The 144,179-nt window shown below is 38.8% G+C and overlaps 1 protein-coding gene and 1 non-coding gene across 3 annotated transcripts; one reads left to right on the forward strand and one right to left on the reverse strand.

Annotated features, from left to right (window-relative positions):
• The first annotated feature begins 44,624 nt into the window (after positions 1-44,624).
• On the forward strand, positions 44,625-44,731 carry LOC131238170 (small nucleolar RNA R71). The gene has a single exon (XR_009167580.1). It is a non-coding gene; the product is annotated as a small nucleolar RNA R71 (small nucleolar RNA).
• Positions 44,732-54,227: 9,496 nt separating this feature from the next.
• On the reverse strand, positions 54,228-114,440 carry LOC131237546 (nicotinate phosphoribosyltransferase 2-like). 2 transcript variants are annotated; one of them, XM_058235363.1, is made up of 16 exons: positions 114,295-114,440; positions 108,805-109,036; positions 106,201-106,348; positions 100,319-100,438; positions 99,265-99,399; positions 99,119-99,180; positions 91,632-91,707; positions 89,216-89,317; positions 87,167-87,283; positions 77,156-77,214; positions 72,166-72,340; positions 71,565-71,699; positions 71,391-71,489; positions 57,745-57,853; positions 55,434-55,546; positions 54,228-54,529 (listed from the first exon to the last, which is right to left on the reverse strand). In XM_058235363.1, the coding sequence occupies exons 2-16, from the start codon at positions 108,984-108,986 to the stop codon at positions 54,452-54,454; spliced, it is 1,710 nt and encodes a 569-aa protein (XP_058091346.1). In that variant the 5' UTR covers positions 108,987-109,036; positions 114,295-114,440; the 3' UTR covers positions 54,228-54,451. The 2 variants fall into 2 exon arrangements, with proteins under 2 accessions (XP_058091346.1, XP_058091348.1); XM_058235365.1 differs by lacking the exons at positions 54,228-54,529; positions 57,745-57,853 and having other exon boundaries at positions 55,515-55,546.
• Positions 114,441-144,179: the final 29,739 nt, after the last annotated feature.

A 144,179-nucleotide genomic window follows, 5' to 3' on the forward strand; every position in this document is an offset into this window, starting at 1 on the left:
GAGAGAGAGAGAGAGAGAGGTGTTTCTTTGGAGAGGAGAGGACGAAGAGAGAAAAAGGAGAGAGAGAGAGAGAGAGTGGGGCGAGGCAGGAGAGAGAGAGAAAGAGAGACAGCTATCGCGATGTGACCTGCGGAAGAGGAAGATCCCTCTACAGTCCCACGTCCCACTTAAAGATTTTAATACTCTGGCAGAGTTGTTAGTTCATACTCATTCACTCAGAAATTACATCTGCAGAAAAAGTAACTCAATCTAAACAGTAAAATTTAGTGGGCCTCAACTTACATGGACCACGGACGAAAATATTTAACTGAATTTGAATCTGAAATGCACATTTATTGGACAAGTAATACTCGCTTAGAAAATATTCAATGGCCAAAATTCAACCGAGAATTATCTGCTACTCAGAGACCATATTTTTTTTTAATATCATACTATTTTTAATGTTATAAAATATCTGAAATGTACCCCATTTCTTAGACAGTTTAATTGAGTTACATATCTGTCATGTGTAAAATTTCAGAGTGCATGTGTACAAACCATCATAGTCTGTCAGAGTATCAGCTAAAATTTCCCCTTGTCTACAGTTTAGCAGCAAGATTTATTATAATGGAATTTAATTGGATTTTGAGACTATCAGACAAGTGTGTGATAGTTAGCCACCGTTTAAGTAGTCGGTTCATTAACAATTGTCACGTGGCATATATTCGCTTTAATTAAGACCGTCTAAATTCTTGGTGCATTTTGGATAGAGAATGGAAAGATAAAAATTCACGCTGGTGAAATAATAAATAATAAAATAGGCCATATGAAATGAAAATATATCCGTTGAAATTCATTCGATGTCTGAGATCGTTTCATCAGTATTGGTTTTGAGAATTGTTTCATAAAAAGTTGTCCTAGTTCTTTGACGGTCTGGATTCACTTCAAAACATGGCGCGTGTACAGCGTACAAAATACAACAGCTTTCAAATGGTGGTGAACTACTACTTTAGTCTGATAATTGATTGGATTTTATCTTCTGGTCATAGTTCCACTTTCGGTTTCACACTGAATACGCACACGTGGATTTTTGGTCTAAAACTACTTTGGGCGTTTATCTCCGAAGAGGTTATTTGATACACCTGCAGACCACGAAGATCCATACGCATGTACATAGACATTGTACATGTGGAAAGTATTTGATTCAATCCAAACCGTTAAAACATTTTGAATATTTGTAAATCAATTTTAAAACGAAATTTAGATTACATCCGTACCCAAAAGGTTTGGTGATAGTCGGATGCGATCTTTTAAACTGTTTTTAAGCTGTATCTGGCATATAACACTTTTGTAAGTTGCAAACACCTAAATCGCGGGAAGCGGATTGCCTGTGACCCCGGGCATAGAATGATGCTGTGTGGAACTCAGAGAGATGTCCGTGACAGATCCAATCCGTCCGTCTGTTTGGCATGACCACAATAGGTCAGTAATCTAAAAATCAGGGAGTTCTAAAACTCATCTGGGCCATACGACACGAAACAGTGGGGATTTAACGCGTCGGGTGACAGAAGATTTTTTATGGGGTTGAAATTTGTTCCTACCATTTATCTGAGTGTTAACAACTCTATAAACGGTTTAGATGGCATATAAACATCATGATCAACTCTAAGAAGGTTTCAACGGTGGACATTCCGTTTCCACCGTTTTGTTTTCATGTGGCCCACCTGAGTTTTCGTCTGCCTGGTTGTTGGATTATGATCTCTCTCTTTTTTTCTTTTTTCCTTTTTGATCTTTGGTCTTTCAAAACCTATGGACGGAGTGGATTTGTCACCGAGATATCTGTGGGCCCCACACAGCCCCGGCACAGCCGCACAGGTATAGATCTGTGCCCGGCTTACAGGAAATCACGGGCGCGGTTTCGGTGGATTCCCGGATGCACCGACGTGGGTGGATCTCTCACCGTGGGGCTCACCTTAATATATATATATTTCTTAAATCCAAGACGTTCATCCGTTTTGAAAGACTATTTTAGAGAATTAACACAAAATTGAAGCAGATTCATATCTCAAGTGCACCACATCACGGGAACCGGCAGCGAATGACTAATAAAAACTTCTTGAGGGCCACAAAAGTTTTGGATTAAGCTGAAATTTATGTGGTCTCTTCATCAGGTCCTTTTGGACTTATCAACTGGTTAGATGGAAAATAAGCATTCTGGTGTCCCCGATAAGTTTTTAATGGTGGGTATTCAATTGACACTGTTTCCTGTTGTGTGGTACAATTAAGATTTAGATCTACTAAGTTTTTGGATCATGCTCTAAAATGATCTTTCAAAAAGAATGAACAATATAGATTCAATTCATATACATCACGGCGAGGGATCCAATTAGGGGTCGTATCTACTTTAATTTTTAGATCATGCTTTAAAATAATCTTTCAAAAAGGATGGACAGCCTAGATGTAATTCATATACATCACGGTGGGACCCACAGTGACGGATCCACCCACCTCGGTGGATCCCCGGATCCACCGAAGCCGCCCTAATAAGTCGCAGGATACTATGGACGGAGCTTTCATAATCTATCTTATCATTGGAATTTGGGCCACTCATCATTTTTTGACCGTCCGTTAGTAGCTACCAATCGGACAGGTGTAGTTTGAAGATATGGTCCATCTACTGTCGGGCATATCATTTGGACGGTCTGGATTGTCGTGCATGCATGCCACGTACACAGAGAAACTATAACTAAAAATAGATGTGGGAAGCTACGAAGCTACAACCCTATTTTTGTTATGTTATGCTCTCGTGACTTTTGCTTGTGAAAGTGGGCCCAACTTTCATTTGTCCAAGCCGTAGATATGGTGGGCCACACAACGGATGGCTGTCGACAAAAGATTCCCAAGGAAATAATATAATAATGTAAATTCAGGCACCTTTTCAGTTTGACTGTGATAATGGTCGGTATTTTATGATGATTTTCCAAACAAACGAAGGGTATGAGTAATCATACGCATGCACGCAGCCTCCACGCACGTGTCATCATTACATCAATCCAGACCATTCAAGTCATGTGACCCACTGTAGATGGACGAATGCCAAGTGTCAGATTGATTGGAAAATCCTTCGCTCGGCTAGCAAGTTTGTTGAAACTGAATCGTTGATTTTAGCTGTCCGTAAACTCGAATTGTACGGTTACGATCGTCCGTTGCTTTAGGGTTATGATCAATCTGAAATGGGCTTTAAGGTTTGTACATGTTGGATTGAAGTACATATATGACACGTGTGCGGTAGAATGTATATAAAATCACTCGCTCTTTTTTCTATTGGGATTGGCTAGATGAATTAAAATACTCCAGTTTACACACGATCTGTACATGCAGCTTACACATAGCTCAATCCAAACCGTCCAAATGATGTGATTTAGAAAATATCATAATCTACTAAAAGGATCATCCTATATTTAAAATTAATAGCCGTCAGTAAAAATAAAAATTCAAGATCCAAATTCAACAGATGTGTGCATTAATCAACGGTTGAAAATCTCCAGTCAATATAAATTGTAATTTTGTATCTCATAAAAGTATATATATTGATCTGGACGGTCTGAATTAGGTAAATATACATCATTTGTACCACAGATATCCATGCCTACACACGGATCATCATTCGGTGCCAGTGCATCAAATAACTCCTCTAGCGGGGTGACAATATATCCGAGATTTTTAAACTATCGTGATAATATCGTCAAATTCTTTCACAAATTATTGCGATATTTTCAAAATCTCTGTCGACTATAAATATCGCGTTTTTATTGCGATATCATGGTGATATTATAGCGAAAAATAATGAGATCCAATCAGAAATTTCTTATATAAATATATAAATAAATGTAAACTCATTTATTAATTGAAAATAATATTTTTAATATTTTATTTTCTGCGAGATTTTACTGATAATATATCGAGAAAAACCTTGGAATTTAAAAAAATGAAGTTTACTAGAGAGACTCGCCACTTGGAGACTCGCCTTTTCTACTCTACCACAAGGCGATCCAAACCGTTCATGCAATTGGTCCCATCATGATTGATCAAAGGAAAGATCCAGAAAATTAGAACATCATGAGACGTTGATGTGTTAAAATCCTGGCTGTTGTTTCTAACACCGCAAGGACAGCTGCAATGGGTCAAGGTATGTTAGTGGTTGCATGGATTGTCGGCGCGTCCGAGTCGGATGCGATTCGTCCTAGTCAACTCGGACTCAGTCTAGTCTGATCAGTTTCGCACCACAAGTAGTGAAATAGGCTTGGCTCGGTTGAGTCTAGATCTGATTCATGACTGAATGAGTTGGCTCAAGCCGCTCGAATCTTAAAACCATGAATGGTGGAGATGCATTTTCAAAATGTATTGAGGTGGCCCAGATTAGTTGCGACTCTGGATCTAGCCAAGTGGGTGCGACCCTAACCGTGGGGGCCACCTCAATGTATGCATTGTATATCTTTTCCGTCCATCTGTTTTTAAAGCTTATTTCAGTCTATGTTTCCAAAAATGAGATGGATATAAATCTCAGATGGACCACACAGTAAGATTGAATCCCCACCATCACAAGTTTCTTGGAGGCCACAGAAGTTTTGGATCAATCTGATATTTGTGTTTTCCCTTCATCCATATACATCTGACTTTATCAACAGGTTAGATGGAAAATAAACATTACAGTGGACCCTGGGAAGTTTTAAATGCGGGTGTTCAATGACCACTCTTTTCTGTGGTGTAGTCCAACCCGAGATCTTTATGTGCTTCAATTTTCGGACATTACACTAACAGAATCATATCTGGGCTCATGGTCCCCGGAAAATGGCCATTTTACTAAATGGGCCAGCTTGGATCTAACTGTTAATTTCTGAAAACTAAAATGTCAACAGCTATAGATTTATTTGTCGAAGAAAAGTATATTACTTTATAATGAATTAATTAGTCAATCGAAGATTCATGGATCAAAAACGCGTTAGATCTTGTGTTCTGATTAGCAACTTGATTGGATTCGACCGACCTAGCCTACCAAGATGTGGACCATTGGATCCGGTTAAATGGTCCAATTGGATCTAGGCTAACCCTAATATGATCCATTTACAACTCTACTGCAATCACATCTAATCACACATGCCAATATGGCAAACGAGTGTTAGTTTCAGGCCTTCCAGCAAGTGGGACACACTGTTTTAGATCTTCTATTTTAAGAATGAGATCATTTCATTCATTAAGTGGGCTGTAGTACGCAAAACAAATAGACGGCTAAAACACATGGATTGTCCTGCTTTTAGGTGTCCACATAGAAGGTGGGGTCCACCTTTTGAACCACTCGGATGGTGCACAAAACTTTCTGCATCGACACATGTTGAACAATTGTCGTTTGCATGGTGTACTACAGCATTCATGATGTCTGTTATTCAAGTGCGGACGTTGCAATGTATTTTCTTTATTTTTTATTTTTTTATTTTTTTCCAATAAAGGTAAATTTCAGCCTTTTTGGTAATAATCTAGATTTGCTAGCTGACAAGCCCAATCTTTAATGTTATTAGATGGTGAACAACATGAACGTTGAAATTAGAACAATTGAGTTTTTTTTTTTCTTTTTTTCTAGCCATCCATTTCTCTCATGCATGCATGGCCCACCTATTGGGTGGTCCTGTCTTAATAATAGTACCATCCAATGATTATACTCACATGATAGACATAGAATCTACAAAGAGGAGATCACTTGACAAGCTGGAGTGGAGGGATGACGTGTTGAGGTTGAGCACCGTCTGTCTTTCTTAGGGGGATAACTATTCTGAAACTATTGTAACTTCTCTGAAATACTCATAGAGTTCATACCTCGAATCCACTAGAAAAATAAGAAAATAAAAATAATTTTAAAAATTTGTAATAAATTGATTAATGATCAAAATAAGCTTAAAATCTTCTTAAATAATGACATGAAACCTAAGCAGAAGTTTTGGAATTAAACTACAACTAAAACTCTTGGAAATCATGACTTACTATAAATAATAAACTTACTATTTATGGACAGTCATGATTCTTATTAGACATCACGGTTTGTGGTAAAAAAATAATAAGTGTTCTATTTGGCTGAACCATGCTATTCGCCTAATTATTTTAAATAATTTTCATGTTAGATGCAACTCCTAAAGCCCAACAGATGAAAAGTTATCGCACTAAAACTTACTATAAATAGTAAAAACGAAAATAAAAAGAAAATTCGTCCGTCGATCTGATGGAATCTTGCAAAATCTACATGTGCAACCCGACATAGCAGGGTTGGGTGGCTAAAGTAGCTCATCCTACCCCAAAATCATATATGGCATGTCGGTTAATTCATTCCGATTTGCAAGATACACCTATTTTAAGGTTCTGATGGTTCGGATCACTTCCGCATCCAATCAGGCCTTTTCTATTTCATCTTGGCCATAAAACTGTATGCTACCCGCTCTACATCAAGTTCACCTTAGGGTTTGATGATTTCTCTGTACCTGTTATTACATCATTAGGAATGTCATTTTGGCATATCTTATAACATTATTATTACATAATTAGCAGTCTCATTTTGGCATTTCACATAGAGATTATTGAGGAGGTCTCAAGTCAAATAGGTTGGATTATAAGTTACAGTTCAACTCAGATAACTTCAAACCTATCATTTTCTTGCACATCCAACCCTTCAATGGGTTGGCCTCACATTGAGGATCGCCTAGTGTAAAAATCAGCCATGTCTGCTCATTAATGTGTGACTGATCTTGCACTAGGTGATCCTTGTGATGGGGCTAGGTGATTGGACGAAGTTATTTGCTCGGTGGATTGTAAGTTATGGGGCAACTAATTGGACTGAGACCTTAATTAAGTGACTACTTTATAACATTAAACTAGTTATTTTAATAACTGTCAAAAATAGAGTATTTGCAGATAATGCAACTTTAATAATGTTTTTTTTTTCTAGGTCATTTTGACATCCTTTATTAATTTCTCATCATTAATTTTTTTTTTCTCGAGGAATTTAAGTTGGTCAAAAGACACTGGTCTATTTTGTTTCTTGCATATTATTGTCTTCTTGGGTTGGTTATTAGATGCTGCATGATTTCAATTTCATTAGCAAATTCTGCAACGAGCCATGTATGAGGGCCGGGTGCTCTCTCTCTAACACGAACTCTATAGAAAATTAGTGCTAGGATGCTCCTTACACATAAAAATAGGTTGTGCATAACCTGAGTGGGAGTTAATTCTCCTCCACCAAATGATGCATGCAACCAATAATGGAAAGTTGCACGCTATATAAATTTATTCTTATAAAAGCATTAAACTCATCTTAAATAGAGAACTTGATTAATTTAGATCACCCATTCGGGTATGTGGACTTTTATATCTAGTTAAAATGTATTGACTACTTTTATACTTTGAAAATTTGAATAACACGTAAAAATGCTGATGATAAAAATCAATACCTTAGATCATAACTAAGTAATGATACTTATGCAATGTAGAGGTGGCCGCCAAAGCGTTAATTGCTAAACAACTGAAAGGACAACATTTCGACGGTAACAACTACGAAGATTGGTATCAATGAGATCCTTTCCATTGATACTATATCTAATGAGTGGATTTTGGATACAAGCGCAACAAAGCACGTGACACGGAGTTGTTGAGGACTTGAGGAATTCTGACCTGTAGCCAAGGGAAGTTACAAGCTGTACATGGGCAATAACGTTGTTGAAGACGTACTAGGGATTGACGTTTACCACCTTTATAAGCGCATAGGGAATCTAGGAAGCACACAAATGTCTATGCATGAAGTCAGATGCGAGAGTTCGGGCAATAAAATTAGAATTCCAGGAGTATAGGATGTCAGTCGGCTACCCCATCAAAGATCATATCGTAAGATGGACCAGATGATAGGTGCCCTTAGGAACGTTGGGTGTAAATTGACCGAAAATCAAAAATAATAGCAATGCACCGTTCTTTGCCGAATCTTGGGCCCCAATCAAAAGAATTATGAACCATACTGATTCTATCACTACGTTCAGAGACTTTTGTGGCCACTTAGTACATGAGGTTGAAATGAATGCAATTCCGCCAGGTTCGGCCTTTGTAGCAGAGACCCATAAACGGAAAGCTAATAAGAAACGGTTTAAAGCTCGCAAGAAGGTGAAAAATAATAACCAAGAACAGAAGATCACAGCACCTCCTCCAAATCTTAAGAAGGGGAATAGAAAGAAGAAGTAAAAAAAGATAAATATAGTTTGCTTTGTCTGTGAAAATTTCGACTATTATGCTCGGCAGTGTGCCCATAAAAAGATGGTAATTCCTAAGTCACTAGATACTTTGTATGTAGGCGTTTGTTCTGAAATCCTTTCTGTTGATATTATATCTAACAAGTGGATTTTAGATTCAGGCGCAACAAAGCATGTGACACAAAGTCGTCGAGGACTCGAGGAATTCCGACCTATAGCCATGGGAAGTTACAAAGTGTATATGGGAAATAATATTGTTGAAGACGTACTAGGGATTGGTGTTTACCACCTCCGTACGCGCATAAGGCGAACAATAATCCTCCGTGATACTCTTTATGCATCAGGCATGCGTCGAAATTTAATTTCTGTTTATAGGTTATTAATTGATGGTTTTGATATTCGTTTTTCCGGGATACGAGTTTCTTTAAGACTAAATAACTTCATCTTTGCATAGGAAAATTTAATTTCATATTTATTTATTCTTGACATAGATAGTGATAATGCACATCTTGCTTTATCTACTATGTCGAATGAAACCGTGGTATCTGAATATCTAAAATGGCACGCGAGGTTTGGTCACATCAAAAAAGATCGTATGATAAGACTAGCACGTTCTAGTCTTTTGGATTCATTATCTAAAGTTAATTTGCCATTTTATGAACATTATGTGTTCGGGAAGACTTCGATGAAACCATTTCCTAAAGCGGCTAGGTCTAAGGGCACATTAGAGATAATTCATTCAGATATCTGTGAACCCTTCAATGTACATGCCAGAAATAGATGTCAATACTTTGTCACTTTCATTGACGATTACTCGCGCTATGGATATGTATTTCTCATCTCACACAAATCTGAAGCTTATATGGTAACACCCAAGTACTGGAAAGTACGGGGTGTTACAGAAAAAGATTAAAATCATTTGATCTGATAGAGGGGGCGAGTATGCATCTGAAACATTTAAATCATATTGTGAAAACGCTCGCATTATTCGGCAGTACATAATGGCTTACACTCCACAACAAAATGGTGTTGTAGAGAGAAAGAATAGGATACTATTGGACATGGTTAGATCGATGATGGCACAAGCCAATCTCTACCACATTCTGAGGAGCACTGTTAACAGCCATTCTATGTCCTTAATAGAGTCCCATCTAAATCCATTCGTAAGACCCCATATGAGATGTGATCGAGAGGATTCCTTCTCTAGCCAACCTACGCCCTTGGGGATCTTTGGGATATGTTTTGCTATCTACTCAGTATAGAGGTAAACTTGATAGTAAAACCAATTGAATGCGTGTTCATAAGGTACCCTATGCATTCAAAAGGGATACGTTCTAGTTTATGAGGACCATGGATGATGGATTGAAATAGAATCTCGAGACGTGACATTCGTTGAAGATAGATTGAATGTAGCAAAAGGTTCCAATAGAACTTTTTAAAATACCCGATGTATCTCGGGAGAGTGGGAGTTATGCTTCTCAAGATGATGATGCTCCTATAGTTCATCGGGACGGTGGGAGGACATCTCGGGACTCTGAGTTACGTCAAGTATTTCAATATTGAGGGGCAAACATTCACTTGCGTTGCAGTTGATGATAATGAACCTGATTCGTATCAGGATGCATTATTATTTTTTAACTCGGCCGATTAGGTGAATGCAATGGATGAAGAGATCGCTTTCATGAAAAAGAATAAAGTCTGGGAACTTGTTGATCTGTCTTCCAATCGCAAAGCGATAGGTAACAAATGGTACTAAAGATCAAAAGAAAGACAGATGGTACAATGGACAAGTATAAAGCACGATTAGTTGTTAAAGGTTTTACATAAAAAGAAGGCATCGATTACGAGGAGACCTTTTCACCTGTTGTAAAGTTTTCCTCAATCCGCATGATCTTGTCCATTGTCACAAGTTTAAACTTAGAGTTATATCAGATAGATGTAAAGACTACATTCTTAAATGGTGACTTAGATGAAAAGATATACATGCAATAACACATGGGTTATGTGAACAAAAGGCATCCAAAGAAAGTCTGCAAGTTATTGAAATTTATCTATGGGTTGAAGCAATCTTTAAGACAGTGGTATATGAGGTTCCACTTGGCCATCACTACTTTTGGATTCACGATGAGTGAAGAAGATCATTATGTATACATTAAATAGTCTGGAAGATCATTTCTGATACTATCTCTATATGTAGACGATATCCTGCTAGCTGGTAATAACATGTAATTGTTGAGATTGACTAAAGATTGGTTATTCTTGAACTTTGAGATGAAAGACCTCGGTGAAGCCAACTTTATTCTTAGGGTAAAAATCATCAGGGATCACAATAAGAAATTTTTAGGCTTGTCTCAAGCCACCTATATACTAAAGATCTTAGAGCGGTTCAAGATAAAAAATTCAAAAGTTGTTGAAACCCCTATGGATAAAGCTACCAAGCTAGATAGAAAATCGTGTCCCCAGACTGAAGTCGAGAAATTGGCTATGTCCTCAGTACCTTATGCAAGCACAGTAGAGAGCTTAATGCATGTTATGCTTTGCACCAGACCGGATATTAACTATGCAGTTGGCATAGTCAGCCGTTATCAGAGTAACCCAAAACAGTCTCATTGGTAAGCCGTTAAACGTATATTCCGCTATCTTAGAGGAACAAAAGACCTAATGTTGTATTATGAAGGCACAAGCCTCGAGCTCAAAGGATATTCTGATGCTGCTTGGGGTAATGACGTCGACAATAGAAAGTCTACTTTAGGATATGTATTCTTACTTGGAGGAGGAGCTATCTTATGGTCAAGTAAGAAATAGTTATCCACAATTCTTTCATCTATGGAGGCCGAGTACATTGCATGTTGTGCTGCAGTTCATGAGTATGTATAGGTTGCAAATTTCTATTGGATCTGGGTGTTGTACTGAGTGTTCGTCAGCTTATATCGCTGAAGATAGATAATACTTCTGCCATAGACTTGACAAAGGATCCTAAACATCACCAGAAGTCTAAGCACATTGAGATCAAGTATCATTACATCCATGATCAAGTGAGAGATAAGAAGGTCGCCCTCAACTACATTCCTACTAAGGAGATGATGACTGATCTCATGACGAAACTTATAGTTAGAGATCTATTTCAGGTTCACGTCAGGCAGATGGGATTGAGAAAAACTTGAGTGATATACTTGTTTTATAGTACCTTTGATCTTTCATTAATGAAGAACACATTCCATTTATTCATTGTTAAACACTTATATAAACTAGGTAAGCAGATCATCAACATTTACCTCGAGATCATGTAGGATTTCTATTTTTGTAAGTAGACCGGTCACCCACTTGCGCGGGTTGACCAACCTTGAATGTACAAGTGAGGTACATTTGGGGCCATGTTTATACATTGAGGTATGAACTTCTCTTTATTTTAAATAATAAAGGATGATGATATAAGTAAGTCGTATCCGCCTACAATCTTATAAAGATTAAAGATGAGACTGATAAAGTCGAATAACATAATCGCATCATTCATTCACATGCAATCAATGTTATGGCCCGAATTTATAGCCAGGTTATGAGGTTATAAGATGATTCGTACCTCATGTAGAATACCTGCGTATTGTAGACCCGACATACACCTAGTATTGTCTAGTTTACGACGTGGATTGTAACCACGTGCTGAGACCTTTTACCTACAGATTGCTTTGATTCGATTTAATCATTGCAACGTGCGAATAACCAATCCCATAGGTGTGACTCTTTGTGTCCTTAGCTACCCTCATCTTGTGTATATGAGGATGAGATTGAGTGTTGCCCTTTAGTATACTATGACGAAAGGTCCTTGATTGGTTAAACTCATTTACGCTTGGAAAGCGGCTTGATTGATTCCAAATTACACATCTGCATGGGGAAGATCTCGTGACAGCTATACCAAGTTTTTAGAACTATAAATATGCACTTGAAGACTTATCCACCGACTGTATCGAGTTGTTTTTATTAGACTTTTGCAAACAATATTTTTCTTAAAAAGTATACATATAGTATTGCTTTAAATTGGTTTTAGTCGAAGTTTGTGAAAAATTCAGTTTTCAGAATAACTTGATAACTTGGATAAGTACGTATATTGGCCGAATACTCCAAATCGGGAGTTAACTCCATCCGGTGTGGTCATGCAGATTAGGACAGATATTGTAAAGCTTGGGTTATTGAGTACTAGTTAGGTGGTCGCTTAGTACTTAAGCACTTGTGAGAAGATTACTGTGATCAGCTGGTCCTACGCCTCTGATTCTTTTGATAGCGATGTTTGGTTTTTGATTGTTATTAGGTGAGTTAGATGGACAAATTTTTTTTGTGCCTATCTCACAATGTGATTGAGTGAGAGATGTTGGACGTAGGCAAGTGGGGCCCACTGATGAGCAATCATTAGTGGGTGGGTCTCATATGTTTAGGCTTCTTCCGGCCTTTTCCTTTCTGTTATATTTCAAATTCAACTTTGAATCTGACTTTAGATGGGAGATAGGGATATGACCGAATTATCTGGTCTTATCCAATCTCTCATTCTTTCCTATAAAAAGGAAGAGACTCTTTCGTGAAACATCATCATAAGAAATATTGTGGGTATACGGAGATATATAGTGTGTACTAAAACTTGTCCATTTTGCTTGTCCTTAGGACGATCTAATTTATAGATCGTGATCCGGGGTCACCTATACCGTAGGATCAGAGGTGTGAATAGATCCATTTGCTCCAGTAGTATATAGGCGAGCCATTAGAGTATTAATTTTCTGCTTTGTAAGGGTTGCAAAACTCGTGTAGACCGTCAAATCTTGAAGGCTCACCTTCCAAGCTTCCCAACAAACTCTACAACAACATGATCAACAATTCTAGTGTTGTTGATCCGGTTTCAGTCCTAATTTGATGTAACAATTCTAATACCAATGGGTGTAGTAGATCTAATACTATTTGGCATAGCAGATGTGATGGTGAAAAGTGAGAAAATTAGATTACTGACTTCCTCTATTGTAACCTCGAGTTTACAAGGAATTTTGAATCCATGAGGTAAAAGACTCTAAAAGAGAATATTTTTAATAACAATGAATTAAAGTCTCTTTTACATAGCAGTTGATACGATGGTCATAAATTTTTTAAAATAGTAAAATTTCTACAAATAATACATTTAGAAAAAATAATAAATGACTTTTAAATTGACTCAACTCTTTATCATGACTTAAATAAGGACTTTAAGCTATTTTAGGATTCTCCAAACTTTAAAAATACTCTAATACCTCGTTTGACAACTTGGATTTAATGGTAAATGGGTGTATTTCAAATACAAATACTGTTTGTTTGTTTGATTTATTTTATTTTATTTTTTTATTTTTGGAGCGTTTGATAACCTTGAATTTAAAGGTAAATAGAATTAGAAATATCTCAAATCTACCTTTTTAGTATTTTGAAATCTCAACAATATAATCCACATAAAATACTTTTTTCCCTCCTTTTGAAGGGCAGAAGAGTCACATACGAGACAAAGTTGTCTCTAGGCTACTAATTCACTTGACACATGGCACATTGATCATTCCCCAATCATAATTCAATTATTGGCTATAACAGTAAAATCATATTAATAGAATGATATAAGACATACAAACAATATTGGACATTTAAATGGATAGTTAGAAAACATCGGCAAGTTACTTATTTCTGATCCTTGCATTTGTAGCCTACCTAAGGTTCATAATTTGCTCTTTTTTGGCCAAAGTATATATTTTAATAGGCTTATTACAATCATTCCATCACACACACACACACACACACACAAATTTGAGATATGAAACCTGATTTAGTTAATCAAATTTAAATCCCGTGAATATACTAAAGAATTCTAATGCCCTCCAAATACAAGCTTCCAAACAGAAGATTTAGATTCTAGTGTAATTGCGATTTGGATTCTAATGAATTCCAAATCCAAGCTCCCAAATGGGCCCTAAGGAACAACAAAACATATAACTTACTAAAAATAATATTTTTTAATTAAAAATTCAAAATTAACCCTCCAAAACAACCTATTTTTGAATAACACTATATGTGAAATGGATAACTAAACTAGTCATCGAATGTTGTAATGCAAGTTAGACCATTGGATTGAACTTTTTTGCTCGATTTCTTTCAATCCTAATCATGTATAAAGTTAACTTTGATTTTGTCCTACATCACAACTTTAATTAGTTCACCAAGAGACAAGATATGGCTAAGATTCTTATAAAGCTCTTGTTAATAATTAGTTCCTCAATAGCCTTAGTATTATGGACTTCAAAATTGTTCATTCATATTACTGATGTGTTCACAAAACTCAAAAGTAGAAAGGAGTAGCATACTTGGCTGTTTAGATTTGAAGCCATGTGAATGTTTCACCTAAACGAGGTCTTGTCCATCCATTAGAACTAGGGGTGGCAATGGGCTAGGGCTTAATTAGGCCACTAAACTTAGCCCGAGAGCTGGATTAGGTCTTGAAATCTAGGCCCTATGTTCAGGCTAAGTTGGGCTAGGGCCACTTATTAATAGCCTAGCCTTCAAGTTGGGCCCATTTCTTGCGGCTTACTATATAGTATATAAGTATTAGTAATGTAGACTATATAATTTATGTGCTAGTGTACATAGTAATGTGAAAAATTATGATACTCTAGTAGTATGATGGATGTTACACCGGCATTTATAAATTATCCAATTGGTAGATCCTACAGTAGTGTGATGGATGATATTTAGGCATTTATAAATTATTCAAATTGTGGACCTCATTTTAGATTGTGAATGGTATATTGAAGCACTTATTTAAATTCATGCATATGGTGGATAATTGGATGAGACATAAACTTGCTTGATGAATAATATTATTTGATAGAGGTGTGCTATAGAAAACTTTTGGCTCCATAAAAGAGCATGATAGCTTATAAACATCCACTCATCAATTGCACACTTAGTATATAATCAATATATCTTTAATTTATAGGGCTTGCCTTTGCCATGGCTCAGCCCTAGCCTGATCCGGCCCTCCAGGGCAAGGGCTAGCTACAGCCTCTTTAGCCTATTAGGGCTTAGGGCTCTAGGGCTAGGCCAACCTGGTCTGGTCCGACCCCAACCCATTGCCACCCCTAATTGGAATTCTAATGAAGAAAATTGGGTGGAGAACCTTGGGAACTTGAGTGTTCTTTTGAATAATTGGAGATGGGAGATATTTAGTAACAGTTGTTATACAATCAACATTGTTTAGAATTTAATTGAGATAATTCAATATTCATTTGAAATTAACTTTAGTTATTTTATAGAAATGGGTTTTTCTTTCTTTCTATTTTTAGGTATTTTTGTTAATATTATTAGGTATTTAACTTATTTTAATTATTTTATTATATCATTTGACATCTTTGTTAACCGACTATCTTGACTTAGATCCAAAACTTCTATGGATAGTATTAATGCTCAGCTTATATTTAACTTCTTTAGATAATATATGAATCAGTATGTTTAACTTATATCCAATTTCTTTAGACAATATCATATCTGCATCTTCTGTCCAAGTTATACATCAAATATAGATATTGCAGTATCCACTCGTATCCTACCTGTTCATAGCTTTACTCATCCAAGACTTTCACCATTATTATTTTAGGACTTTTGGGTTTAATGACAAGTGTGATAACTTAGTTATGGAATGTGTTTGTGCATGCACTTAATTTAGGGTGCGCTTGCTAACACCATCAAAAGCTACTTTTGGTAAAGGGTTTCTTTTGTGGCGTTTGAATCGTTAGTTACTTAAGATAAAGTTACTCATGCCTTAAGTAACTTATCTTGATTTCTACTTATTAAAAAGTAACTTTAAATTAAAATATTGCTTATTTGGTGGTATCCAAAGGGGCCCTTATAAAGTTACTTATTAAACCAAACTTATCTCATATAAGTTATTTGATCCAGTGTTGTAAGTAGAAAAAGTAAATTATTTGGTGGTATCCAAACGGGCCCTTATAAAGTATAAGTTATTTTAAATTATCAAATGACTTTATTCTGAAAGAGAACTAGCTACCAAATACACCCTGTTTAGGAGCGTAGATTTGGAATGCCTGGATTTGGACCCCCCCCCCCCCCCCCCCTGGGATTGAAAACCCCCTGGATTGGCAATCCTCCCAGTGTGTTTGGCACCCTGGAGTGTGAATCAACTTTAATTCAAAAATACCCATGCATGATATATTTATAGGTGTTTGAATTTAATTACTAAATCAACTTTAATATCTCTAATTAGTGAGATATATAAATTTTGACACTATGGTTGTGATAAGCCCACTGATATATATGCTTTGCCTGAAAATGATGAAATTCCAAGTCTCGGATCGACTGTAAGCACAAGATCATGTCTAAGTGACTAACCAACGATTTTTTTTTATTGTTGATTAATATGGACAACGTTTGGACGGTGCTGATCATCATTAGTGGGCCATGTACCCAATAGAATGATAGTGTATAGTGACACACATGTTACACTGCAACTATTGAAATGATTTTAGGTGTAATCCAAGCCCTCACCATTGATTGCAAACTCCCTCAAAGAGGGGATTAGAAACCCCCGGATTTAAAACCCCCGGTTACTTTATGCTGCCAAACAACTAAGGGGATTTGAAACCCCTTCCAATCCACAGTCCCAAACGGCTCCTAAAAGTCTAGTGATCGAGGGCATGTTTGGTACACACAAATACACCCTAAAACTATTTTTGGCAGCTTCTCTTGTGAAATACAAGCTATTCTAAAAGTATAGAATGGCTTCGATTTTAAAAGAGAACCTACTTCCAAACGCACCTTATTTAATATCTTATAGGGAAAATGGTACAATGAGGTCCACCTCATGGGAACTTCCCATGAGGTCGAGCTTTGTGGGCCTATTGTGATGTTTTTCAAACATCTACCCCATCAATCAGATGCATCATTCCATGGTGGGCCATGGGCTTAAAAATCAAGTCAATCCATGACTTTGGTGAGCCACACCACATACAACAGTTGAGAGGGGTTACCCTCCTATTAAAACATTCATAATCATTTATTGGGCCCACCTAGATGTTGTTCACAAATCCAGCCCATCCATTGTGTGTGTCCCACTTGGATGAGGGGTCAGACCAATTTTTAGCCCCATCCAAAACTCATGTGGGTCTCACAAAGTGCTTTTATATGTTTTAGGGATGTCTTCACATGATTTTAGATGGTATGGCCCAACTGAATTTCATATACTGATGATTTTTGGGATATCCCATAAACTAAAGGGGACCCATCAAATGCACACTATTGATTTTCTACACACATCACGGTGGGGTCCACACAGCTAGTCATCTAATAACTACAATTTTTGGGCCACAGGTCATTGGATCAATATAAAAAATAAATAAATAAATGCTATTTCTACCTAAAAAAGGCATAATATGGACCTTGATTACATTAGGTTGGTTATGGCCAATTGGGTCAATGTTTTAACCCAGATTGTCCATTCAGACCCATTTGGACCATTAACGGTCGCCTTTCCACCACCCAAGACAACACATGTTTCCAGTCCTACCAGCGAGCCGTTCAATCTGGACCGTTTGATTGTCCTTTTATTTTCTGTTTTTCTCAATATTTCTGATTAATTTAATTTTGATGCCATCTTGGCTGACATGTTTGGACCGGATCTCTCACAAAAATGGGTCCACGTCCGGTCTGGATTTCAAAACATTGAATTGGATGATAAACATGTGTTATACACCACATTTTGGTGTATAGCTTATGGCCGCCTTGATCATTTCTCTTGAGTGGGCTATTCTAAAGCCGACTAAGTGTGTATACACGACATTTAAACTACTCTGGATTCCCCAATGATCAGGCCTACCCAGTTACCAGGTGGGCCACACCATTAAAAAGAAAAACTGCCAAAAAACCTCCAAATTCCAGTGGTGGACCCCACACGATCGATTATTAGATTGATCCACTTTTGGAGCGTGTGGAGGCACACCTGTTGGAAGGACCGGATGCCACGTACTGATACACATTCCATGTGGGCCCCACATTTTGAATATGGAGGTTTTTGGGTGGTTGTACGTTGTTTTCTATGGCGTGGCTCACCTGATGATTGGATTGGACTGATTTTTACATGGGTTCACATCATGGTGGGGCTAAGCCGTTGGATTGGGTGGATATCATACACACACCAAGTGGGCCCCACAAAGCCCTGGACCACCTCGTCATTCTCCTCCTACAAAAAGATCACATCCATTGCCAGCTTAGCTGACTCGGACCGGAGAGCATGATAGCATGAAATAGCAAAAGCAGTTCAAGGAAAAGCACAAAAGGTGATGGAGATGTCTCAGTAGCAATGCATCTATTCTCTTCCGTCACATCCGAATTTTCTGGTCCAGTCACTTGCACCGAAGTTTGGGTGTATGCACCGTTCCATCTGCCACGTGCCACACAGGTAATGCATCTTTTTCTCTCACGTGAACAATCTGATCCGATCCGTTACACTTTATTTTGGAGTAGGCAATTGAAGATAGCTGGGCAACTACATATGGGATAATCCTCTGATCAACGATTCAACGGTTGGTAGTTTTTCATTGCACCAAAAATTCAACGCAGACGGATATGGATCCTTCCAGTAGAATTTCTCAAACACACTGGAGATCCGTAAGCATCCTGACCCAAGAACATGAGTTAGAGGGAAAAAAAAAAAACAAAAATAGTCTACTGTCCGTTTTCCACCCTCTTGAATAACAATGTCTCATCCACCGCGCACATATTATAGAGTTGGGTCGATCCGGACCGTCAAAATCATAGAATCCATTGTAGACGTAATATATCTGAAAAATCTGTTTGATTAGATGATTCTCGATATCAAACTAGTGGCCATTGAATGGATGATTAGTCTAATTTCATGGTTGATATCATATATTGATCCACTTCAACAGACAGAATCAGAGGGCTAAGATCGTTAGATCAGTGTTTTTTCTAGGCTAGAAAATGAAGCGAAACAACTTGTTGTGTCCCAACGACATAAATGTACTCCACAGTAGTCACCACCATTTAAGAAATGGTGAAAGACGCACTTCTTTTATATAGTTTCTTTTGTTTTACGTCATGTTTCATCTTCCCTACGTATATAAAACGAGTAGTTTTACTGTGACTACTCGCGTGTATACGATAGATATGTACACACGAATGTATGTGACACCATGGTATATATCTACGAGATCCATTCCATCCATCAAGGAGTGTCACTGCCTCTGCCCTCCTTGCCCACTCCACTAATCTGGTGGGCCACATTTGATGGAACAAATGTATGGCTCCGATACAACTATTTCTAAGATCGTGGCCTACCTGATGAGTAGACCAGCATGACTTCTAAGAGAGCATCTTCAATGTGGGACCCACCTGATGGCTTCCAAGTTGGATATTACATCCATCTGCCATGCCATCTTAGAAATGGTAGCACGTGTACTCACACATGGGCTTATCAAACCTCAAATGCCATTATAATATAATAATATGTTAATGATAGATAGCACTATGCATTAGTGACTGCCATTGAAAGTGGATGTCGCACTTCCAAGATACGTGTGGAGGGTAAAAAATTGCACTAATCCTGTGATGGTTTACCACTATTTTAAAAAGGGATGGATTCGGTTCTCTCAGGCCCTGTAGGGCCTGTGGTGATGTTTGGGTTTTATACACGTCGTTCATCCATTTTCTAGATCATTTTAGGGGACCAGGCAAAACACAATGAGATAGATCAAAGGCTAAAGTGGACCACACAATGGGAATTGAACATCCACCATTAAAAACTTTTTAAGGGCCACAAAAGTTTTTGCTCAAGTTAAAATTTGTATCCAAGTTTGTGTGACCTCGTAAATAGGTTGGATGGTGAATAAACACCACACGGTCTTTACTCATACACCCCTGGCAGAATCACAAGAGTTTCACCAAGCGATCATGGTAGAGTATCCCTTGCATGTGGTGAAATCCAACTGTAGTGTGAGTGCTAGATGTATGGGGGTCTGAGTGCATGTAAGAAAAAAAAAAATCCTTATAAGCCCTAAAAAGATTTCAATTATGGGTGTTATTAGCACTACTTCATGTGGTGTGGCTCACTTGAGCCTTGAATCTGTCTCAATTTTTTGCTCATAGTGTAAAATGATCTAAAAAGGTAAAATGATCTAAAAAGATTAAATCGAAGGCATGACTAAAACCCATAAATCATGGTGGACCCACATAGCCCAGCTTGAATTAAATCCGTCTACGCAGGATGTAATCCGCTTCCTTTAAAATGGTGGTGATTCATTATCCTCACACTCGACATTGGTGTACGTTTATTTCAACCATCCAAACTGTAACATCTCTAAAGTCTCTTTGATAACAAAATCTCAACCGTCCAATCAACCACTTTGAAGGTTAAAAGTAAAACAGTAAGATCAGGGCAAAACTGAGGGTTACTGTCAGTCTTGGTTACCTTGATATCATGTCATGTGGGACATTGAACTTTGAATGGTGACTAAAGTTTTAAAAGTGATGGAAAACCATCATACTTCTGTTAAAGGTCTATTTTGATAGGGATCCGTGTGATCGGAGTTAAGTCTAATTCTGATTTTTGCAGTCCCATTCCTTTATTGTAGGATTCGCGACACTAAAGTGATGCTTTTCTTTGCTTAAATGCAGTTAAGTTTTAGAAAAAATAAATGCCACTAATTATATTTATGCAGGAAAAAAAAAAAAAAAACATTGATTTCATGCACCGAATCCTAAGTAAAGAGCATGGGTCCTACTAAAATCGGGATTAAACTTAATTCCAGTTGTGTGGGTCCCTTAGTCATGCAGAACCTAAGTATCCTTTATTTTGGTTTACAGGCATAGGATCCTCTGCCTTTCTACGGCTCTATTTGTGAGGCCCATAGTACCTTGTGTAAGGAATCCAACTATCTAGCCCAATCCAATCATCACATGGGCCAATTTTGGAGTGAATGTTTATTATTTAGATCAAGCTGCTGATATTTGTGTTTTCCCTTCATCTAGGGTTACGTGACTTCATGAATAGGTTGAATGGTAAATAAACAATGTACCGAGTCTTTAGAAAGTTTTCAATATAAACATTCAATCGTTTACTTGAACTTTGGATCTGCATGATTTTTTGGCTCATGCTCTGGTAAAATGAATGGATGGTGTGGATAAAACATATACATTATAGTGGGCCTAAGGAGCTTTTCTACCAACTAACCAGCTACCATCATGTCACCTGCCAAACCGCATTGTCGGCCTCACCTAATCGACTCTCCTTCTCTTTTTCTTTTTTTTTTAGTGGAATGTTTGGAAAAAGATGCATTGGCATCTTATCTTGCAAGCGCATCTCTTTTATAACATGAGATAATTGTAAACACACCCCTCCTTCCTAAGTAGCTATGGATGTCTTTACGGGCTAAAATAGTTTCCTCCTTTTAGAGTCCATATAAAGACTTCCTCCTTTCAGTTTACATTTACATATATACACAATGAAAATTCTTTTATTCTCTTTAAAAACTCTCTCTATTGGTGTTGTATTTAAGAAAGTTTTGGTGACATAATTTATCACAGGATCAACTCAACACTTTCGAGTTAAACTATAAGTAGTCTAAGCCCACATACAATGAGTGCACCGTTGGAACCGGGTGTAACATACCAGATTTTTGCTATTTTGAATTTTCAAAAACCCTTGAAAAATTTTACTATAATTAGCTTATGTTATCACTTACTGACCCTTTACGCTCGATGTGAGCCTATATGCTGGTAGTATCGGTAAAGAACTACACAAATCCGATTAATCAACTGTAGGAAGCAAATGAATCTACCCAATCACATAAACCTCGAGTCTAACCATATGATTTGTTTATCTATGGTCCAAATCTAGCTGACCTATCACTGACTAATAAAGAGAAATACAACTAAATAAAGACATACTAAAAGTCGAGACAACTAAGGATTGCATCTTAATTAACAAACCAAATTAACCCAGTTACTCATTTAGCCTCAGAACCAATAATTTAGGATGATGACGATCGAATCATCATTTCTACTAGTTACGAATATGCCACACTATGAACATAGTTAATCCAAACCCTAATCATCACACATAAGAAATATCGCTACCCAAGTCATTTCAGAAATGCCCTGATTATCTAAACATATAAGCTTTATACCACTCATTAGTTGGCCACTAAATTTGAGACTATAGAAAGACATCATCTTAGTGGGCTTGATGTTCATCGTGGATATTGAGTCGAGATAGTGTCTAGGATCGCTCAACTTAAGCCTGCAAGCTAAGTGTATGGGATGTGCGAATGCCTTAGGTGAAAACCCTGAAATTTAAGTGAAAATAGTCCATTTGCTCTTTTACAAAGTTGTAATTTTCGGATTGTCGATTCACGGCTAAAGTCGGGGTACCAACTAAAGACATATTCCTACACATATCCGTATAGCCACGACCTTGATTGATCATCAGTGACTGTTGATGTAAGTTAGGGCCTTCTTGGTTGATCGGCACACCCGATCATCATACGTTTGTGTCCAAACATATATCGTCTGCTAATCGGCACACCCGATCATCGTACATTTGTGTCCAAACATAGATCGTCTTATAGGACACCTATCCCATGGCTTAGATTGACCAATATGCCTTCCGTTAGGTCCCATTAGTGGGAAACAATCTCCTTTAGGGTTAGAATAATGAATAAAGGGCCATTGGGGCCATTTATACACTTTCTGGTACTATAAATACTCATTCATTTCACACCCCCTTTCCTCATACAAATTTTGAGACCTAACTTTGAAGAGAGAAGAGAAAGAGGAGAAAGGGGAGAGAGAGAGAGAAAGAGAGAGAGAGAGAGATTGGAATTGTGAGGATTTGTACACCTTCACCTTCCCATCCCCACTATAGCAACCTTGCCCTTCATCAGTATTGATTCGGCAACGATTGTAGGTAAGTTTTGAGTCATGTTTGTAAGTTTAGGTCTTGTAGTTAATTCCTTCCAAATCTTATAAGCTTGCATGTTTGCTTAGGTTCTCAACGATCTTTTCCTAACACCCTAACCCTACGAGCGTCGTGAGTCGGGCGAATCATCACAAGGTGTGGACCATTATCCATATGTTACTTTTTATCGACCCTTTGAGGGTCCAGTTAATGATCTCTTATAGTGAATATTTTATCGGTTGCTAGCATATCCATATTTCGAGTTTGAATATTGCAACATATGTCATTAGTTATTTATAGAGGCTCGCATGTTTGATAAAATGCCTAAGTGATTAAATGTATTGTTCTATCGATGCTCATATGCTTAATGAAATGCTTAGGTAGATGTGTGATTCTATTGATGCTCACATGTTTGATAAAATGCCTAAGTAGATGTGTGGTTCTATTGATGCTCATATGTTTGATTTAATGCTTTAGTGAATGTATTTTTTATGAATGCTTACATGTTTGATTTAATGCTTCAGTGAATGTATTTCTCTATGAATGCTCACATGGTTGATGAAATGACTAAGTGGTTGTGTAGTGGAACCCATGTTACGATTGCATAATGTATTATTTAGTCCGTGGTGATACTTAGGATTACTACGATATTGGGTTAGTTGGCTAATCGCCAGAATCATGGGGGTGGCCCGAGTTAGGCCGTCCACCCTATACTTGTTCAGTCGACTTGGGTCGAACACGGACAAACAACAGTAACTGAAATACACAGGATGCTTGCACCAAATACCGGTCGAGCTAGATTGCCCCAAATTGATTCAATCAACTTAAAAGTCGACTGACCGCTTATGTTTGCGATTTATGACAACACCAAATAAAATTTAGGATACCACGTTCTCATTGAATAAGTCCACTTTTAACCGTTAGTTGTATGATCCACAAGACTCATGGGCTAGGTATAGTGGTATGGGACACCGCGTCCTAGCTATTGGCCTACACTGGGGTGAGAAGCCTTCCCATAGTGACCAATGAGCAATCAAGAAGGCTATGAGCCTGGTAGATCAAACTATAATGATACCGTGACCACTCTACAATTGCATTTGGGTGACGGCTCTTACCTCAATTGTGAGTGCCCTCTACTCGTTGATGGGCTACCTAACCTTGTGCATCTGGGCTGTGTCATCCGGGTTCTTAGTGATTGGTCAGGCCAGTGTTAGTCCCACATTGATTGAGGAGTTGTTGTCTAAGTGATAAACCTGAATACGGATCAATAGACACAGGTAAGGAGCCACTTCGACCACTCCGAGCCTTGTGATCTGGTTAAGATCATGATAAAATGAAGGTACCATAGCTTTCTCAATATGCTGAATGAATGAAACTTAACAACTATTCGACTAACATACGCATTCACCGCATTGCATTGGATAGGACTTGCGATTTGACGTTGGGCCGCTTGTGAAAAAGTGTTGGCATATGTGAAATAGGCATCAGAGTCATTTGGGAGGAAGTGTTATTTGGAAATGACATGCATCATGTCATACATTCATATGCACAGTTAATAAGAGTATTTAGGAATTGTCTGATTTCTTGATTATCATTACATGCACTGAATGGGTTGATAACATGCATAACTTAGAACTAATGAAACCACTGAGTTTGTCACTCACTCCCACTCTAAAGCGATATTTTAAAACACTAACCAGGCATCATTGTTGTTGCAGGTGCTATCGAGGCCTCCGGTGGGTAGGCTTGGGTCAGCTTGCACTTTCGTCATGATGCCTTGGGAGCGTCGGGCAAAACTGGAAGACCTTGCATTTATTTAATTTTATGCTTGTATATGTTGGAGTCCTCGATTAGTTGTGATCCGTATATTGATTTTGTTGTATATTCATTGTAGCTTATATAATTTTCATTTTGGGTGATCACTACTATTGGAATTGTATTTTTAACCGTTAGCCATATATTTCTAGATTTTTCGTTATTTCTATCTCGCTTTGGATCCACTAAGTTGAATTTCTTTATTCTAATTATTCATGTGTGAAATGAATTTGAATCTGAGCGAGGTCACACGTGCATTTTCATTTGGTCAACACTTGGGAACTCAGGATTGGGGTCTCTATACTCGAGTGTCAATTTTCGGGGCATGATATCGGGTCATAGTCATTGTATCTTAAAGGTTAATTGGTCTAGAAATTTGTTGCACTTGGGATGCTGTCTAAGTGAAGCAAATTCAAATTTAAGTCGAGTGACTTGCGTCATGCCTCGACTTAATTTTATAAATTTTCTACATCATCTTCTTTATTTTCTTTTTGGTTTCTGTTTCATAATCTATTTGATTTTAACCAAATATTCCAACATTCCATCCACCAAGGAGAGTCGTTGTGGCCCAAGAATTGGGTCACTCCACTAATTTAGCGACCTATAGTTAATGAAATAAATGAATGGCTCTTATCTAACTATTTCTAACATCGTGGCCCATCTGATGAATAGTCTGTTAAATGGATGTCTTCAATTTATATAAAAGCAGGGGACATCAATCGATAAATAGCCATGCTCGATCGATCGAACCTCCCCAGGATTAGACAAATTGCTCTCTGGATGTTTTTAGACCATCACCGATCATCATCGATAGGCAATATTCAAAAAAATCCATTTGGTCTTAATCATGTCCGTTAGATTGCGAGATGATGGATCAAATTTATTTTGAAAATTAAAAGAACGTAATAAAATCCGACTCCGATCGTAACCATTAATTGCAATCCCCAATGGAAATGAGAGGCAGTCGGACTTATTTGAAAATCTGAAAAGAGGTCAAATAAAAACTATCTGACAATGCCCACCCGCGAGATTGGGCGGATATTTTTGAAATAAATTGGCTTAAAAAAACCTTTAAAAATTATTTTGCAATAAAACCCTATGGAAGTATGTTATACAAGTTGAGACTTTTTTCAAAAATTAAAAATAAAAATTTTCATAATCTTTTAAAAATACACACACGGATGATATTCGAGGCACTAGGCAGTCTTCCATACTTCTCGGTGGGTACTGATGCAACAACAATAATTAGTTTTGGAGTTTTTTTTTTCCCGTGTCCTCGATTTCCTCTGAAATCATAAGTGAAATGTGGGACAGTTGACTTGAACTTCCACTGTCAGCTCGATCATCCTGTAAAGCAAAGTAATTATCTCCAAGTTAGCGCAACCATACTTCAATCCGTGGTAAAGTATGTTACAATAAAAGTGTTAAAAATTAAGAACTTAAGTGGTAGAAGAATAACCTGGATAGCTCTAGTCAAGGACACATATAAGCTTAACACATTGGTAATGTGGGAGATCCGAAAAGCCACAAAATGCATAGGCAACTGTCCATTACAAATGACTTGTCTTACGAGTGATCCTAGAAGATCGTGCAGTATTGAGAACAACCTTTTCAAATCAAAGTATGTTATCCTCGTAAGGCCATAAAAAGCGCAAGAGATCTAACCACCCAAAATCTAAACTCACAAATGCACTCAATGTACAAATATTGATCATGACATGAAAGGATTAGCAATTTGATGGCCTATAAAGTAGTAGAAAGCGCAGGGATAAATCACAACATTTTCCGCAACCCTTAAGAGACGCTTGAGATAATCTTCAACCAGACGAACATTTTGGCAATGACACTCTAGTTGAAATAGACCAGACCACGTCTAACTTGAAAGGTGGGCTGTCGACTCGCTTTAGCATTCAGTTACTCGCAACTTCTACCCGGGGGGGGGGGCATATCTGTAGATACCCCACCCAAAACGAGATTAAACTACTCTTCTTACCTCAGTTGAGTTTTGATAAAATCATCCATAGACAATTCAAGGACCGTTGAAACTCCAATCAATCGAATGAGCAGGACTCTCGGTATATCACTGGAACAATGGATGCAACTGATCGGTAGACTAGAACTTGAAAAATCAAATCCTAGCCGATCGTCTATACGCTTCGGGAACCCTAATTAAAACCCTAAAATCATCACTATCTAACCTTAAAACATCGCAAATCCAAAACGGGTTGAACATTAAGGGTTCTTGGTACCTCCCAGACACAACCAACAGACCAAATTAACAAACTAAAACAACATGCTAGTGGCAATTCGACGGTCACTTCATCATCCTTGCTCACATTTTTCTCCCTTACAGGTGTCAAGGGACCCATTTTAGAGTACCACATTGACTGTCGGCTAGCCACTGACTGATGGATACCTGGGACCCCCTTTGCATCGACTAAAGATTTAGATGTCTTCTGACGAATCTTGAATGGAAAATTTTTGCCAAGTGTTCACTTTCGGCCAACTGTTAACCAACATTTTTCACCTATAAATTCAGCCCCAATGCCCAGCACAAAGGAGAACATATAGAAAATATGAAGAGACAGATGGTGATAGGTTCAGGTGGGTCCTCTTCTCTGAAAAGTTCAGAGATTCTTAACTGATGCTGAGCCCTGCCCGATTCAGGGGACCAGATATGGTAAAAAATAGTCTATAAAAGAAGCCATTGAAGTCAAAGAGTATGGTTGAAATCATGGATATCTGGCTATCCCTTTCTGCATAAAAGAGTATTGGGTCTCCTATTTTCCTTTTAAGATCTCAAATCAATCTGCATTCCAGTCCACACATCCCAGACACATCAAAAGCACACACTCACTTTTTTTTCTTTTATTCTGCATTATTCTTTCTTCTCTATCATTATTCTTTATTTTGCCTACTCGACATCTTAAACCCTGCGTGGTAAGATCAGGTAGTGTTTGCTTTCTCCTTTTACCTTCCTAGAGTCTTAAACTCCGTGAAGCGTGGCTAGATAATACCAAAATTATTTTAAATACCTCTAAAAGTTGTAAAATCACATCAAGTAGAGATTGCACGCAGTGCGGGTAGAAGATGGTGCCTAACCCCTTCCTCTTTTGTCACCGAGGTCATTCCTCAGAATCTACGATCACAGACCAACTGCAAGAGTCACTTGAGTTAGGAAATCTTACGATTCTCTGACCACTTAATGATTCTATGTTTCTAACTGATCGTAGACTTTGAAGTTTCATTTGGCTAGTAATGACTCCAAAAATCAAACTCAATTTCTACATTTAAGTCAATTCTAGACCCTCATATGTACAATTAATAAGCAAAAAGTGAAGGCGATTGCCTATATGGCGAGCAATATTTATAAATACATCTGTAAGTGCTTATACTTAAGCACAATTAGGATTGTTAAATTTTGTAGCCTTGAAAGGAACACAAGCACTCATGAATATACTTTTCAACAACTCATGAAGAACTGTTGATGACTCGATCAAGTATTTCAAGGAAAACTCAACATCTCAAGACGTAAAAGTACATGGTTTGAAGATCGAAACACTTTGTATGAGTCAACTATTGAGGGTCAAATATTGCATATCAGACTCAGTTATTGCCTAGATTTATGAACATGGTACCATTTAATAGCCCAATTTAATCATGTTTGTGTTACAAGGTGTAATTACGAGCTTGGACTGGATCAGGATGCTAAAAGCATGAATTTAACGCTCAGAATGTACCAAGGCAAGGGATGGACCCCAGGGGACCAAGATCAACGGATTTACACCCCAGAGATCCGAGAAAATCAAGAAAATGAAGCTCAAGTGGCCCGAAATTGGTCCAGAATGTAAGATCATAGGGTTTCAACCATCCGTTTGGCTCGAAACTTCATATATGGCCTGAGGACTATAAATTAACCGTACATGTAAAATTTGAACCATCGAATCCCTATGAAAGTGGCCCAAAGGACAGATCAGCCCACAATTTACTAATCTAGGGACCACCTGATATCTGTATATGCTTCAATTTTTGTCTCAACCCCTTAAACAGGGTGAAAAAATGGATGGACGGAGAGGATTCCTCATTTGCATTACAGAGGACCTCACCTAGAGAGGAGTGCGTACACAACACTCGTGCATCCGCAAGACACCAAACTTGCAAAGATCAGTCAAAGCGCGCTGACCGTGCAATCCTTCTCAAATTCAAATTTCGTTCTCTGTTTCAAACAGAGCCTTGCGATTGGGTTTGGTGGGCCACCACCGTGCATCAAAAACTTGATCCGAACCGTCCATCAGGAAGAGGGAACAAAACCAATCGAATTCATGCTGATATTTGGTGGCGATGCACATTTACATGATCACTACAGCGATCGCAAGAAGACCGTTTAACTGTCGTTGCAGCCTGATTATCTCAGTGCGCCACATCAACGGATGACCAAAACCGCCCATCCCCGGTCGAAATTTCGAGGATAAAATGATAGACGATGTGGATTTCTCAAAAGTCATAGACTATGGGCCCCACCGCCAGCCAGCGCAAGAAGAGTTACGCATGATCGCGCATCCGGAAATCGCCTGAATTTTTCGGGCTGTTACACGAGTGTGGTGATAATTAGATGGTCGATCCGGACCGTCCACAAGATTTAGAGGGTGGCCATGACCCTAACCATGACGTCAGAACATGTTTTTCGGTGATCCTCTTGCCAAAAAAGTCCATCCAAACGTTAACCTGTTTGCGTTTTTCTTCCGCTGGCGCTCCGCACGGCACTGCTACGTAAAGCCGGTTCTCCCACTGACTCCAGCCACGAACCGACCCACCCTAGTGCCTATATAAAGGAGAGGAGAAGAGAAAGAGGGGATATCTTTGGATCCAGGATCAGCCGTGGAGGATAGGACGTGGATCGGGCCGGCAACGACTTCTCCTTCTTCCTTCTTTGGTTTTTCTTTTCCTTAGTTTATTTTATGCTTTTATTTAAGAGATTTTAGCATGTTTATGACAGGCTAAACTTCTTAACTAGGGCTAAGAGTTGAAGCTTGTAGCGTGTTGGGATGTTTGCTTGCTTTTAATTCTTGTTTTGTTAAACTCTTTTAGATTCTAGTTTAATTATAAGGAGTATTTTTAGTTTTTAATGGTTTGTTGTGACTCAATTACAATTGATCTGTGATAGCTTGAGATATTCTCTTTTTATGTATTGAGGTTGTGAACTTAGGAACCCTGTTGTTCACTATCGTCTCATGGGCATGGTTGGGTGACCGAACCCTTCCTAACTTTCACAATGCTCTCATGATTGGCTGTGAGATTGGTAAATTGTTGTTGTTTGCCATAGTCTCCTAGGCATGGTTAGTTGACAGAATCACTTCTAAATTTTCGTGATTCTTATCTATTGATGATTAGACCCATTAGAAGTTTAGAGATCTAACAATTCTCTTCTTACCAACTGGATAAGATAGGACTTTAATTCCAGTCGTGTCCTTGAATTATGCAAGGTAGCTTCCCAATTGCTACAAGTGGATCCTTGGCACCCTAGTTTCCTACCTCTGATTTCTCTAAGTTTTAGATAAATATTTCACCATTATTCCCTCAATTTCATTCGATTTAAATTCCATCTTAGTCTAGTTCTAGTTCTACTTAATTTCAGATTACGTACAGGTTCCAGTCCCTTGGGATTCGACCTCGGTCTCACTGAGTTTATTACTACATCACAACCCTATACTTGGGAAGTGAGCAAGTTTTTGGCGCCATTGCCGGGGATTGACGATTACGTTTTCTGAGATTAACTAGTTTTGGGATTAGTTTAAGATTAGGTTAGGATTAGGTTTTTTTTTTTTTATATATATATATATAGAAATTAACATGACTTTCTTGTTTTATATGATTCTGAAATAGACTTTCTAAATTGGTAATCTCTTTCTAGTTTTTCTTTTTTACTATTTCTAGAAATTTCTAATTCTAGGATTTCTTTTATTTTTAGAATTTAACTTACTTTCTAATTCTAGGTTTAGAACCTTCCTTTAGAAACTAACCTATTTTGTTTTGTTTTTCAGGTTTTAACTTAGGAATCTCTAATCTGGTAACTTCTTTCTAACTTCTCCTCTTACGTTCCATACTACTGTAGGATCTTTTCTTTTATTTTTTTGAGATTAAATTCAAAATTATGGTTTCACCATGAACGAACAAGAGTGGCTAGAGTGGGCACGTGAGTATGGTAATCTATTTCTAGAAAAAAAGAGGTTCCATGAAAAAGTGTTAGATGTTTATGCTTGGAAACAACCTATGTCCTAAAATTTTTCTGAACCCATGATTGAGAACCGAATGGAATATAATTCTCCACCGATTAGGAAGTCTATACGCGATCATATGAGGGAGAATAATTACCCCCCACCGATTAACAAAATAGTACGTGAGTGTTGGGGTTATCATAACTATGGGAGTGAGAATTATTATCACTCATCCGATAAAAAGAAAACAATGCGTGATTATATTATGAGTGATAATATGTATTACCAACCATCAGATTCTCTCACCCGTGATCCATATAACTATAATCAGTGGAAACATCAAAATTTTGGAAATGAACCAACAACATGTTATAATGATTATTCTCTTGGATCCCCTACTTTTGAGATCCAACCAGAAATGATCCAAGGGGATTCATTTCAGCGTAACATGGCCTATCTTGTGAAAATTAGAAAATCGTTGAAAGCGCTTAATTCGCGCCTTGATAAGGTAGAGGAGGCTCGTTCATCCTAGCCACAATTCATTTCAGAAATACCATACGAGAAAAGTAATCCTAACTCACTTTTGAAGAACTCTAGAATTACAAATGAGGAGTTGGAGTCCATTAATGAGCATATGGTTCAATTTCCTGATGAGTCGATCTCGATGACGGTCCAAAGGAATGGTCAAGAGACGTGGGTATCTTTCAAATATAGTGATGATGACACACCTCCCTCACATGACACACATGATTTCAATGATGAGGTAAAGGTTGATTTATTCGAACCTTAACCCAATTCAAGAATGAAATGTGAGGAAAGCAATCCCATCCCAAGTGTGCACTATTGCAAGGAATTAGACAATGATGTGTATGGGGATGAGTATTATGAATGTGCAGCCCAAATTCCCCTAGAATCAATCTCAAGTTTGGTCAAGGTCAATGATCAAGATGTACATGAAGTGGTCGGTCATAATTAGCCACTCCTCTCACCTGACATGTCTTATTTAAAAGTGAAGGATGAGCCACTTACAACCGACCCTTCTAACTCTCATGAAACATGTTTCGACCACTCCTCTGAATCGAATGATGATTTGATTTGGGAGAACGACAAGTTGCTCGTTACAACCCTGGAATTTGAAACCACTCAGTTGAGGCCACCATCTAAGCTATACACGTTTGACAATTCAACACCTCGATTGAGTAATTTCAATAAACAGAGTGATCGCATCGATGCTTCCCCTATTAATTTTCAATCTGTCTGTGCAGGACTGGAGCAAGAGAGCGTACTTCCATCCACTTTCAAGGACGATGGATTCCTTGGGCAGATCATCTCGAGCTCCAATGTGGAAAATAAGTCATGCTCAGCTAAACTTCCCAACTCTTTGGATGATTGCTTGACACACTTTGTAGATTCAAACGATCCCATGTCAAAAGACAAAGTGGATGCCTCACAAGACAATATCTCGGTAGATGTCATGGACCAAGAGAACCCTCATTCTAAAGCTCCTCCTTCCTCAGACCCTGAATGTTTACCATTAAAGGAAGAGAAGCTGACAATGAAACTGAAGTCTGAAACTTCGGAATATGTTGAGACAATATCACTTCTTGAGAAGTTTTCTGAACTTTATTTACTTGTAATCTCTGATTTACTGTGGGATACTAATGTTAAAACTTCTTCTGTTACATGTGAATTATATATGCTTTGGATACCTCAAGCGATTCAATGAAATTTTTTTAATGAGGTACATAAGTTTCTCTGAAAAATCATGCTCCAGGGCGTCTAAGCCTACTATAAAAAAGGGCTTTTGGATGATCTTGTTGAGAAACCTACTAAGAATTTATTAAGATATTGGCCGGAAGAGGAACCTTGCAGCATGACCGAGTAGCTTTTCCCCTGCTTTCATAAGACTAGGGTAGTTTGCTTTATGTCATTCTAGGTTAGATGGTTTTATGCCACTAAGTTAGTTTGCTTTCCAGTTGCTTTAGGATAGTTTGCATAAACTCTTGTGCTTAGCCGCCCTCACGCTGCGTTCTCTTTGGAAAAAGCTTCTTGATTCCTTCGTCCAGGTACTATCTTTCTATCACTTCTCCTTTATTTTTGTTGTCACATGTGCATTGCATGTTTACATCTTTTACATTGAGGATAATGTATATTTTAGGTTGGGGGTGGGAGATTAGGTTACTTAATTAGTATTTTCTTGGTCTTGATAAAAAATTTGTGAAAATTTTTCAAAATGTTTCTGGAACTTTTTATGAATTCGAAGTGATTTTGAAGGATAGTCGTGATTTTAGAATTACAAGATACATGATGTTGGTGATTTCACAGTTAAGTTTGAATTGTTAACCCATGATTAGAAGTTTTAAACATTGATTGAGTCATGATTTCACAGGACACATCTCGCTTATACATTAAGGTTTCAATTCGATATTGAATTATAACTTGGTGATCATTACGCATAGAAGGAACCAACCTGGGGAATTTGTCTATTATGTTCAATACGAAGAATGAAAGAAAAAGAAAATACCCAGTTACAAGATAGCTGCCTGTGGAAAGGGTTGGGCGAACGAACTTCACCGTAAGTTTGCTCCCTATAGGTGTAGATTCGATTCCCCATGGTTGACATTTGGAAAGAGTTAGGCGACTAGTTTTCACCATAAGTTTGCTCCCTATAGGTGAGGATTTGATTCCCCTCCTTAGCGTTACTGTTCTTGGAAAAATCAAAGGCTGATAGAATGAAAAGTTGATCTGTGAGGCAAGTTTTCGTTTAGATTTTGGTTGTCATAAATTTTTTTATTAGTTACCAATGATATCATGAAATTGACGATTGGATTTTTTAATAGTGATAAGCCGAGATTACACTATACACCTATGGAACTCAATGTTTAGACTTTCTCTAATGGATGGATTAATGCTTTGAACTTGACTATGAAGTTTATTATGCGCTTGAGTCTAGGAAAAAGTAATGCCCAACATTCATGAATCTTAGAATTTTAGGATCTAGATTATTTCTTAAAAATCACTCGAGTTTATCGAAATCAACCTTTAATTCTCAACGTATTTTTTGCATATTTTGCTTGGGACTAACAAAATGCTGGTTAGGGGTTGTGTTGAGGGTCAAATATTGCATATCAAACTCAGTTATTGCCTGAATTTATGAACATGGTACCGTTTAATAGCCCGATTTAATCGTGTTTGTGTTACAAGGTATAATTATGAGCTTGGACTGGATCAGGATGCTAAAAGCATGAATTTAGATGGTATGCCCCACCGGAGTTCCGTGTACAACTGATTTTTGGGAAATCGGTGAACTAAAAGGGACCCATCAAATGTATAGTGTTAATGTTCAACATACATCACGGTGGGGCCCACAAAGCTCGACCTCATGAGAAGTTCCCATGAGGACTATATATATATATATATATATATATATATATATATATATATATATATATATATATATATATATATATATATATATAAAATCTAAGTAATCATTATTAAAGGACCTATCCCCGGATTTCTTAGCGGCTGAGTTGGGTGGGCCGTGCAAACAAAAGGGCCACTAATAAATGCCACCATAAATCATAGGCCCAGACCGTGGCCTACAATTAGTCGGTCGTGATTTATCTGAGAAATTTCCAACTTCATGACTTACAGTAGTGGCACAATGCCAGGCAGAATTTAGTACGGGTGATTTGCGGTCCATTCATTTGGATTTTCTTGATCATGTTAAGTGACGAGTGTACGTCAGGTACTATTCATTTAATGTACGCTACCAACCTGTCTATCCACCATCTGGAATTTGGGTCACATGCAGACTTCATGTAGCAACGATTGCTAGTAGGGAAGTGAGCTGGTTTAGGCCGCACGATCCCAACAAGGCTATCCAATAGTCATGAATCAAGCGTATGCAATCATAAGGTAGGCCACAACGTAGAAAGTAATGAACAACCACCCGAAAACCCCAAAAATCAATTTGTGGCATACCTGATAATTGGATTAGCTTGGTTTTCAGGGAATCCGATTTTCATAGTGGGATGACTTTCTTTGATGGATTGGATGGCATACACACAACATGTGAGCCTCAAAAGAGCTCAACTACATGGTAATGATCATTCCCTCTTAGAAGTCAGGAATGTTGTTCCCTGATGGGCAAGTGCGGGTGTTGTACCCTAAGCAAGCTCCCAATATGCCTGTGGTTAGAGTGTATGCAAGTTGAACTGAGTCGAGCTTAGTACAGCTGGGCTCGGCCAATATCTAATCCCAGCTCAAACTCGACCTAGGTCGGTCTTCGAGTTTAATTAGCCAGCTTGGCTCGATTAGGTCAGCAACTCGGGTTAATTCGAGCCGAGTTTGAGCATGTGCGACATTTTCTCAAATATATAGAATATATCTTCAATTTCTCACAAAATGCAAAAATATAATAGCAATAATTTATAAGTATTTTTTTTTCTTTTTTTAGTTTATAAGTATTTCATTAGACACTCCGCGCATAGCATCAAAATCAAGATATGAAGCAGTTTTATAATGAAAAGTTTTGTTTTTTATTTTTTCTAGCTATTTGTTTCGTATCCATTCCTTCCTCTCCACCAACCAATTGTACAGAGAATTTATGCACCCAAAACAATGTGGCGAGCATGGTGAATATCAAAATAACCAAGTCACCGAGCTGATTCGATCCGAGCCAATTCAAGTTGAGGTTCAATCCGAGTCGAGCTGGGGCAAGCTCAAACACTGCTTGAAATTTTTTCGAGCTCTAAAAACCAGCTCAACTCGGTCCGAATCTAATTTCAAGCTGAGGCGAGTCGAGCTTTTCCAAATCGAGTCGAGCGAGCTGACCGAGCTAACTCAACTCATGTACAACTCTACTTTGTCGCTCATATGTCCAATATCCATGCCATTCATCAATCAGCTGCACTGTAAATGCCACCATGATTCTTCTTGGCCACTAATTTGGTGGTACACAAATAAGTGAATGATACAAAAAATAAAAAATATAACGTACTATAGTCTTTAGGAGTCTTTTAGAAATGTCTACACAATTATACCGTAGCATCAATTATTTTAGAATTCTCAGCGTACCTTAATAAATCCAAGATTTCCCTAATTTCTACTCTATGCACACTTCTCATATGTACAAGTAGAACAAAAACGGTTAAGTCTCGAGCCCATGTCCACATCATAACAATCAAAGTCCCACCTGATGAATGCCCTACATGCCACTCACGCGTGTAGGTAAGCACACGTGGAGAACTTGTTGAGACGTCTACATTGACAGCTGCACATGGCATTACTCAATTAGAAATGGTGGACCTCGTGGCTCGTTTGAGATAAAAGAAAAGATTTTCATGAATGCCATCTTATGGGTCCACCAATATGATATAAAATACGCAATCCAGAGTATGATATAAGGTGCACAGTCAAGAATAGATGTAGTTGTGTCATTTGAGTGGTTTAAATGTCCTCCCATTCTTGAATGAGTCTTGTCTAAACTATATTTTTAAAATTCAACCGAGTCAACTCGCTGGTGAGATTGACATGAGTCATGGTGACTCAAGCCGATCTAGTCACTTAAGCAAAGTATATTCTATTTCTAACATGAAGTCTTGAATCTTGAGAATTTTGAAAAGTGGCAGCTCTCTAACCAGCATGCATGTTAATTTTTTTGAATGGAATTAGATTGTGAATTTATCACATATACTCATGTCCAACACTTTTATTTTGATAATAAGGGCTATCTTTTTCAAATTGTGATTGTGAATGCCATGGGACCTATCATACTTCATGATGATAAGTTAGGTCATTAAGGTGTTGGCTTAATCTAAGTATTCTTTTACATTTTTCAAGTATGTTTTTATGCTAGAGAAATCATCCATTGAGCTCTTAATGCCTTAGTAATGGCCATCTTCAATAATATCAAACACGAGATTTGATCACTCCCATTAATTCTTCTAGTGTGTGTGTGTGTGTGTGTGTGTGTGTGTGTGTGTGTGTGTATTAGATGTTGTGTAGACAGTACAAAAAGAGATCAATTTTGGGAATAAGATCTGCGTTTAGGACTCCTAATATAAATTAGACTTATTTGAACCAGCTGAAAAAAAAAATTAATCATAGGAATGAAGTTAACCAGGTACAAGAACTGAAATAGGAAATTAATATAATTTAATATTTTGAAAATTAAAGTAATAAACTAAAGTTGCTTTCATTAATGCTTGTAAAGAGCGACCGATGTTTTATCCAATTTCTTTAGGTTGAAATTATGACACACTAATTTTTCACTTGATTGTTGTTCACTCCCTAAGTATAGGGTTGTGATGTAGTAATAAACTCGGTAAGACCGAGGTCGAATCCACAGGGACTGATACCTGTACGTTATCTGAAACCAAGTAGAACTAGAACTAGATTAAGATGTGATCTAAACCAAATAGAATTTAATGAATAATTGTGGAATAATTATCGAAAACTTAAGGAATTCAGAGGAAGGAAACTAGGGATTCAGTGGATCCACTTGTAGAGATCAGGGAGATCTTATGCCTGCATTAAGAATTATTGAATTTAAACTGAACTTACTTGATCTGGTTTTCAAGAGATGAAATGTATATGAATTAGAATGAATTCCATCATCTAACCATGCCCAGGAGATAAAGTAAACAACAGGATTAAACTAATTACCAACCAATCAATAGTGTATGAAAGTTAGGAAGGGTATCGTCATCCGACCATGCCCATGAGACGATGGTGAACAACAGGGCTTCTTGACGTCATGAACACAAAAAGAAAGGAACATGCTCAAAGCTATCTCAGACCCATTGTAATTTCAGTCACAATAGACCATTAAAAGCTACAAACATCCCTTAATAATTAAACCACAATCAAGTTTAATTCACAATTAAATAATTAAATCAACAAATAGAGTCTCCCATCTCAATACAAGCTTCACCTCTTAGGCCTAGCTAGGATGATTAGCTCGTCATGATGTGGCTATAAAAATAAAGAAAAAAAAACCTTTTCCTTTCCATCTCTTTCCCTGCTCCACGGCCAGCCAAAAGCCACCTTCCTTCAATCCTTTTCTCCCTGTCTTCTCTGTTTCTCTTTCTCTCTCCCTGACGTCCCGTTCCAATAGCCAAGCCGATCCCCTAGTGAATGCTTCCTCCCTTCTCTTTCTAGGATTCCATCCATGCTTTAAGCATCCTTTTTCAGTCCATGCTCATAAATACACTCTGCATCACAAACACAATTAAATCAGGCCATTAAACGGTATCATGCTTGTAAATTCATGCAATAACTGGGTCTGATATGCAATATTTGACCCACAACACAACCCCCAACTAGCATCTTGCTAGTCCTGAGCAAGGTATGCGAAAAATAAGTTGAGAATTACAGGACAATTCCTATAAACCCAAGTGACTTGTGAACAAATAATTGAGATGTGAAAATTCTTACGATTCATGAATGTTAGACATTATTCTCTCCTAGGCTCAAGCACACAATAAATTTCATAATCAAGTTCAAAATATTAGTCCATCAATTAGAACAATTCTAAACATTGAATTCCATGGATGTATAGTTCAATCTCGACTTATCAACATTAAGATTCACCTCTCTATTTAAGGATATCTTTGGTAACCAATAAGAGAACTTACGATAACCAGAACTTGCCTCACACCTTATAGTTTTATTCTTTTAATTTTTGACCTTTTTTTATTAGAAGTAACACCAAGAAGAGGGATCAAATCCTCACCTATAGGGAGCAAACCTATGGTAAAGACTGTACACCCAACTCTTTTTCAAATATCATCCATGGGGAATCGAATCCTCACCTATAGGGAGCAAACCTATGGTAAAGACTGTTCGCCCAATCTATTCAATTTTCCAAGTTGGTTCCTTTCATGTTTAGTGATTACCAAGTTAATCCTTCAATATCGAACTGAAACCTTAATATGCACGCGAGATGTGTCCTGCGAATTCATGTCTCAATCAATGTTTACAAATTCTAGTAATGGATTAACGATTCAAACTTAGCTGTGAAATTTAATAGATAACTGAATCCAAGAGTCATAAAGTACCAACATCACGCATCTTGAAATTCTAAGTGCCCTAGATGGCCGTCAAAATCACTTCGAATTCATCAGAAAGCCTGAAAAATTAAAAATTTTCACAACTTTTGCTCAAGACCAAGAAAACACTGATTAGGAAACCTAATCTCCCACCCCCAACCAAAAATCTACATTGTCCTCAATGTAAAAGAAATAAATATGTAATGCACATGAGACAACGGAAATATAGGAGGAGTGATGGGAAGATAGTACTTGGATGATGAATCGAGAGACACTTTCCAAGAGATCGCAGCATGGGCGTCGGTCAGCACGAGAGAGAAGGCAACACAAAAATAACAAAAATAAAATCCTAACTATACCACTTTCGTAGGTGCTCTCGATTGCATTTAGCGTATGCAACAAGCCTTTAAACCCCTAGGTTACCCCTAGTGGACGAGTTGTAGTCTCGTGAGGGTTTGCAGTAATGTTACCCACAAACATTGAACTAACTAATGATAAAATCAAAATGAAATGACGAGCTGGGTTGCCTCCCAGGAGCGCTAAGTTTACTGTCTTTAGCTAGACAAATAAGACAACTACCCTAGTCCTATGAAAACAGGAAACCTACCTATACCTCCATCAGACTAGGAGATCAATCCTGGTAAACAGGATCAATCAGAGGCATGGACATGTCCTCTGAATCAAATTTCTCGACAAATGATTTCAATCGATGTCCATTGACTTTAAACTCCTTGCCATTGTCGGGATCTCTAATCTCAACGGCCCCATGAGGAAAAACAGTAACAACAATGTAAGGGCCGGTCCAACGAGATCGAAGCTTACCCGGAAAGAGATGTAATTGAGAATTGTACAAAAGGACCTTCTGACCAAGCGTGAATGATTTTCGCAAAATGTGTTGGTCATGAAATGCTTTCATCTTGTCCTTGTAAATTCTCGAACTGTTGTACGCATTATTCTGAATTTTCCCAAGTTCATTCAATTAAAGTTTGCGTAGCGAGCCAACGTTGTCCAGATTGAAATTAAGATTTTTGATCGCCCAGTACGCTTTATGTTCCAACTCCACAGGCAAGTGACAAGCTTTCCCATAGACAAGTCTAAAGGGAGACATTCCAATAGGGATTTTAAAGGCAGTACGGTATGCCCATAAGGCATCGGTCAATCGGATTGACTAATCCTTACGATCAGGGTTAACCGTTTTCTCCAAAATGTGTTTAATCTCCCTATTGGAAATCTCAGCTTGTCCACTTGTCTGTGGATGGTATGGGGTTCTCACCTTATGAGAGATACCGTATTTCTTCATTAAGCTCTCGAATGGTCTATTACAAAAGTGTGAACCCCCATCACTAATGATGGCTCGAGGCGTTTCGAATCGAGAAAGGATGTTTTCTTTTAGGAATTTAATGACCGTGCGATGGTCATTCTTTCGACACGGAATCACTTCACCCATTTAGTGACATAATCCACCGAGCAAAATATATAGATTTCCAAACGATTGGGGAATGGTCCCATGAAATCGATGCCCCAAAAAATCAAATGCCTCAATGATAAGGATGAAATTCAAAGGCATCATATTTCGACGGGACAATGCTCCCAATTTCGACAACGCTCACAAGCTTTGCAAAACTCATGAGTGTCCCTAAACATAGTGGGCCGATAAAAGCCACACTGCAGAATCTTGGCCGTGGTCTTTTTAGCGAAAAGTGACCACCACAGCCTGAAGAGTGAGAGAAGGAGATGACGCTCTGATGCCATCGTCTGGTATACATCTCCTTAGGATTTGGTCCGGCAATATTTAAATAAATAAGGATTATCCCAGAAAAAATTGCACACCTCGGTGAAGAATTTCTTCTTATCTTGCGAGTCCTATGTCGGTATGGCACTGTAGCAAGATAATTGGCAATATCGGCGAACCAAGGTGAATGGGAGATTCGAACAATTGTTCATCGGGAACATGTCATTGATATGGGTCGCCTCAAGGGAATCGGAGGTATTAAGGCGAGAAAGGTGGTCGGCCACAACGTTTTCTACTCCCTTTTTATCTTTAATTTTCAAATCGAATTCTTGGAGTAGAAGGATCCATTGTATCAAACGGGGCTTAGAATCATTCTTAGAAAGAAGATACTTAAGTGCCGCATGATCTGTGTAGAGAATAATCTTGGATCCGATCAAGTAGGACCTAAATTTGTACAAGGCGAACACTCAGCTAAGAGTTCCTTTTTCGTAGTCGAGTAGTTCACCTGGGCAGAATTTAAAGTTCTACTTGCGTAATGAATGACATAGGGCCTCTTATCTTTTCTCTGGCTTATGACTGCCCCAAGAGCATAATCAGAAGTGTCGCACATAAGCTCAGAAGGAAGGTTCCAATCGGGTGGCCGCATGATAAGTGCAGTGGTTAACGTGCCCTTAAGCTTGGTGAAAGCTTCTTGGCATTGCTCAGTCCACTCGTACGGAGCATCCTTTTGAAGAAGATTACATAAAGGACGAGAGAGGAGACTAAAGTCCTTTATGAATCGCCTGTAAAATCCTGCGTGTCCTAAGAAGGATCGCACGTCTTTGATGTTCTTGGGTGGAGGTAGGTTAGAGATAAGATCGATTTTTGCCTTATCTACCTCGATTCCTTTGGACGAGATGATATGCCCAAGGACAATCCCCTTCTGAACCATGAAATGACACTTCTCCCAATTAAGTACCAAGTTCTTTTCTTCACATCTTTTCAGCACACATTTAAGACTTTTCAAGGTCGTCCATGAAGACCTCTAGACATTGCCCCACCATGTCAGAAAAAATACTAAGCATACATCGCTAAAAAGTGGCAGGGGCATTACATAGTCCGAATGGCATCCTTCGATAGGCAAAGGTGCCGTAGGGACATGTAAATGTGGTCTTTTCCTGGTCTTCAGGGGCTATCTCTATCTGGTTGTAGCCCGAATACCCGTCAAGGAAACTGTACTAGGAATGACCAGCTAACCTTTATAGGATCCGATCAATGAATGGTAAAGGAAAGTGGTCTTTCCTCGTGACGGTATTCAACTTCCTGTAGTCAATGCACATTTTCCAATTGGTAGTCACCCTAGTTAGCAGGAGTTCGTTGTTGGCATTGACTATTATGGTGATTTCGGACTTCTTAGGGACCACCTGATTTGGACTCACCCATCGACTATCTGTTATAGGGTATATGATACCCATATCTAATAGCTTAAGAACCTTGACCTTAACCACTTCCTTCATGTTTGGATTTAGTCTACGTTGTGGTTGCCAAGAGGTCTTTGCATTATCCTCTAGATAAATGTGGTGAGTATAAATCGAAGGGTCAATTCCCTTGTGGTCCGCTATCATCCATCTCAGGGCTCCTTTATGCTCAATGAGAGTAGATATAAGCATACTCCCCTGTTCTTTCTCCAGGTGGGCAGAGATCACCACCGGTTATGTTTCATATTGACCTAAATAGGCATATTTCAAATCAGAGGGCAAAAGTTTTATCTCAAGCTTCGGTGGCTTGAGGTTAGACGGTAGAGGCACTACATCGGTTTGTGGCAATTCTTCAAATTGTGGCCTCCACCGGTTAACTTCAAGTACCGGTGCAGTATCAAGCAAGGCGCACGTCTCCCTAATCATGTCATCATCAAAATCATGGGAGTGGGCCAGGCACGTCTCTAGATGGTCGGAGGATAAGGTTAGAGGTGTCGTATCTTTCACGAAAGAGTTAATCATGTTAATGTCGTGGAAATCATCATCCTCCTCTAAGTTTCTGCCGTTATTGAAAAAGATGTTTGACTCTAGTGTCATATTCCCAAAAGACATAGTCATGACACCATTCCTGCAATTGATAATTGCATTTGAAGTGGCAAGGAATGGGCGACCAAGAATGACGGGGATCTGTATGCTTATGTTATTGATGGGTTCGGTGTCCAAGATGATAAAATCTACAGGGTAGTAAAATCTATCAACTTGGACCAACACATCCTCAATTATCCCTCTTGGTACACGAACAGAGCGATCAGCAAGTTGTAGTGTGGTTGGGGTGGGTTTTAATTCACCCAAACCTAACTGTTTGTATATCGAGTAAGGAATCAGATTGACGCTCGCTCCTAAGTCAAGAAGTGCGTGATCAATTCGATGGTTCCCGATTACACATGATATGGTTGGGCTACCGGGATATTTGAATTTCTGTGGCACGTCTTGCTTTAGGATGACACTCACTTTCTCAGTCAAGAAAATTTTCTTTTGAATACTTTGTCGTCTTTTGGTCGTGCATAAGTCTTTCAGAAATTTGGCATATGAAGGAATCTGTTTCACGACATCAAGTAGAGGAATGTTGACTTTCACTTGTTTCAACACCTCTAGGATATCCTGAGAGTTAGAGAGAGGTTTTGGTGAAACCAACCGTTGGGGGAACGGAGCAACTGGCTTCTCTAGAAGTTCCGGTTCTAATTTTTGTGGGGCATCACTGGATCCATCATTGTTGTCCTCTTCTGGTTCTTGAGGCTTTTCGGGCCTAACCGGAAGAGTTTTATCAATGATCTTTCCACTCCTAAGAGTGGTGATGGATTTAGCGTGCCCCATCTGATTTGAAGAGCTGGGATCATTAATCTCGTACTGCGGTTTAGGATTGGGGAGAGGTTGTACAGGAAGCATCTCCTTTTCTATAACCATCATACGAGAATCTATCTTTTGTATAAAATCTGTAATTCCCCGCATTGCCTGAGCCAGCTCTTATATGGAATTTTGAACCGGTTCCTCTTGAGGTTTCACTTGATTTGGATTTTGATTGAAGAAACCTGGAGGAGTAGCCGTTTGTCCATTCCTCCAACTAAAGTTTGGATGATTTTTCTAGCCAGGATTGTATGTATTGGAGTTAGGTCTAGTAAAAGGTCTTTGATAGTTGTTTACGGCATTAGCTTGTTCATTCAACACTCCTCGAAAGGCGGGTATTGTAGGACAATTTTCAGTTGTATGAATGTTGCAATCACAGATGCCGCAAACAATTTCATTAACCTTATCCTTCTTTCCTTCCATGGCCTCAACTTTCCTTATGAGCGTAGTCACTTTACACTTGAGATCATCCTCTTCTTTCAAGAGATATAATCCACCTTTCTCCTTTAATTGAGTCGGCCTAGACGTGGTGTTCGCCATTGGGTAATAGTCCCACGATTGTGTTTTTTCAGCAAGACTGTCGAGGTAATCCCATACCTCGTCAACATCTTTATTAATGAACTCTCCATTACACATTGTCTCGACCATTTGGCGCATGGAAGATGTCAGTCCATCATAGAAAAAATTTGTAATACGCCACGTTTCAAATTCGTGTTGTGGGCATGAACTAACCAAATCTTTGAACCTTTCCCAACATTGGAAGAATGTTTCATCTTCCTTTTGGGCAAAGTTCATGATTTCTTTTTTGAGGGTAATCGTTTTATGATGTGGGAAGAACTTTTTTATGAATTCCCTCTGCATGTCGCTCCATGTGCCAATGGATCTAGGACGCAATGAATGTAACCACGTCTTAGCTTTCTCTTTTAAGGAAAAAGGAAAGAGTTTCAGCCTAATTGTATCCTCGGATACATTAGGAAAACATAATGTAGCTATAATCTCATCGAACTCTTTCAAATGTAAATATGAACTCTCTGATTCTAGTCCATGGAATTTGGGAAGGAGTTGGATAACTCCTGGCTTGATGTCCATTTGTCTGTGTTTTCAGGAAAAATCATGCATGAGGGCATACTCACTCCCGCCGGTTGTAGATAATCTCGTAAAGTACGAGCGGGGTGCCCGATGCACCTCATTCTCATCTTGGGTATCCTCCACCCCGGGTGGAAGTAGAGGAGGTTGGTCTTCACCATAACTTCAATTAACTCGGGGGATTTCGGAGTGGTGTCTAGTCTGCGATGGATAGTCAACCCCTCAACCAATCCTCCTTGATCAAGAGACGTCGAGTGTTGTCACGGGCCCACTTGGGCATGAAACACTCGCACCCTCAATCAAATTTAAAGCCTAGTCCTAAGAAAGGAAAAGAAAATCTAAAAAGAAAGAGAGGGAGAGTTGGAAAGAAGTTACCAAATTGGAGTCCTAAGTTAAAACCGCAAAATAAAACAAAATAAGTTAGATTTTAAAAAGAGAAGAACGATCCTTTAAAAGAAAAATAGCAAAATTAATTTCTAAAAGAAGGAATTCCTAAAAGAAAGTGGAAATTTCTAAAATAAATTAGGAAAGTCCTAAACTAGAAAGTAAATTACTAAAAGAGAACTGAAAAATAGAAAGTAGGGAAGGAGCTTACCGAATTAGAAATTTCTATCTTAAAAGCCTACAAAATAGGAAGGTTAGTTTCTAAACAAGAATTCTAAAAATAATTTTGGAAACAAAATTAGATTCTAAAATAGTTAAAATTAGAAAGTAAAAAAAAAACAAAAGAGGAAAGTTTCTAAAATTAGAGGATTTATCTAGAAAGGGAAATAACTAACCTAGTTTCTAAAAATAAACTGCTTCCTAAAAATAGAAAAAATACTAGAATTAAAATTTTCAAAATTTAAACCCTAATTCTAAAAGGTAGAAAAAGTAGAGAAATTAGGAAGGAATTACCAATTTAAGAACTTATTTCAGGATCCTACAAAACAGGAAAACAGGTTAAGTTCTAAAAAATAGAATAAAATAAAATAAAAACTTTTATCCTAAAGTAAGTAAAATCTTAATCCTAACCTAATTCTAAAACTAATTAATTTCAGAAAAACGTAGCCGTCAATCCCCGGCAACGGCGCCAAAAACTTGTTCACTCCCCAAGTATAGGGTTGTGATGTAGTAATAAACTCGGTAAGACCGAGGTCGAATCCACAGGGACTGATACCTGTACATTATCTGAAACCAAGTAGAACTAGAACTAGATTAAGAAGTGATCTAAACCAAATAGAATTTAATGAATAATTGTGGAATAATTATCAAAAACTTAAGGAATTCAAAGAAAGGAAACTAGGGATTCAGAGGATCCACTTGTAGAGATCAGGGAGATCTTATGCCTGCATCAAGAATTATTGAATTTAAACTGAACTTACTTGATCTGGTTTTCAAGAGATGAAAGGTATATGAATTAGAATGAATTCCATCATCTAACTATGCCCAGGAGACAAAGCAAACAACAGGATTAAACTAATTACCAACCAATCAATAGTGTATGAAAGTTAGGAAGGGTACCGTCATCCGACCATGCCCATGAGACGATGGTGAACAACAGGGCTTCCTGACGTCATGAACACAAAAAGAAAGGAACATGCTCAAAGCTATCTCAGACCCATTGTAATTTCAGTCACAATAGACCATTAAAAACTACAAACATCCCTTAATAATTAAACCACAATCAAGTTTAATTCCCAATTAAATAATTAAATCAACAAATAGAGTCTCCCATCTCAATACAAGCTTCACCTCTTAGCCCTAGCTAGGAGGATTAGCCCGTCATGATGTGGCTACAAAAATAAAGAAAAAAAAAACCTTTTCCTTTCCATCTCTTTCCCTGCTCCAAGTCCAGCCAAAAGCCACCTTCCTTCAATCCTTTTCTCCCTGTCTTCTCTGTTTCTCTTTCTCTCTCCCTGACGTCCCGTTCCAATAGCCAAGCCGATCCCCCAGTGAATGCTTCCTCCCTTCTCTTTATAGGATTCCGGCAGTGGTGGCTGAGTCGAGCACCGAATTCTCCTTCGCAGTCTGTTTGCAACGCTTTCATTAATGCTTGTAAAGAGCGACCGATGTTTTATCCAATTTCTTTAGGTTGAAATTATGACACACTAATTTTTCACTTGATTGTGAGCCCCAACGCCTTGTAGATGTCTGGATAATACACCCTAGAGTTAGTAAACTATAAACTTTTGAGATCAAAGTCTAGTTTTGAGTTGCATAGCAAAACACCCTGTGTTAGTCAATTTATCCGAAACACAAAGATTATAACTTTTGGACCATCCTCAACTTCCTATAGTAGGTGGCTAGCTAGAAGCATTTTAGTATTATTATTATCCAATACATGATCATGATATCACATGTTGGGGGGCACACGAAAGTAGCTCTGAGTTATAATCAAACAAGAAGAGATCAATCAAACCAAGCACAAATGGAACACAAGATTTTATGTGGAAAATCCCTCACAAGAAAAAAAAAAAAAAAAAAAAACCACGGCACAAAGTAACAACGAATCCATCATGAAATCAATGTTTAGAATATATGGAAGAGCTTACCGTTCGAGAATACACTCCAAATCCATTATAAACTCCATTTGCTCTCCAATAGCTCTAGACACGTTTTTTTTTTTCTCACTATAATCCCCGATTACAAATCTTTAATAAATTAAAAACCGAAATATGAAACAAAATCCACAATTTCACAAAACTTCACAAGTTGGTCGATGAGAGCTTCAATTATATCAAGTGCCATCGACGTCTATTGATAGGAATGAAGCCACATTCAATCATATCGATTTGGACTTAGAAGTTGTTTAGCGAACAAAGGCCAAAAATCAAAATTTTCTTGATGGGATCGAGTAGTCTATCAATCCCATCAACAGACCTGGTTACAAAAGACATCAAACAACATCATGAACATATTAGTGTTATACATGAAAACCTTTTGTTTGATATTCATCGGGTTACTTTGGTGACTACCATACTTCGATAGATCACCATTGATGTGATTCGAAGGATTTACACTTATCTAGTCTAATCACGTACCAGGGATATCATCACCCCTTCTGGTAATTGTACCGCTTTAATTATGTGAACGAATTAATGTCCCAAGTGTCCGTAAGTGAACATACAAGACTTTTCATTCAATATTTCAATACTATATACACATTTATCATCCCACGAGACTCTTGATTGAGTGTACCATGTTTATGCAGTCTTATTCATGATATGAAGAGCACATGCTATCATGTCATTCTCCAAAAAGGTATGATTCAGATCAGACAATAACATGCAGAGAATGGATGGTACAGATCTAAGCATGATCTCCTGAGAATGGAAAATTTAGATGTGACCACCCATTGTCCATTAATTAGGCCACTTATATATGTCTGTCTGTTCATTCATGAGATGGAGGGTCTAATTCCACAGCCAATTTTTAGATAGGTGGATTGCTCAAGTTCAATTGTATGGTTGGATCTTACGCACATATCTTTCCAGAAGACGAACGAACCAGATTCAACCCCATTGATATTTATGACGTAATAGCCGGACCAGATCTAGCCATCACTCATTTAACGGATGGACATCTCAGATCCATTCCAGGTCCGAGACATAACATTAAACGTTTTTAGTGTCACAAGAGCATGCGTCAATGGAAAGTGTTACAATATTGGTTTCGTAGACACAAGTCTCGTGGCTATTAGGTTTTGTTAAAAAAATAAATAAATAATGTAGTTTTTTTTTTTTTTTTTAATTTTAATCATTGTAGATTTGCATATTTGTATTGTTTCGAAACTTGCGCTTTGATATCATATGTAAACTTCTTTGGATTCAAATCAACAGTCATAATTTTATAAATAATTAGAAAATCATGAATTAGAAAAGAGATTGGCTAAATATCTTAGTAATGCCGAACTAGCTATGCATAACACTCAAGTAACCAAATTTGATGATGAGCGTGCTTGCCATCTCCCTAATATATATATATATATATATATATATATTAGTGTGTGCAATTGTATACAATTGATGAATGTCCCACATGCCATGAACTTCAATAATCCTAAGAGTCTCTCTTATTTATGAACTTAGGCTCTTTTTTACTTCAAAGAAATTAAGTCTAATATGAACTTTCCTTCCTTTTCAATGATAACTTGCTCCAATGCAAATGTGAAGTTTCCTTGTGTTGGGCCTTCAAACAAAGTTTTCTAAACTTCAAAGTGGTTGTAAACATGCATGTGGGCCGCCTAATGAAAGTTAGGCTAAGATGCCTTATGCAGTTAAGTGTCTTATGTCATTCATTAGCACTTGTAGTACAATACTAACTTATTAAGTTAATATCTAGTCAAGTAAAATAAAACTCAATTGAGTATGTGTCAACCTAGCTTAGTTGAATATTGAACTGAGTTGTTGGGTTTTCAATCTATGGTCCAACCGGGTCGACCCTATTCATCATCATGTTCATGATTTAGGTTGTGTTTGGATGCACCTATTATCTTGAAGTCTCCATGATATCCGGTGAAACCAAACATAGTAAATTAAATAATAATAATAATAATAAGAGAAGGTTGTCGCATCCACACCAAATTGGTCGGACCATAAATGGAAAGAAATTGAATATTTAAAATTTCATCCCAAAGTTGGAACAATTGTACCAAGATGACACAAGGATACAAGGAAGAGCATGTAAAAATAATGAAGAAGATCACCAATCTTGAATCCATAAAAGGAGTTCTTGAATCAACAAGAAGTAATAGAGAAATTTTGGGTATTTTTATTAAATAAATTAAACTGTAATGCTCAATTACATCACTTATGTTGAAGAACTAAAACCTTAATAAAAGTTCTAATTTGAATATAATAGAATTATTCGAAATGGCAAAATCTCCTTAAAATAGAAATCTTAATTTAAATATTATAGAAATTATCAGAATATTCTTAGCCTAATTATGAACAACTAAGAAAAGCGGAAATTCTATAAATGCAAGAATAAGAAAATATGATAAAAATGAAAATTTTTTAAAAAGGTAAAAATTTTCTAGAATCATAGTGTCGAATCGAAGGAGTGCATTTTCTGGTGAAATGGATGAATTTGGCCAACATAATAAGTCTATTGACCATGGAAACATCGTTACATAAATATCAATAGCTTGTGTGTTTCATTTCGTGACGATGCCCGATTCAAAAGTTATGATCAATTTACAGTACCCTCACTTCGAACAACAATTTCTCTCTATCTAGAATGAATTTCTTCGAACTGGATATGCTTGAATCCTAGTTACGTCATTCCTTACATAGGATTGAGCCTAGATCTGACGAACTACTTCCGCTTTCGTTTAGGCTTCTTTTGGTCTAGTTGTGACACATTCTATATTAGTCTCCTCAACTTGGAAAAAACTCGTCATTAAGTTATTTAATGAACTTGACTCATGATACTTATAAAGGCTTATTGTATTAAAATTTTGTGAAATCTCCATGTCCTTGAGAAGATCAACAACAAAGGCATTATCAATGGTTTTCATAAATATTGAAGCATGACATATCTTCTTATTTCTCAACTTGTTATATGTCCAAGCCAGAAACCTCTTCTTAAGTAGGTGATCTAGTGTGTTATCACCCACTTCAAATACCTTATAGTGTCCTTGTTTATTAACCTCTTTCTTATACTTGCCATTAGACTCATGTAACTTTGGGGGCATTAATAAGACTGGTACAACACATGGACTCGTGCTCTACCTCATTAGACCATTACGAATATGTTCTTTTACTTGTCCTTACAAAATCTTACATTCTTTCAAACTCATCCAATAATGTGGGTGATTAGGCAAACTTTCCTCTTCGACAAAATCAATGTGGTACATGATAATATGCATAGGGGATAACTCGTCTGGAAGTTCATCGAGCATAATTCTCTTGAATTCCTGCAATATTAGTTTCAACTTTTCTAAAATATTTGTGAGTTCTGTCTTTCTCATTTATAACTAATGCATTGATCTCTCCAATTTCCACAGATTTTTTGATGAAATCTCGTATGGTTATGAGAGATCACCCATCCACTAAAGAAGTCTTGGGTTGGTTTGTCATTCTCATAGAAGTGAAGATATAATCTTTCTGCCATCTTTAACAAAACAAGTATATTGTTCCCGCTTCTATACGTTGCATCAACATCGTACTGTTATGGTTGACCAAGTAGCATGTGACAAGCCTCCATATCAACCACGTCACACATTATATCACCCTTATAATGTTTACCAATGGAGAATGGAATATGACATCGTTTGGTTACCTTTGTTTTTGTTGACTTTTATTATTCATACAATCGTGTATGTAGATAGGTGCTTCTTTGTCTTCATTTGCAGCTTTTCCACCATAATCTTCGACATGATATTCTCATTGCTCCTACCATATATGATCATATCACAGATCATTTAGTTCATGGTACACTTCATTCGAAAGATGTTGTGTTGCTACAAATTTATCTCCTCCTTTAGCATGTATCATAGCTTCCTCACGATCAAAATGGTGACTTGTGATTCATCACCGATGTTGCACCATGAACATGATAACCAAGAGCTTAATCGCCAATATCATATTACTCATCGTTATGAACACAGGTCTTTCCTAAAGCTCCAATCAAATGGTCGATCGTCATTTGGAGTCCTTGCATGGTTCACAGATTCTCCTACTCGAAAGCTTTAAATATTGTCACCGTTGTCATAGAATTGTTTTCCAGAGCACCGTCCATGAGGTTGTCATTAAAACTATTATTAAATACCATCGAACTGAAGAAAAGTCTTGTTTTGATAACAACTAATGTAGGAAAGAACATGTAAAAATAATGAGGAAGATCACCTTCTTCCTCAAGTAATAAGACCTTGAATCAATAAGAAGAGTTTTAATTCCACAAGAAATAAGAGAGTAATTTCAAGTATTTTTATTGAATAAATTAATCTAAAATGCTTAATTACATCACTTATATGGAAGACCCAAAACCCTAATAGAAGTCCTAATTCAAATAGAATAGAAATTACCTTAAAATAGCAAAATTTTCCTAAAATAGAAAAACTACGAATAGAATAAAAATTACTGAAAAGATGGAAATTCTTAAATTGCAAGAATTAGTAGATTTGATAAAAATGGGACTTTCTAAAAAGACAAAATTTTCCTAAAATCATAGTGTCAAACTGGAAGAGTCATTTCTTTGTGAAAGGAATGAATTCGGCCGACATAGCAGGCTGGTTGACCCCAGGAGCACCATTACCTAAATATCAGTAGGTGTGTTTGGTAACGATGCCTATATTTAAAAGTTATGGCTGCTTTATGGTCCATACTTTGAAAGACAATTTCTCCCCATACGAAATGAATTTCTTCAACTTGGACATGTTAGAAGCTAATTAGATGATGCTCTATATAAGATTGATCCTGAATTTGACAGATTTCTTCCGATTTTGTTTGGACTTTTTTGATCTAGCCATACAAAGAAGGTATATGCGGCACGTCATACATCACAAGAAAGCTACAATGCACAAAAGTGGCTCTCCGCACTGCATCCCTGCTCCAGCAGATGGAACCCAGCATAATATTATAACCTGCATTATGGGCTAGTGCATGTTCACATTTCACATGAGTGCAACATTGGCACATGTGACATATCTCACCTCTCTTCTTTTTTCTTTTTCTTTTTTTTTTTTCTTTTTTTAAAGACACGAAAATTCTAACTCGATTCACTTGGGTCAGGTTGACAATGATACTTAACCCAACTGGACTGGATATAGCATCATCATCATGATGTAAGCCTTATGCTAATTAATTAGAGTAGGCTACGATGAATCCTAATCTTCCATTTCAGTCGATCAATGTCATATTGTTCGGATTCATATTGGAAGTTCTTTGGAGATTTTAGTTCCACTTTGAAGATTTTAGGCCAGTTTAGTAGACAACTGAAAATGGGTCCACTTCATTTTGGGCCTGTTTGGTATACGCCTCAAAATGGGTTCTTCTCAGTTTAATTAATCATAGCTTTGTACAAGAGATCGTGATCTCTAACACATAATGATAAACTGTCAAAGTCCAACCGGCTTAAATATTGGAGAGGAGTTATTTCACAACTTGGAAAAGGGGTCGATGGGCCCACCATAGAGTTTATGTGAAATCCACTCCGACTGCCAGGTGTGTAACCCCATGTTAGGTGCAAACGATCAGAAATAGTATACATGACAACGCTCAGCCCACAAACTTTTTACGTTCATGTGGCACACTTCAATCGTGGATGGGCCTGATTTTTAGGCCCCAGGGCTAAGTTTTGGTATGGAATCTAATGGTGAGTGGATTTGGTATAATCATCACGGTATGCCTACAAAGAAAATCAACAGCAGACATTCCTCCCAATGATTTCCCTTGGTGTGGCCCATCAAAATCACAGGTTAGCTTGATTATTTTTTATTTTTTTTTCCATGGGCCTAATGTAGTGTTACATCTAATAGTCAAGAGTGTATCTCACATACACATCGGAATGACCCCCCTAGGAAATAAAGGGAAACACCAAGGGAACAATTGGGAGAGAGCCGTCCACCCTTGATTTCTACCGGGCTTGCAATGATTATATAAAATCCACTCCAAACCTTAGATGCAAACATGAAAACTTAGGCCTGGGCCCAACAATCAGATCCATCCATGATTCAAGTGGACCACATGAAGGGAAACGGTTTGGAGGGTAAGTATTGCCCTGTACACAGTTTCCAATCGTGCAGTTCACCTGAGTCACAGATGGGGTTAATCTGGTTCGATTGTGTTCTGGCATTTGAATTCAATGATGAACAGATAAACAACAATTTACATGTAGAGGAATGCTATTTCAGTCGCTTATATACACATGCAAACACAAACACCCCAACACATGCCAATCTGGCATCTGCCCGAGACATCCGGGACGTTCATCAAGCAGGTCCCATGGTAAATGTGTCCTAGAATAAAGATCGGGCGGGCCTACCAGGTGCCTCATGGATGATGAATGTAGACGTTGATTACCATTGGTCACTAATGCTATGGACCATTAGATAAAACTTATTTTCAAGCACTTATCACTGAATTTTGATATTTTCAGTGATTGTCATTGGTTCAGATCGTTTGGCAAATCCAACTTATTAAGTTCTTAAATTAATTTCATTAAAAATATGGTGTTTTTTTTTTCTTTCCAACTCCCCTCCCTTTACTTAATGCTGAAGGCTGAATGCTGAAAGTGGTGGTGTATGAAAATTTCTTTTCACTTTCCACTAAAGTATCCCTAAACTTCAAATTTACAATTCAGCACTTAGATTAATTTTCAGAGCTTATTTTTCAGTTTATCAAAAGGTGCCCAAGGAACATGCCCAACAGGTCCCTTCTGATGAAGAACCCAGACCTCCCATTTTCACTAAGACCATCACCCTTCTTATTTCTTGCTCTTGCCGCTTTTGCCATGTGGATACTCTCACTGCAATTCTCCGACAGGTGCCTCGTTCAACCATAAGAAATGAATGAAGTCGTACAACTTTGCACTGACACTCACCTGCCTCAAAAAACATTTTGTTAATCTAATGAATCACAATAATTTAAGGACCTGTTGGAACGTGTGATTAAGTGGTATTGAATTGCATTAGATGGAATTAACACCATTATTACATAATGATTATATATCTGGAAATACCATGGTATTTTGACCATCCAATCCCGCATTTGGGATCGAATTCTTCCTTTGGGAAAAACACTGTTTTATGGGAAACCAGTGTTTGGTGGACACAGGAACTGTAATTAACGGACCAAATTTCACAACTGATGCAGGTCACGTATATTCATATGCAACTTGAGTGTTACATGTAAAGGGCACATATGGATGGACGGTGTGGATATACCACATGCATCAATGTGGGGCCCACAAATGTAGTGGATTTTGAAATCCAGTAGAAATCCCGTTATTTCTCCTGCTGGGACTGAAAGGTCAAATACCTGGATTAATCCAATCCTTCCCATTGATTCCAAACGCCAAATGGAATGTACATTGGACCAAATGCAATTCCATACCACCTAATCCCATGCTCCAAACAGGCAATAAGTGAATGGCTACCCGTGGATCCTCCTGTTCAATCGTTGCATAGTTGCATGAAATCTAGCCCATTAATCAGGTGGAAGGCATTGTGTATGTGCAATTGCTTAAAAATCATGTGCATTGAATGTGGACCATTATTCCAATTATTTTTCCATAAATCTTTGTATTTGTAAACAGGTGGCCCAATTGATGGCTAGACCATTCCAATTTTTGGGCCACAGCAAATACAGGGTAAGGCCCACCTGATGAATGCCCGGATCTTGCATGTATGTCAGTTTTCATAGGATTTGATGTACTACTATCAAGAGCAGCCTTAGCAGTTTAGCAGGGACCACAAATATATAAAGCTGGTGAAATAAAATCACACCTTGTAAGGTGTTGGATTCAACCGTCTCATGTGATCTGACCGCATTTGATCCATCTGTTGCCTGCAACGATCTCTGATCTCTTTCAGTGGCGGTAGCACTTCTCTTACTTTATCTTCAAGCGGCAAAGAGAATAAGTTAAAATTTTGGATTGTAAATGTAGAATCAGTGGACCACCTATTTATTCATTGTGGTATGGCCAAAGTGTGAACTCATTTGTTATAAAATTTTTGGGATGAATTGGGTGTTTAATGGCTCTATTGATGAGGTGACTTTGTTCTATCAATGGTTTGAAGGTTGTAAGAAATATTTGGATATTTTTTTTCTTGGATTTTGTGGGGATTAGGAGGAAAAGGCATGCCAGATTTATTTATTTTTGCTTTTTAATAACAAATACTCCTCTACTGCAGCTTTGAATAGGAAGATTTTGTCAATGACCGTCAATTGTGTGCTTGAGTCTCAGCATTTCAGGGAAAGGTCATTCGGTGGTCTTGCAGGTTAGCGGATTGGGAGTTTGGCATTCCAAAAGCTTATCCTGCTTCCTTTCTTTTTATTAGTTGGCCCAAAATGTCTCTGTTTTCTGATTTTTTATTCTGAACTAATTTGTATCCTCTTGGTTTCTTTTGGAGAATAAAATTTTAGTCATTATTTTTATTTTATTTTATTTTATTTTTTTTAAAAAAAGTGTGTCTGATGAGACCATTCTGTGTTTAGGTGTTCAAACAGCTGGACTCAACATGACTCCCGGCATGACACAAATCCTTTCTCGTGTCAAAGTTGGATTCCTCAACGGTGGAAATTAGAAAGACTACAAAGGTGCCAAGAAGGAAAGGAAACAAATTTCAGGCTGATATCAATGCAATGAATAAATAATAACCCCATAGATTTGCTAATCAAGTAAATGATATAATCATAGTTTTGTCATGTCACTGAAGCTTCCAAAATGGGGTCAAGGAGATGCATCCTTTCTTCCCTGATGATATTTGTTCTCAAGCTAGGCCTGAAACCTCCAAAACACAGAAGGAAAGTACTGTTAACAGCAGGAAGAGCAGTCCGTACTGCATGTAGTCTGTACTGCAAGCAGTACCACAAGCCGTACATTCAGCGATTATTATACGCAAAAAGCTGATGACGCAATAACTTGATTGACTAAGGAAAGAATATAGTCCCTAAAGACGAGACAGTCCCTGAGAACAGCTTGTTGACAGTTGTGAAGGTCACAAGATTCATAAAGCTGATGATGCAAGAACACGTTTGACCAAGGAATGAATATAGACCGGACAGAGTCCCCAAGAACAAGTTGTTGACAGTTGCAAAGGTCACAAGATTCATTAAGTTTGCTGCGTCCATGCGTGCGTGTTGTTTAATAACTACCAATATCTATATTTGGAAAAGACTACAAGACATATGGTCTAATTGAAGTATGGCCCTTCATAGGGTGTAAGGGCGTAAAAAGGATTCATGTAGCTGATCCCAATTAGTAGGGATAAGGCTATGATGTTGTTGATGATGATGATCTATAGTTGGAAAACTTTTTTCACATAGTAATAATTGTTTTAGGTTTATCATCAGTCCCAAAATAACCAATTTTGATCTTGGGTTGATAAGTCATGAGAGTGAAGAGATTGAGAATGATGTTGCCCATAGAATTCAAGCGGGGTGAAAGAAATGAGAAGTCTCTGAAATTTTATGAGATAGAATGTTAGGCAATTAAGGAACAACATGTTCATAAGATGTGTAGCTGACATAAGGATGTTGAGATGGATGAGTGACATGACAAGGATAGAATTAGAAACAAATGCATTTGAGGGAATTTAGGAGTAGCACCAATAAGTAATAAGATGAGGGAAAGTAGACTTGGATGACCCCAATTAGTTGGGATAGCACTTTGATGATGATGATGATGAGGTTTATCATTAATGGCCTTTATTTTTGGCATTTTTACATATAAATAAGGGCGTGATTTCAATGTGCACAGTGCACACACCTCCCACCATTTAAAGATGGTTGGTGGGAATCTAAAGGCCATTTCAAATTTGAATATCCAAAAGCTCATTTTGTAATGTGCGTTAAGATTTGGCAACCACACAAATCTTTCTCTATAAGTAATTTCATTATACTATTAAAATACAATATTTTATCATTTAAATATCAATACGGACATGTTGGAGAATCTGAATTTTAAAAACTGCTGTGCCAACACCCAGATCTGTGTCCAACACCAACACACGTGCCAACCTCCAAGTTATATTAGGAAGATACAAGTCTACAGCATGGTAATAAATAATGAACTATATAGCTGAAGATTAATACCTGAACCTCCAGCCCAGTAACACTTCAGAAGCTCCTCAACACGCTGGGGCACAACATATGCTCTCTTAGATTCATTGAAAGGGTGACGGCACAAAATCCGTTCTGCTACCTGAATGTTCAGAAAAAAAGAAGGGGGGAGAGAGAGAGAGAATGGTATGAGGAAACAGTGCAGGTATTGTTTTCATCAGCATTGCACAATTTACTTAATTGTTACTAAGAAATACTTAATAGCAGACCTTAATGGAGTAAAGTGGATCATGCAATATTGATAAATGGAGGATTTTATTTCCTACATAGTCCTGCAGTTTTTGTTTGATTGCACAGTGTTTGAAGTATCAGCATCGCTACAAGTTTCGCTGGCCAGGGATACGGAAACAATATCGATATCGCCGATAACCAGAAATGCGGGGAAGCATGGGGAAAATGGTGGAATTTTCAGCAAAACTTCAGGAGATGTTAAAATGTACATATTTGCATATTTAGAAATAAATAAATAAAAAGTGCAAAAAGAATGCATACATAGCAAGTTTCCATTTAATGGGGCCTTAAAAGCATGTGTTGTTTTAAGAAATCAGTCCAACCATCCTATCCGGCCTATTTAACCATCCAACCTTCCATCCAAACATCCATCAATATTGCAAAATATCAACAACACATGATATTTCACTAAGAAATCATCAACAATTGGAAAGGAAACGGAAGATTGTGGTCTCAATATCGTGCATGCAGCGATATCGATAATATCGAGATATTATCAATGACAAATTGAACCATGTGCCCATGAAAGAAAAATTGAAATATATATATATATATATATATATATATATATATATATATATATATATATATATATATATATATATATATATATATATATATATTCTAATAAACTAAAATTTGATGAATATCAATTCGTTGGCGATATTATTGAAATATTGTTGATACACTTATGATACAAGCATTACCTAGAATTTACATAGTCGAAAATATTGGTGATACATTGGTGATATTGATGCATTGGTAGTAGACACCTAGAATTTACATAGTTAAAAATATTGGCGATTACATTAGCGATATTGATACGTTGGCGATACTTAGCGATACATTGCTAATACTTGGAATTTCTGATACTACCGGCGTTATCGGTATCGCTACCGGTGTTATCAGTATCGCTGAGCAGGAGATAAAGATAATATCGAAGATAATTTGAACACTGATTGCACATACTAAATGCAAGCTAGCTTTCTAGGAGCAACTTACTATAGAAAGATGGGGAAGGAGGAAAAAATCAGAACAAAAAAAAAAAAAGAGAGGAAGAAGAAGAAGAAGAAGAAGATTGTAACTTGGTGTGGTCCCAAACAACCCAATTGAATGCCAGCTAAAATGTAGCAATGAGATAGGGTAGCATGTGAGCCAAGTACCATGGTGAAGGTAAGAATGTACCCAAGATAAATGAAATACAGGGCTCTGGATGGCCTCTTCTCTAATCACAAACTTACAAGTCCCATCTCTAATATGTAGAGTGATTTATTAAGATATCAATCTCTTACTTACATTCAACTAGGTGTTTGCCACATATTCTCAGCTAATAACAAACTCCCTAATCTGTCCTAGCCAATCAAATCCTATATTACTAAATAATTACCAATAGAAATGAAGGGCTAATCCCAACAGTAAATAGGGATTAAGAAAACAACAAAGCAAACCAATAGCAATGCAAGCTAGACTCCGTTTGCTAGATCACTCTTCCAAAGGCAATTATCCATGTAATCCCACATCCTTGGTCACTTGCAAACACCATTAGATGTCCTTGTGCATCACACCACAGTGGGGCCCAAGTGGCCCAAACATCTAGCAACCTAGCTCCTTGTTAATAGCAAGCCTTCCTGATGTTGGATGATGCAGGACAATTAACCACTTGCTCTAAAAGCTCGAACTATTAGAGTATGGCGAATTAATCCCTTTATCTCATAGCTCAGGCCCCACATCGCATGGGTTAGGACCTCGACCGAATCCCCTTCGTGGGCCCCAAATCACATGGGCCGCCCACCCCGAGTGTGTCCCCGCATCTCATGGGCTCCCCCACTCGAGCCTGATGTGAAATGCGCATTAATCACTCCCGGTGAGGAGTCTTGAATCCTCCGTGGGCCGCACCCACCCCGAGTGTGCCCCTGCATCCCACAAGCGACCCCACTCGAGCCCGGTGTGAAAATGCCCCTGCATTAATGGGCCCACAGTACAGAGGACAATCCCAGTTGTGTGGGTGAGACCCTGCATGGAGAGTACAATTCTGGTTTATATGAGACATAAGAAGTTTTATTGGAGAGTAGAGCCGGCCATTTTGGTAGGAAATGCTAGGATCTACCTGCATTCAACATGGGAACCTCCAACAGTTGAAATAGATCCATGGAGTCCACATCCTTCTGGCCCACTTGGATGTGCTCAGGGGCTGATTGTCCGAGAAGATAACACTTTAAAGTGGGGTTGTACGGAAATAAAGAGCCATAGATGATTTTTTAGGAAATCTTAGCCTTTGGATGTTTCGATCACAACCCGTACAAAAATCAACGGTGGAGATTGGTTTTGACTAGATGCTGCCTGCATCACAACTCAATGGAACAATCTAAAACAGGTACCTGAAAGGCTGAAATAGTTGAAGTTGATTGGAGAAGAAATCAGTACGTATGGAAGAGGAAGTGTAGAAAGAGAGAGAAAAGAGAAGATGGCTAGGACAATAGGTTGAGTAATCTCTTCACAACCCTCATATTATTTGTATATTTGTACATTTGGTGCTCCAGTAGAGCATTAAAAAAAAAAAAAATCATACACACATGCACTCAACTAAAGACAAAGTTATATATATATATATATCAATACTAAGTTAGGGCATAGATATCAATTATGCCGAACTTGTCCACTAGATGATGCAAGCGATCCTGAGCAATGGATTCAATGAACATATCAGCTAGCTACTCCCTAGAATGAATGAATGGAGTCGCAATTTCTTTCGTGGCCACCTTTTCACGGATGAAATGATAGTCTATCTCAATATATTTGGTGCGCTCATGAAACACAGAGTTGCTAGCAATATGAATAACAACTTGATTGTTACGGTACAAAGGAATGGGACCAGAAAGAGAGTAACCAAGCTCTTGTAACAAGGTATGAAGCCACATAAGTTCACACGCGGCGTGCCATTGCTCTATATTCAGCATTTGCAATGGACTGAGTAACCACTAACTGCTTTTTACTCTTCCACCCACAAAGGTGCAATAGCAAGATATAGATTGGCGATCATGAAGACTACCGGCATAGTCAGCATCAGAGTAACCAAAGAGGTGAGGATGACCATGTCACTGAAATTGTAAGCCTCGACCAGAAGCCGATTTGAGATAATGGAAGATCCAATACATAGTAAAAAGATGGGTTGTACGAGGAGCATGCATAAATTGACTTACGACGCCTACCGCAAATGACAAGTCAAGCCATGTAATAGTCAAATAAATGAGAAGACCAACCAAGTAACGATACATATCAAGATTAAATAAAGGATCACCATCATCAAGATAGTTTTTGAGCAACATCCATAGGAGTGGCAACAAATGGACACCCAAGCATGCTAGTCTTAGACAAGAGATCGAAAGAATATTTTCGCTACAATAGAACAATTCAAGACTTAGATCTGGAACCTTTAATACCAAGAAAGTAGTGAAGTGTACCTAAATCTTTTATTGCAAATCGTGTTTGAATAAAGGATTTGAAAGCAATAATGCCCACAACATCATCACCAGCTAAAATAATATCATCTACATAGACCAGTAAAATCATAATCCCGGTAGTATGGCGACAGATGAAGAGAGAATGATCTAAATGACTACGAACAAAGTCGAAGTCTAACAACGCATGGCTAAACTTGTCAAACCAAGCTTGGGGTGATTATTTAAGACCATAGATAGCCTTCTTGAGACAACAAACCCAATGTGAGCTACTGGTCAGGGAAAAACCTAGTGGTTGATCCATATACACTTCCTCAGCAAGGTCACTATGAAGAAATGCGTTCTTCACATCCAGCTGGAATAATGGCCAAGATAGATTTGCAGCTAACGAAATGACCACACAAACTAAATTAAGCTTTAGCCACAGGGGAGGTCTCAAAGTAATCCACACCATAAGCTTGAGTATAGCCCTTGGCGACTAATTGAGCCTTATATCGATCAATTAATCTATTTGGAAGGTACTTAATAGTATAAATCCAGTGGCACCCAACTTTCTACTTACCCAATTACCCTTAGGAAAGGGAACTAGCTCTCATGTATCATTTTGTTCAAGTGCTTACATTTCTTCCATCATAGCCTCCAGTCAAGATTACTAAGGGCCTCCTTGAGAATGCAAGGAATAGATGAAGAGGAGACCAAGGTAGGAACAGTGTTCGAAGTATCAATATCGCTGTAAGTTTCGTTGGCTAGGGATACGGAAACAATATCGATATCGTCGATCATATCGTTGATAACCGGAAATGCAAGGAAACATGGGAAAACGGTGGAATTTTCAACGAAACTTCAGGACATGTTAAAATGTACATATTTGCATATTTAGAAATAAAAAATTGCAAAAAGAATGCATATATAACAAGTTTCCATTTAATGGGACCTTAAAAGCATGTACTATTGTAAGAAATTAGTCCAACCATCCCATCCGCCCAATTTAACTATCCAAACATCCATCGATATTGCAAAATATCAACAACACATGATATTTCACTAAGAAATCATTTGGAAAGGAAATGAAAGATTGTGGTCCCGATATCGTGCATGTTGCGATATCGATAATATGGAGATATTATTAATATTATCAATGACAAATTGAAACTACATACAACCATATGCCCATGAAAAAAAAAATGAAATAAAATTTTTTCTAATAAACAAAAATTTGATGATATCAATACATTGGCGATATTATTGAAATATCATCGATACACTTATGATACAAGCATTACTTAGAATTTATATAGTAAAAAATATTGGCGATACATTGGCGATATTGATGCATTGGCAATACAAGCGACACCTAGAATTTACATAGTTGAAAATATTGGCGATTACATTAGCGATTTTGATGCGTTGGTGATACTTAGTGATACATTGTTAATACCTGAAATTTCTGATACTACCAGCATTATCGGTATCGCTGAGCTGGAGATAAAGATAATATTGGAGATATTTCGATAATATCGTAGATAATTTGAACACTAGGTAGGAAAAGGCCTGAAAGTAGGAGACAAGCATTGAAAGGAAACATAATCATGGATAGGATAACGAGTACATGATCGACTAGGTTTGTGTAAAGCAATAGGAAGATCATCATAAGACTAAGAGATAATACCTGGATCTCCATAAAAAAATAAAATAGGATGAAATGATGAAAGGCTTATTAGCAGAGGATTCTTCAGTATTTGGTACACACGTAATGGCTTAAGAGGTTCAGAAAGATGTGAATCTTCATTAAGAGAGGGAATTGGAAGAGGTAAAGGTGGATTTAATGGAGTCTCCCCCTAATTGGTAAGATGATTGTGTAGTGAATGTCCTTCAGGTGAGAAGTAGGGATCATCTTCAAAGAATGTGACATCTGTTGATACATACTTCTTGTGAGTCAGGGGCTTATAACACTTATACCCCTTCTGGGATCGTGAATATCTCAAAAAAAAAAAAAACATATTTTTCAGACCAAGGACTTAACTTGTCATTACTGCCATCAAGTTTATGAACAAAACAAGTACAATAAAAAAAACTCTAGGAGACAAAGGAAAGGCTTTATCATGAGGTGTAAAAGTTCAAAGGAAAACTTATTGTGTAAAACCTTAAATGCAATGCGATTAATAAGAAATACAATAGTAAATAAAGCATCATCCCAAAAACGTTTTGGAACATTCATACAAAGGAGAAGCGCACGTATAACTTCGACAAGATGACGATTCTTCTTTTCCGCAACACCGTTTTGTTGAGGGGTCCTTAGATAAGAAGTCTAAGATAAAATACCATAATCCTGCAAAAAGGTCAAGAAAGCTTTCGATATATACTCACCCATTGTCAGAACGAAAAACTTTAATGGGGCATTGAAATTGAGTAACGGCTTCGTTGTAAAAGGCCTTGGACATATCAAAAACTTCATGTTTGAATTTCAAGGTAAACTCATGTCATTCGAGAATGATCATCAATGAAGGCCACAATATTTATAACCTAGGATAGAGTCAACAGGCCAAGGGCCCTAAACATTAGAATGAATCAATTGAAAAGGTCTAGACTTCTTTGCAATCGAAATGGGAGGAAACACAGTTCTATAATGCTTACAGAATTCACAAGTATCACAACATAATGGTTTAACAGTAGAGATAGGAGGGAAAACAAGTTTCTGTCTTGATAAAGATGGATGCCCTAAACAACAATGCCATCCAGACATGGACTCCCCATCTAATGACGAAGTACTCATAGGATTAGTTAGGCTATCATATAGGAAGTCAATCCTATCACATTTACTACCCCTACCAACTGTTTACTTTGTTTAGAGATCTGAACATACACAATGAGAAGGAAAGAATGTTATGGAACAATGTAATGATTTAGTAAGGGAACTAACAGACAACATATTTAATGAAAAAGAAGAACCTGGAGAACATAAGATAGTTAAATGGTAGGAGAAAGGGTGATGGATCCAATCCAGGGAGAGTGATTACCATTGGCAACTATAACAAAATTAGAGTGAGTACTAGGTTCATAAGATTGGAAAAAATGAAGCTTACTGGTCACATGAGATGAGGGAGATGAGGACGCATGGAGTGCAATACCTGATTGGGCTAAGCTAACACTGGAAGTAGGGATCAGGTAACAAGAGTGGTAGTACATCAAGGCACCATATGCTTCTCGAGTGATGGTAACTGAATCACCTGAAGCTAACATCTCATGGGACAATGCCGAAGGTACTTGACGAGATTTCTCATAACTAGATGATATGACATCGGTCATATAAGCACCTACCCACGAAGGGCGATCAACAATATCCTAACATCGATCAATTGTATGATAATGCCACCGCAATGAGAGCAAGTATGGAGAGATCCATCACAACCATGTCCATAGCAACTAAAAATGCGGTAATCACAACTACTTCTGTCAAGAGCTTGACCTCTATTGTTGTAACCAGGAGCATGATTGGTACTTGGGGTGCTCTAACTTGAAGACCGAGAACCAAAACTAGAAAGGTGTTTACCAGTTATGAATGCAGATCTATCATCGACAACGGGTGCAACAAAAGAAGGATCGGTGATTCTCTGAACATGAGAGTAGACAATTGGTAGAGAAGAGAAGGGCTCCATAGCTAGAATTTGACGATGATCACTAATATTCTGAATCGAGTCCAGAGAGAAATTGCATGATCCGAGTCTCTTCAAATTGTTGTCGAATAAGTTCATGATCTTGAGCACAATGAGATGGGACATGATGGTATATGTCAAGCTCATCCCAACATACCACATAAGATAGTGAAGTACTCCTTCAGGCTTTCTAGATTCTTGGTGAAACTTACATATGTCCGAAATCAACATGTACACCTTGGATATGTTGCGAGCTTAAGAATACATGTCTTGGATAGTATCCCATATCTTCTTAGCTGACGTTAAAACATAACAGAATCGCTAATGGTGCTCTCCATATTATTTAGAAGCAAAGCCATAACTTGATCATTTTTTAACACATGCACACACACTCACGCCGTAGTGGGTTTTCACCACCTATGGGTGCTCGAACTCTTGACCAGGTGCTAAAACTCCTATGAGTCTACCACCGGATCAAGAGCAAAGCCATAACTTGATAATTTTTCTTAGTCTAGGTTTTAAATCCCTCATCAGTTGAATGTAGAGGCTCATCCAAGATATAAGAAAGTCGCTCACTTTCTACAAAAATGAGCTTGATGGATTGGGCCCATTGCAAATAATTGTTCCCATTTAACTTGACAGTTGTAATCAACAAGGTGTGAGCATCAGAAAGCCACATAAGAGCTCCAGTAAAGAGCATATCTTCCATACTAGGTTGAAAGAGAGATGGAGAATGACCAGATATATATATAAACCACAACAATTATCCTAATCACACCGAAATGGCAAATACACCTAATTTTCAGTGTATAGCCACACTGCTAGAAAATCAGAAATTCCACATAACAAACCCAAAAGCTTAAAGGAAAAGTAAAAAATCATGCCTAAAAGGATGTTGGACACCGGACCCTATCTGAGTTCACATGAAAAAGGGGGAAACATAGCAAAAACGTCAAAACCGCACACCAATCTCCCCAAAAACCAAGGAAAAGCCACTCTCCATGCAAAAAAAGAAAAAACTCCTAGGGTAGTCAATAATGGTCAAACCGACCAACCCCCTTCTAACCTTCCTCAGAAAAACTCATCCAATTGGAAGAAATCTTAGAAAAACTCGAAATGGGCCATTTCTGAAAAATACCCTGGGGCCTCAAAACTCACCTTAAGATTGCTCAAAAAATTCCACAAAAATCACCATAAACCTTCTAAAATCAAGATCTATCAAACCAAATACTTCATTTGTTACACGGTCGTACGAATGGTACAAATGCTAACGTCAATCGTACGGTAGCTTACATCAGTGAAGTGTCGCAGCTATGAACAAAACAGCAAGATGAATCCTTGCTTTGATACCAAGTTAAAGTAGATCGGAGAATAAATCAGTAGAAAGAGTGGAAAAGGAAGTGTAGAAAGAGAGAGAAAAGATGGCTAGGGAAAAAGGTAGTGTTGTTATCTATTCACAACCCTCATATTATTCATCTATATGTACATATGGTGCTCCAGCAAAGCATACCAAAAAATATATACACATGCACTCAAGTAAAGACAGAGTTATATATATATTTCAATAGAAACTAAGAAAAGGGCCGATCCACATGGTTTCAATTGAATTTGGATAAGATGACAGGACATTTGTTGCGAACAAGCCATGTATTGGATCATTCGAAATGAGTAGAAATGATGAGATGTATCTTTTATTCTTTCTTTCTTGTTGTTTCACGCTTGAAAGCAAGGGCATTCGACTTTTCTGGAGATATGCTGAAAAGAACTAGCAGGTTTCTCAAAAGAGACATGTCAGATAACTTTCTTTATTTATTCACTTGAATCCAATATATATATATGTATATGTATATATATATATAGGTTCATGATGCTCGATAATAGATGGTAGATTCTTGATAGCCTTGATTACTTCATATATAATAGTTGATAATTTGATTCTTTTTTTCACAGAGGGACCATCGATAAATTTATTAACAGCAATAAAAAGCTGAGAGATACAACTAAAAAATTACAAATCAAGGAAGAAAAGGGCGACATTGGCTGAGCTGGGGACTAATGAAAATGTAGTGAGCCAAAAGGGTTTCCTAAGCTGACGAAGAATATATTATAATCCCCAACGTCCAACCCCACAGTTATTCATCTTCTTTTTTTCTTTTTCTTTTTTTCCCACCCATAAAAAAAATGCATGGTTTTGACAAATGAGTCCTAGTTTTGTATGAGTAATATTTGTTCCAGCTTTGGCAGCAAGATGTATGTCATGGGCTAATGCTAGTTGTCTAAAAAATACGCATGGAAATATCCCCATCAAATTTGATGTCTTTAGCATATTAGTGAGAAGGTGAAGGGCAGGCAAGAACTTTACAGAAAGAAAATGAAGGGCAGGCAAAACGACAAAAAGAAAAAGGAAAAACAAAAACTTATACAACAACAAATAAAATGAGAACCTACACTCCCATGCAAGGACCAGTCTTTTCGGTAGTGCTCGTAGCATAGCGTAGCTAAAACGCTATGTAGAGTATGCAGGTAGCATAGCTCCCTGGTAGCATAAGCTACGGGGCACGTAGCATAAGCTACAAAGCATGTAGCATAGAGTAGGTAGCGTATGCTACCTAAAATCTCTTCTACTTTTTTTAAAAAAAGTTTTTCTTTATGCTAGTTCAATGTTGAGAGTGAAATATTATATATTTTCCCTTTGATATGCATTGGTTTTATGACCATGGATGTGCTTAATTGATAAAATTACACATGTTTTCTCTTACGAGGTGATTTTGATAGCTAATTAGAAAATGATGCTTAAAGCATGGATTTAATGCTCAAAGAATTACTAAGTGAAGGATTGGATCTATGGAGGTCAATATTGAAGAATTCAAGAGTCCAAGATCCAAGGAAACCAAGCAAAGAAGCAATAAAATCGAAGAATCAAAGTGCAGAAAATTGAAAGTATAGCAATCGAACATTCGATGACACCTTCGATGCCACCGAAGTAAGTGTCAATGCCTTTGAAGCCACTTCAATCCCATCGCAAAAATCCAGAAAATCCGATTTTGTTGTTGGACATATTTGTGCATTCTTCGATTCGATTGAGGACATGTTTGATGCCATTGAAGCCAAGTTTGATCCCATCGAAGGAGGTTCGATGACATCGAGAAAATATGCAAATTCGAAAGTTCGTTGCTAGACAATTTCCTAATTTCACCTGGACTCTTCAATGGGAGCTTGATGCCATCGAAGCTGCGATACATGCGTAAAATCAAGTCGGTTTTGAAGTCGGTGCGAATCAAGCTTATATAAAGGGATGTTTTAGGAGTTTCAAAACACGAATTAAGGTAGAAGGAGTAGAGCAAGCAAGGAATCCTCCATCCTCTTCAATCCTTCAATTCTAGTTAGTTTTGATGTTTTTCTTTTTGAGTTTTAATTTAATCATGTCTATGATTGGCTAATATCTTAGCTAGATTAGCTAGACCTAAGAGGTGAAGCTTGTAGTTCTTCTTAATGTTTATTTTACTTTGATTCAAGTTATTTGGTTTATATGTTGAACAATTCATTGATTTTTGGTTTGAACGAAGAAGTATTTTTAGTTTACTTTGATCCATTGTCAACTCTGGGCACTTTGGATGCTTAGGAAGACTATTGATATTCTCTTATATGTTTTGCAATCATTTGGCCTGTAAAATCCATTGATCTATCATTGACTCCGGGTATGATAGATGCTTTAAATTCCCTACGATCAATATGTTGATGCTTTATGAGAGAACAAATTCAATGAAAGTTCAAATCTGTTTTGAAATACATGAATAATGATTTAACTGCTCCATTATCCGGCTAGATAGGATAGGACTTCGATTCCAATTGTGTGATCTGATTGAATCAAGTAAAATAACATTAAGGAAGTTATAACTGGATCCTTGGCACTCTAGTATTCTATTTCTAATAGTTTCTTCCACAATTACTCTTTAAACTAGAATTTAGTAGTTAGTTTAGATTCTAGTTCTAATTTTAACGGATTCTAGAAATCGCACAATAGCAAGTCCCTGTGGGTACGACCTCGGTCCCACCGAGTTATTACTACATCGCAGCCCTGCACTTGGAGTTGTCATAACATTCAACACCTATTTTAAAACGGTGGTGACTCATCCCCATCACATGTGGCATTACATTAGATCAATCTGAACCATCTAAATTGTTATCTATATCGTGGATAGAGCACTTAGATCAATCCAAACCATCCAAATTGTGGTCCATATTGTGAATTTGTGATGTTTCAATAATAATAATAATAATAAGAGGTCACACTTAAACATGTTTGAACGCAAAGAGATAGAGAGATTTTGTAAGGAAATATGTGGTTGACGATCCAGAGTCGCAGTAAAAAAACTCATAGGAATTATGTATTATGTAAAATTTATCATATTTTTCTATTATTTTAATTTAAAAAATACCAAGTATCATATAGCTTACGCTATACACTACACGCTATAGAGGGCCAAACGCTACACTACGCTACACGCTATTTAAAACACTGGCAAGGAATAGATGTTTTTCAGCGAGAATTTTGAAAAAAAAAAAAAAAAAAACTAATGATGTGCATTGCAGTGCTTTAATGCAAGAAGAGATGTTGAGCAAAACAATGAAGCCATTACCTTTCTTTTATTTTCTTTCCTTACTATCTGCGTAGGAACATGCATTGACATCATCTCCATCTAATATTGTCTGCAATTTGTTAATACACATGACATAGATGCATCCTATCATTTCCACTATTCTATTATCTTTTATCATTTACTTCCAGTTTTAAATTGCCATATGAGAAAATATAATGTTGCCATTGATGTGTAGGAGATTTCCCTTTAGGGGCTATTTGGGAACAAGGATTCCTTCATAACTTGATTTCTTGCCTGTGGACATGGTGATTTTCGTTGTTTATATTGTAAAAAGTTGTAGAAATTGACCGTTGTGATTACACCTTTCCTTAGGAAAGTAGCCTTTTGTTTTCCTTTCAAAAAGCTAATCTATGGGCATTTCCATGATAATGTGGGACATCTCACACTGTCGATCATTGATCATGGGCAATGATTATAGTATTGATAATATCGGCCAATATTATCGATATCGCACATGGGTGCTATGAAATTGGCATGGAATGTGTCAAATCCCGAGTATCGACCAATGTATCGTAATGTATCGGGAGATATCGACAATCTTTCCTTTGAAAAAATCCTTCGTGTCGACAATATCTGTCAATATCGACAAACATCATCAACAGCAAACAACAACCATAGGGACTTCCTCCAAAAACCCTTTCTAACCCCCTTTTTTTCACATTTCCTTCAATCTTCTCTCTTCTAAATAGATAGTAGGTGGATTTCAGTCTATCATTTGCAATTTTTTTGGAGAAAAACCAAGATTTCAAAGCCGATTCAAGATTTTTTTGGATATGGGGCCGGTTCTCATTCAGTCAGACAACACAGCTTAGGACACTATACAAAGGAAACTTATTTGTGCACTTTTTTATATGATGTTATGATTTAAAAGTGTGTACTAAGGTCCTTTTTAACAAACCCTGAAGTTTCCTTGAAAAATTCGTCCAATTTCCCAATGTTTCCCCATGTTTGCCAAAAAGTGCGATACATTGCCCAATACAAACGATATATCACGAGCCATAACCAATATGTATCTACATCCCAAGGGTGCGATACGTAACATGATACCGATATGGTAAGCACTGACCATGAGTTCATTTCCATGAAACTAAACCTGAAAAAACAAACAATGGACATTGACATGTGCCCCTTTTCCATTTCCATTGTTTTCCACGTTGACTGGTTTACAAGGGGGTTTTCCATATACACATTTAGACGTCACCCTACTCAAACAGGCCCTAAGATCTCCTAGCATCCATTAGTGGTAGGGTCACATTCAGAAATGGGCTGGAATCCTATTTCCATTGATCATGGTGATTCCTAGTCACTGGCAATGGAAGGTAAGAATTATCAGTTATGTCATAGCCTTGTCCCACATTGGGCTCTTATTATATTTCTAATTTTCTCATCATCACCATCACAGCCCCATCCCAGCTATTTGCAGTCAGATTTATAAAATCCTATTTTGCCTATCACCAAAAGAAGAGTTGTTATAACGATAATCCAAGGCATTTTATGGTTAATCAGTTCAAAGATTTGGTTTGCTGAACAAGGGTGCGGGGGTAGTCTAAGCAAAGATTATCACATTGAAACATACAAAAATAGCTTTGTTGTAACATGACAAGATGATGATATACCTTCGGAGGTGGCTCATTTTCCCCACTCATTATGTCTACCAACGGGTAACCTTCTCTCCCATACAATCTGTAACACCGTTTTTTACATGGTATGGAGACCTAGACAATAAAACAATCAACCAGTAGAAGAACAAAGAATGCTAATAATAAGATCGCATGAGACCATTTTCTAACCTTAGAAACATCTTCAGAAAGCTTCATGCGGGGCTGACCATTTATCTCCACCAATTTGAAAACACAACCAAGAGCTGCTTGAGCATAGCATGTAACAAGATAGGTTCCGATTCCAAATGCATCTACCTCATGTCCCTGCAAATAGAATACAATCACCCAATGTAATCATGTGGGCCAAGAAAAACTGAAAACATGGGCTCTATTTTCAGCATTGGAGAATTTTTGACATAGTAAGCAATGCAAACATAAGCAACTAACTAATAATGTATACAGTAGGAGGAAACAATGTCTTCTTCAAAATTAACTGAACAAATGTCCCTGCTAATCTTTCTTCACTGGAGTAAACGCTGCAATTCCTGCAGTTATGAACTTCATCCTGTTTCATTTCTTTATATATTTTCTTGTGTGTTTTTTAGCTTCAATTTCCCCCATTAATATTGAGATAGCTCAGAGTTACCAGATCAAATTGAAAGAAGTTTGCGACATAACATACAGTTCATCATCACCTTTTTAAAGCCTTATCCCAACTAATTGGGCAACAGAAAATACAGTTGAACGTTTCAAATATTTACAATGGAATCTTTGATGTTTAGATGAATACCTGCTTGTTCAAAGCATCCAAAGTTTCTTCATTCAGGTCATTACTAGCAGTAATTGTCATTTTCCCAAAGCCAGTAACACCAAATTCCTTTTCAATTGTGTAAAAGAACTTGCGAGCCTCAATAGATAAGTAAGCTAGGTCACCAGAATCCAACCTAATGCCAGCTGCTTTATACCTGTATAGTAAACGATTTTTGCTCACCATCAGGTAAAAGTTAAAGGCAATCATGTAACAATTAAAGGATCAGATAAGTGAATAATTTTTCAGGCTGCATGTGCGCACGCGCACACACCCACTCACACACGCCCCCCACCCGCACGCGCTCATGCATGCACACACACGCCTACACGCGCCCGCACCCGCATGCACACACACAAATGCATGCACACACACAAATCCAATGATTTTGGCCCCCTCAATGTTTCTCATTTTGTTATAACCATCTGTTCTGATGAGTCACAAATTGGATGGTTAGCGTAATTTGACCAAAGTGCTTGTTGGAATCATAAGAAATCCAAGGTGCGGCATGTAAAATAGATGTCTCAATATAACCAATCTGACTTTGGGATTGCGACCTGGGCACAACAGGTCCAAAATTTAGTTGGTTTAATTTGAGTTAATGTTGGCCACAGGTACAATTTATGAGTGCACGAGCATCAAGCGTGGTGCCCCATAGAAGTATAAAGAAATTGCCTTTTGTTGATACCAATGGAATCTTATAACGGAATGAGTGTATGGTATATTGGTAACCACATGGTTGAGTGACTTTGTGCCAATTGTGACTTTTGAGAGGCATCCACCAAAGTCCAAACTATTCCAAGAATAATTTTTAATTTTTCAAGGATGTTCTTTATGGTTGTTGCTCCTTGTATTTGGCTAGAACTTGCACATTTTCCGTAGATGGAACAATAATCATTGTGAAGTAAAATTAGACAAATCATAAATATATTGTGATATTTTAATATGTATAGCATCAAGGAACAAAATAATAGTTAATTACTCAATCATCTCCACTATGTATAACGTGCATAGGGTTTGGCCAATGTTACCCCTGCAATTAAAGGGAGGGCATAAAATTTAGACTTTAAAAGGAAACGGTATGCATCAAGTGCTTCAACCGAGGGCATTTTTGTCATTTTAATCCTTTAATGAGAGTAACCTGCTCAAACTTTCATCCTCTGTGTGTAGCTCACATAGATGATGTCTTAATAGGAAGCCCATGCAACAAAAGTTTTGTGGGGCCCACCATGATGACTTTTTAACATCCTCTCTGTACATTTATTGTGTTGGCTAGTAAACGGACACTAGTTCAAAAAGAAGGTAGATCTAAAACTAAAGTGGGTTACAGCATAGGGAAAAGTGAGGATGCGTAGCCCACCATTGAAACTATTCTTCAGTACCCTTCTCTTTCTCTTTGCATGTAGCAGACACCTGCCTGTAACCAGTGTTCGAAATATAGGTATCGCGCTATGTGTCGCATTCTTGGGATACAGATACGTATCGGTTATTGCAGGGGATATATCGTTTGTATCGCATAATTTATCACACTTTTTGGGAAACATTGGGAAAATGGTTGAATTTTTTAATGAAACTTCAGGGATTGTTAAAAAAGCCCTCAATACACACTTTTAAATCATAACATCTCAAAAAAAAGATGCACATAATAAATTTCCTCTGTATAGAGTCCTAAGCTATGCGATGTTTAACTGAACTAATGCAACTATATTTAAATTGAATGCATGACATTTATAATTGTATCAAAGACGTGTATAAAAATACAACCAATTCATTGAAAAGCAAAAGAAGAAGTAAAAATTGAGTGGGTATGTGTCGTGTGAAAACGGGGGAGTAGACTACCCTGCCTAGACTATAATCTGACCAGGTAGAGCTCTGTGGGGGGCCACCGTGATGTAAAGGTCCTATCCACGTCGTCCATCCCTATTTATAGATCATTTTAGGGTATGAAACCAAAAATGAGGCATAACCAAGGCTTAAGTGGGCCACAAAGTGGTGATTGAACGACCACCATTAAAAATTTATTGAGAGCTACAAAAGTTTCGGATCAAGCTGATATTTGTGTTTTCACTTCATCTAGGTCTACATGACCTTAAGAATGGGTTGGATGGTAAGAAAAACATCACAGTGGCCCCTGGAAAGGTTTTAATGGTGGGTGTCGTTATCACTGCTGCTTCCTTTGGTGTGGTCCACTAGATCTCTGGAGCTGCTTCATTTTTTGGATCGTCTAGAAAAATTATTTGAGAAAAGATATGAACGGCGTGGATAAACCCCTTACATCATGGTGGACCCCACAGATGCCTGCCGGACGGAGTATGGTGCGAGCGGGGGTAGGACAGAACCTTTCTTGGCAAGAAGAGCGTCGACGCTCCTCGAGCTTGAGTTGTACCACAGTTCAAAGGAGATCAAAGTTAAATGGGCCCATAATGAAGTTTTTAGTATATCCACACCGTTCATCCATTTGGCGAGACCATTTTAGATGTTGATCCGAAAAATGATTCATATCAAAAGCTCAAGTGTACCACACCACAAATCGCAGTGATTCTTATCGCTAAAACATTCATAAGGCCCACCAAAACATTTATTTTCCATCCAATCTGTTCATAAGGTTACACAGACCTGGATGAAGAGGAAAAACAAGTATCATATTGATCCAAATTTTCCATGACCCCTAAAAGGGTTTCAATGGTAGACGTTCAATCCCCCACTGCTTTTTACAGTGTGGTCCACTTGATTTTTGGATGTCTTATTTTTCGACTCAAGCCTTACCATGAGCTCATGAAGTGGGACGGTTTGGATATAACTCATACCTCATGATGAGACCTACAAAGCTAGGTGGTGTAAATAGAGGTGCCCTGTGGAACGAAAGTGGATTGCTGTATTGCGCACCGAGTAATTCGGTCTTAGTACGCTTACTCGGTACTAAGCGTATTGAGTAAACTGTGGGACCCACTGTGATTTATGTATTTTATCCACTCCCTCCATCCATTTTAATAAATAATTGTAGTTCTTTATCCCTTAAATGAAGCACATCCAAAGTTTAAGTGGACCACACAATAGGAAGCAGTATTAATTGAACCTCTACCATTGAAAATTTCTTGGGGTGCACGGAAGTTTTGGATCAAGCTGATACTTGTTTTTTCCCTTCATCCATGTATTTTCAATCTTATGAACAGGTTGGATGACAAATAAACATCACTATGGGTCCTAGGAAGGTTTCAACAGTGGAAATCATTATTCCCACTCTTTCTTGTGGTATGGTACACTTGAGCTTTGGATATGCTTCAATTTGGGTTCAACCCCTCAAATGAGCTAGAAAAATGGATGGACGGCATGGATAAGCCACATACATTCAAGATGGCCCCACGGAGATTACTTTGTACCAAAGCTCATGTGGTACACGCTACACCAGCCAATTGGCTTCCTTAAAAAAGGCACGCGGAATGCGTGTAGCACAAAGTTCATGTGCGATGTGGTTGGTGGGGTCCACCTTGATTTTTTGAGTAATCCACTCTGTCCATTCGTTTTCCGATATCATTTTAAGACATGCATTAAAAAACGAGGTGGATCCAAAAATCAAGTGGGCCATATGAGAGGGAAAACTAGGGAAAGAGTTTTCTATCATTGAAATCTTCGTAGGCTCCACCTTGATGTTTATATAGCATCCAACCCATTTACAAGGTCATTCCCATAGGGATAAGTGAAAACATAAAGCATTTACGCCTGATACAAAACTTTTGTGGCCTTCAAAATATTTCAACGGTGGTGACTGAATCCCCACTGTTTCCTCTAGTGTGGCCCACGTGAGTTTTCGATCCCCTTCATTTTCTATCGCATGTTCTAAAATGATCTTGCAAAATGGATGGATGGAATGGATATCTCACAAACATCAAGGTGGACCGCACCTATCATCCCAACGGTGCCGGACGCATCTGCATCCATCCATCTATATTGCGAAGGGTCAAATGCTCGAAGCCCATTTTATTTTTGGGAAAGTAGCAGCCGAGCAGGGAGAGGGTAATTTTCACAAATCCCGCAAAGAAAATTGGCATTTGAATGCGGAAAGCTTGGGATTCCATTTTCGAGAAGGAGATTCAAATGACGTGAACTCTGATTTGAATGGCCCACCAAGTGAAGCTTCCAATTAGATCCAACCCCTTTTCAAGCACCAAATCCCCCCTCTTGAAAAAATTTTACTCCTTTTTTCTCTGATTTTGTCGAATTTTTACTATGGTAGGTTGCTACAGTAGCTATCGACAAAAAAACCGCGATAGAAGTTATAATATCGCATGATTTTTAGTGATATCATGCGATATGTAGGAATATCGGCCGATATTTAGCGATATATTGATCGATAACAGATATTTCTTGATTTTTTTTCCCCTAAATATCTTTCGGATGGTTTCGTATCGCAAGAGTGTGATACCGATAATATCAGCCGATAGTATCGATATTGCAAACACTGCCTGTAACTACACTCTCCTTTTTCCTCTTCCCTACTCTCTAAATGAGTGTTGCACATGCCGTACCCCCTAGTCATCATAATATTTGTCCTAACAGTCTGGGATCATCTTTATGAATCTTATTTTTTCAATCACAAGAAACAAAATAGGAACTCTAATAATTGTCTGGCAAAAGATTTCTGATCAGCTGTTCATATGATATCATTCCTCTACTTGGGCATGCACAACCAGCTGGCACGTGCTTCCGTCATGCTATTGTACCCTTGTTACAGTTCTCAATATGACTGGAAGTTCTAGATTTTTAGTTACTCAACATTTTTTAGAGTTTCCAAGGGCACTTCACTAGAATACATATTACTCAAATAAAAAGCATTTCTCAGGGAAAAAAAAAAGGAAAATAAAAACTGATAAGGAAATTTATAGAAATCAATATAATACCATGCCCATACATCTCAAATGAATTATCTAACCAAGGAAAATTTCTATTCAAAGTCAAAAACTTTCAAACATACCCCAAGTCACGGAGGGCTAAAGCAACTGCACAAAAATTAGGTATTCCACTCCTCATAACCTGTTAAAAAAGATGTCAATACTAGGTTGCTAACAATCTCACCTCATTAACATGCCAAAAGATTAGCCTCTAGATCAAATGAATGGCAGGTCATCACAAAGGCATCTACCTGAAGGATTTAAATTTTAACTTGAGATACATAACATTCAGCTCTAATGATCAATGAACATGACTAGTGTAAAAACATATTTACTGGATAAGCGGTCAGCTTTCTCTTCATGGTTAGCAACTATGTTCATTAGTATTGCATGATGAAACACACCTTTGGGCAACAAAAATATTGTGGGACACATCAAGCAATACTGGATGTATCATGTAATGTATCGCAATCTGAGGAAACGTAGGAAAACTTCAGGAGATGTTAATAGACACATGATTACATATGTAGAACTGAAAATAAATAGATGTGCATAATTATTTTCCATTGTTTAGGAGACAACTATTCTCCATTATGGTGCCAGCTACAGCCTACAAGCGATGCAATTATATCCCTAATGAATTTGTATCATTCGAATGTCATATAGTAGGGTAATATATCACCAAAAAAAAAAAAACATACCTTTGCCTCATTTTGATGCAGGGACATGCGATGACTTAATCCTATATGCATGTATAATCAGGCTAAAGAATGTTCAAATAAATACACCAATCAACTAACCGTTTCCAATCAAAGGGATTAGGTAAATCTCAATACAAAGATGAGGTCATTTCGTCAGGATCATGCCCCTTAGTATAAAATCATGTGAACAGTAAAAAGGGAGAATCTAGGGATATGACGATATCCCGGATTTAGCATAAGTCAGTCTACGATCAAATTTGGATTTGATTCTACTAACTAACCATCACTCTTTTTCGTTCAAACTAGAAGGGGGATATCCAGAGAGGAACGAAAAGGATGAAGAATGAAAGGTTCGAGATGAAGAACATACGGGTCCTTTGCAATTAAAAGAAAGGAAGGCGGGTAATTCTTACCTTTTTATGCACCTCGAATATTTAAAAAGAATAAAACCTGAAATTGGGATGGAATCCTCAATACCCAAGGGCCAATCCTGAAACCTTAATTTCTTGATAAAAGATAAAGAAAAGACACGAATTTCTATTCATTCAATAATAATTAAAATAGGGTTCCTCACAATGTATATATAACCATGGAAAAAGTAAATGTACACTAAAGCCCCTGAAAAAAAGAAAAATAATATAAAGACGAAAAAATAAAGAAAGTGTAATAAAGCCCCTGAAACAAGAAAAAAAAGAACAAAAAATGTCTAATACTAAAACACCCGTGTGGTAGGGTGTGAAATCTGACCCATAAGTTCGTAGTCGAGGTGCGGTCATGCCACTCCTACACTCGTAGCACGTCAAAAAGTGGGTCCGATGGACCCAACGTCCATCCATATCAACTCCTCCACTCCGCTACTCTGTCAGCGATGCCTCCTCCATCCCTACAGCATGCAACTCCCAAACTAGGAAATCGCGGAGGGATGGGTGTGGGATACAGAGCTTGTCCCCTCTAAAAAGATATCCATCTGTAAGGGCAAACTCCACACTCCTTTAGGGCGGATCACTAGACAATGACACATAAATAATCCCAAAATCAGGACAATTTGAGTACTCACCCTTGAGTTGTTCAAAGCCTCTGTAGCTTCAATACTCATGGACCACAACATCATGATACGATGGCTAAGCGCATCAGCAACCCTCATTCTCTTTTCCGGCCTTGTGCTAAAGCACAGACGTGTACTCTTGAAGAAATTGTGCCCACTTGGCATGCCTACGGCTCAACTTCTTTTGAGAGCTCAAATATTTCAGGGCCTCATGATCAGAGAATAGGATGAATTCTTGCGGTAATAAATAATGCCGCCAATGGCGCAATGATTGCACAACCGCATAAAACTCCTAGTCATAAGTGGAGTAGCGTTGTTTAGCCTCGTTCAGCTTCTCACTGAAAAAGGCCAAAGGATGTCCCTCTTGGCTTAACACTCCGCCTATGGCAATTCCTGACGCATCACATGCCACCTCAAAGGCTTTGGTAAAGTTAGGTAGACGCATGACTGGCGCTTCCGTCGTCATCTTCTTAATTTCTGAGAAAGCCCGTGCCACGGCTTTAGTTCATTGAAACTCCCCTTTTCATATGCAATCTGTGATGGGAGCCATGATCGAGCTAAATCCACGAATGAACCGCCGATAGAACATAGCTAGGCCGTGAAAGCTTCGCACGTCGTGTATGGTACGCGGCTCAGGCCAATTGACAATGGCCTTGACTTTCTTAGGGTCTACAGACATACCCTCTGACGATACAACGAATCATAGGAAGATAACTCAGGAGATCAAGAAGGAACACTTCTTGAGGTTCGCATAGAGTTTTTTTGCGCGCAAGGTGCTATAGACTTGCCTCAAGTGCTCGATGTGTTGGGTAGGGAACGTATTATAGATAAGGATATCATCGAAGTACACAACTAAAAACTTGCCCATAAAGGGTAGCAACACCTCAGTCATCACCCTCATAAACGTACTTAAGTCATTGGTTAACCCAAAAGGCATAACCAGTCACTCGTAAAGCTTGTACTTCGTCTTGAAGGCAGCTTTACATTCATCTCTTGGACGAACATGAATTTGGTGATAACCACTCTTGAGGTTAATTTTTTAAAAGATAGTAGATGTGGCCATCATGTCAAGCACATCATCAAGCCTCAGGATGGGAAACCGATACTTGACAATGATCTTGTTTATGGCTCTACTATCAACACACATACATCACGTGCCATCTTTCTTGGGCGTAAGAAGCGCAGCCACGGTGCACGGGCTCACTCTCACGAATGAATCCCTTTTTAAGCAATTCATCAACTTGCCTCTTCAACTCGGCATGCTCGGTGGGGTTCATTCTGTAGTGAGGGAGGTTTGGTAGGGTTACCCTTGGGATGAGATCTATCACATGTTGAATGTTTTGCATCGGTGGAAGCTCGTCTGGAGGATCCTCAGGGAAGACATCCCGAAACTCCTCTAGGACCGAACGAGTCTCCTAAGGTATCCCCATACCAACCTCAGGTGTACTCTCCCTAGCCAGTAGGCCGTACGCCATAGTCCCCGCCTTAGTCTCTCTCTCAAACACCTTAGCATCTAGGATGTGGAGAGACTTCGACTGAGGCGCCCTTTGACTCTTAGGATCGCATGGGGACACAACATCTTTCGCTCCTATTGACGATTTGGGAGGGAGCGGGCTCAAGACAAGCTTATTTCCTTCATGCTTAAATACAATTATTCGTACGCCCGAATATTGTGACATCTTTGTCATAGAGCCATGGCCTTCCCAAGATAATATGACCAACATCTATCGTGACCACATCACACTACAGCTTGTCCTTGTATGGTCCAAACTCAATCGGAACAAGGCATCGTTGGGTCACGAGGAGGGATGTCGCATCCACCGAAGAAACTCTGTATGGGTTGGGGTGAGGGACTGGTTTCAACTCCAGACGACTCAAAATAACTGAGGAAACTACATTCTCACAGCTCCCACTATCTATGATCACTTTGCAGCTTTTTTCTCCGGACTTGGTGTAAGTGTGGAAAATGGTGGTTTTGCACCAATCTTCGCTTTCCTTCATCAGGGTCAAGGCGCACCTCACAACTGCAAGTGAGACAGCCACAGTATCATCATTGGCATCACTAGCTGGTTCAAGGGACAGTATAATGATCTCCTCATCATCCTGGTTACCATCAACTTTATCTAACACTTCTTCTTCTATGGGTTGTTCGGAAACAAAGGCAATGTGCCCACCCTTATTTGAGCACTCGGCAGCGATGTGACCCATGCCACCACAGCGGTAGCACTGCCATGGTATCATGAGCCTAGTGCACATAGTGCTCCAGTGCCTACACCACTTGGTAAGCATGTTCTAGACTGGTAACCATGTGAAGCGTGAGCTCCCGTTGAAGCTCAGGCTTGAGGCCCATACGGAAACAGGAGAGAACTACAGTAGGGTCCTCATCCACATCGCACCTCATCATATGTTCATCAAACTTGGCAATGTATTCCGTCACCGTCATGGATCCTAAGCACAAAATGTGTCATTGATCCAACAACCTCTACCTGTAAGAAAGGGAACATACTTCTCTCGTAACAACTCTTTCATCTCAATCCAAAAGAGAATTGGACCCTCTCTAGATCGCTCACAGTGGCGCTCCACATTTCCCCAATATAGTTTTGCCTGGCCAACCAATTTCATCTTGGCGAACCCAAATCGTCGTGGGTCTAGCAGACCGTGACACATAAAGAAGTGGTCCTTGTCTGCTAACTAGTCGGAAAAAAACTTTGGGGTCCAATCTCCCATCAAAATTAGGAGCGTCAACCTTAATGCCCTTCATGACCCTAGCAACAGGGTCCTCGTGCTCATGATATCTCTGGGGGTGCTGATGACGCACCGCATTATGGCCCTCTCATTGGGCGGGAAGAATAGGATCGCAATTGTGTGTGGGAGGTAATGGATATACCCTATTGTGCCGGTTGCCAAGCCCACGAGCCTGGCCTGCGCCTAAACCATCCCTAGGCGGATCAGGGCCCATAACTTGGGACTAATCGACAACCCCGGTGTCAGGGGTTGCCTGGGCTCCACCTACAGTGGCGGTTGGAATACTAGCCTCTAGACGCACAACTCTCCTCTAGACGCGTGAACCTCCCTTCCTGATGCGCAAACTGCTACACGGTATCATCCCTCAAGGTTCTAAACTGTCAATCCATTCTCTTAGTTAGGCCCTCCATAGCCTTGACAAATTGATCAGAGTTCATGGTGTAATGGAGACCGAATCTATGACCAGTGTGCGTGGGCATACACCTGGAATGACAAATGAATGGTCTTAGATCTATGTGCGAGAAGGGGTAAAAATGATGATACCAATGCAATACAACTACCCTATATGATGTAGATCTATTTGAGGACTTAACAAAACCTAAGAAAAAAGGCTAACTAAACTTAACAAAATATGTCCCCTTCGCAGAGTCAATACGCAGGTCGAGCAGGGGGCGGCGCGCCCTTGCTTGGGGCGGAGCGCCCGAAAGCTCTACGATTTTTTTATTTTATTTTTCGGGCAAGGGGGTTCCCTTAGAAAATTTTCATAAAAAAGAGGGATTGTCGATAAACTAACCTATGCTAAAATCTAGGCTCTGATACCAAAACTGATGCAAGGACATGTGATGACCTAATCCTAGATGCATGTATAATCAAGTTAAAGAATGTTCAAATAAATATACCAATCAACTAACTGTTTCCAATCAAAGGGATTAGGTAAATCTCAACACAAAGATGATGTCATTCCATCAGGATCATGTCCTTTAGTATAAAATCACGTAAACAGTAAAAATGGAGGATTTAGGAATATGAGGATATCCCAGATCTATCAAGTCAGTCCACGATTAAATTTGGATCTAATTCTACTGACTAACCATCCCTCTTTTCCGTTCAAACTAGAAGGGAGATATCCAGAGAGGAATGAAAAGGATGAAGAATGAAGGGTTCGAGATAAAGAAAGTATGGGTCCTTTGTAATCAAAAGAAAAGAAGGCGGGCAAAAAATGTCTAAAACTAAAACACCCGTGTAGTAGGGTGTGAAATTCGACCCATGAGTTTATGGTCAGGGTGTGGTCATGCCGCTCCTGCACTTGTAGCGCGTCAGAAAGTGGGTCCTATGAACCCAGCGTCCATCCACATCAACTCCTCCGCTTCGGTACTCTGTCGGTGACGCCTCCTCTGGTACACTCTAAAGGGTGCACCACTGATGTCCGCATCACATTTCCACATGGAGTTAGTTACAAGGTAACTTAAAGTTGTCATCCCTACAATATTAAGGCAGTTATACTATTATTGCTCTACATAACTGCAATATTCTACACTGCTCATGAGATTACAAAATCAGATCATGTTACTCTCTAACATATCTTTTTATTTATTTATTTATTGAGAAATAACTATTAACATATGAATGGTAGTCATCCTCAACAATATGCACCAGCATGCCCATCAGTCCATCAGTGGATATTGAGTACCACCATAACTATCTCAGTCACTCCAGTGGCAATGGCTATGGTCGGACACCTCCATACCATATGTGTCTAGCACACATCTATCAATAGCCATACCTAGATCCACATCCATAGGCATACTCATGATTCATGACCAGAGCCACAGTTGGATGACTGCAAATGGATGTCATAGCCATTTAGGGTTCATTTAGATTGTAAGTTACTTTACATAAGCTACTTATACCTCAAGTAGCTTATCTTAGTTTCTACTTATTCAAAGTATGTTTGGTTTCCAACATCACATAAGTATTGATTCCTAAATTTTGTTTGGTCCACCCTCAATAGCTACCCTTTCCAACATCACATAAGAAAACAGCCTTTGGAGACAAGCTTTGGCTAGCAAATACAATACCGGACTAGGGGGATTGTGGATCAAGGATTCTTCACGTTACAAATCATCAGGTATATGGAAAGGAATCTTCCCAATGGCTTCGAAATTCAAAGAAGTTATCTCATTTCAAGTGGGGAACAGTACTCATATTCATTCTTGGGAGGATTTATAGATTAGGGATATGTTGATTAAGGAAGCCTTTCCACACCTAGTGCTTTTGGCTATGGACAAGAATACGTCGGTGATTAGCTGTTTCTCTAAATGCTAAGAGGAGCTAGTGTGGGTGTCTCCCTGCCATAGAGGATTAACAGATGAGGAGGTGGTGTCGTTCGTCACCCTTCTTGATAGATTGAAAGGTGTTATGCTAGACGATCGGGAGACAGGCTCGGTGGTTTAGAGAGGGCTAGGTTCGGAAAGTTTCTCCGTTCGATCCTTCTACAGGCTGATCTCCTCACCCTTGGATTCCTCTTGCCACAATTTCAGTTTTTGGAGATATGGAGCTCCAACGAAGGTGGTTGCTAGAGTTGTACACGAGTCAAACCGAGTCAAGCTTGGCACAGCTCGACTCGGCTCGGCCACTAGCTGACCCCAGCTTGAACTTGGCTTGGCTCAGTCCTCGAGCCTAACTCGCCAATTTGGCTCGGTTCAGTTAGCAGCTCGGGCCAATTCGAGCCGAGTTCAAGCCAAGATCGAGCATGTGCGGCATTTTCTCAAACACATGGAGTGCACCTTCAATTTCTCACGGTATGTAAAACAACAGCAGCAGTTTACAGGTATTTCATCAAACACTCAGCAGGCAACATCAAAATCAAGAAACAAGGGTATTTGTTTCATATCCATTACCTTCCTCGCCACTAGCCGACACTTCGTTGTGTCATTTCATCAAACACTTGGTGAGCAACATCAATATCAAAATAACTGAGTCACCGAACTAGTTCGATCTGAGTTCGATTCAAGGTGGGGTTCGATCAGGCAAGCTCGAACTTGGCTCGAAATTTTTTTGAGCTCAAAAAATCAGCTCGACTCCACTCGAACTCAGTTTCGAACCAAGTCGAATCGAGCTTTTTCGAGTCGAGTCGAGCGAGCTAACCGAGCTAACTTGGTTCATGTACAACTCTAGTGGTTGCCTTTGTTTGGTAGGCGAACAGCCTTCTCAGTTCATTATCTTTAATGATAGTCATCAAGTCCAGTGAGTAACGCTCTAGCTCATTCTCACTATCTTCCAATGGCGATCTCAATCGCAACTTCATTTCATAATACTGAAGACGAGCTTTTGGAGATTTACATATCCCAGTCTGTTCCTTTTATTTGTATGAATGACCATAAACATTCTCAAGTTTCGCTCACATGGCACATGATATTGTCTAGGCTAGTACACAAATAGTTGATAGTTAAGAGGGTTTGACAAGCACTCCCATATATAGATCACCATTTGCTTATCAATTTACATGTATGGTTGTTAGTTCACTAACAAAAGTTCTTAGTAACAAATTCTCGTACATGAAGTTTTAGGTACATAATATACTCACATGACATCACTGTCATCCTCAACACCGCTATAGCAGCCATCGAGAATAAGTCTCGTTTGTCTATGACATGATAATATTTGTTGACAACTACATGTAAATCATTTGCATACTACTTGACTTTTACACAGATCCATGAAGGAAACAAGGAGATCACCTCACTCCCAAACTAAGCTTTCCACTTTGACTTGGATTGATAGGTATAGGAAGATAAAATTATCATTGGAAGTCTCTAGTGGATACATTAGCATGGTTAAAGATATGTACAAGGGAGCAGTAACAAATGCGTAGCAAATGATAGTTTTTTCGATTGACGAGAGAGAGGGAGGGAGGGAGGGAGGGAGAGAGAGAGAGAGAGAGAGAGAGAGAGAGAGAGATGGGGGGGTGTAACCGCAAAGCTAGAATAATCGAGGAATGCTTTAGAATCTAATGAATCGATTGGTAGCTTGTATTTGGATTTTACTTACAAATTGAATTTTAGGATTCAAAATCCCTAAGATTTTTATTTTGTCAGTTGTGTTTGGCAACTTGTATTTTCAATTTGTGGAACCTAGAAACTGGATTTGGAGGTGTGGAGAAGAGATATGGCACCCTCCTTAAATAACCATTTTGAAAAATATAACCATTAGGGAGGATTTCAACTCCTCCGATTTTGCAAGCTAGCTTCTAGAGGAGAATTGAAAAGTGGACTTATTTAGGATTATATTTAGGCCTAGATTTGGATTCTAATTCCAAACGCCCCAAAATCAAAGCTGCCAAATGTCCTCTAGAAGTTTTGGAATTAGTGGGACTAGACCAGAGTATACAAAATACAACTTTAGTAAATATAGGAGTGGAAACGAGGATTTTGTTAAGATTGCCAACAAAGAAGTACCCCATAATGACCATTTTTTATATCTACAATCAACAATTCATGAGAGTGGGCAGATTGAGAAGAATGTTGCTACTAAAATAGGAGTTGGGTGGATGAACTGGAGGTGTTCCTTTGCAGTTTTTTATGATTGCAGCATACCAGTTAAACTGAAGGGAAGATTTTTTAAGATTATCTATAACAATGTTGGGCAGTCAATGAACAACATGTTTATAATATGAGCATAGCTGAAATGAGGGTATAGAGATCGATGAGTGGAAAAATGGGTAAAATAGAATTAGAAGTGGACGCATTGGAGGGAACTTAGCACCAATAGGTAAAAGGATGAGGGAAAGTAGACTTAGATGGTTTAGCCACGCACAACGGAGACCAAGAACTTCAATGGTTAAAGGGAGTCGGTTCAAGTTGAAGCCTCTAAAAGGGCAATGAGAGGGCCTAAAGGATGTGGCTAGGGGCAATTAGAAAAGACCTATGGGTTTGATAAAGTAGAATGGTGGAATAAGATTCATGTAGCCAACCACAATTAGTTGGGACAAGGTTTAGATGAAAGGGAAAAGGAAAACGAGAAGTTGAGGTTCCTAGACATATTGTGGAGTTTATCTCAATTGGGGCTTCTGTGGCAATGAAGGAAAAAGAAATGGAAAATGGATAAGATTCTGGGTCTTTTTTTCAAATCTTTTTCTATGAAGGGTAAAGGGAGACGACAAGTTGATATCCTTGTCTACAATTCTTCTCAATTTTCCCCTTTTATAAATTTCTCATCTATGTTTTTTTTAATCATTAGAGAGAGAGAGAGAGAGAGAGAGAGAGAGAGAGAGAGAGAGAGAGAGAGAGATCAGCTCTCTGAATCCAAGTTGTATTGCCCAAGTCAAACTTTACAATAGGCTAAATCGAGTCAGTCTTGCAAAGCTGGTCTTCACTCGTGATGGATGGATAAAATATGTCATCAAATAAAAGCAAGAAACCTAAAAGAAAATTAACCAATGAGTTAAAGTTACAGCAGACATTAAGTAGAAAAATAATCCAAAACTACAGAACCAAACAATAAAGAACACAATTGGTGAAGATAATGAATGAACAATAAGATAAATATGCCTTCCCACCTACTATGGAATACTAAAAAAGAGACTACAACAAAATTTCACTTACATCATATGTATCTACAAGGGCTAGAAAGTTCGTCGGGAACGCCAATGCATACGAGGTAAACGCTGCCAGCTCACTTTGATTGGTCTCACCAAAAATGCCACGCAATGACTCTGCCCACTGAAAAACAAGCATGATAGATTTCAGTTAAAAGGTACTCGAAGGAAAGGCCTAAGACTGCAGCCCTGCCCTGCAACTAAACAATATCCTACAATCTTTTGGTTTTTGCAGGCAATATGACAGTAATTCCAATGGAGTGATGTCCATATAGAAGCAACAGCAAATCATTTAACAATCAATGCTGTTATTAAGTCTGCAAGGCCAAACGGAATTCTATTAAAAAGATTCTTATGCATGTTTCACATCTGGCCCTGCCATTTTTTCTCGGGTTAAATTTAGACAAGATTCCCACTAAGGTAGTCTGGTTCAGCTTCTCATGATTTTCCTGAGAAAGGTTTTAATGACTGGCTGCCTACCCGCATCGACCCTCCTTTACCTGGGGCTTGGGACCAGCTGGTGAGTATCTACCAGGCGGAGTTGTACAATCAAAGGATCTGTTAAGGAATAACCAGAAGAGGTTATTAAATGTGGGTACCAGATGCCTCAGGTAAACTTGAGTTTTGGGCAGCAACACCAATGGGAGCCCAGATCAGCCAGGATCTGGGGGTTACATGAGATGACCCTGGGGTGCATGGTAGAGAATTTTTGGAGCTGATTAGCCAATGCAATTCAATTAAGGCGGAGACTTGTATGTTACTTTTGTGTATCCATTCCATTCATATAAGGCCATTCATGATGGTCACTCGTCGTAGAGGGGGAAGCCCCCAATGTTATCCATTTGGAATCTTCAGGAAGTTCCCATAGAGGTTGGCTGATGTTGTGGAGGAAATATTAGACCAGAATGCAATTTCGAATGTTTGAATTCTCATGTGCACAGGAGGTTCAGAAATGTCATAGGTCAGGATCCACTACTTGGATTATGATGCCTTGTTGCATCTATTGTCGTTTGGGGAACCATAGGCCCATTGTCATGTAGTCTATTTTGTATCATTTTCTTTTTTACATAATGTTTTCTCCTAGTTATTGATCAAACTGAAAAATGAAGGGGTTAAAAAACTGAAATGAGCTCTTGATCTTTGTGAAAGCTAATGGTGCACATCCAGGCATGAAAGAACATCAGCATGCACGAATGAGTAATTGAATCAAGTGCTAGAACTTCAACATATAGCCAATCTCAGAGCTACAGTTTTGAGAAATTGGTGCTCGAGTTTGAGACCGTTGGTTTCTCTTTAACAGGAACAGAAGATGTACCTTTTTAAGTTCCTAGTATACTTATGAACAAAATGACGAGAAAAGCATTAAACTCTTCTATGAGCTCATCCATTGAATATTATGCAAAAAGAACTTATAGAAGCATGCACAAGTCACTATATGCTGATCAAAGATAAAATTTGCAAAAAGAAACAGCAAGGGGGGGTGGGGGGGTGATTCGACAGATCTTTCTACAAGACTTTGCATACGTATCAGCAAGGAATACACCAATCCTTACTAATGTGCTGAGAAAACTGACTTGGCTGATATAAGCAAATCGTGTCAGTTCGAAAGCAATCTAGGACTATCAAAAGATGCAGTCCAGGTACAGAGTTCGACAGATCTTTCTACAAGACTTTGCATACGTATCAGCAAGGAATACACCAATCCTTACTAATGTGCTGAGAAAACTGACTTGGCTGATATAAGCAAATCGTCTCAGTTCAAAAGCAATCTAGGCCATGTATGATGAACTAGTCTAGAAGATACATGACAACTATCAGAATAGAATGCAAGCAAGCTCAATGGCAGTCTAGTTTCATTGTACTAACATATTTCATTGTACTAACATATAACAGCTCAGCAAGCACTGGTATGAGATTGTTGTCTCTAGCAGTATGTACAAGATAATATCACTAAATTGCTGAGGAACTACAAAAATAATCATATGATTTGTGCAAGTAAGCTGTGATAGGAAGTCTACATAGTCAAATAAAATTGGGCCTGTTGATTGTCAACCACCTGAAGTTTGTTTAGCCAGGACTGCACCCGGCTGACAAAATCCTCACATGTAACTGAACCATCGCAACTACAGATTGTTTTGTCTATGATCTCATCGGGGCTCTACAAAACACTTGATAAATTAGACAAATAGATAAGCACCACTTAAAGCAAGAATAAACATAACCTGAACAGTAGAAGCAATTATATATGATTCTAGCAAAGAAACTTATTGCTAGATCAGTCAGTGATTGCATGAGTAACTAAAAGGACAGTTGAGATATAACTGTTTGCAGCTTAATATTGTATCAAAGGAAATTATTGATTATACCAGATTCATTCCTAATAATTTTAATCCCTAAAATGACATCAACCTCACCTAGGTCTTTTACGTCAAAATGAGAAGATAAAAACACTTTGGTTTCATTTATAATCTCTAGGCTAATACTAAAGATCAAAATATCATCTATATACAGGCACACCAAAATAACAGAGTTGCTGAATACCTTGAATAAAGGCATCTCTCACACTCATTGAACATAAACCCATTAGACATCATCAAATGATCGATTTTTTCAAGCCACTGTCTAGGAGCTTGTTTAAGCCCATATAAGGACTTTAAAAATCACTTTATGTTCTTGGCCTGCTATAACAAACCCTTCGGGTTATTCTATATATATATTTCTTCTTCCAATTCACTATTTAAGAAGGCAGTTTTAACATCCATTTGGTGAATTAGAAGATTATTAATAGAAGCAATAGCAATCAAAATACAAATGGATGTCATCTTAGATACAAGGGAATATGTATCAAAGTGATCAACCCCTACCCTTTAATTAAAACCCTCGGCCACTAACCCCGCTTTATATTTTTCAATAAAATCATTTGCACTACGTTTCCTTTTGAATATCTATTTACAGCCTAAGGATTTTTCACCAAAAGGTAAGCCTCCTAATTTCCATGTGTTATCAGTCTTAATGGGCTCTATCTCATCAATGACTGCTCTTTTTAAAAGATAGCATCATGTGAGGACATAGACTCCTCTAACGTTAATGGGTCTCCTTCTAGTTGGGCTAAAAACACATGAAAATCAAGACTATAATCCTTGACAATTCTAGGCCATTTACTCTCCCTAATCTCTAGTTCAAAATCTGATTATCCTAAGATTGTCGGATGAGGGCTAGAAGGTTCGTCTAATTTAGAGAGGAGGAACCCCCACTAGATTGACCCCACTATTCTTTAGTATATAAGGAAAGGAATTTTCATGAAACTTTACATTTCTAGATTCAATTATGATATTTTCACCAATATATAGGAATCACTACCTCTCCCAGCTTTCCTAACTTCTTCAATAGATGTCGATCTCCAATGTTATGATCTCATCTAGGAGGTTATACACAAGAAAAATCACCATTTTCTTAGCCATGGATCTTTGGCTGTCTAGTTGCAATTTTACACCATTGTCACCTTAGTCGATCCTTCGTACTAATGTTCCATTCACCTTCTTGAAGACTCACCCATTCCATCATTTTGGCCAACAATATAAGTCCATTGAATGAGAATATTCAACCGGAACTTTGTCATACCAAAATATTCTCCTTACCAACACTGAAACATACCTAAAAACCAATCACACAAAACCTCTTAATTGAGTGTAACTATTTTCCCTTCTTATTGTGTTTTATGTGCATGTATGTATATATAGGCAAGCTGGGCTTCAACCCAAGATCACATGTTTTCCCTTCTCGCTCTTAATTGTAGTGTGATTTATAGATAGTCATAATATTTGATTATTCAACCACTATGGGTGATTGATCAACACCATGCCCTGATCCTTCTCCTTCCTTACTAGGTTTCCTTATTGACAACTAGATGTGGATGGATCCCAACATCTTTAGTGGATGAAACATTTACAAATACTTCTATTCCAGTTCTACATGTCACTTCTTGTACAAGAGAGAAATAAAATTATGAAACATAAACTGCAATATGATTAGTGTGAAAACACCAACATATAAGCTGAACTACAAGAACATAAAACAAAAACAATCAAGAAATAAATGAAAGACACTAATTACAATGACACAAGAAACATCATTATGCCAGCACTTTAAACATCTGACAGAATTACTTACAAATATGAGAAGTGATCTGGTGGACTAAGTCCATTGAAGCATTGTAATGCATCAAGTGGGGGAACTATTGGATCTAAACCCAACGGTTGCATGATAAATGCTAGAATGGATTTATTATGCTTTTTATGGTTTGAAACTTAAAAACCACATTAAATCAAACCATAATAAATGCATGGTAGCATTTAGTATGCAACCATTTGATTAGATCTTATGGCTCTCAACTAGATGCATTCTAATGATACAATCCACTAAGTCCACTAGATCTTTTCTCAACAGATATATACACTTTCATAGTTACCAACCATGAATGAGCTAACAAAAGCATGAGAATGTGTTCCTCGAAGTGGTATTCCGAATATCCTTCCAGCTGCAACATTACTGTCATTTAGGATGCATACGAAGACATAAGAACCATACAAAGAATTAAAACAATGAGATGTAAGGAAAAGATATCAGAATGTAAAATTTTATTTTATTTTTAAAAAAAAAAAAAAGTGTCTGCATGATAGAGAAAAATGAATGCACAATCAGAAAATCAGTGTTCAAACATTTGAAGATGATGCCATTTCATAACAAAATTTACATTCAAGCAATCATATCGGAAAGCCAAAAAAAAAGGGTAAGACAAACAAAGAATTGCAACTAAGCTCTATGACAAATAATTACCAATGGCTTAGACAAGGGCCTTGAACTTGTTCAAGAAAATTTGCGAAAAAAGCATCAAGAGTTTGGAAATACCGGTAATATATATCATTTAGTTCACAACTAAAACTCCACAGCATGTGTGTGTGTTTGTGGAAAATGCTAATGTCCCTACCTTGATGGGGATGTTAGAAACGTCCCCAAAGCTTTTAAATGGCATGTGAGATAGCTAACTCAAACACGCAATATATGTACGCATAAAGATATGGGATATCCACAGCATTTTTAACATTTACAATATCCCCTCTAGAAACTATCCAGTTCTTAGAGATTTGCATCCCCCCTCTATGCATACAACTCTGCTCATATACCAACAGTGAATTAAAAAAATTAAAAAATAAAAATAAAAAATGAGATATGCTCACATCCAACCATCTCAATGACAACTTACTGTCCATCCAGGGGATAAGTTTCAACATGTCTTGTACGTGTGACATCCAACAGGTTAGCCCCACCATGAGTAATGCAGGGGCATTTTCACACCGGGCTCAAGTGGGGTGGCTTGTGAGATGCAAGGGCATACTCGGGCTGAAAGACCCGCAAAACCCGTGGATTTGGGGCTCGTGTGAGTCGGGTGGCTCGTCTGAGGCAAAACCCATGGATTTGGGACCCACGAGGAGGGTTCGGCTGAGGACCTAACCCATGGATTTGGGGCTTGGGTTATGAGATAAAGGGATTAATTTGCCATGCTCTATCAGTTCAAGCTTTTAGAGCAAGTGGTTATCTGTCCTGCATCAATGAGGATAACCTTGTGTAAAAATCAGCGGCAAGCCATCATCAGGCCGGCGACTCTTGTATTTGTTATTTATCAGCTGCTATACATTATTGTTATGATGTGACCCACCTGATGAGTGGATGGGGCTGATTTTTGCACAAGGTGATCCTCATGGTGGGAACAGCCTATTGGACATGGTGGATGTTGGACACACATGATAGGTTGGAAGTGATCCGTTGGGTGGTGGATGGGAGCTTATCATCCCACCTGACGAGCATTTCTCAATGCACATTGTGCTCATATGTTTTATACTAATGCCTCACCATCATCACAGCCTTGTCCTAGCCATTTGGTCGGCTTCATGAATCATCTTTCAACAACCATTCCCAAGGCCCCCCTCTCTATAAGTATGTGGTTCTATGGGTTTGAGTTAGATAACAGATGGAGAATTGACAAAATTACAAGTCATCTTAATGACTTGTAAGTCATCTTATAGAGATGACTTACAATGACTTACAAGTCATAATAAGACAAGGATAGGCCAAGGCTTTCTTAATTAGTCATTACAGGTTAAACTACTTTTTCCCACTGTCAACAAGGAAAATTGGTTCTTATTTATTGTTTATTAATCTTAAAAGTGTGGGTTTGATGAGGCAACAGAAATTGGCTATCCTCTATTTCAGTCATTACTTTGGTCATGTCTGTTTATTCCTTGTTATATTCTCTGAAAACTCAATAAGTATTCTACTCCATAATCTCCTACCTCTTTCATCATAAGAATAATCCTTTACTAAAAACCAGCTATAGTTTACATCATATTTGTGATTAAACTGCCACATTCTATCAACATAACTTTTGCACACAACCAAAATATGCTGCCAGTGATGGTTTCCTGTAAGACAAATGAGCAGCATGCTTTCCCCAGGTAATGCTTTCTTAACCTATATAGCTGTAGTTCGCCGGTCCCAATCAAGAATCTCTCTCAATCTTGATTACCAAGGGAGTCCCCTCTGGCTCCCATTTCCAGTTACTGCTGCCATGACTAATCAAATCACCCTCTCACTTCACTGATTTGTAATGAAGATGTGATTGAAGATCTGTTTGTTTCAAAAAAGTATCACTTGAAAAAGAAATTATTCCGCATGAATTCACTTTTTATATTATTCATCACAATTTCTAAGCAACCCCACTGTTGAGAATCACCACCTCATCCTCAAGCCTCAAGCCCCTTTTTCATGCGACAAGATTTAACCTAACACCTCCTACTAAGAATTCAATTAAAAAGTTCACCAGCACAATCTTAACCGGTAATGCAAGATATGTCCACGTGAATCTGAGACAGTGTTGGCTGCAGCATATGCATATCATAGAATTTTTGTGGCCACTGACAGTCCCAATAGTTCGTTATCATTGTATGAATGGCTTGAACAACACTGTACGACGTGCATATCGAGAAAACTTTTTCGGAAAAATTCAAAGTTGTGAACAAATATCCAAAACAGGCTTCTTTCACATGTGTGACTGATGGAACACTTTCAGTGTTATTTACACGGGAGGGTATTTCACACGTGATACGTTTTACACATGTGAGGGATATTATAAGTTACGGCACGTGCTTGGAGTTAACACAGAACGAATCACTGGTTTGCCTTTTCCTGCTTTTTCTCCATTTCAAATTGCTACGAACAGGAAAAGATAGTCACCCTTGGATGGGAATTCTCAGTCCGGTAGCAGCAGAGACTCAATAACAGCTGGAAGAAAGAAGGGGTGAAAGCGCAGATCAGCAATTTTTCGTAAGTACAGGGCAAGGTTTGAGAAATCAGATTAACTCATCATCTACAGTGATAGAAATACAGAGGCAGGAGATAGGTACTGAAAGGGTAGCAGTGGTTGCAGTTGGGGAACTGGTAAAACAGTTCGATGGCTCCTGAGTAGAGTTTCGACAGGCAAAGGAAATCGTGGAAGGAAGGTTGGTCGATAAGAATCTTTGGGATACAGAAAGGGCAGATACAGTCTTAAAGGAAAATGAGGTACGTAAAGTTACAATGGTGCAAGGAATGAAGCAAGTGAAAAAGGTAGTGGGGCAGATAGTTCGCATGCTGGGGGTTACTTTCGGTGATAGACCAGAGGACTATGCCGCTCTTTTTTATGTTGTGGAAGCAAGAGGAAGACTGGCTTTGGAAGAATAGGGGTCCATTACAACTTACAAGTAGAGAGATGATTACATATAATCCAACAGTCTCAGAAGTAATACAGGGAAATAGAAAAGCTCGGCAATGGGGAAAAGGGTAATTTCTGTGTCTTCATGAAGATAATAATATGTTGGAATGTGCGAGGTTTGGGCTGTCCGCAAAAAAGGATACAGATTAAGGAAATGTGCAAATGTTACAAGGCGTAGATAGTGGCTTTTCAGGAAACAAAAGTTACAGGCAGTAGAGCAGGGGCTGGTAGATTCTTTGTGGAGGGGTAAATTTAAAGATTGGTTGGCGTTAAAGGCTGATGGTATGGTGGGTGGAATTTCCCTATCGGTGCTATTTAAAGAGGCTTCATCAGGTTTCAGACGGTTTTTTACTATAGTGTATGGGCCAAACAGACAGGGGTTAAGACAAGATTTTTGGGAAGAACTGAATATATGTCGATATAAGTCACAGTTACCATGGGGAGTGGGAGGTGATTTTAATATGGTGAGATTCTCTTTTGAAAAATCACATGGTAGTTCAAAAGATAAATTTCTCAGAATGGATAGATAAGATGGTAGATTTACCAATGGGTGAAGTCAATTTTACGTGGTCCAATGGGCATGCTAAGGCAGTTAAATCAAGGTTGGATCGATTTTTGCTTTCTGCAAACTGGGTGGAAAAGTGTCCCTTAGTTTATCAAAGGGGCCTGCCTAGGCCAATATCTAACCATTGCCCAATCATTTTGGAGACAGAAGAAGAGAATTGGTGATGAGGACATCTGAGCAACATACCAAATGAGAGGAGTTGAGCCAGTCTCCTTATGGCTAGACGACCATTACATGGGGCCCACTTGGCCGAATTCACATTCCTAGCCATGTTGAAGACCCCACATGTGTGTTCGTGTATATTTGAAGACCCCACACTGGGAAGATGCACATGGGCTACATACAGGAGCTTGATGAACACATTGTACCGTTGGATCGAGTGAACACGATGCTTAGACCATTGGATTATCATCATCGGACATCTTGATCGTGAACCCCCATGGGCCACAAAATAGTTTAGTTTGCTAACATGTTTCATTATTTTTTGTATATCTTATATTTGTGTTGAGAGTAGGGAGTTAGCAACAACTTTTAATTCATTAAGCATCTTTATGTTGAGAATCTTATCTGAGAGCGCCTTTTTTTTGTAAAAACTATTTTCTGATACTATAAAGGGTTGGACGTCCCCACCCCAGCCAATATGCATGTTATGAATACAAGAAATTTCTCTCCTTTTGCTTTGAGATTTAGCAAAATTTCATCTTGTGATTGGATTGGTGGTGCAAAACCATGGGGAGCGATTCCCTAGTTATCTTTTCTACTTTACTCTCTTCTCAACAAGATATCTTCTTCTTTTCTTCCTTCTTCATCTCCTTTTTTGTTTTTTTTTTCTTTTTCTTTTAAACCTTCATTCTTCTTCTTTCTACAACCCCTGATCCATCCAAACCTAGTTTTCAAAACACTATATCTCAAAACCCTAACCCTAAATCTCTAAAACCCTAATCCTAATCTCTGCAAAATCCTAACCCTAAAATTCTCAAATTCCAAAATCCATTGTTCAAATCATAAATTCCTAATAACCACAACCCGAAACCCATATTCCCAATTCTAAAAACCCTAAATCCTAAATCTCTTAAACCTAAAATCTGAAATCCTAACCTGAAACCTCCTAAAACCTCAACCGTAATGTTCCAAACCCTAATTGCTCTAAGCCTGGATACCCCGAACCTATTTCCCACATTCCCTAGCCTTTAAACAACCCTAACATGTCAAAACTCTTACAAGATACATGATTTCCATTGAATTCAGATTTAACCCAATGTTATGATGGGGGTTCTATCTCCCATAAATCCTGGTTAATCAGTAATTTATGAGATTAGCATTGCAGGACTGTCATAGGCTTGAATTTGGACATGTCATGAATCTGAAATTTCTGAATTTATGGTAAATTAGCTTTATTTTGTAGTTCCATTGCTCTAGTTAATCTATCTTTTCATTTCATGGCATCATATTAGGTTAGATCATTCCATCCTACATCAATTGGGGGCCGCGCCCATTTAGGTTCGAGCTCGCTTGGTTAGAGGTAGAGGGTTTCTCAGATAAGGTAAAGGAATGGTGATCCTCCTTTTCAGTTCAGGGAGGGGCTGGTTTCTCTCTCTTTCAGAAGATGAAATTGCTTAAGGGGAAAATAAATATTTGGAAGAAAGAAGTATTAGGAAGTCAGGAAGAGGAATTTTTAAAAAAATTGCAAGAGATTCAACGGCTTGATGTGTTAGAGGGAGGTGAGCTTTCAGATGATGAAAGGACCGGGAAGGAAATTCGTCATGCTAAGCTCAATGCGAGGTTAAGGGAGGAGGAAATCAAATGGAGACAATGCTCTAGGGCTCTTTGGTTAAAGGTGGGTGATAAAAATACTAAATTCTTTCACGCGACCGCAGGTGCGCGAGCTAGAAATAACAAAATTAATGGACTAGTGCTTGAGGGGGAAAGGGTTGAAGAGAAAACAAAGGTATGTGACTCAATAGTGAAATTCTATAAGGAGCACTAAGCAAAGGAAGAATGGGTTAGACCTGCACTTGACGATCTCCATTTTGATACTATCTCGAGGGAGGCGGCCAAATCTCTTGAGGAAGCTTTTACAGCTAAGGAAATTGAAGCAGCTATTTCGGAGTTGGAATGTGATAAAGCCCTGAGCCTGGATGGTTATCCGATTGCTTTTTTCAAAACTTTTGGGAGCTAGTAAAGAAGGATGTGATCGATTTTGTGAATGAATTTTTTGAAAAGGGGTTTATAGTGATGGAATTAGGAGTTGCTTTGGTGTTAATTCTATAAAAAAAAAAAAAAAAAAAAAAAAAAAAAAAAAAAAAGAAGAAGAAGAAGAAGAAGAAGAAGAAGAAGAAGAAGAGAGAGATAGAGAGGGGGGGGGCGGAAAGTTTAAAGGACTTTAGGCCCATTAGTCTCTTGGGAAGCCCTTATAAGATATTGGCAAAAATTTTAGCTTCAAGATTTCATATGGTTATAGGAAAAGTGATCTCCAAATTGCAATTTGTAGATATGCGTCAAATTGTGGATAGTGTGTTGATAGCACATGAAGTAATTGGTTCTTATAACAAAATGGAGTAAAAGGGGTGATTTGCAAGTTGGATATTGAAAAAGGGCATCTACTGTTGTTTTCTTTTTGTCTTGGAATGAAAGGAGCAAAGGAAAGAAGATATGGCGTCTTTGTCTTTTGGCTGGGATCTACGTAATATGGTGGTAAAGGAACAATTGGTGCTTCAGGAACCGTATAGGTCTTTCTTCGGAAGTCTGCAAGTCAGCAATAAAACTGGTTTCGGAAAGGGTGATCGAATCCAAAATGATTGTGGCGGATTAGTTTCTTGACAATTGGGCAGCTTTGTAGCTTTTGTTTTTTTCCTTTTCTTTTATTTTTTCTTGTATTCTTTAGGGTTTTGGTCTCTTTGAAATAAATTCATCACCCGTAAAAAAAAACACACATTTAAGATTATAAGAAGAATATGGAAAATAACAAAAGCATCAATCCCCTGTTTTTGGCAATGAATTGTCCCTCATACCACAACTAAGCAGATTATTCTGATAGTACTTTTGCATCCTGATTGGGGAACTTTATCCTGGTGGTTGTACTCCTAATCATATTGTAGACTCTCTTTCTTCCATAGAACATTGTTTACCAGCATTCCGCTAGCCCTCATGTGGCCAATTACAGTATGCTGTTCTGCTTCCTGAATATTTTAGTTTGATGTCATTTTAATACAGGTTTACAGTTTGATCACTTTTTGAAATTATGACCTTATTAATTTCTTTTTATTATTCAACTTTGTCAAGAACTGAGTCACCTATGTAATTCCATTTGGTGTGAATACAAATTATTGGTGCACAAATGCAATTATTCATTAGCTTCATTCATGTTGCTAATGAGAGGGGCAACCTAATGCTGTTTCCTTCAGTCAACAGTTTCAGACTTCCCATGTAATTCCCACTGGTAACATAAACATAAGTTACAACAAATGAAATTTACACAGGACTTCCATAAGGAATTACTATATTATGAAGATCTAACTAAATAATCTATCAATCACAATCAAAACAACAAGCCCCAAAAATGACCTACAGTGTTCAACAAAAATAACCTTGTTGCATCGAATCCACCAACGTAGCTGTATCTTGAAGCACTTACTCCACCGTCAGGACCCTACATATAAGGAAATAGTTACCTCTGTTAAAGTAAAAAAATCAGGGTAAACACCTCAAACCAAAGAAAACAGAGATTAGCAACCTGTGCCCGACGAAGCCCAAATTCAAGTAGATTTTTGGACCTCCCTGCAACAAATCGGTGTCTTGCAGCATTTGTAGCAACCAGTGAGGCATAGTTGACAAGATTCACAAATGGAGTTTCCAATAATTGAACCACCTGAAATGTGATTGTAGTAAAGTATGTTTGCATTACTTTTAAAAGACAAATGTGCATAAGCATTGCAAAATGTTTAAGTACCATTCAAGAGTACAACCGCTATTTGAATATTAAGCACGATAGTAAGTTCCAAATGAACTAAGTTTGTGTTTGGATATCCCAGAAAAATAACCAAGTTCCATGGTTATTGATTTGGAGAGAAAAGGGCGAATGTGGCCAATTAAAATTACCCATGCCTTGATTCGAGCCTGTGCCTACATAGTAAAAACTCATCAATTCAACAATGAGATCTCAAAATTCAAGGCAAGCTTACCTACCGAAAGGTAAAAGAAAAGGGATTGGGCCTAGTATAATTCCTAAATTCTGCCCCAAAAGCAAAGTAGAATAGATTATTATCAATTTTGTAGAATGTCCAGGGCCGTCGGTGGATACCTGGATGGCTGGATCAACAGGTACCTGACCCAGGACGGGTTTGGTCAACCGAGCCTGGATCCAAATTCCAAACATGTTTTAGTTCTGGTCCACCATTTTAGACCTGTTTAAACAGGTAGGGTACCCAGTAAATGTTTATATCTTATACATTAATATTCATTTATATATTAACATTTATTACTCCCTCCCTCTCTCTCTGCGACTTCTCACTCCCTATTTTCCCCAAGACAAAACAGGTGCCCAGGCCCCATTTAATTTAGGTCGGTATCTCGGAGTGGTACCCAGACCCGAACCTGACCCTTTCACCCAGGCCCAGATATGCCAGACCAGGACTTGAACCATTGACAGCCCTGAAGATGTCCTTGCTTCCAGCAATTTGAGGTTCATCCAAATGGCTGATAACATCTTAGAGCATGATGCATGATTATCAAGATCTATCTTCAAGCTAAATATCCGAAGCAAGGAAGCACATTTTGATGTTACTCACAGCAGTTGGTCCTTCAACTCTCATCAAGGGTATCTTAGGAAAAACAACAGATCCCTCAGAAATAGCATACACTTCAACATCAGAGCAGTCGATTCCCCTAAGATAATCAAAGAAGGCATCCTACACAAGAACACACGTTAAAGATATGTCAGAATGCAGTACGTGGTAATCACGAGTTGACTAAACAGAAATCTATCCCATGTCAATTTGCATTTTCAACTACCAAGTGCAAGAAAACAAAAGACTAGCCGCCTAATAGCAAATATTCTGTCTAAGAAGCCAATTTCCAAGATCTTAAACATAAAATCTCAAATATAGGAAAACAAATCCAGTTGCAACATTTTGGTTCATTTTGGTAGGAAGTACCATGTGTCCCAAGTCTATTATACCAACTTAGTTCTCAATTCCAGTCTATGTTAATTTATTTATTAGTTTGGTAACAAGTATCATTTGTCTAGGCTTATTTACATGCCTTAACGCTCATCTATATAATGGCGAGTGGACCCTTTCTTGTCAACATATCCAGTCAGCCAAATCTTGGGAACCGGGCAATTTTCTACATCATAGAGTGCCTAGCTTGGCACCAAATGTGATACCCAGTTGTGTAAAAGGTACAATTCAGGTCTAAGAGCCAAACCCTTTTCTTCTCAACCAAAATTACTCTAATCCCCACTAACTTCACAAGAACCCAATGTGTGTAATGTCATTGTTTGAAATGCTTGCTACAGTTTTTCATTGTTTATTAAAAGAGAATGTTTTGCCGTTTATTTAAAGACATCCCGAATTTAACTCTCAAAACTTCGATTCATCTGGGATCAACATTGAGGTCACAATTGCGAACCTAGCCTACCATCATCTTATCCTTGTCCCAACTATTCGGTGTTAGCTATATCAATCTTGCTTCGTAAATAATTCCTAAGGCCCTATCCTTAGCAAGCAAGCCTTCATACCCCAGCTAGTCACCTTGATCCAAGTCCTCCTCTCATCATCTTTTCAGGCCTTTCAACCCTCGTTAATGTTTCCCTCCTTACAGAGCCATCTTGACACAACCAGACTTTGCTGCCAGGGGCCTGAATTTGGATCTTGGATCTGGATGTATCATTGTTTTTTGTGCAGGGAGTCTGGATCTAGGTCTACACATTCAGACCTGAATAACAAGGAGTCGCACCACCTCTTCATGGAATCTTATCAAAAGAATATTCCCATTGGAAAAAGGAAAAAAGAACTTCAATTCAATTTAAATGAGCATCAAAACTGATTCACATGCATGGGGTTGGTCTTTTATAAACCTTATACGGAATGGTTGATGTGCTTGATTCACTAGGTTCAATAATCAACAAGACCAGTCATGTCTAGCTGGTGGGGCCCTTATTTAAAAAAAAGGTATCTGTATGGTATTGGAAATGACTCAGGATCCACTTTTGGAAGGATAGCTGTCGTCTGAACTATCATATTCTGAACCAATTCCAAAAACTCATCAGAATCAATTGAGAAGGACAGATGGTGAATTGTTGCTTTATGAGGGAGGGCGGGAAATATCTAGTTTGAAATCACCAAATTAGAAGGAACCTGAGAGATGAAGAGATAGAATCTCATGCCAACCTACAGTCCTTGCCTGTAGGAGTCTTCATTCCATCAAATGAAAGAGATAAAAGCAATGTTACATGTTTCGGTGTTGCACCGTTGGGATACAAAAACATCAAGGGAAACATCAGGAAACATTGCATGAATCACATAATGTATCACAATCAGAGGGAAACATAGGGGAAATTTAGGGAAATGATGAAAGTTGTCAAAGGAACTTCAAAAGATGTTAAAAAAACAGACGATTAGTGATTACAAAGTTAGAACTCAAACATTACAAAAAATAACTATGCACAATAGTTTTCCATAGTTTAGGAGAAAAAATTATGTGCTATCAGCAATAAGTGATGCAATTATATCCAAATAATTGATATTTTAACAATATAAATACAAAATGGCTTTCCCATTACATTTTTATTATAAAGTAATTAATAAGAATTTCTATTTTCTTAATTCTTCTAAAAATACTTTTAATAATAAATTTGTTGTTAATGCAATAATTTTTAAAACAAAAACATTCAGTTATTTAATAGAATAATAAACTAAGTTATTCACATCACATCTCTATTTTAAATATTCTTTTTTTAGATGTGTTTTTAGTTCTTTTTTGTTAAAATAATTTCTTTCCAAATGAAGTGTGGCCAATGTATAGATCAACATACACTCATCATTCAGCAACATATGTTTTTGCCACACTGAAATTACAATTGTAAAGGGTGAAGAAATTTGGGTTTTCCCAATGTTTTCCATTTTGCACCTTCAAAATTGACATTTATAGTTTCAAATCCATGTCAATGCATGAAACTCATGCATAGATATGGATTTACACTTGTTTTATACCGAATTTATTTTTAAAAAAAAAAAAATTAACAACTAAAACCAAAATTTGGTCTCAAAGTAATTCACACCAAAGTCAGACAGTACGTGGATCATAGAGGCAAACCTTCAGCGAAGAGACCTAGATCTCCTCGAGCATCACTGCAGCTTTATTTCGCCAAAGGTGAAATCTCCTCAACTGAGGAGAATTGATGAAGACATGCGAGCACCATACCAGAGGAGGACTAAGCCAGTCTCCTTATGGCTAGACGACCATTACATGGGGCCCACTTGACCTAATTCACATTCCTAGCCACATTGAAGACCCCACCTACATGTTCGTGCATCTTTAAAGACCCCACACTGGGAAAATGCACGTGGATTGTATATACACACTTGATAGACACATCAGACCATTGGATCGGGTGGACATGATGATCAAACCGTTGGATCATCCTCATCGGACATCTTGATCGTGGACCCCCATGGGCCACAAAATAGTTTAGTTGTTTAGATTGTTTACATGCTACGTTATTTTTTGTATAACTCATATTTATGTTGAGATTATGAAGTTAGGAACAACTTTTAATTTATTAAGCATCTTTATGTTGAAAATCTTATCTGAGAGCACCTTTTTGTAAAAGGTATTCTCTGAGACTATAAAAGAGAAAGGGGGGGGAGGGGGGCAGGGTCTAGAGCCCTAATGTCGTTATTTTGAAGAAAAAATAAAGTTGTGTTTTATCTTCTTCATGTGATTAGAAGAATACTCCATGTGATTTGGAGCTTAGGTGTGGTGTGATTTCATTCCCCATTCAACGAAGGTGTGAGGCTTCCATTTATCATCTTCCTTCTCTTTTCCTTTCTACCCAAAAGATGTATTTTCTCAAAAACTTCATCTCTCTTCTTCTCTTCCTATCAAAAACCATCCAAATCATCTTTTTCTTCAACTTTTCATCATCCAACTTCAACCCCAACCGAACTTAACCATTGAAGACCCCAAAATCTCTAACTTTCCTTCATCCAAAACCTTAATTCCCCTCTACCAATTCCTAAATCCATCAATCCCCACCCAATTTAGCCTTAATTTCATCTTTTCCCCAATTCAAAAAAAATAAAAATAAAAAAATCCTAATTCCAAAATTCCAAATTCCCATAAACCCTAATTTTTCAAATTTCATATTTTCTCCTTCCTAACACTAATCATAGAACATACAAGTCAATCCATTGAGTGTGAAACATACCTATGCTAAATTGGAAGTTCTATCCTTCCATCGGGCTTAGTTTTAATTGATTTATGTGATTTCTTAACATGCGGGCATGTGATTTAAGTTAAATCGGATTTTATTTCCTATTGTTTACTCTTAATTACGTGGTGGGTTAGCATCTTTTGTTAATTGAATTACTTTATGGACTCTTTTCATCTCCAGGTTGCATGTTAGCATTAAATCAAGTGTCCAGCATCATCTAATCTTCCAGTCCGCTTGATGTCTTTATTCAAGTGTCCAAAAGCGATGTTGGATATGTTAGAAAAACTTAGAAGGGATTTCTTATGGGAGGGGGCAGGTAACAAGCACAAATTCCATCTTTTGAAATGGGAGGAAGTTTGTAAGCCAATTGAACTAGGGGGGTTGGTCTTCAGGTTGTAGGTGAGATGAACTTAACACGTTGGGTAAATGGGTTTCAAGGTTTGAGGTAGATGAGGGTTGTTTGTGGAGGGAAGTTGTAGAGAGGAGTATGGGGTTCAAGAAGGCTCGCACTGGATAAGACACTCTTCATTATATAGGGCATCGTCTTTGTGGAAAGCAGTAGCCTCGCAAAAAAAAAAAAAAAAACTAAGTTTGGTAAGGGATAGCATTCTATTTGGGGAATGGCAAGGAGATAAGATTTTGGGAGGATGTATGACTAGGGCATCAAAGGTTAAGGGAGATTTTCCCACATTTGGCGAGGATCTCGTTTGAAGCCAATGTGAAGTGGCTAGATGCTTCACTCTTCAAGGGGATGAAGTCACTTGGACTCCCCCTTGTAGGAGGAATCTCGATGAGGGCGAGTTAGAGGAGCTCTTGGGGCTACTTCAGATCTTAAGAAAGGTCCGTCCCTTTCTTTCCAAAAGAGACTCGTTGAGATGGTCTCATGACAAATCTAGCAAGTTTACAATGAGATCCTTCTATTGTATGATCAACGGTGAGTCAAGCACTAATGGGGTGAGTCGAGCACTAATGGGGTGGGTTACACAGCTTTTGTTTGGAGATATGGGGCTCCTCCAAAGGTAGCGGCGTTATTTTGATTGGTGCGAAAAAATAAAGTGCTCACGGTTGACTATCTTCATAATAGACATGATTTTACCGAATGTATGTCTTCCATACTATCAAGATGAGGAATCGGTAAACCGTCTTTTCATTCAATTGTTCTATTACAAGGAAGTTATGGCAAGGATTCTTTATCTTGTTTGGTGTTCAGTGGGTGTTGCCAGGTTCCATTGAATCCCTCCTCATGGCACGGCATGGCGGGGATAAAGGGAAGACCGGGAAGAAGATCTGGCATCTGGCATCTATGTTTGCTGGCTGGGATTTGGTCACTGTGGTTGGAAAGGAATTGCTGCTGTTTCAGGAATCTGAAAAGGGATCTTGGGGCGGTCTTTTATCTGGCCAAAGATCTTATAAAGGAATGGGCAATTGAATCCTCGGTCAGTGTCAGCTCAGCTTCCTGTTTGCTGGGCTGATCTGTAATTTGTCTTTTATGTTTTGTTTTTTTTATTTTTCTGTTCTGTTTTCTTGCCTTCTTTGTATTCGGCCTTTCAGCAATAATATCATCAATGTTCAACGGTTTAAAAAAAAATGTACGGTTGTCCATAACCATTAGGCAGGACACAACTTGGGCCAAATCCAAACAGCCCTACTTAATTCAAAAGGTGTTATAGTTTAGTTGCAGCAGCAACCACATATTTAGATAAAAATCCTATCACATGTAGGTCTAGGATTTCTTTTTTCTCCTTGACGACATCAAATTCAAATATTTGAAAACCTTCCATTATCAGCTTTGATATTTTGGCTGCCTCAAATATATATATATATATATATATATATTATACCTAACAAAAAGAGAGAAAAAGGGGGGGGGGGCGCTGCCCCCCTCATCCCACAAAACTACAGCACATTTTCCCAACCAGCTAGAAGTTCCTCCCGGTTACATTTCACAAAGTGCTTATGGCCCATTGCCCAGGAAAATAACTCTAGCCTTAGCACAAAGGAAAATGTCCTGGCAAGAGACCAATGTATTGTCAAACGTACAATGATTCCACTCTTTCCAAATCCAAATCTACACGTAAAACTTTCCTTTTCCTCACAACCCCCCACATTCAGGGAACAAATAGATTGACAACTCTACGAAAATTGTTTCTTCTTTTCATCAATTTGCTTCCAACCGTTGGAGAAAAGAAAGCACCAAAAAACAATATTTGCAACACGATACAAAAAGGACTATACCTCACATGTAGAAGGCAAGGTGGTGCGTAAGAAAGAGATCTCATCTTCTCTCAATTTGAAATTAGCAATGAACCGGATACATTCTTCTAGACCACCAAAGATGGTGTATTCACCCCCAAACGGGTTCTTCCGGAAAAATAAGTCAAACCTGAAATACATCCAAGTTTTCAAAATAAAGACTGCTACCTACAAAGAATAGTGGAAAACCATGAATGGAATACCTTCAAACTTTAAAAAAGTACAACCATGCTAGTGGAAGCAAAGACTGCCAAATGAAAGGAAATATTCTCCGAGATTTTCAATGAATGGAAGGAAAAGAAGAAAAAAAAAAAAATAATAATAATAATAATAATAATAAAATCTAAGTCTACAAGTAGAGAAAAGAAAATACATTGATAAGTTAGAACCACAAAACGTATCTTTTCAACTTAAATCTTTTTTAACTAATTAAAAAGACAGTAACCTGAGCCAAATTAAGCTAATGGTGTTTCCAAGTCAGGCTTCATATTCAAATTTAGTGTAACACTAAACAAAAACTTGTAATGTCATGTCATCAGTTCTGATGCAATCCCTACAAGGGAAAGCATTGTAATATGAAGTATGAACCATCAATACCGAATGCTGAGAACTGTTGGAAGTCAAACATTTTAACTTTTTTTTTTTCTCATATGGAGATGTAAATAAATTTCAATGATACAAAGGCACAATTGATCCTTTGACTTTGACATGTCAGCATGAATTGTTCTCTGTACTATAAGTTGTTAGTGAATTATTCTCTTAGGAACCTGTTCTCATGAGAACCCTTTGAGAACTCACCCCACGTGACGTGTGCACAAAATCCAAACCGTCCACTTGGTGAGTCACCTCATCAAACCCCTAAAGGCTAGAAATCAGTTTGATCCAAAAATCAAGTAGGCCATAGCAAAGTGGGAGGGAATGCCCAGTCTAGATTTTCACCAAGGCCCACCTGAGTCGCAAAACAGCATGATTTTTTTCCCAACACTTCATCCAAGCTAGATGAAGGGCCTGTATGGCCTATATTGCATATACACATCATGTGAAATGAGTTCTCAAAAGGTTCTCATGTGTTCTCATGAGAACTGGTTTCTTCCTTTGTCCTCTTTCTTCATTCAAAATAGCAAGAGGACTTCATGAAACAAGAAATCCAATCTTGCATATCTGAAATCCAAAGGACTGAAATGACCTGATTTTTTAGCCAAAAGATCTAATCAATGTGGCTTACCTAATGGAAAGCATATCCAACATACATCACATTCTGAATACTCACAGAGCAGCAAACTATTGAGCAATAGCCCAATATCTAAATGATCAGATGATCTTACCAAACAATCAGAAGATCTTTGCCCCATGAATGCAGTCTGTTGCTTGCCTCTTTTTTTTTTTAACGTCCATTGGGACAAGTCTAAAGGTATCTTTTGAGCTGTGGACCATCCATGACAGGGCATGCTAGATCAATTGAAAGGATCTTGTACTCTTATGCCACATCTACAACATTACTGTATTGAGAGATGCACCAAAACCAAATACTTTCTCATTAACTAAACACAAATTATATATTGGTATCTATCAAACTAACACCATACACGTTGCAAGCATGTAAAATCCAGATCATTCATCCAATATGGCCCAAATCACATGTCAGATGATCCAAACCAATTAACTGGAAAAAGATTTCTTGTTAGATGTGATCCATTGCTCTTGTTCTTTTACCATCCATTTGCAGGCTAGTGATATGGGCTATGGCCCATCCACAGATTTACATGATGGATGAACAGTTGGGATCTCATACGTGAACACTATAAGAACTGCATTAGATTGACAGACACTAAAGACTAAGGTAAAACATCGACATATCTTTAGTTTCTGGTACCCACATTCCTTCATAAAACCAGCTACTCCATTAACTAGCTTTCCCACAACTAAGGTCCCAAAGCAATTATGTTCCAATCACCTTATATTGTCTCCAAGATTCTTCACTGTAATTAAAGACAATCTGAAGCAATTCTTCACGTGACTAGGAACTGGTGTAGATTTATCATCACGGCAATGGTTCATCCACCGTACGCATGGCACAAATGCATTCTATCTAGACCGTCGGAATTGTGGGCCCCACTCTGGATGGATCAGTCCAACAACCACATCCACTGGACAGTCTTAGCTACCACTCTCCACCACTGAATTTGGATCCCAGGATACTTTCCATTGAGCTAGCCGATTGACAATCGTCAATCAGATAGTTAGCATAGTAAAACCAATGTAATTGTGAGTATATGCTCCATACAAAACAGACCACATGATTTCAACAGTCGGAATTGACAAATGTATGTACAATGGACAGGACACCAACATCATTTCAGAAATATTATATTTGTTTCTCATTCGAAATAAAATTTCCATGAATTCAACTACAGAAAGTGTTTACAGCATTTCATCTAACCCTAATCAATCAATCGCAAAATTCCCAATACCAATTTCATCCCAAACTTCACAAAATCAAACTACAACAATAGAAACTATCAAAGCAATTGGATCAATAACAGAAGTAGCGAAACGGGAATTACGCAGAGTTCTGGATCTACTTACACGGCGCGGTCCTGATGCTTCCCTGCTTTCCAGTAAGCATAAGCCATGGTGAACTGGTAGAGATCTGTAAGGAGGGGAGTGACCATTGGATTCGTCGGGCCATCGATCGACGGCAATCCTCCATTCGCGGATGGCCCTCCATTCGCGGTAACTGCTGCTGCCGCTGCCGCTGCCGCTGCCATTCTCTTTTTCTAGGGTTTCAAAATTCTCCTTTCTTTCTTTCTTTCTTCTTCTGTTTGGGAAAAGAGGATTTAAATGAGGAAAGAGAAGAAGCAGCCAAACACTCCCATATAAATCGGATAATTTTCGATTTGGCCGATAGACGGAAGACGAAGAAGGCGTTTTAGTCAATTCGCGCGGGAGCGGATTACGTGCGTCAAGGATCTCACCCAAGACGGTGCGACCCTTTCTGTGTGGCCCACCTTGATCTGTGTATTCTAAATCCACGCCGTCCATCCGTTTTTTCAGATCATTTTATGGCATGATAAGAAAATGATACAGATCAAAATCTCAAGTGGACCAACAATAGGAAACAGCATCTATTGACCATTAAAAACTTCTCATGACCCACATAAGTTTTGATCAAGCATATATTTACCATCCATATTCATCCTCGTACTGTGATTGTAGGATAATTTTCTTATTTACAATAGTAAAGATAAATCTACGTTTCAAATCACAAGATCATCTCAGCAAGTGGGCTCAGTGGGTTGGCACACGATATATCCCGTTTAGGTAGAACAAATTCATTTTAATTCTCGTTCAACGGCCACCAATGGACTGACTGATCCTCTATTGTGATATTTCTTTTTTACTACTGGTCCTTTTGCCGTGTATTAAAGCTGGGTAACAAACCTGCCGCGTGTATAGGGGTACGTGTAGGCTACATGCATAGTGCCTGCGTATGACTGGCAATAAATACCTTACCTTGACAGAGTATCAAATCTTATTATAATAAACACCCGGATCCATAGCTCAACGGGGCAGACCGAGTGGAGATACCTCGTTTCAACGCTTGAGGTCTTGGTATCGATCCCTAGCGGGGGTGGCTAACATGGAGTGTATGTACTAACAAGCTAATTAAAAAAAAAAAAAATTCTTATTATAATACAATGTTTCCAATGTGATGATGCCTGATTTATTCAAACCTCAGCTCTCTAAATTTTGTGCACGTGACAAGTGCCACAGTGATGATGGGATCGATGGGGAATGCAACGCACGTGGTTTGGCTGGTTACGTGGCCAGCTAGCTAAGTGCGAAAGCCACGTGGGCCCCACCCTGTTGTATGTGTTTTATCCACTCCGTTCATCTATTTTTTTCAGCTCACTTTGGAAGATAAGCTCAAAAATGAGGCTGAACAAAATCCTAGGTGGACCATATTATAGGAAACAGTGGGTATTGAACGATTTTTATTGAAAACTTTATGGGAGCCACGAAAGTTTTATATCAATCTGATGTTTATTTATTTTTCCTTCATCTGCTATCTTATCAAGAGGTCGGATGACAAATAAACATTACAATCAGCCTTAGAAAGTTTTTAATGATAGATGTTCAATCAATGCTATTTCGTTGCGTCGTTGTCCATCTGTCATTTGGATTTTCCTCATTTTTTAGCTTATAACTAAAATAAGATGAAAAACTAGATATATAGTGTGCATAAAACACATACATTATGGTGGGGCCTACTGGCTTTGACATTAGCTAGTTGGCTGGTATTGAGTCAAACCACATCTGAATGCATCCTATTCACATGTAAGTGCGGATTAAGTGTTATTCGGGTAACAACTTATTGAATGTTACTCTTACCATGTGGGGCTACCTTAATGAATTTGTTGTATATCTGTCCATATGTCTTTTCAGCTCATTATAGAAATTTATCTCAAAAATTAAACAGTTCGAAATCACTTGTTGTCCATGCCACTGAAAAAAAATAAAAAAAAACTTTTTGTAGGCCACAAAAGATTTGGAACAAGCTGATCTTTCTCTCTTCCCTTCACATAGTGTGTATCTGTCTTTTCCCTTCACGTGGTGTGCTCTACTTTGAGATTTGGATCTGCTTAATTTTTGATACAAGGTTCCAAATGTAGGTTTAGAAAAGCAAATGGAAAATTGGGGGTTAGAAAGAAAACCACAAAGCTGTGTGACCCACCTGGATGATGTTTTGTATATCCACACATCTATTTTTTCAACTTATTTTAGAATGGGGTTCAAAAAATTATATGTATCCAATTCTCATAAGGTTTTGATAATGTTTATTTGCAATCCAACCCATTGATAATGTCAAGAACATCTAGATGAAGAGAAAATACAAAAATCAGCTTGACTCAAAACTTTTGTAGCCCAAAAAAGTTTTTAATGATCATTCATCTTTGTTTCCAGTAGTTCAATTCACCTAAGATTTAGATTTTCTAAATGTTTGGGATCGCTCTAAAATGTGATGAACAAATAGATAAACAGCATGAAATATATATATATATATATATATATATATATATATATATATATAAAAGGATGGCCCACATAGTAAGGGTAACACACACTAAGGTGTTACCTGAGTACCAGCTAATCTGCTCCACATTTGCATGGGCAATTTGAGCAGATTAAGTATTACCGGATAACACCCACCCTTACCATGGGGCCCACCTTGATGATGTTTTGTATATCTATGTTGTCCATCCATTTCTATAGACCATTTTAGGGTATGGTCCCAAACATTAAGCAGATCCAAATCTCAAGTGGACCACATCGCAGGAAACAATGGTGATTGAGTTGCCTCACCATTTAAATTCCAAAGGGTTCATGGTAAGGTTTTGGGAATGTTTATTTGCCAACCACCCTATTCCTAATGTCAAACAAAACTAGAGTTGTACATGAGTCGAACTGAGCTCAACTCGGCTCGGCCACTAGTTGACCTAGCTTGAAGTAGGCTCAGCTCAGTCCTCGAGCTTGATTGGCCAGCTCGACTCGGTTCGATCAGCAACTCGGGCCAATTCGAGCCTCCATAGCATTTTCTCAAACACATATAGTCCACCTTCAATTTCTCACGATATGTAAAACAACGATAGCAGTTCACAGATATTTCATCACTCAGTAGGCAACATCAAAATTAATATACAAGGGTATTTGTTTTATATCCATACCTTCCTCACCACCAGTTGACACTTCGTTGAATCATTTTATCAAACACTTGGTGAGCAACATCAACTAAGTCACCGGACTAGTTCGATTTGAATTCAATTCGAGTCGGGGTTTGATCCGAGTCGAGTCGAGCTTAGGCAAGCTCAAACTCAGCTTTAAAAAAAAATATTTTTGAGCTAACAAAATCAGCTCTGCTCGGCTTAAACTCAATTTTGAAGCGAAGTCGAATCGAGTTTTTTTGAGTCTGAGTTGAGCAGTTCGTGTACATCTCTAGGTAGAACTATATGAAGGGAACATACAAAGATCAGGTTGATCATAACTTTTGTGGCCTATGTAAGGTTTTTAATGGTCATTCATTATCATTTCTAATAGTGTGGTTCACCTGATATTTGGATCTTCTTAAGTTTTGGGACCACACCTAAACTTACATGAAAAAACAGATGAATATCATGGATATACAACAAATAAATCAAGGTGGACCCACATAGAGTAACACCCACTAAGGTGTTAGTGGGGTAACAGGGGAATCCGCTCAGGTCTATCTCCATGGCTCAGTGGTAGTCTGAGATTATGAGTTAGGGGTGTCAATAGGCCGGGAAAAATTAAAATTTTAAATAGGGCCAGCATGGCCCGAAACAGTTCAAAATCCGGCTGAGATCTACCCAAACTCGGCCTGTTGACAGCCCATCGGGAGAAGATTAGCTGTTACCTAGGAAGCGGATTGCGTCCTACCCCCCGCCTGGGCGGTAATCCGTCCAGGCAGGGCTCTGTGGGGCCCACCGTGATGTAAATGTTTTATCCACGCCGTTAATCATTTTTAGCATATCATTTTAAGATATGAGACTAAAAATTAAGTAGGTTAACAGCTCCAATGGACCACACCAAAGGAAGCTATAGTGATAATGGCACTCACCGTTGAAACCTTTCTAAGAGCCACCGTGATGATATTACCATACAGCCTATTCATAAGGTCATGTAGACGTGGATGAAGCGAAAAAACAAATATCAGCTTGATCTGAAACTTCTCCAGCTCCCAGGAAGTTTTTTAAGGTGGACGTTCAATCCAAAATTTGTGGTCCACTTAAGACTTTTTCCTGCTTATATTTTTGGTTCATATTTTAAACTGATCTTCGAAAAACAATAAACGGCGTTGATAAAACATTTATATCACGATGGGCCCCACATAGCGCTGCCCGGACGGATTACTGTCCGGGCAGGGTAGGACGCAATCCGGGTCCCTGTTACCTAGCCGTGTGGGGCCCACCTTGATAAATCTATTGTATATCCATGGCGCCCATCTATCTTTCTAGCTCACTCAAGGAGGTTATATCAAATCTTTAGAAGTTCCAAATCTTCCATGGACCACGCCAAAAAATAAAAAAACCAGTGGCGAATGACTATTAATTTTTTATTTATTTTTTAGTTTTGGATCAATCTTAATTAAGTCTGGCCGGCCTTATCAACAAGTTAGATGGTAAATAAACATTACAAATTTTCTTATTGTGGGCCCTGGAAAGTTTTTAATGGTGGGTGGTAAATAAAAATTGTGGTGTAGTGGACGTGAGATTTTGATATATTTAATTTTTGAATAGCCACACCTCATCCAGGTGGGCCACACGGTAAGGGTAATATCCACTTTAAGGTGTTGGCCGGATAACATCTAATTTGCTATCTATTGGATAGAGTGCTAATGTGATAAGGGTGCTATGGCATGCGCCGGGATCATAGGAAGTTACTGTGGTTGAAGCTATGTGGGCCATAGAGATTCCCATGACAAATCCACTCCGTCCATCAGTTTCTCTAGATCACAATAGGATGGGTTTCCAAAATCATGCAAATCCAAAACTCAAGCAGGCCACATTGCACAAAATAGGGATAATGGAACATCAACCATTGAAACCTTCCGTCCTCCAGTTTTGTGTAGTGTGGCCCACCTGAGTTTTGGCTCTCCTGATTATTAGACTTCTGTCCTCCTGTGGTCTTGAGAAAATTCCTGGACGGAGTGGATTTTTCAAGGGCTGTGTTTCTCAGTAGCTTCCGACCGCAGGAAATCCCTGTGGCGAGGCACAGGCAATTCACGTCCTGTAACTTTCGCCGCCGCATGCTGAGATACGTATGACAAATCACGACCATTTATCATGAAAGGAGAGGTGCGCCCATTTGACCTACATACTAGTTATTCCGGTCTAAATGGTTGTAGCAGTACTCCTTTACGCAATATATGGATAAGATCTTTCACTCGTGATTGGCACGTGCGGTACGGAGCTCATGGTCCTTCTCACGCGAGAGATTGCACTCAGAATTCTTAGTTGAAAATAATAATAAATAATAAATAAATAAATAACCTCATACCGTTGGTAGTCGGTGGACGTAGCACCCAGTCCAAACGCAAGCGAACGTTCAATCCAGAAAGCTTCGTTTGCACATGAACATGAGATCAATCAAACCGTCCAAAATGGTAAGACCCACTTTTCTCTACGTTTGTTTGTTTTGTTTGCTTTGATTTACTGGAAGTTCCTGCGCTGAGAAGGTATGTACAGCTTCCCGTGATATTTGTGAGAAATTCATCCCATCCATGTGTTTTCCAAGCTAATTTTAGAAACTGGAACAAAAATTTAATAAATCTAAAACTCGAGTGAGCCACAAGAAAAGGTTTCAACTATACGCATTTATTTCCAACGTTTTCCCTCTCTCGTGTGACTCACTTGAATTTTAGAGCCTTCTAATTTCAAGTATCAATTTCTAAAATGAACTTGTAAAACGAATGGACGGGTGAATTCCTCGCAAACATCAGAGTGGCCCCACCTAGCTTCCGCGTAGCAACTACCTCTTTCGCAGGAAATCCGGTAGAAAATAGAGGAAGTTCGAGGGGATAAAAAAGCGTTACCTTGTAGAGGCTCTCGGTGGCTAATGGTGTTCAGACGGCTGAAATGAGGGTCTTATAAAGGCGTAGGGCTGCACCGTGTCCGCTGGAGCACGCAAACGTCCTCAACGTCGTTTCTGCCCTTGCGAGCCACGTGGAAGCACTGGACTCCTAACAATTCCAGGGACCGACCGTATTTTCACGGAAACGGATTGGCTACTCCCCATGACACCAGCCAATGGCTGATGGTCGGTGCTCTCTGGGCCCACCATGATTTATTTGTTTCATCCATGCTGTCCATCTATTTTTATATATCATTTTATGGTATGAGACCAAAAATGAGGTATATCCCAATCTCAACTAGACCACATTACAGGAAGCAGTGTTGAATGAACATAGACCATTAAAAACATTTTGGGGGCCATAAAAGTTTTGGATCAAGCTTATATTTATTTTTTCCCTTCATCTGGGTCTGTATAACCTAATCAACAGATTGGATGTAAAATAAACAGTACATTGGGCTTGAGGAGGATTTTTAATGGTGGATATCCAATCACTATTTTTTCCTTCGGTGTGGTCCACCTGATATTTATATTCCTCTGAGATTTTGTGTCAAAATCTAAAATGATCTTTAAAAATTGATGAACGGCAAGGATGAAACACAAACATCATGGTGGAGCCCATAAAGCACCGACCATCAGCCACGGGGATGGTGGCAGGGGGAGTAGCCAATCCGTTCTCGCTTTTCACTCCAAACGCGTGGAGATTTGAAATGATGACTTCACGTGTATTACACGTGGCATAACGAACACCATACAAGGACTTCGTCCATAATTTTGAGAATGATTTCCGGACTAGAGGGATTACAGAATGATCGGGCGTTTCCATTTGGGTTTTCAGTGATCCGAACCGTTCATCTGATGTGCCCACTGCGGATGGCCCATGATTGAAAATTTCCACTGGATTGGTTGAGTTTAACGATCCAAAATCCGGCCTTATTTCTTTTATTGACCGTGGACTGTGGCTGGTTTTTTCTTTTTTGACCGTTGATTTTTTGACCACCAAGGCTTGCTTGTCCAAATCTTTGAGAATTTTAGCACATTACTCGACCTATCTACACTAAGGTCCATCCTATCAATGGTTCAGATCACCGAAGAGTGGACCCTAATTTTAAAAATTGAATCTCGAGATTTGTACGACATATGGCCAGTGATGTATTATACATCTCTGTATTACTCTCCGTCCAAGGGCCCACTATTTGGACGGATACAACACAGCTACATGTGAGTATTTGCAAAGATAGAGCCATGCTGCTGCGTTTTGCTAGGCCGATTTTCTCTGGTAATGGGACGCGTGTACCACGCCGTATTTAACACGAGTCATTTGCGTGTGCGAACGTGCAACACTGTAACGTCCGGCCCACCGTGATGTCTGTGTGAAATCCACTCCTTCCATCACTTTCTCTGTTTCATCTAACCATCGAAATTCAAATGGGACGCACCATGGGAATAATGGGAACCATTGAAACCTTCCTGGGGCCCACAGAAATATTCGTATCCGATCTAATCCACTCATAAGTTTAGTCCCAGTGAGATGAAGGAAAATGCAAATACAATCCTGATCTAAAATTTTGGTAGACCCACAGATTTCAATGGTGATAATTCTCATCCTAAATTGTGTTTCCCAATTGAGGTTGGATACGCCTGATTTTTGAGATCACGTTCTAAAATCAATTTTTGGGAATGATGGACGGCTTGGATAGCACGACGAAATCACGGTGGGCCCACGCCACAGTGCCGTTTGTTGCACGCCCTTACTGCGTAGGGCGCGGGCGAATCGCTTTATTCGTCAAGCAATCCCAACCTAAAAATACGGTAGCGCAAACGGATTGGCTACTGACCCTGCGGTTGGTGCTCTGTGGGCCCAAATAATGTATGTGTTTCATCCATGCCGTCCACCCATTCTTTCAGATTATTTTATGGTATGAGCCCAAAAATGAGGTTGATCCAAATCTCAAGTAGGCCGTACAGTATTGATTGAACGCCCACCATTAAAATCTTCCTGGGGGCCACAAAATTTTTGGATCAAGATGATATTTTTTTCCCTTCATCCAAGTTTGTGTGACCTAATCAACAGGTTAGATTTCAAAAAACCATTACAGTGGGCCATAGGTGGTTTTTAATGGTGGATATTCAATCATTACTGTTTTCCCAAGGTGTGATCTACCCGATTCATTTTTGGGATCAAGCACACAAATTATCTTTCAAAATGAATGGACGGCGTGGATAAAACACATACATCATGATGGTTCCACATAGCACCGACCACTAGCCACTTGCTGGTCGCAGCCTCACTAGCCAAACCGCGTCCTTTTTCAGGCACAAACACAGGTACACCACACGTGTGTGATACTGGACATTCATATGCTGGGCCCCGCGGTTCACGTGCCTGTCCCCAGCAAATCACACCTTCCCACCATCAGGCGGAAACGGATTGGCTACTCCCCCCTGCCATCAGCCCCATGACTAGTGTTCGGTGCTCTGTGGGCCCACCATGATGTATGTATTTCATCTATTCCGTTCATCCATTTTTGCAGATAATTTTAGGCTTTTGACAAAAAATGAGGGGATATAAATCTCACGTGGACCACACCACAGGAAAACAATAGTGATTGGATATCCACCATTTAAATGCTCCTAAGGCCCACTGTACTGTTTATTTGACATCCAATATGTTGATTAGGTCATACAGACCCAGATGAAGGGAAAAAACAAATATCAGCGTGATCCAAAACTGTTGTGGCCCCCAAAAACTTTTTAATGTTTGACATTCATTGAACACTGTTTTCTGTAATGTGGTCCACTTGAGATGGAGATATACCTCATTTTTGGTCTCATACCATAAGATGATCTAAAAAAATAGATGGACAGCATGGATGAAACACATACATCATGGTGTGGCCCACAGAGCACCGACCACCAGCCAATGGCTGATGGCAAGGGGAGTAGCCAATCCGTTTCCCCATCAGGCGAGCAAGAGATGAACATTGAACGTCGATTATTGGTTGTTAAATCCTAACCATCCATTTTCTTGTACATATGCAGCCCAGATTAAAACGGAAAGCCTCACTTGTTTGAGTTTAAGGATTCTTCGACATTGGACCAACCTATGGACGTACCAGATCCGAACATGTGTGCCAAGTTGGGACGCGTGTGTTTGCTATTGGCACGCGTGTGTTCCATCTATAACTACCAGGCATTTATTATCTTATCTCTGATGTGTGACGGGGTCACCGCGCAATCCGCTTCCGTGACAGTGATCGAGCTCGTTTTTCCACGGTCACGACTCTGCATGCAGCGTGTGGCTGAGCTCACTGGGGCCCGGATGTTTAGTTTCCAATGATCAGAACCGTCCATACTTTGTAATCTATTATTCAAATGCTACTGTAAGAAAATTATCCTGGAAGGGTTATTTAGATCATCGGTATATTCAGATTAATTTAGAGCAACAAAAAGAAATTTTAAAATGGCTCCGATTCCGCTATAAAAAGAATCAAATTTCAAGATCATTATGAATATTTATTAGACCAAGAACGAGCAGAGCCAGGGCGAGACGCTGCAGTCAAGCCAACAGGTCCCGACCTCGGCCGGACCACCAACGAGCTAGTGCGGTCCACCAACGAGATATGGCGGGCCATCGCTTAAAAATACATAGTAAAATAAATAAATAAATGAACCTACTTAATGAATGGAGGAGGTAGGGATGGGTTGCCGGGCTGAGTGGTGGGTTCGGATCGAGATGGGTGCAGCACCGCTCGATCGGGTAGAGAAGAGAAGAGAGGTAGGGACGGGTTAGGGTTTTCGTCCGGGTAGAGAGGGGTAATAAAAAGTTTTTTTTTTTAAATAGTACAAAAAACTATTTATAGGACCCGACTGACTGGATCGGATCCTAGTTCAGATTAGCCACTGACCCAAACTCAACTCGTTCAGATTTATAGGGCCTACTCAATCTGACCCGACCCTAGCCTTCGGTTTAGGTAAGATCGGATCCAACCGGTTTGATCGGGTCGAATCCATCGGTTCGGGTTGGTTCTTGCCCAGCTTTACCTTTATGAAACGTAGGGTAATTTTATGGTGGAATGAAAATAAAAAAACATGATATTTCCCAAGGATCTAGAACGATCAGGACAATGGATTTACGAAATCATATTCAAGTAAGTTATAAGCGGTTTGATCCAAATATCAAATCCCGGGAGCTTACCAATGAACTCAAAGCCCTGATCAAGTAGAAGTTCGAGACTCACCCAGAATGGATGATACCGAAGAACTCACCACCCTAGCCAGGCAAGAGTTCAGTATGTCAGGATTAGGTGTACCATAACCGTTTTCCATGTTGCCTCGATACACTAAGAATATTATATATAGATATATATATATATATATATATATATAGAGAGAGAGAGAGAGAGAGAGAGAGAGAGAGAGAGAGAGAGAGAGAGAGAGAGAGACTTTACTTTAGATAATGGGGGAGCTCGTGGGGGAAATACTATAAAGTTAAATACATAAATAAATGAAATAATTATATGTATATAATTTCGGGGTCGAGATTTTCATTTAAGCGGGGAAGATTGTAGCATCCCGCTTTCATGTAGTAATTATACGCACACCTAGACATATATATCTACATCATAAAGAACACATTAAAAAATTAAACATAATGAACCGACATAAATGGTAGAAGTAATTGAATTTCGGGGATGAAATTTTATTTAAGAGGGGTAGATTGTAACACTTTGAACTTTTCAATACCCGAGTGTTGAAAGTTCTCGAGTGTTAGCGTGAAGTTTAACTTAGTATGTACATGTGTACATACCAATTTAACTATCTTAACTCTACGTCTATTCTCCAACATGAATCTGACTGTTAAGAATGATCTTCATACATAGATTAAGTCATCCGACTGTTGATTTTAAGACAAGACCTTCCATCATATTGTTTGATATATGTACATTCTCTTAATTAAATTGGTGAATACCTCTTCATCCAAAATGATTTAGATGTAAGTCATTTTGTAAGAATTCTTTAGAAATGTGCATATAACCATGTAAAACTATTAGATTTCACAAAACTCTTAAATCAGCAATAATTGCAAAAATGTCATTAACTTGTACACTTGAATTCCAAATCACACGGTTCTCATGATTCGTTTCATGTGAAATTTTATACCAGGCCTAATTATCATAAATTAACCATACACATCGAATTTCAGCCCTTAGATCATTTTAAAAGTACTTCAATTAACAAATCAATCCCTTAATCGTTGATTTTGGTGTCCATCGAGTGAGGAAAGCTCATGGATAGTTGTACCAAGACATTTTCCTTCATATGAACGACTTAGATTGCCCATCATATGGACCAAGTGCGAAATGTAAAGACCCTACTTTAGTAGGCTTTTACTTAGGCACAAAGTTATCCTTTTCAGGCTTGCCTACTATATATAAATCTAGATCTTCAGATTTAACTACTTTCTATCATCCATCGCAACTCAAACTTAAACCACGCCTTAGCCTCACATGACTGCAATATCATACAAAATTTAGACCCCGATCTATGATCCTACACCGTTGAACAATAAAGCTAGTTCCTTCCTTTTGACGCACCAGATGAAATTTTAAATTTATACATTTCCAACCATCGATTAACCACCAAAATTTGTTCAATTGTTTACCTATCTTGACTACACATTTTCTCCAAAATTGATCCCTGATCATTAAGCGTAGACAGCTAATTAAGATTAAGTTTGTTTCAACACCCGCCAGAAGAACTTTCAAGATAAGCATCCGATCGACTCTGTATTTACAACCATGCCCTAACATGATGATAAAGGGAGTGAATTTCCTGAGAACTCACCACAATGGACCCCATCTTATACCCACTTACAACAGGCAACTACCTCACGTTACGTAGAACTTGAAAATCTCCTTCTCCAGATTTCAATCTCGATAAAAACAGTGTGGCCCACCTGAGTGGTGGATTTATCCCATTTTCAGCACTGTGTCCTAACATGGCATGGGAAAACAGATGAATGAAGTGGATTTGTCAAAACATGTCACAAGGGACCCCACCCGACCATTGAAAATGTACTTAAAATAAGGAATTCCGTCCGTTGTAATAGCGGTCGAGAAATTCGGTAGTGAGAAGAGTTTCTATAACGTCCTGGATTTTCATTGTTTTTGATTTCCAAAAGCCCTTGTAATTTTTTCGCTATAATTAGCTTGCGTTGTTACTAACAGACCCTTAATACTCGTGGTGAGCCTATACGTAGGCGGTACCAATAAAGAACCGCCCAAATTTGATTAATTAATCGTACAAAGCCAACGAATCCGCCTGATCACATAAGCATCGAGTATAACCTCATGATTTGTTCACATAGGGCACAAATCTAGCAGACCTATCACTGACTAATCAAGGCGACCACAACTAAATTAAAGATATACCAAAAGTTGAGATAACTAGGTGTCGGATCTTGATTAACAAACCAAACTGTCCTAGTATCCTTTTAGCGTAAGAACCGACGGTTTAAAGTGATTATAATCGAATCGTTATTTCCACTAGTTATGAATAGGCCACACTATGAACTTAGCTAATCCAAACCTTAATCATTGTGCATGAGAAATCTCGCTACCAATTCATTCCAAAAATGCCCTGATTATCTAAACAAGCTATAGACCACTCATTGGTGGGCCACTAAACCTGAGGCTATAGAAATATGTTCTTCTTAGTGGGCTTGACATTCACCATGAGACATCGAGCTGAGATCACATCTCGAATCGTTCAACTTGGACTCGCAAGTCGAGTGCTTGGGTTGTGTGAATACTTTATATGAAAATATGGAATTTAAGTGAAATAAGTCCATTTGTTCTTTCACAAAGTTGTAACTTTGGGACCGTCAATTCACGACCAAAGTTGGGGTGCTGACTAACAACATTTTCCCACACATATCCATATACTTATAGACCCGATTGATGCTCGGTGACCATCGATCTGGGTTAGGGCCTTTTCCAATTGATCGGCACGTCCGATCATCGGATGATTGCATCCAAACATAGATCGCTTAGCGGGACACTTATCCTATGGCTTATATTGACCCGTACATCTCATTACTTGGAAACAACCCCCTCTTGGGTTAGTATAATGAATAAAGGGCCATTGGGGCCATTTGTGCAACATCTGACACTATACATCTGACACTATAAATACAATTTCATTTCACAACCCCTCTCCCTATACAAATTTGCCCTAGAAGAAAAAAAGAGAGAAAGAGAGAGAAAAGAAAAAGAAGAGAGAGAGAGGGAGAGCTTGGAAGTATGATGGTATGTGTACCTTCACCCTCACATCCTCTTCTATAGCTACCTTGCTACTCATGGATCCTTCGTAGAGTTCTCTTGGCGGAAATTGGAAGTAAGAAATATATTATACTCTCTAATCTAGTATTTTGAGTTAGGTTTTCTAGTCCTTACAATGGTTCATATGATTATTTAGACTTTGGTGGATTTTCCCTATAACCCTAATCGTAGGAGCGCTTTGAGTCGGGCGAATCATTGTAAAGGTGCAGACCATTAGTGCTTAGGTTGCAATTTATCAATGCTATTGCTCCAATTAATGATTTATGATTCCTAATGTAGTATGTGCATGATAACTTACGAATATTTCAATTTATGTTCAATGAATTATAATTTGTAGTATAGCGACACATACGTGTTAGATGAAATGCTCGAATGAGTAGATTATTGATTTTAATGATTGAATGTGAATCTAATCATCTTTAATGCTCGTTGACTTGATTAGATTAAGAAGTAGGACTACGAGAGCAGTTCGGTTAGTCGGCAAATTCTCGGATATGGGTTGACTAAATTAAGTTGGCCACCCTGGACACGTTCGATTGATACAGGTCGACCACGGACGACCGAGAGTGGTTGGGCCACATGGGGTGGTTACACACTCCATGTTGGTTATGCTGATGTTCGCCTGTACCAACCAAAATTGTCCAAAGAACTAGCTAACCCTTTGTATGTTCACCATATATGATCATAACTATTTGAATCTGGGACACCCCCTTACCATTTGTAAAGGTCTATTATTAACCATTACCATCGTGATCCTTAAGACTCGTAAGCCGGGCATGGTGGTATGGGACACCGTGTCCGTGCTTTCGGCCTACGATGGGGTGACGAGTCTCCTCGTAGTGACCACGAGTATTACTTTTACAATTTGTCTTTCGTATTTATTCGGCTGGGAGTGACGAACCTAGACGAATTAGGAATTACAAGCATAAGACCATTGTGGTCGTCCCCTGCCTGTTGACTCAGTTGAGACCGATGACTAAAAGGGAGGTGTCTTAGCTTTTCCAAACTGAGATGAATAGGCATAATTAACCACTTGGGCTAACATGATCATTCACCGCATCACATTAGTATAGAATGTGGCGAAACAGGCGTTGAAGTCGCATGCTGAGGAAGTGTTGGCATTTAGGAACTAGGTGGTCGGAATCACATGTTGAGGAAGTGTCGATTGGTGAGAGCATGCATCATTTCATAAATCTCATTATTTGCATTAATAAGAATAATTAGAAAGTTATTGTTTTACATTGTTTTATCATTCCTATGCTGATAGACTTTATAACATGTGTAACCCATGCTTTATAGAACCAATAAGTTGATCACTCGCTCCCATTCTGGGACGGTGTTTTAAAACACCAACCAGATGCTTATATAGATGTAGGGACCACTAAGGCCGGTGCATTGGACCAGGCGGGCATGGATGAGGAGTTCTTTTATTTCCAGCTTTCTGATGGATTGATGTAGGCTGCGCACTTCTCAACAGTGAGAGTCAAACGGTCGAGCTTAGCTAGACACCACATTTCCATATTTTTGTTGATTTTGGAATTGTATATTGGACCCACCTGGACCCATACTCTAGATAATCATACTACATGCATTTCGATTTAATCTTATAATTTAATCGTGTTTATTCCAGAGTATGATACACTATTTAGTATAATCCTATACATGCTTAATTGCCTAATATAAAAGTAATCATAAAACTAGCTTCCACAAAGCATAAATGATGTCCAAAATCTTGGGAGTCGAGCTTTGCTCGACCCTCAAAATTTGAGGCGTTACAGTTCCCACCAGGAAACTTCCGATTCCGAATCTCCACTGATCTGAGCCATCCAGTCATTAATGGGGAGAATTTCGACTCCCTTTAAACAGATACTACAAGTCGAGAACATTGAGATGAATACAACATCTCCACCGTTCTTCCTAGAACTGAGCCACACCGTGCAGGAACTTCTTCCGCATAAACCATCGTGTAAAGGCCTTTGAACCTTCAATTGCAATTGATCCATTCGAACCTTTCAGGAGAGTTGATTTGAAGGATGAATGGCGGAAATCGAATCTTCCATTAAAGAAGGGGTCATCTTCCCCATTTGAAAGCCAACCCTACAATCCTTGTTGGCCATCACCTTCAGGATACAAAATGACCATTTAGTGGGCTGTTAGGAGCGACATATGATCGAAATAATCTGACTAAAATCAGACTAACTACTGAGGATAATAAACCGATTCAAACAAGTGCCTAACGCACCATGCACACACCTCTGTTACAATTTGAAATAGGACTAGAATCCCCTCCAGAGCTATATAAAGAGAACTCTCCACCGTAGTCGTCTAGCACTAAGAGAATCAAAGAAAGAGAGAGAGAGAGAGAGAGAGAGAGAGAGAGAGAGAGAGAGAGAGAGACAACAGGAAAGGGAACTGCTTTTGCCGAACTAAGTTAACTCGGTTGGGATGGGGTTTTTGTTGTCCAGATCCACTATCCAACCCTCCAGAAAGAGAAAAAGAAGAGAAGAAGAAAAAGATAAGAGAAGGATCATTTGGCCGAGTCAATCCAACAAAAAAATATCTGCTGAGTTCGCATGTTCGAATCAGTGTAACTCCAAATTCTCTATGGTGAGTTGAACTGGGTTGACTCAACGCCGTTGGATTCGAGTTGTCGAGTTGAGATGTAGGGGCTGAACGAGGTAAGTTGTCCACATGTGTAATAACATAGTGCAAGCTTTCAAATTAAATCATTAAATTGTATTACCTTAGACCTACATCACGGACCCAACCATAATCATTTATCTTAACTATATGAACAATGTGTTATTATGGTCTAACCACAGAAAGTATGTTGATCATGATTAGGTCTCGATCGTAAAGTACAAATGCACTAAACCCTAGCAATTTAAAGGCTATTTATCTTGATAGGTGAGGATTTTTCCTTTAAACTTTGTAATTTAATTGGTCACATCTCCCTCACATGTTCCAAGATTTATTTATTATTTCACTATATGTATTAGTGTCATATAATTCACATCATTATATTATCTTGCACACAAGTATCATGTTGGGAATCCCACTTTTGACGATTAGTATAATATCATGGACTAATGCATTTTGGGTAGCGGCCCTCTTGGTTAGCACGTAATCCCATAGGTTGGTGAGTGGTACACAATTGATGTAAGTAAATTGTCATGTGTGTTACATCACTTCTCGGAATTGGATGTCGTAAATAGTCACTCCATGAACACGTTGTGTCACGTAAATTCCTCAATCACATTGTTGTGTCACCTTGAGATGTTCGCATAAATCCACGTTAACGTTGGACACACCGACAAATCTCCGTAGTATGAGAATGTGGGGTGAGCTGGATATCTTTAAACTACTTTCCACATTATGATCATGATGCTAAGTGTGATGGACCGCACATACTTTGTTAGGCATGCATGTCATATAAAATGTTTACACATACCAATACCACTTGTATTTATAGAGTACGAGATACATCAAAACCCTTCTATTATTCTTATGAATCACTTGAATCATTGTAAATTTTAAAGGACAACCACCACTATGAGTAGGGCATTAACCCTATCCAACCGTACAAATGTTGTAGGTGAATCTGTAACACCCAATATTTTTATTCTAGGGTGTTACTAACCGTTGATGATTGGATGAGGATCAGTCTGACCGCTGGAATGATCTAAATCCACAATTAGGACATTATTCACTTGTATGGCCTACCTAAGCATTGGAATTGCTTGAAAAATGGACAAATGTCCTAATATGACAAGTAGAATCACATAAGCGGTGTAGATTACACCATGCATCACTGTGGACCCCACCATCGGCGGTGTACACAACATGCGTACAACTGTGTTGCACCGAACCAAGAGTCGGGTCAAACTAGCTTTGACCCGACGATTTGCTAAGAGAGTTTTCTTTCTCTTTCTTCAATTCCTGTTGAGCGGGCATTTAAAACGGATATCTCTATGTTTTGTGATCGGTGGCCCACCATCTTTAGCCTACTTGATGATTCGAACCATCCATTGTGTAAGGATAAGGTATTCAACCAAAAACCTAACCCTTTCATGCTTTGGCATTCTCTAGTGTTCACACACACCCAGCTGTAAAAGGAGTTGCCTAAGAATAGTTTTTCCAAAAACAGAAACTATTTCTGATTGCCAAGTTGGCAATCTGTGTGAGGGTTTTCCACGCCATCCTAGCCCTTCAATGAGAAAATCCTAGCCCTCCATTTTACCTCACTTGGATCGCGAGTTTTCTCATAAGAAGTCTTTACGAGAGGAATCTTTTTGTTTTGAATTTGTTATGAACAAACTCCATCTAGACCGTTTATACAAAACGATTGTAGCCGTCCGAATCCAAAGGAGAAACCCTAAATGTCATATGAGAATGCGCCTCTTCTCTTGTTATTACGGCTATACTCAAAAATTTGTCGAGTCAGTCTTTCTTCAAACCCACCATGTGAACAGAGATGAAGCTTCGTTTCCTCACTCCTACAAGCTTCTTAGGTCAGATTTGAAGCATCTAGAACCATCAGCTCAAAGTAAATCACCATCGTCTAAAGAATGCCATGAAAGCCCCATCATCTTCCTCGTCAAGCAAACCACTAATCTCCTTTCGGCCACCGATTGTAGATCTATGTCATCCATCATGTAGCCCATGTACGTTCAATCATTAATAGCAGCTAAAACAAATCTCAAGGATAATCAATGTTTTCTGATCCAAGACAGTAAGCATAATCTAAAGCAAGTTGTTTGCGAAGCCCACTACCGAGTTAACTTGACTCACCTGAACCAAATCTTAGTCTGTTTGGTAGTCTGGTCTGGAGAGAAATGTGTGTGTGTGTGTGTGTGTGTGAGAGAGAGAGAGAGAGAGAGAGAGAGAGAGAGAGAGAGAAGATGGACGTTGCTGCACCGAGTTGACTCTAACTGAGTCAACTCAGTCGAGTGGAGTCCAGTGCTTTGCTTACTTCAACCTAGTTGCTGGAAAAGAAGAAGAAGAGTGGAGGGCAGGAAGAAGAAAGAGGAGAAGGAAAGGAGGAAAGAGGATAGGATTGATGGCTGCCGAGTTTCTACAGGGTCAACTTGAGCGATTGTCACCAAGTTTTGTAGGGAGGCTGATTAGATCTAGTTGACTAAGTAATGTAGCATGGGTTAGGGCTAACTCGATTTAAATTGAGTTGGTGCCTTGTCATGTCTAAGGCAGCCTAATCCACATCTAAGTGAGCCATTTTCTTAAATAGTTTCTATTTGAATTTAATTAGAGTTTAATCTACATTAATGATTTAAATATTGTAATTAGATATAGGAATGAAATTTCTAAGAGCTATGTTTAGATTCATTTAGTCGAATCCGAACTGGGCCATGTTTCGTAAATCTCTAATCTCCTATTGAGTTGGAATTAGTGAATAATTTAGTGTAATAGATATTTATATTTTGATTTAGTGTAGGAAATTAGGCACCATCTTATATGATTTAATCCCATGTTCAAATCTAGTTTGAACAAATCTTGGATTATCTAACTATTCAATGTTGGGAATTCTTTTTAAGATCCAATTCGAAGCTCAATTTGAGTCTTTTCAACATTAGATCACAACATGACTTATAAGGTGAGGATTCATCTTTCAAGCTTACTTTCATTATAATAGTTAACTTATTTTTATTTTGATTTTATTTGCCTAAGAATGTTTATGAGTAGTTTACATGTAAGATTAGATAGTTAATTGAGTTATGAATTGTTAATCTTCGATTTAAGATTATTCATATTTATATATGAACATTCTCTTACAATTAAGAATCATATGAGTATGTCTCTTGATTTATAGATATTAATGTACTAAATCCTAAAGAGTTATGATTTATTTGACTGTGAAATTAATTGGTCTAGTCTAGTTTCGATGAGTACTTACATGAGTATTTGCTTGAAGATGTATATTAATTGATTGTAGATTAGTTTGACACTTGAAGATGTATATTAAATTAATTATAGTTTGGTTTAACATTGGATTGTGTTAAGTTAAAATTGGAATTTAATGTTTGATGTTAGTGGATATGTATATTAAAGTTTTTCTCGAGCTAGTGGCCGGTCATGAATGAATTAAATGTTATGTAGTTGTAGACTTACCATCTCATGAATTATTTGCGTGCTTGTGGCTTATAGATTGTATTATTTGGTGGTGTCTTTAAAGGACTTGATGTCAATGTGGCTTGTTGGCAGAACTCTTTGTTGGAAGTATATCTGGACTTATGATGGTAAGGTCTACGTCTCCAATTATGAGTGTCCACTAGTTATAGAGATTCTTGTAAATGAAATGTCTTGGATTCTTTATTTTTTCATCACTACTTATAATTATTTGAGTGTGTTAGAATCTTACTTGTTTAAGTCTTATGAGCTGGGAATGATGGAATGAGACACTATGCCATAGCTGTCGGCCTATGCTGGGTTGTACGCATCCCCCATAGTAACCTTTGAGCTTCTTTGATATTCTGTTTGTAAATTGGACTAATAACGGTTGCGGTAATCATGCATACATGGCACGTGGGTGTTATCGGGTGCCTGGTCGATTATTTGAAAGACCAGTGTTGTAACATCTTGAATTTTAGCTATTTTGGATTGCCAAAAATCCTTAAAATTTTTAATTTTTTCTATATAACTAGCCCACGTTGTCACTTACTGACCCTTGATGCTCGAGGTGAGCCTATACCTAGGTGATACTAGTAAAGAACTGTACAAATTCGATTAACCAACCGTATGGAGCGAATGAATCCGCCTGATCACTTAAACCTCAAGTTTAGCCTCGTGAATTATTCATCTAGGGCCCAAATCTAATCGACCCATCATTGATAAATCAAGACAACCGTAAATAAGTTAAAGATCTATCCAAAGCTGAGCCAGCTATGGCCCGGATCTTAACTAATTGACCAGTCAACCTATTTTACTCATTTAGCCTAAGAACTAACAGTTTAGAGTAATCATGACTGAACCGCCATTTTTGTTAATTTTGAATAGGCCACACTATGAATATAGGTAATCCAGACCCTAATCATTGCGCACAAGAAATCTCCCTACCTAATTCATTCAAAAAATTCTCCGATTATCCGAACGAGCTCTAGACCGCTCGTTAGTGGGCCACTAGTTTCAGAATTATAGAATAATATCCATCTCACTGGGTTTGACATCCATCTCGGATGGTGGGCCCAAATGATGCCCCGAATCATACAACCTGGATCGTGAAGGTAGAGCTTGAAAGGAGTGTCTCTCCGGAACTTGAAACCTAAAACTTAAGTGAGTTGGACCCGCCACTAAAACGGCGAAGTTGCGACTTTTTGACCATTGAATTGTAATTAAACTCGGGCCATGAGTCAAGGATATTTCCTGGGCCCAATCAATCATCAATGACCGTTGATCGCAAATCAGGCCCCCAAGGCCAACGGGGTCATCCGTTTGCCACAAATTTAAACCAACCACTCATCCGACAGTGGGGCACCTGCCCCATGACATAGATGGGCCAGGGGGCCACAAGACCTAACCTACTAGGGGTATGCATGTTAGAAAAAGAAATCATAGGGCCATAAAAACACAAATTTCAAACTATATAAGCCTGCAAATCACACTCCCCCACTCCCATACGAATTTTTCTGTTGCAAGGGAGAGAGGTAGTAGAGAGAGTAGAGGAAGGGAGCCCCCAAGGAGCTGGATTTGGGAAAATTTTCTCTCTTACCACAGCCCACATCGGAGCCCACAACTCTACTACCGTAGAAGCGACCCACTGACAATAGAGAGGTAATCAATCCAGTCATTTCTTAAGTTTTAGCATATTAGGCCACTTGCATGCACCCTAACATGCAAATTCTATCGGCATAGGGCTCCGACACACTAACCCACCAAATCGACACCTTGAGAATGGCTCCACAAACCGTCAAACCATTCCTAGGTGTGGACCATTGGTCTTAGGTGACCAGTTATCGAACTTAGGCTAAAGTTAATGATTATGGGTGTGAAATTCGCTTTGCATGTTGATTAGTGAGAAATTCATTGGTAGTTATTTCCCTTCAAATCTGCCATCCATGTCCAGAATAATAAATTGCATGATTTCATCCTATATTAGACCAAGATATTGAATTACTGCCCTTCCTCACTTCAAATTCTGATTATATGAAATTGATTTTTGATTGATCCTCAAATTTGCGATGATTTGGGGGAAATGTACCCGCATGTCATTAATATGCTTTGATTATGTTGAATGCCTATGCTTATGGATATGCATGCCTAAAGTTTTCTATGACTAAGAGTAGTTATGATTTCCCATAATATGCTAGATGATTAATTCATTTTCTAGGTTGGCGAGCAAAATTTTAAGACCCACATGGGTAGCCCCATCGGTTAGGCCACCTAGCAACCAATCTGACTGATTTAGGTCGAGCATGGGTAGTCGATAGTAATTGGACTACGTGGGTTGCTCGCACCCGATGTCGGATGTCCCGTAATTCGCCTGAATCAGACAAATTGGCCCACTAACTTACCAATCATATTTGTTAACCATGTATGATCATGCCTATTAAACCTGAGACACCTTATGCCCATGTAGCGCCCACTAATAATAATTATGATGTATCCCCAAGTCTCGTAAGCCAGGTATGGTGGAATGAAACACTATGTTCAAGCTGTCAGCTTATGCTGGAGTGATGAGCCTCCCCATTATGACTGCGAGTGATTCAGCTTACAATCCACCTTTGTAAGTGTTATCTGGGAGTGACGAACCCAAAAGGATCAAGGATCGTGGGCGCAAGGCAGCTGTGGCCGCATAGGCCCCGCGATCGGGATGGGCATCGACTCCGTTAGGGTGTCCCAGTTTTCTCAAATTGTTAGATGAATGAACGTAACTAAATACTTAGCTAATATATTTATATCACATTGCATTAGTTAAGTTGGCGACTCGGCAGTCGAGGTCGCACTGAGGGAGTGTTGGGCATTATGAATGTTAGTTGGAGTCGCTCGAGGGAGTGTTAGATGACGAGGGCATGCATCATATCATAATGACATGCATATGCACTAAAAAAAGTAACTAGGAATTTTGTGTTTATTGTTCACTCCCCAAGTATAGGGTTGTGATGTAGTAATAAACTCGGTAAGACCGAGGTCGAATCCACAGGGACTGAAACTTGTACGTTTCCTGAAACTGATTAGAAATAGAACTAGCCTAAGATGCAATCTAAATCAAATATAAATTGATGAATAATGGTGAGAGATTAATGTAAAACTTAAGGAATTCAGAGGAAGGAAACTAGGGATTCAGAGGATCCACTTGTAGGGATCAGGGAGATCTTTTGCCTGCATCAAGAATCACGGAAATCAAACTGAACCTACTTGATCTAGTCTTTCACAAGATGAAAGGTATATGAATTAGAATGGATTCCATCATCTAACCATGCCCAGGAGACAAAGCAAACAACAGGATTAAACTAATTACCAACCAATCACAGTGCATGCAAGTTAGAAAGGGTACCATCATCCTACCATACCCAGGAGACGATGGAGAACAACAGGGCTTCCTAACGTCATATACATCAAAAGGGAAAAAGGGGATATTTAAGGCCATTGTAGATCCATTGTAATTTCAGTCACAACAGACCATTAAAGACTAAAAACATTCCTTCCATAATCAACTAAAATCAAATTCAGTTCAGAAATTTAAAAGCATGAAATAGTATCTCCCATCTCGCTACAGGCTTCACCTCTTAGCCCTAGCTAAGAGGTTTAGCCAACCATGATTAGGCTAATGACCTTAGGAGTCATAAGGAAAAGAAAGCAAGGAAAAACAATAGCGAAGGAAATAGAAAAGAAAAACTTTCCGTTCTCCCCCCTGTCTCCACGTTCAAGCCCAGCCTCTGCCTCCTGTCTTCTCGTTCCAACCAAGCCGAGCTCACCTCTCTTTCCAGCCATGGCTCCTCCTTCAATCCTCCACACGCTCTCCACGGCGGCTCAAGATCCACCCGTCCTTCCAAAACTCCTCCCCCCGTTCCTTTCTTTCCTTTTTCTCTTTATAGAGCTGTCATCCGGGACGGATTTCCGCACTCCCTGCGGAAGTTTCACGAGCAGGAAGACTCCTTACACAACAAGGCCGGTGCGTAGGCCTTTCCGCAGCCAAGAAAACGGAAGAAAAAACTTCCACTTCCCTCATATTCATTCCAAATAAATAACGTCACTTGGGAAATATTTGGACGAGATACACGATGGATGGTTTAGATCATACCTCTGATTAACTATGGTGGGCCAGAATCGCACGGAAAACTCGGGTTTTCCGGACGCAAAAACAGAGCAGCGTCATTGACGCTGTGACGATGGTGGGGCCCACTTCACTGTTTTTTTGAAAAATCCAAGCCGTCCATTAGATTCAGGACGAAAAACCGTTCGGGAATGGCGAGATTGGATTGATTTCGGTGTGGTCCCACAAGATGGTTCAGTCCACCGTCCATCTTTCGTTCGGACGGCTGGATTGTGACCCTCAATATCTTCTGTGTTTATGCCACCTAGGCAAAGGTAATACCCCCTCCCTGAACACCTTGGACGATCCATATTCATGATCTGCATGATGTGTGGGGCCCACAAGCAGAACCGATGGACGGACAGCGTTAACGCTGTTGCGTTTTTTGGAAAATTTGAGTTTTGTCGGTCAGCGCCTGCTGACCGACTTTGAGTGCACACGTGCACGGCTGGTGCACTTGCACACTGTACACATGCAATGCACACGTGGGGTCCATCATGGTGTATGTACAAAATCTCCTCCGTCTATCTGGTTCTTCTCATGATTTAAGGCGTTGAGACCGAAGATGAGGCGTATCCAGAGATCGGGTGGGCCCTAGATCAGTAAATTATGGGCTGAAATGTCCGTTGGGCCACTTCCACAGCGATCCAATGGATGAAATTTTACGTGTACGGTTCATTTATGGTCCTTAGGGCACGTATGGAGTTTCGAACTGATCAGATGATGGGAACCCTACGATCTTGCATTCTGGACACTTTTCAGGCCACTTGAGCTTTAATTTCTCGATTTTCTTGGATCCCTGGCGTGCAAATCTATCGATCTTGGTCTCCTAGGGTTCGTCGCTTGCCTTGGTGACTTCAGACTGTTAAATCCATGCTTTTAGTACCCTTTCCCAATCCAGGCTCGTGAATACGCCCTGCATCACAAACATGATTAAATCAGGCCGTTAAACAGTACTATGTTTGTAGATCCAAGTAATAACTGGGGTCTAATATGTAATATTTGACCCTCAACACAACTCCCAACCAGCATCTTGCTAGTCCCGAGCAAGGTATGCGAAAAATAAGTTAAGAATTACCGGACAATTTCTATAAACTCAAGTGATTTTTGAAAATAATCCAGAAATAGAAGTCTGAGATTCATGATTGTTGGCATTACTTTTCCTGAAATCAAGCTCACAGTAAACTTCATAATCAAGTTCAAATATTAATCCATTAATTAGAACAATTCTAAATATCGAGTTCCATGGGTGTATAGTGTAATCACGGTTTATCATCATTAAGAGATTCAATTGTCAAATTTCTATGATACATTGATGTTCGAATGAGCATTCAAGACAACCAAAACCTAAACCAGAAATTGCCTTACAATTCTCTCTTTTTTTTTTTCATTCTTCCAGCTTTTGATTTTTCCATCAAGGGGAAAGGGAATCGCATCCACACCTATAAGGAGCAAACCTATGATGAAGATCGTACACCCAACCCTTTCCTGATGACAACTGTTTTTTTAGCTGGGTATTCTTTTTCTTTCTTTCATTCATTCATTCTTTTTTTTTCCTTATTCTTTGTATTGAACAAGATGGACAATTCCCCAGGTTGGTTCCTTCCATGCTTAATGATCACCAAGTTACAATTCAATATCGAACTGAAACCTTAATGTGCAAGCGAGATGTGACCTGTGAATCCATGACTCAATCAATGTTTACAACTTTTAATAATGGATTAACAATTCAAACTTAGCTGTGAAATTCAATAGATAACTGAATCCAAGAGTTAAAAAGTACCAACATCACGCATCTTGAAATTCTAAGTGCCCTAGATGGCCGTCAAAATCACTTCGAATTCATCAGAAAGCCTGTAAAATTTAAAAATTTTCACAACTTTAAAAATTTTCACAACTTTTGCTCAAGACCAAGAAAACACTGATTAGGAAACCTAATCTCCCACCCCCAACCAAAAATCTACATTGTCCTCAATGTAAAAGAAATAAACATGCAATGCACATGAGACAACGGAAATATAGGAGGAGTGATGGAAAGATAGTACCTGGACGAAAAGAATCAAGAGGCTTTCCAAAGATATCTACGTAAGAGCGGGTCAGCACAAGAGAGAAAGCAACAAAAATAAAATAAAATAAAAATAACAAAAATGAAATCCTACCTACACCACTTTCGCAGGTACTCTCGATTGCATTTAGCATATGCAACAAGCCTTTAAACCCCTAGGTTACCCCTAGTGGACGAGTTGTAGTCTCGTGAGGGTTTGCAGTAATGTTACCCACAAACATTGAACTAAATAACTAGGAAAATGAAATGAAATGAAAAGCTGGATTGGCTCCCAGGAGCGCTAAGTTTACAGTCTATCCTAAAACAGCATAAAGGAAACTACCCTAGTCCTAAGAAAGCAAGGAAAAACTACTGAGTCAAGCCGCAAGGTTCCTCTTTCGGCCAGTATCTCGATAAGTTTCTCAGTAAGTTCCTCAACAGGATCATCCAAAAGCCCTTTTTGCAATAGGCTTGGACGCCTTGGAGCATGACCTTCCATAAAAACTTATGTACCTCATAAGAAATTTTTTGTTGAAGTGCTTGAGGTATCCATAGTATATACGATTCACCTGTGACAGAAGAAGTTTCAACGTTAGTATCCCATAGTAAATCAGAAACTACAGGTAGATAAAGTTTAGAAAACTTCACAAGAAGTAATGTAGTCTCAACACATTCCGAAGTGTCAGACTTTAGTTCAATTTTCAGCTCCTCCTCCCTTAATGGTAAACATTCAGGATCTGTGGAAGAAGGGGCTTCAAAGTAAGGGGTTCTCTCGGTCAGTGATGACTACCGAGATGTTGTCTTGCAAGGCATTCACTATGTCTCTTATCATGGGATCATTTGAATCTGTAAAGTGTGCCAAACAATCATCAAAAGAGTTGAGACATTCAGCTGAGGGTGACTCATTTTTCACATTAAAGCTCGTGATGATCTGCCCAAGGAATCCATTGTCTTTAAAGGTAAACGGAGGTGTGTTCTCTTGCTCCAGCCCTACACAAATAGATTGAAAATCAATAGGGGAAGCATCGATGTGATCACTTTGTTCATTGAAACTACTCAATCGAGGTGTTGAATTATCAAACGTGTACAGCTCAGATGGTGGCCTCAACTTAGTGGTTTCAATTTCCAAGGTCGTAGCGAGCAACTCGTCCTTCTCCCAAATCACATCATCATTTAATTCAGAGGAGTGGTCCAAACATATTTCATAAGAGTTAGAAGGGTCGATTATAAGCGGCTCATCCTCCACCTTAAAATCAGACATGTCAGGTGAGGGGAGTGGCTCAATATGACCGACCACTTAGTGTACGTCTTGATCATTGACCTGGACCAAACTTGAGATTGATTCTAGGGGACTTTGGGCTGTATATTCATGATCATCATCCCAATACGCATCATCGTCTAATTTCGTGTAGTACATACTTGGGATGGGGTCGCTCTCCTCACATTCTACACCTAAGTTCGGTTGAGGTTTTAAAAAACTAACCTCTACCTCATCATTGAGATCCTGTGTCATGTGAGGAAAGTGTGTCATCATCACTGTATTTGAAGGATACCCACACATCTTGACTATTCCTTTGAACAGTCATCGAGATCAACTCATTGGAAAATTGAACCATAAGCTCATTAATAGAATCCAACTCCTCATTTGTAATTCCAGAGTTCTTCAAAAACGAGTTAGGATCACTTTTCTCGCATTGTATTTCTGGAATGAATTGTGGTTGAGATAACCGAGCCTCCTCTATCTTATCAAGGCGTGAATTAAGCGCTTCCAACGATTTTCTCATTTCCGTGAGATAGGCCAGGCTACGTTGAGATGAATCCTCTTGGATTGTTTCTAGTTGGATATCAATGGTAGGGTATCCAAGAGGATAATCATTATAACATATAGTTGGTTCATCTTCCAAAATTTGATGTTTCCCCTGGTAATAGTCATACTGATCATACATGGGAGAATATGATGGTTGATAATAATCCTCGTTTCCATAATTACGATCATATACGGCCCTATTAACCGATGAAACATAGCGTTCTAGCCGGTTCTCAATGTCTACTCTCGATGGAGAAAAATCTTGAAATATACGTTGAATTCCACAACCCTCAGGCATTCCCTAATATCTCTTATCCATCTCGGCATATGCACGTACCCACACTTCCATGGTAGAACCCTAACTCTGAGTCTAATTCTAAGAAAAATAGAAGAAAAGATCCTTCAGAAGTATGGAAAGTAAGAGGAAAAGTTAGAAAGATGTTACCAGACTAGAGATTCTTATATTAAGATCCTGTAAAAGAAAACAACAGAAATTAGTTTCTAAATCTAAAAATTCTAAAGTAATGTTAGTTTTTAAACAAAAAGTCTACAAGTAGAAATTTCTAAAAATAAATTAGGAAATAAAGTTAGATTCTAAAAGAGTTAGAATTAGAAAGTTAATTTCTGAAAAGGAAAGTTCCAGAATTAGAAAATTTTTAAAAATAAAGGAAAGATGAGTTGGTTTCTAAAATTAGAAAAAATCTCTAAAAGAAAGGAAATAACTAACCAAGTTTCTAAATACAAAAGAGGAAAGTTTCTAAAAATAAACTATTTCCTAAAAAATAAAAAAAAAAATAGGAAAATACTAGAATTAGAAAATTTCTAAAATTCAAACCCTAATTCTAAAAATAGAAAAAGTAGAGGAATTAGAAAAGGATTACCAATTTAGAAGTTTATGTCAGGATCCTACAAAATAGGAAACAAGTTAGTTCTAAAAATCAAATAGAAATAAAAATCTAAAACTAAAGTTAGTAAAATCCTAATCTCAAACTAATTCTAAAACTAATTAATTTCAAAGAATCGTAACCGTCAGTCCCCGGCAACGGCGCCAAAAACTTGTTCACTCCCCAAGTATAGGGTTGTGATGTAGTAATAAACTCGGTAAGACCGAGGTCGAATCCACAGGGACTGAAACTTGTACGTTTCCTGAAACTGATTAGAAATAGAACTAGCCTAAGATACAATCTAAATCAAATATAAATTGATGAATAATGGTGAGAGATTAATGTAAAACTTAAGGAATTCAGAGGAAGGAAACTAGGGATTCAGAGGATCCACTTGTAGGGATCAGGGAGATCTTTTGCCTGCATTAAGAATCACGGAAATCAAACTGAACCTACTTGATCTAGTCTTTCACAAGATGAAAGGTATATGAATTAGAATGGATTCCATCATCTAACCATGCCCAGGAGACAAAGCAAACAACAGGATTAAACTAACTACTAACCAATCACAGTGCATGCAAGTTAGAAAGGGTATCATCATCCTACCATGCCCAGGAGACGATGGTGAACAACAGGGTTTCCTGACGTCATATACATCAAAAGGGAAAAAGGAGATATTCAAGGCCATTGCAGATTCATTGTAATTTCAGTCACAACAGACCATTAAAGACTAAAAACATTCCTTCCATAATCAACTAAAATCAAATTCAGTTCAGAAATTTAAAAGCATGAAATAGTATCTCCCATCTCGCTACAGGCTTCACCTCTTAGCCCTAGCTAAGAGGTTTAGCCAACCATGATTAGGCTAATGACCTTAAGAGTCATAAGGGAAAGAAAGCAAGGAAAAACAATAGCCAAGGAAATAGAAAAGGAAAACTTTCTGTTCTCCTCCCTGTCTCCACGTTCAAGCCTAGCCTCTGCCTCCTGTCTTCTCGTTCCAACCAAGCCGAGCTCACCTCTCTTTCCAGCCACGACTCCTCCTTCAATCCTCCACACGCTCTCCACGGCGGCTCAAGATCCACCCGTCCTTCCAAAACTCCTCCCCCCGTTCCTTTCTTTCCTTTTTCTCTTTATAGAGCTGTCATCCGGGACGGATTTCCGCACTCCCTGCGGAAGTTTCACGAGCAGGAAGACTCCTTACACAACAAGGCCGGTGCGTAGGCCTTTCCACAGCCAAGAAAACGGAAGAAAAAACTTCCACTTCCCTTATATTCTTTCCAAATAAATAACGTCACTTGGAAAATATTTGGACGAGATACACGATGGATGGTTTGGATCATACCTCTGATCAACTATGGTGGGCCAGAACCGCACGGAAAACCCAGGTTTTTTGAACGCAAAAATAGAGTAGCGCATTGACGCTGTGACGATGGTGGGGCCCACTTCACTATTTTTTTGGGAAATCCAAGCCGTCCATTGGATTCAGGACGAAAAACCGTTCGGGAATGGTGAGATTGGATTGATTTCGGTGTGGTCCCACAAGATGGTTCAGTCCACCGTCCATCTTCCGTTCGGACGGCTGGATTGTGACCCTCAATATCTTCTGTGTTTATGCCACCTAGGCAAAGGTAATACCCCCTCCCTGAACACTTTGGACGATCCAGATTCATGATCTGCATGATGTGTGGGGCCCACAAGCAGAACCGACGGACGGACAGCGTTAACGCTGTTGCGTTTTTTAGAAAATTTGAGTTTTGTCGATCAGCGCCTGCTGACCGACTTTGAGTGCACACGTGCACGGCTGGTGCACTTGCACACTGTACACATGCAATGCACACGTGGGGTCCATCATGGTGTATGTACAAAATCTCCTCCGTCCATCTGGTTCTTCTCATAATTTAAGGCGTTGAGACCGAAGATGAGGCGTATCCAGAGATCAGATGGGCCTTAGATCAGTAAATTGTCGGCTGAAATGTCCGTTGGGCCACTTCCACAGCGATCCAATGGATGAAATTTTACGTGTACAGTTCATTTATGGTCCTCAGGCCACGTATGGAGTTTCGAACTGATTAGATGGTGGGAACCTTATGATCTTGCATTCTGGACACTTTTCAGGCCACTTGAGCTTCAATTTCTCAATTTTCTTGGATCCCTGGCGTGCAAATCTGTCGATCTTGGTCTCCTAGGGTCCGTCGCTTGCCTTGGTGACTTCAGCCTATTAAATCCATGCTTTTAGTATCCTTTCCCAGTCCAGGCTCGTGAATACGCCCGGCATCACAAATATGATTAAATCAGGCCGTTAAACAGTACTATGTTTGTAGATCCAAGTAATAACTGGGGTCTAATATGCAATATTTGACCCTCAACATTTATATATTTTTCATTAATTGCTCCTATGAAATTGATAACTTGTGTAACTTATTACTAATAGAACCCACTAAGTTGATCAGTCACTCCCACTCTGGGATGGTGTTTTAAACACCAACCAGACGCTTTCATAAATGCAGGTACTAAGAATCCGTTGCGCTTAATGAGGCGTCCATAGACTTAAAGGAGCTCTCCTATTGCCAGCTCCTAGGTGGGCCACTGTAGTTACCCTAGGGCCAGTGATGGGGTCATAGGGTATGGTTATTTTTATATATTTCTACACGTTTGTATTTTTAGAACTGTAAACTTTCCTCAGTTGTAATCCTGTACTTTGGATAGATATATTTCACTTGTCAACAGATTTACTTGCATTAAAATTTATGTTTATTCTAGGGTACATCGCATAGTCTATTTTAATTCTACGAACCACTCAAATGCCAAGTGAAATGAATTATAAAATCCCGCTTTCGCAAAGTATAAGCGGCACCCGGGATGTCAGGAGTCAAGTATCTACTCGGCCCCCCCGAAATTCAGGGCGTTATAAGTGCACTGTTCGAACGACCCTTTTTGCATTTTGAATGGGTTGACTATTTGAAAAACTTGATATCATGTATAAATGGGCTGGCTATTTGAAAGGTCCATTCATTTGTTCAGCTGGATGTGTATCCCCAGGCTGATTGCATTCATGCATTCATTCATTAATCAAGATTAAGTTGACGATTGAATATTGTATGAGAAGTGGATTATATCTTCTTATGTTATATATTAAATTATAGTTTGGATGTTATAACCGTCTGTGTTATATTTGTGGGGAATGAATTGTATCTCTTCATGCTTCATGTTATACTTTAAATTCTGGGTGGATATGTAATTGGTGTTATACTTGTGAGTGTTGAATTGTAATTTAGACATTATATTTTCTTAAATTTGTACTTAAAAATGTGAGTTGTATCTTCTTCTGAATTACAGGTGGTATCATCCTATATGTCACTTACGAAACATAAAGGCCATGTCAAGATATGAATGCTATCGGCCATATCAAGTCCATACGATGCGAGATGCAACTCAAGCATGTCAATCCTCATCCAAATCCATATATCAATACAGCTCATCACTAGAGCATCAAATAGCAGTACAGTTCTCATTCTGGATAATTACCGGGGTTTAGTACACTCCAAATGGCACTGCCCCTTTCCCAGGTGCACAGTCCAAGTGAGCATAAGAACCTCACTATCCGCCTGGCCAATAGTCTGCCAATACCTATTCGGCATGTCGATAACAGACCCATTTACGAGCTGGTCAAACTCAGCCTAGCAATGCCCTCTATGCTTGGGCGGGTAAGGCCACACCCCTTTTCAACCAACCACGACACAGTGAGAGACGCGGCCTCCTGATATTCGGCCCTCGTGTGCTCATGTATCCACTTGATCTCGATGTTAGAGTCATCCTCTGGTACCATCGGGTTTAGAGATTTCACCCAGGGACATTTATGGCGCCTCGATGCTAGAAACAGTATTTTCGATATCCAATCCGGCCACTCACGATGTGACTGTGGAGGCCACAACCCTAATGTCGCTAGGGCACACAGTAATTATAATCACACAAATGTAAATGTGCATGAGTCATGTAGTCCAATCATGCATTACCGTATGCTCATGTGGGGTAATTCCGCCTATCATGAAGTCTCAAAAAAATCACCTGCATTATGCATATGTAATGACCAATCACATCTCATAACAAACATACAGATGATGCGTATGGGCACGTAACATGATGCTATGCTGTCACAAACTCATAATCGATAATAGTAGTCGGTATTGGCAATCTGCACCGATAATCGGCATCGATAATCAACCCCGACGCAAAGTGGGGTCCATAGATAGACGGCCGATGATGGATTAATTAAAATCAATGGGGCTCAAGCATTTGGGTTAACCCACGAGAGAATGATGAGGAAGGGCCTAACAAGGCCTAAGGGAAGGTCACGATGTGGACATCCAACTATCATTGCCCATCAATGTGGTCATTTAACCAACATTGCTCCCAAGGAATGTCGCTCTTTGATTTTACATCATCATGAGCCTTAATTACATCAATGGGCCGAATCAATCAAATGGGCCGAATCAAGTGGGCCAATCAAATAGGCTGAATCAAATGGGCTGGTTCAAATAGGCCGAATCAATAGGCCGAATCAATGAGCTGAATCAATTGCGCCGATTCAAATGGGCCAAGTCGAATGGGCCTAATTGAATGGGCCGAGTTGAATGGGCCGATAAAATGGGCCGAGTCAAGTGGGCCGAATCGAAGGGGCCGACTTAAATGGGCCGAATCAATGGGGTGAATCAAAGGGGCCGATTCAAATGGACCGAATCAATGGGCCGAACCAAATGGGCCAAGTCGAATGGGCCGAGTCGAATGGGCCGAGTTGAATGGGTCGATCAAATGGGCCAAGTCAAGTGGGCTGGTCATCCATAGTTAGAGATCATTATAGAGCATAAAAAAATGAATCATATCCAAGGATCATCTGGACTATACCACAAATGGTAGTGGTGATAATGATTCCCATAGTTAAAAATTTAGAGGGCCCACCATAGTATTTATTTTCCATCCAAACTGTTCATAAGGTCACAAGGACCTGAACAGGGGAGGGAAAAATAAATATTATATTGATTCAAAACTTCTGTAACCTAAAAGGGGTTTCAATGGTGGGTGTTCAATCCAGTGTTTTCTGTAGTGTGGTCCACGTGATACCAGATCTGTCTTATTTTAAGTCTCAAGACTTGAGACAAGCTCGCCAGATGAATGGACGGTTTGGCTGGGTCACATACAACAGGGGTGGGGTCTACGTACGTGGCCCACCAGAGATGTGAATCTACTTCATTTTTAGTCTCAAGTCGTTGACAAGCTCGCCGAATGAATGGACGGTGATGGTGGTTCCTACACGTTCAATAGATGAACGGTCTGGATATCAGACCTACACCATGATCAGGGCCCACATGGCACTGTCTAAATGGACGGTGTAGATACGAATTATACATCAAGGTAGGGCCCCACATGTGATAGCTGGCCCCACCGTCCCTACCTTAGGACGGTGGGGATACAACCCATACATCATGATGTATCCACACCCACGTCCAGATTGCTGGACGGTCTGGATCAATGATATGGATAGGGTGGGTATATAGTACATACACCAGGATGGGTCTCACGTAGGTGGGCCATCCCACTTTCCTCTCTCTCTAAATATAATATATATTATATAATATTAATTGTTATATTTTATATTTTTTTCTTTGCATGCTAGTCATCCAGCGTCCTGGATGGATGGCTGGATGTAGGACTAGGCATCAGGGGTCCACCGTCCTTAACGTATGGACGGTGAGGGTAGATCACATGCATCATGGTGGTGCCACGTGGGTGGGCCACCATGATTTGGATCAAGGTAATATTCGTGTTTTCCCTCCATCCAGACCCAGTGTCTGGACGGTCTAGATGATCTAAACATCACGTGGGCCCCACGTTTTCATCAACTGATATTTGAGTTTTCTCTTCAACTGGGGCTGTCCAGACGGATAGGCCAGTGGGCATGCCGCTGGACAGTCCAGCAAGGTGGGCCGATATATGGACGGCATGGATATATTACATACTTCTTGGTGGGCCACACACACATACCAGGTGGGCCACACACCTCATCATCATCATCACCATATAAAGGAAGAGAGAGAGAGAAAGAGAGAGAGAGAGAGAGAGAGAGAGAGAGAGAGAGAGAGACGATGATGGAGGGACCCCGCCACTATGGGCCCCTCATGATTACAACACATACATTATAATTGGTACCACCTATAAGTGGGCCCTCAAATGCAAATCGACGGTAGATCACCCACATATCGGCCTCCTTCTTTAACTCCCTGGACTCCTATGCTCCTTGCCTTCTATTTTAATAGAGGTTGATGGGGAATGAATGGTTGAGATGGGAATGAGAGGGTGGGAAAGTGGGCCACACTTGATTTTGGGAGAGAGAGAGCTTGGACGTTGGAACCTCTCATGGGAGTTGGGAGATTACTTAGAGAATAAGAAAGAAAGAGATGTGATGGATTGATATGGGATGGGTGTTATAAGGAAGGGAGAGGTATGAGTTTGTTTGAAATTTTGGTAAAAGAGGGATGGATAGGGAGAGAGAGAGAGTTGACTTGTAGAAAAGAGGGAGTGAATGTTTTGTACTTGGGATAGGGTGAGGTGGCATGGGGTATGGGTGATGTACTTGACTTGATTTGATGTGACAAGTCGTAGAGATTCTCTCGAAATTTACAACGCGTGGCGTTTCTTCGGACTAAACACAGTCCCACATCTCCTGCCTGGGTATTGAATCGGTGAGCGAGTCACGGCGTTAGAACTACGGCGACGGCGCGGTCACTAGGGTACAAGTTACGGGTCAAGCCGACTTCAGTATGTAGGACTCGGCTTAGGATCGCGCGCAATCGTCGAATACAGGTCAAGGGTCACCAGAATTCGACCAAGAGGACCGCGGAAGCCTATGGAATGGTACAGTGTAGGATACGGGTCTTACAATAAGGGTTGAGATTATCATCCGCTTAGGATT

The sequence above is a fragment of the Magnolia sinica genome, chromosome 2 (genome assembly GCF_029962835.1).
Source record: "Magnolia sinica isolate HGM2019 chromosome 2, MsV1, whole genome shotgun sequence".
Taxonomy (NCBI): domain Eukaryota; kingdom Viridiplantae; phylum Streptophyta; class Magnoliopsida; order Magnoliales; family Magnoliaceae; genus Magnolia; species Magnolia sinica.

What these genes read in the sequence shown, in the direction of transcription:
- LOC131237546 (XM_058235363.1), bottom strand. Translation starts at nt 108,986, where the DNA reads ATGGCAGCGGCAGCGGCAGCGGCAGCAGCAGTTACCGCGAATGGAGGG. An exon ending in AAGCATCAGGACCGCGCCGT is followed by an intron (nt 106,349 to 108,804) that starts GTAAGTAGATCC and finishes GATGTATTTCAG; the next exon opens with GTTTGACTTATTTTTCCGGA. An exon ending in GGTGGATTCGATGCAACAAG is followed by an intron (nt 91,708 to 99,118) that starts GTTATTTTTGTT and finishes CCTAAATGACAG; the next exon opens with TAATGTTGCAGCTGGAAGGA.